Consider the following 144,179-nt stretch of genomic DNA (forward strand, 5'->3'; position numbering starts at 1 on the left):
ATGGGAACAAAAGAGATAATAGTGATGATGATTGTGTAGGGTAAATCAGTGATTTAGAAAGGAAGAAAGGGGAAGAAAATGGTTGGCCTTAAAGAAAAAAGGGGATCAATAGATAAGAAGGGAGGAGCTAGCCGGCAGCTAGAAATTGAGGGAGGAGGGGAAAAAATGGTCGGCCCTATTGGAGTAGGGGGGATCGGCAGTCGAGAAGGAAGAAAATGGTGTCAGCTTGACGCCAATAGCCTTGGATCGAAGGAAAAGGTTAAGAGAGATGAGATAAGAGAATATAGAAATGTCAATTTTTCATAATATTAAAACTATTGTCTTCCACATATTTAGAGGCTAACCAAAATTTTTAAATTAACTCTAACACAACGAACTCGGCATCGAGCTGGATGGACTGCACTCTCATGTTCGGGCTTTTAAACAACAAGTGGCAGTCGTTTAAACCCCAAAACTCAATAGCAATCAGCATGTTTTGGTGTTCGAATGGTGGGCTATCATCGTTTGAATGCCAAACTCGAGAGCACTTATTCTTCAATGGGGTTTGTGGCATTTGAGCGCCGAGCAGTAGTCGTTCGAATGCCAAAACCCTAGAGCACTTATTCTTCGATAGGCTTGTGGCGTTTGAATGTCAAGTTGCGATCGTTCGAATGCCATAGCCTAAAACTACTACTATTAAAAAAAAAATCCGAAGATAATCTGGTTCGACCCAACGAATCCAATATCCCCTGTGAGGTGATCCGATCAGGCCCATATCATATCAGTGCTAAGTTGATAAATATTGTAGTACTTTAGGTAATAATTTAAATAGTATTGTACTTTGAGATATATATTTTCCACGAGTAGTATTTTGGTAAAAACTCTTGTAACACTCCTGCTCGGCACGAGCACGTGCATGCCCACGCGAGCAATGGCACGCGCAATGCACGCGACAGGTCGGACTGGGCTCGTCACACACAGATACACATATACTCAACATAATCCATCACAAAAATCAATCATAATATCAACCAAATAAATATATTAACATATAAATATCCAAATCCACAACAATCATATTAGACAACTATATAACCTAGTAGGGCCCACACAGGCTACGACAAACCATCAAGATACAACTAAAATAACTAATACAAGAGAGTACACTATGATTCGACCTGTATTATATAAATCATCGTCTAACATAAATGAATACATATATCAAATAATTGTACAACTTAATTTTTATATAAATTATCATCTATATTGTCTCGCATCTATAGCTCACATCATCATCGCTCTAAAATATCTTCTCAAGATATCTCAAATCACTATCATGTAACACATATCTAAGGGGATTAGAAAAGAAATAAAGAAAGTCATGAGCAAAAGGCTCAATAAATAGACCTTACCCCGAATTAGTAATGCCAAACAGAGAGTAAATCATATACTGAATAATATGAATCACGTAGGAACATCATATCATGAATGACTATATGAATGTATCCTCAATAATATATAAATATATAGTAGATATCATGTCATAACTAATCAAAGTGTATAATTCTCGATAATATATAAATAAATCTTTATGTCATACTATCATCATAACTGTCTCTCAAATATGACACATGATACATGTCGATCATGACTATGCTATGATATCAAATGCAACCATATATAATGTATATTGATCACTTGATAATCAGGTAATCAGATGATAATGAAATCATATGCATTTCTCAACATCTCAGTCATCAATATCATCTCTGTATGTCATTATCATACTAGACCACTATGCATAGTTTATACCTGGTACTCGATCTCAACATCATGCTCAAAGGCTCAAACCATGCTCTACCACCCATAAGGAGTATCTCAAATATAATCATACCCTGCCACCTGCTAGGGTATCTTAAATATAACCATACCCTGCCACCCGCTAGGGTATGTCAAATATAACCATACACTGTCACCCGCTAGGGTATCTCAAATATAATCATACACTACCTCCTAACTACTAGAAACCTCGTGAGGATAACTCGCCACATATGCATTGGCGAATGGCATATGTCCGAATTTTTGCTGCGCACATAGACTAATGACCTCGGACGTAAGGCCAACAAGATCGCGACTATATCAAGTAATCAATCATCAACAGGCATGTCCTAACCCTCGCGCCCACTCGGGTATCCTCACGCTTTCTATCAACTATCCTATTAATCGCATTTCATGTTTTTCTTCTAAATGACAAATCATATGCATATATCTAGTACGATAACAAATCAATGCATAATAGGAATTTAAGTGGAACAGGAATCAAGAGAAAAATAATACAATGTAGCCTTTAACCATGTAGTTAACACATGTATACCTATGCTAATCTACCATATACATACTCATGCTGCAAATCAACAGGACATAAAATTATAACAGTATAGTCATCTCTAATCATCTCTATTTATCATCATCATACTCATATCAGCCTAATTACATATATGATAAAAATATGCTCAACTGTAATTATCTCTAAATAAAGTCAATAATCATGCTGGAAACCAAAACATGCATGTATATAATATATAATATAACATAATTTAAGAAAGTGTTTAGAGGATAAGATTACTCACATTTGATTAGAAGACACATCTCACGTATCCCTCACATCCGGCAATCGAAGGATAACTCGTCCTAACAGGGTCCATGGGGCCTCACATAAGGGGTTTAGGATTTAAAAATATTTAAGTAACATAAAGTTAGCGATTCATCTAATTAAAATCCGTTCATGTAAAATATGATAATTTATTAGGTTTTAGAATTTTTACTTATCTTTATAACTAGGTAGATTTTTAATTATAAATAAAAATATAAATATAGATAAAAACCTAATTATAATTAAATTGTGGTTCTTACTCTATCTTGATTAATTAGGGACTATGCAGCCATTACTTTATAAAATAATAAATAAATAAATAAGCCTAGTATTTTATTTGCTACAAAATAATAATATATAATAAATAATTAGGATTACTTAAAATGTATCTCATAAGAATATTAGTATATAAATCTGATAATTATAATTTACAAATCTTTCTATTAAGCTAATAAAGATATAAATAAATTAATATAAGTATTACCTATATTTAGACCTAATTAATTATTAATTATACAAATTATAACTAATAATAATCATATTGAAGAATATATATTATTATTAAAATAATTAATGTCTAGATACTCTATTTACATTAATTAAAAAGGAAATACCTAAATAAATAACATAAATAAAATAAAACAGAATAAATAAAATAAATAAATAAAACACTACCACCAATGCTAGGCCAAGCCTAGCACTGTGCAGAAAGAGAAGGAGAAGAAGCTGAGGAAGAAGAAAAAGAAAGAAAGAAGAAAGAAGAAGACGAAAAAGGAGAAGAAGAGGAGAAATATAGGAGGGGACTGGGCTAGCGGGCTCGGCTGTTACTAGCCAGCCAGCGACCAGCCTCTCATCGGCGGCTCGGTTCCGGTGAACCCAAGTGTGAGAGAGAGAGAAAGAAAGAAAGAAAGAAAGAGAAGGGAGGAGAGGAGAGAGGAAAAGAAGCTCACCTTGGCTATCGTGGCGACGGCGATAGTGACGATAATAGTGAGGGAGAGAGAGAGAGAGAGGAGTGAGAGAGAGGCCGTAAGAGAGAGAGGGGAGAGAAATAAAAGATAGAGAGAGGCGATTGGGGGTTAGCGACGGTTGCACCAGCGCTGGGGCTTGCCGCGGCCAGCTGGCGGCAACCAAGCAGCGGCGTTAGGGGTCGTGGCACCCCCATGCCGCACCCATTTGCATGGGCACGAAGCCGACCACACTATGGCCGGCCACGTCATGCCCATAACAGATTTTTTTTTTCTTTTTTTATTTAATAGGTTGTTACAACTCTAAGAGTATTTCTTGCCATGGTTTCTTAGCTTGGATGGTTGATTCTTTGGATTTGTATAAGGGAATCTTCTGCTCCCATGGGATACCTGACTGTCTATGTATGATTATTGGTCGTCAATCTCGTTATCTTTTGTCAATTTAGACAAACCAAGTTGTATGTTCAGGTCTGCAGACCGTCCGAACCTAGGTGATGTGCTTCATGTCCCATGCCTAGTGTGTCAATCAATCCGACCTTTAGGTTCGCAATTTGGATCGAGCCTGAGCTCAAACTTTTGGTTTGCCCAAGAATTAGCTCGATGAATTTTTAGAATTTAAGTTTATATATAAAAGTAGTTCAAGGTTTGAGCTCTTAATTGCAGTTTTACAGACGGTTAAACCTCCTCATTCTTCATTAAGTCTGTATCTTTGATCTGTTGGTTTCATGTAAAGTAGAACATTTTTGTTGCACATCTAAAGATTGATGGCTTGAGAGGCTTGGGAGGCAATTCATCTCCTCATTACCAGAATTATATACTATATACACATTAGGCAATTGCTACTAAATATGGTACAAATGCTATTGTAGATTTATACCGGCAAAAAGGCAGGCCACCATATGAATCCTTGTCAGGTAGGTAAACGTTAGTGCTTGCGTAATATTATGCGACATTTTTCGTCATCTGATTAATTAGAGACGATTAGCTAAATGTCAACATCTATAAGATCTGGTTTGATTTAAGATTAAACTCTGAACTTAATTAGTTAGTTTTATTTATAAATTTTAATTTTTTAAATAATAAATTAATTAAATATGAGAAAGATAAAAAGATGCCAATAAGCTAATGGTGGCATTTTCTTAAATATTGTTATTGTCTTTAGTGGCATTCATAAAAGCATCACTAAAAATACATTGTTTAGGTCAAGTTTAGGTTTCATATAAATGCCGCCGTGAGCTTCTACTGTTTTTGTGCGTTTGCATATTAGGCCTTTAATTTAATTTATTTTTTATTTTTATTTTTTTCTTGGCACTATATTTGTGTTGATTTAAAATTTTTGTTATATACCACAAGCAAACAAAATACTCTTTCTTCTTATTAACAAAATTTTACACATAAGTTTTATATCTATATAATAAAGATAACAAATACAAAAAAAAGTCCTATTTTGCAAATGCAGTATCTTTTACAGACTTTCGAAAAAAGATATAAGTATCTACTTTGTAGATTATCCTAATACGAACCAGGTTAGATCAGATCACATCAAGGGAAGATTGGGCTCAATGGATTGAGTCTAATTATCTTATTTAGTTATTTGGTTTAGTTAGAGTCTTAGTAAGTTAGGATTTTATTTAATTAGCTAAATTCAATTCTGCGCAATTTTGGAGAAAATATTTGCAGAATATTCTACTGATATTCGAATAATATCAAACTAGTTGGATAAGGTCACCAACCTCCAGATCTACAACTTTGATATTCAGAATCTATCTATAAATAAACGAAAGTTTAATCCGAGAAGATAAAAAAGAGTGGATTAGTTGATTTGTTAGGGATTGTTAGGGTTGTTTGGAGTGTTTTTATATTAATTAAGAATTTCTTAAGGTGAGCCTCTATATATATATGTGGAAGAAACCTACCATCTTATTATTGGAATTGGTTTTAGTCTTATCTCCTTCTCTTTTATCTCTAGCCATTAGCGCTTTCTTCCACCCCCAAGTCTTTGGTCGGTTTCTTCTAGCCTCTAACCTCTCTCTTTTACAACAAACTAATCCTAGCATCCATATAGTAATTGAAGGGCTATCAAACTAGGATCTAAGTTTCAGAACCGTTGCGGATCGAATTATGCCATTTCGTAATATATCCATACATCTATGTTTCATAATCATGCACTTGCATATGAGAGAATTTATATAATCATACAAAAGTGATAATCTACTAAAATAAAGATGAAATTCCTAAACACATCCAAAAAAAAAAGTAAGGTATTTGCTACTTTCCTGATTTGACACGTAGAAGGAGAATTAAATTAATAGATTAAATATTGGAAATTGTTCTATAAAGCTACTCGCAGTGAAAGTAGGTCACGATTAAGAAGGCAAGCTATTGCAACGACCACTCCACTAACCTTAAATTGCTATAAGAAGTTCGGGGACAATATAGAAACCTTGATCCTAGTGTAATTAGGTTTTAAAAAAATGAACAAGATTCAAACTTTAAAAATCAAAGCCAAGTAAAATATGGAAGTCCAAATACTTATTCTAACTCTTGAAAACAAAAATCAAGCAGAAACATGAAAACCAAGTAAGAGTAGAAAAAACCTCACTTGCATTCAAAGAAAAAAATCATGAAAGATCTAATCAACCTCTCAAATCAACCTATTTTACATTTAAAATGTAGATACAACATTCACAAACAATCACTCTCATCATGCTTAAGATAATCTTATGAATTGAAGTCATTCTTTATTTGAATTTACACATTGATGAATTATTTGGTGAAATAGATTGCTCCTCGATTATTGTACTAAGGCATGGATCAATTCTATAGTCAAATTCCAAGTGCCAGACATACGAAAATTCTCCTTTAACTTAGGTAGAAAGTAAGCTCCTTGAAGAAAGTAGAACTTTAAATCACTTAAATTTTAATCTCATGTGAATTCTCTCTATCTTAATCTAGCCTTTGACCTCCTTGTATAATTGTATTATAATATATTTTGTACTTTTGATTTACTAGTAGAGATGTGCACCCATCTTACTGGATGTGAAACTAGCTCCGAATTACATGGGAATTACTATGTTAATATTGTGCCACATTACACATTGCACTGTTTGCTTATGGTTGTCAAAATAAATAACCGACTTGAGTTCAGTTCAGCTAAAACTCGAGTTCAGCTTGATTTGATTAGAGATGAGCCAAACCCGAACTACTAAAATTGACTCAAAATTAATACTAAACTGAGCTGGAGTTAGAGTCAACTCGCTCATACTTGACTCGATAGGCACAATAGGTTTTACTTTTCGGCTGCGAGTCCTAAGTCCATAAGGAGATTGGAGGGCGAGCAAGGATGACAACGTAGTTTCCACAATGACGGGGGCCTTGGTGTAAAGCGTCGGGGGAAGGAGAGGGCGGGCAGTGGGTCGTGCAATTCCCCATTGGGGCGGGTGCCAGGACGATGTGGGGCCCAAAATTTGCCAGCTGGTACTTTGCTGGTACTACTTTGCCCGTCCAATATCTAGTTCTCTACTGTTCTTCTAAGGGTAAACTAGTAAAAACACGTGGCAGATAGTAAGGTCTGTGATCCAAATAAACGTAACACATCACCATCACAGAATCGCACTCGATTAGGCCTCGAGTTGCGGGTCGCACTAGTTGTCGAGGAACTGAAACCCAAATTCTACTAAGGAAGTTGGAACGAGGTGAAGGAGAAGTGCTGTATTAATCCAGATATAATAATAATAATAATAATAATAATAATAATAATAAATAATTTAATTAAAAAAACAAGATAAAAAGAAAGAAAAATAAACCATATTGGTTGCATGGCATGAGCATGCCATGCAAACAAGGCTGGCGTTGTCCGCCGCCGCACCCCTCACCGTCTCTCTCTTCTCTCTAACTCTCTCTCTCTCACTCTCTTTCCTATCCTCCTCCCTCTCTCAATCACCTCTCTCTCTCTCTCTCTCTCTCTCTCTCTCTCTCTCTCTCTCTCTCTCTCTCTCTCTCTCTCTCTCTCCTTCTCTTACCGACGCCGGCCTGCCGGCGTCGTCGTCAGTGCCGCCGCCGCCGCACCCCCTCACCGCCTCTCTCTCTCTCTAACTCTCGAGCTCTCGAGCTCTCTTTCTCCCCTTCTCTTACCGACGTCGGCCTGCCACCGTCGCCGTTGCTGCCGCATCTACCGCCGCCACCGCCGCCGCCGAGGTGAGCCTCCCTCCCTTCCCTTCTCTTCATCTTCTTCTTCTTCTTCTTTTCCTCTACTTCTTCCTCTCATCGTTCTAACTTCTTCTCTCACAATAAGACACCTATCTAAATCACTTATTTTATTTAGATATTTATGTATATATTTAGTAACATTGTTATTAGATAAGTATAATTAGTGTAATTTTAGTTAATTATAATTATAAATATCTGTACATAAATATACTTGTAACTTCTTATATTTTTATTAAATTAATACATGTCTTTATAATTAGGTATATATATATATATATATATGTACAACTTATTATACATTATTAAGCATGTAATAAAATGGTAGGCTTACTTAATGTTTATATTACATGATTAAATAAAAATTATTGTATATGCTAACTCTTAGTTGGTTTAGTAAGAATAGTAGTCACAAAATAATTAAAGTATAATCATATAATATATGTATTTGTATTTTAAATTATATCATTGTACATGTAGCTCTTTTATATTTTTTATCAAAAGGATTGACTATTATATACTTAATATATAATTAGCAAACTATGGTTTTATAAATAAATCTACAATTAGAATAATAACACGTAATTTTATTATAATTAACTATATAATATAAATCAAATTATGTAATAAAAATAAAAGAAGAAATCCTAAACCTAATAAATCATCATAAGTTACACAAATGGATTCTATGGATAAATAACTAATTTTATATTACTTAAATTTTTTCTGATCCTAGCCCCCTTACTAGTGATGCGTAACGGTTGATCAATGGACGTGAGGGATACGCGTATTGGGTCTTCCGATCAGAGGGTGATTAGTCTTATTACCTAAACGCCTTTCTCAAATTAGGATATATTATATAATTATGTATTTGTATATTTTGGCCTCCAGCATAATTATATGACTTTATCTTGAGATGATTCCAATCTAGCATATTTTATCATGCATTTAGTTAGGTTGATTTAAGATATCAGTACATTGATGATATATAGAGATGATTGAAGATGACTATATTGTTATAATTTTATGTCGATATGATCTCTAGCATGAATATACATGTGATAGACTAGCAGGAGTATGCATGTATTAAATATATGGTTGGAGTCTGTATTATATTATCTTTCTCTTAGTTTCTTTACCATCTAAATTCCTGAGTTGTATAGTTTGTTGTATTACTGAATATATGCATATGATCTATCATATATAGAAAATCATGAAATACATGTGTATGTGATGTGATGACTGGAATGGTATTTAGTTCGGACTGGTACTGGACATACTCATAGCGTATGATAGAATATGGTGATAACTGATGGTTGTACTCTTAGCGTATGAGAGGGTACAACTATCATTAATATACCCTTAGCGTATGGTAGGGTATGATTATTTACTGACATACCCTTAGCGTATGATAGGGTATGATTATCTTTTAAGATACCCTTAGCGTTTGGCAAGGTATGATTATCTCTAGAGATATTCTTAGGGTATGACAAGGTATATCCTTAGAGTATGCTCTGAGCTCGAGTTTGGGGTTGAGTATCATAATTCGACATAGTGGTTGATATTCAGAGTTGAGACGAATGACTATAATAATGAGAAATATGTGGATTATATTTAACTCTGACATGTGTGATTAAGTGGTTGGCATACATCATGCATCATCATTGATGTGGCTAAATATCATTGGATTATGATTGTTATATATCATATATTGATATATTCGGTAATGTTATATTATAACTTCATCATGAGATATATTTTTGGTTGAGAACATAATAAACCCATTCATGAGATAATATTGATTCTATATATATATATATATATTATCGAGAATAATTTTATACATGCTCATACATGACATCATGCTTCTTTCTGATTCATATTATCTAGTACATGATTTACTCTCTATTTGGTATCACTGATTTCGGATAAAATCTATTCATTGAGCCTTTATCTCATGACTCTCTTTATTTTTTTTTAACCCCCTAAATATGTGATACGCGGTAGCGACTTGAGATATCCTAAGGAGATATTTTAGAGTAAAGATGAGATGAGTTATAGATGCGAGATGGTATATAAGATAATTTATATAGATATTGAGTTGTACCATTATTGGATATTTATTTTCTATCGTATTAGATGATAATTTTGTATAATACATGTCAGATTATATTATATTCGTGTATTAGTAGTTTTAGTTATATTTTGATAGTTTGTCGTGTTCTATGTAGGTCCTGCCAGATTATATAGTAGTCTAGTGTATATTATTATAGACTTGAATATTTATATGTTAGTAAGTTTATTTGATTGATAGTATAATTTATCTCTAAGATGGATTATGTTGAGTATAGGTGTATTTGTGCGTGATGGGCTCCACCCGTCCTATCACATGCACCACGCGTGCCATGTAGGCGTATGGGTGTGCACGTGCTTGGGCCCAGCGGGGGTGTTATAGGCACTTTTTCTATGGAACATACTGTTGCCTTGCGAATGGAATAGCTTTAGCCTGGAAGCTAGGAGTGGCACTTCTACTATGGAACGAGGTGAAGGAGAGGTGTGAGGCGACGCCGCTGCTGAAGCTGGATGATCTTTGGATCCGTGGATGGAGGCACGAGATTCTTGGTAATGGTGGAGGGTGGTGGACCGACGATAATGGGATGGCACCGATGAGTACGTGGAGGTGGAAGGGTTATGGGTAATGGTAGGGTTAGGGCAAAGTGATAGATAGATTGGAAGAAATGGGAGGAGTGGACCGCTCCTAAGGGACTAGGGTGAGTGGCTGGTTGAAAGGAGTTAGAAGCAACGTCGTCGGGGAACAAGAGAACGAGAGAGAAGAATACGAAGGAGACAAGGGCAAAACTCAATTCATTCAATAATAATTCTATGGTTGCCATCTACACTTTTAGAGGCTAACCAAACAATTCAAAAATGACAATTATTAACCCTACCCTAAAATAGTAGATTTTCGTCGATCGCGTTCGAACGCTCCCGATTGCATTTGAACCCATATTTTGCGTTCTCTATATTTGCGAACCTGATATAGGCGTTCACAAGCACGTTCGAACGCACTCCATCCATGTTTGAATGCCACCGATCATGTTCGAATGCATATTTTGCATTATTTATTTTAGCGAACTTTATGCAGGCATGTGTTGGGCACGTGCATGATCTTTTTTTTTTTTGTTTTTTGGTTGTGGATGTTACAAAATGAGTCTTCTTTTCAAATCAAAATGAATTACATTAATATCATATAATAATTAAAAATTATACCCGAAATACTAACACACGATCAGAATTAATTCAGCTTTTACATTAAAGAGAAAAAGTTTTTCAAAAGATAATTACTATTTTAACTTATTTGGTATCATTAAAATGATGTAGCTAATCTATTTATTTGTTAACATCAAAATCAAATAGTGTACCATTAAAACCATAAGGCTAATAATCTCCCCTTTTTTTATGATGACAAACAATACACGTAAATATATATATATATATATATTTAAATATCATCCTTTTGCATGAATCCTAATATATTTCTCTCCTTTTTGGAATCAACAAAAAAGAAAAAAAAAACAAGTTAAAAAAAAATTGATATAATACCAAAAAAAAAAAAAAATTCAAATGATTGGCATATAGATATGTGACAACATTTAAGCACAAGAAAAACATGAATCTAATTCATCAGGATATATTAAGATATTCATAAGAATTAAATTTAAACAAAATATCTCCTCCTATATATGTGCAAAAAATTAAAAGATAACATATATTCATAAGTAACACATTTTGAAAATTATTTTTCAAGAGGATTAACATATGAATTCCTCTTTTAATATAGAAAAATTTAATCCTCATTAAGAGTTTTGTAAAAAATATACTAATTGATAATCAGTGCTAAAACATTCAAGTTCAATATCACTTTTTTTGAACATAATCTCTTATAAAATAATGTTTAATTTTAATATGTTTAGTTCTAAAATATTGAATGGGATTTTTATTCAAATTGATTGTATTTGTATTATTACACTTAATAAGAATATTAAAAAATAAGATCTAAAATATTATAATTGTTGGTTCGGCCATAGACAAAGCTACCAAATTTTAATTTTTTTTCTAAACCAAGATACAAGAGAATGCCCAATAAATTCATAAGAGCTACTAGTACTTCTTCAATTAATTTGACAATTGGCAAAATCTGCATCAGAAAAACCAATAAGATCAAAAAAAATATTCTTAGGATACCATAATCCTAAGCTTTGAGTGCCCAATATTATTGAAAAATACATTTAACGACTACTAAATATAATATCCCACCTCTCCTCCGTATAACACATTTTTGTTTGCCTAAATTTGTTCGAACAAAGGAGATAACTTCATGCATCGGTTTGCTTGCCACTTTTAGTACTTACTATCTATCTCCTTACTCCGTAGAGACAAAGCACTCTATTGTTGCCAGAGGATATCATTTGTCTCTCCTCAGAAATAAAGCGAGTTACTGTGCCTAGATGATATTATTCTTTAGCTATGGTGGAATAGGAGAATAAGACTAGAACATTTAATGGGTACCAGAAATTTACTACAATCTTTGGCGTCAAGAGTAGATCTTTCGCTCTCGGTGGTCGGAAAGGATGAAGACAACTAAATTGTCCTGAAATTGAAAGGAGGTAGCTTAGACGACATATGTTCTTGATTTAACCATTCCCTAATTTTCTTAAATCGACAAGGGGAGGAATCCCAAACAAAGCAAAGAAATTTAAAAAAAAAATTCTTTCTTGCTTTATCAGTGCCGCCTTTGATGAATGTGTCCCCCGTGTGCTTGAATAAGATTGTTTTAGGATTCTATTTAGTAATTGGGAGCTTTTCTATTTTGGTTGCCGAATTGTGAGGCCCTTTTGTTGATGACCAACTATTTGAATGTTATTGGGGTGAAGAAAGGTTGGAGGTAGTGTTGGGTGGAGGCTACAACCGGCGAGTGAAGAGGGAGAATTGTCGGAGCGAGACGGAGGCGTCGTTCGGCAAAGACGACAACCGATGGGTGAAGGCTGAAGAGGTCGAAGAGAGTGAGGGAGAGAGATGATAGGGCTGAGGGAATGAAGGTTATATCTTAATGGATCAGGTAGGGTAGGGATTTTACTAAATTATATATATGATACCGGTAAATAGATATCTGATATTCATATCCGAATTTAAATAAAAAGACTATAATTGTATCCGGATCCATATCTAGATTTTTCTAAAATTGTGACCCATATTTGTATCTGTATCCGTATCCATACTTAGATTGGGTAGCTTATTTTGACCCGTATCCAGTTTGATGTGAGTTAGGTAGTGGTCAGATCAAATTAAACACTGATCCATTTTCGCCCCTACCTATAGCTATGGCAATGGCCCTAGTAGGGTTCATACGATAAGAAAAAATATCATCGTGGTGAAAGGGAACAACTAGGAGGAGAGGGCGGCAAGAGAGAAGACTTACTTAGATAATAGGAACACTAGGGAGAGAGACAAAGAGATTGAGGAGATAAACTGAATTAATAAGCATTCATAAGTTTTGTTTACTGTTTCCTCATATTTTTTGTTTTGTTTTAGGTTTAATATGGTTGCCTTTAATTTTTCTTTGCTAAAGATTATTTTGGTTTTACGGCAGATTCATATGCTGCGAGTATCTTCAATTTCTTGAAGTTTGTTTACAATGGTTTACAAGTTTATTTATAGGACTCTCGCTATATAGTTTTGAGAGGTTTTGAGAGCTCTTGTATAATATAGTGTCTCATCTCTTATATTATTTTTCGGTGCAAAATAATATACTACATTTAGAAACTATATTTGAATCTTTAAAATAATTCTCAGATTCACAGTAATTTCAGATCTGAGTCCTTTTTTGATCCATTGATGTATCTACTATTTAAATCTTATCTTCTTCGGTGTCAATATGCATACATTTTCTATTGACTGAGATGTCATGTTTTTCTACATATCCTACTTCTTTTGGATATTGTTTGCTCTCTGGATATTTTAATGAACTTTGTCGATGGATATTGTTCGCTCTCCCACATTTGCTCATGTTGTCTCATCAATATATTTTCTCTCCTTTTAGTGCCAGCCATATTGTCTCAATATATTTTCTTTCCTTCTCAGTGTCAGCCTTCGTTTACCTGTGATGCAATAATATCGACGAGTTGCACGGATTTGTCTTCTTAATTACTTACTATTGAAAATATATCTTTTCTTTATATTTGAACTCGCACAAATTTCTCATATAAAAGTAAAATACTAATAAAATAATTATTTTTAAAAGTAAAATAGTAATCTTATTAGTATTTTTATTGAATTGCTTTAGATAATGCATCGTGAAGTCTTTGGTTAGAGAAATATTTAACAGTTAAGCATTTTAGTTAGGATAGTAATAAAATAGACTCATTTTAGTATTTAAGTTTTGCTATCTATTTTGATAAATACATTTTAACATAAAGTTAGTTTGGTCAAAAACTCCTCACTTTTCCTTTGTTTATTTTCTTAGTAAGAAAGTTACACTTTTCATATACCTTGTTCAATATCTTTCTGATATTATTTTTTGATCCATTAATGAATGTATTATTGGTAATATTTTCTTCATTGTTTAGACTCGTGTTTCAGAGATTTTGAAACTGATATATATTATTTGTTTAGACTCACCTTGTTTGAATCTAGAAATTTTGGCGCATAATTTAGAATCTGATGCATAAGTATCACTTCAAGAGATAGATTTCAATCGAAAAACATTTTATGTAGAAACTGGCTGAATGCCATATTTTTATGAATCACTTTGATTTATATATCGTCTAAATTGATTTCCTTGATATTTTTGTAGGATAATGGTGCAGCGATTAATGAAGTAAAAAATTGTTGTCCGAGGTAATAATTTGTTGAGCCGGCAAAAATTTGTAGTAGATTGAAAAATAGTTTGAATAGTGTGAATTAATTTTTCACGTAGCTTGGAAGAAAAACTCAATTTTCTTCCCCGTAGCAGAATTTTTTCCCGTTTTAACCGTTATCACAAGATGAGATGCAACGCGAACACCTCTCCTCGTTAATGGGAAGGAATACAGTTGGATAGGATAAATCACGGCTTATACCTTCTCTCTCCACACATCCATAAGGCGCAAGTCCGCGTCTAACTGCTTCCATTCTATTCGATTCCCACTGCGCTGCTTTTTTTCGTCCAGTGTTTTAATCCAATCCAATCCAGGACTAAGCTCTATTATTCAACAATGCCTTCCCCCGTCCTAATTATAACTTCTAGCATCATCCCCTTCTCCTCCATTTCTTACCCAATCTATCTTCCTCTTCTCACGACAACCACCACCAAGAAACTCCTCCAATCCCCTCCCCGTCTCCTTCTTCCTTCCGGTCGCCGCCTCCGCCGCCTCGGTCCTCTCCGATCGTCTTCCTCTTCCTTTTCTCTTTCCCTCGATGGCTTCGGTTTCCGACGAGATCTTGGTGGAGAATCGGGAGGTGGAAGAAACAGAGAAAGCAATGCGGGATTTTTGGAGAGGTTGCGGTCCGTCTTGCCCGGCGGGAGCTGGTGGAGGTTGGAAGACGAGGAGGAGCAGAGCGACGATGGGAGGAAGAGAAGCATATCCGTGGTGGCCGCGCTCCACCGGATGTGGGTGTTGGTGGCTAAGGACCGATGGGTCATCTTTGTGGCCTTCGCTTCTCTTGCTTGCGCTGCGGTACGTAATTTCTTCAAATTTAAATTGAAGCTGAATTGGTATCAGGTTCATTTTTGTATTGATGGGCGAATAGATTGAGGCTGTCTAATGTATAAAATTCATGGTAAACTTAGCATAGCTAAAATTACATTATCTAGATGAAAGGCTTTTGGTGCATTCAATTGGTTAGCATGCCCTTCCTCTATATTATGATTCAGACTATGTTGGTGAAGAATATATACGAATATATGTGTGCACGAACAATGGCACTGGTATAAACAGCCGCCCAGTCTGTCCCACATAGATACTGAGACTAGGCAGAAGAAGTTACATGAGATTCTACTTATGATGTTTCAGACCTTCTTAATGCTTCAATTTATATTCTCGTTGAATAGTTGTGTCTCTTGAATACTGAGCACAATGACAACAGAAATATGACGCTTCATATATCATAATATGGTCTGCCCTGTTTAACTGTCATTGATTTAGGACAGTGTGGATGTGATACCGAACTGATTTACGTTATTTAGCTTTAATACTAATTCAATGTTGGATACATAAAGGAAAAATATTGCAGAATATAAGGACTAACAATAGAAAATACTTTTCAAGTATATAGCCTACAGAAAAATTAGGTACTGATTTATGCAAAGTGCAGCTGGAGGTGACTGTTTTGATGTTAGAATTAACTTCTAAACTTGGACAAAAATGTCAAAAATATTGCAGAACTAGTTAATTTTGGATTGATGTGCCATCCAACACTGTGCAGGTCTACTACTCTTGCATGAATCATGATTTGAAGTTACTCTAAAAGCTCCTTTGACGAAAATCAAAATATTTTCATTTTAGTTGTGCAAATCGAAAAATATTATCTTTATTTCTTTGACAGACATCTTGGTATGTGCTATAACTAATAACTAGTCCAAGGGAAGTTTTTATTTAAGATCTTTTACAGTTTTACCAAATTACAGGGATGACCTACAAGTCTGAAGCTAGTGGGAGCTTCGTCTTATTTGACATTCAACAAGCTAAGGAACTTGGGACTTACCCTTCCATATGCCAAAGTATATCAGTAAAACCAATATGAGACAAATAACTAGGTATATTTTAGATTCATGCGTTGTCCCGCACTGTGCTTGTAGGTGATACATTCCTTGAAGGTTAATGATGACATGAAAAATACTATAATGCTATGGTGAGAGGGAGAGAGATTTGGATCTGACTAACACAAACCGGAGCCACAAACCCTATTAACTTAGTCAAATTGGGTTTCACATCAGGTTGATTTGTCATGGGCTTGATCCCGAACCTTGCCAGAATCCTACTAATTTAATTAATAAGGTTTCAGGTTGAGTTTAAGTAGGGACTGACCCAAATCCAGCTCAAAACAAAATCATTCCCCTTTCCTCCTTCATGTTGCCATTGCTAAGTTCTAGATTCCATATCACTTTCTTTCAATTTCTAATAATGACACTGTACATTTAGAATTTAAGAATGGAAATAAACATGCTTCTTTATTCCATTACTTATTTTTGTAATTTCTTGTTGAACATAAAGAACTAGTTTATGCTAATGCTTTATACCATGCACCTTTGTTCTAGGCTTTGAGGCATGAAAACATCTCGTACAATAGTGGGGGACAAATCTATGTAGATCTTTTCCTCATTAGACCCACATTGGCTAGAGCATTGTGCATTAGAATGCCCCTCTTATGTCTTAATGAGATGAACGTGAAATGAGCTATATTTCACTTAATGTGAAACTTATGTTTCCTATGTTGTTTATAGGTTTTTTTATCTTGGTAACAAATCTGACATTTGCTGAAAATTGTGAAACAACCAAAATTAGCTCCAAAAGACCAATAGAAACTGAAACCAAGGTCAAACTTATAACTTGCATTGCGTTTTGCTTTAGCGTTTCTTTTCTAATTGGAATTTAGTTCCATGTAGAGCTCAAATACTCAATATTTGTCTATGAAAATCTGCTACAGTACGTTGGTTAGCATATTATTTTAGAAATTTCAGTGTAATGCACTAGGTAAACAGTTGTCTGGTAATTGTAGCTCTCGGAGATATCAATACCACATTTCTTAGCGGCATCAATATTTTCTGCTGAAAGTGGTGGAAGGATGTTTTATGGCAATGCAAGGATTCTAGTTCTTTTGTGTTTGACATCCGGAATATGCAGGTTACGTCCTCGTGTCCTTTCCCTGTCAATTCCTAAAATGCAATATCTTAGCCCCATTTTGTGTCTATCCATTTGCAACATATTTCACTGAAGTGCATTCAGTCATTAGGCTTTAAAATTGCAAGACAAGATTCGAGAGTTTTTCATTATCTTGAATCCATTTTGTAGCATGACTTGTAGCATCTGTTGATCTTCTGTTTCTTTATCTACTCCATGATGTAACTCTATTTGCTGACCTGGTTATGATTAGAATGTGAAATATTTACCTTATTGGTTTTCTAACCTCTAAAGTAGTCACTGTTTTATAACTAGATTCAGACATGTGACTAGCATTCTTCTTGAAAAACTCCAAAGCAAAGAGCTTTACGCAATTATCCTGAACTGATTAACTCCGTCGTTATATAGCATTTTTTCTGAAGTATGTTCATGTGTAACAACATCTTTTAGTCTGGTTTTCTTTTGTAACTGAGTAACTAATAGATAGGTGGTACTAAGTAGAAACCCACTGGAAAAAATAATTAGTAAATTTTACTTAGGTCTTGAATATGGTTAATGTGGACCAGAATGTGAAAGGAGGCTTATCTAAGAGGAGGAATAAGATAAGAAATATAATACTTGTGTCATATTAGGGTGTATTTGGGTGATGAGAGGTGGAGGAAAAAAAGTTGTGGAATTTTTTAGTGAAGTCATTTCTAGTAACTTATTAATTTATGGTAAAAGTTAGAAATATTTAGTGAAAATGAGTAATTATTATAATAAATAACGGCGTGCAGTATATAAAAAGGTGAAAAGTACCACTCTAAATCAATGGTTGACCAACATCTTTGGAATCAAAGTAGGGCACTTGCTTAGATGGAGGAAATGAAATAGGAGTTTTCCGCGGATGATTACGGCCTCGAATGAGCTTTGCCTCTCTTTCTTTTGAAGAGAAAGTGACATGAGAGAAGTTGGGTAGTTTTAGAGAAGTCGAGGAACTTCTCACTCCAACTTTTTCATCCAAACACTATAAAATGGTAAATTTTTAGAAAGTTGTCACTTTCTCTTTTTGCTTCCAATTGTCTAAACACACCCTTAGAGAGTTCTAACATGGAATTGCAAGTGTATAGTAATTTTCACTTATTAATGTGATGCAAAACGTGGTGGAGAGAAGGAATGGAGGAGAAAATAAAGGGAGAAAAGGAATAGAGTTTCACCCCTCCACTCTTTAAATGGTTTCACACTAATTTTCTCAAAGAAGAGCAAAATCAAATAATCTTCATTAACCTTAAAAAGAAAAAAATACAATGGATCTATATGTAGACCTACAATGAAAATAAGTAAAATACACCCTAAATAGGAAATAAGCAAAAGACATTCTAAATAGATAAAAATACATTATCGATCATAACAAAATCTCCATATGGGAGATCATCAACTATTGGTACCTCATGTGCTGGTACGTATGCCATTGTGTCCTATCAGTGATGCCTGCATCATTCTCCCCGGGTGGGAGAGAACTTGACCATGTCGAATGTGTTGCTCTACTACTCTTATTATGCTATAAAATATTGAGGTGATGCCTCTTTAAATTATGAGATCAAGCCACATGTTATCAGAAGTAGGCCATCCTTTTTAATGTACTAGATACTATTGGGTTTCATCTTCTCTAGTTAAAATAATCTTATTGTCTAAAATTTAATCAATTCCGTTTGTTGTGTTAGGTGGAATATTGGGAAGTGACGATAAAGAGGGTCTCTCATAAATAGGCTCATTGGTAAGCTCACTAGTTAGTGAGTTATTTGGAGTAAAATTTGGACATTTATAAGCTACTAGATCCTTAATTTTAAAAGTAGAATTGATACTAAAATCATTTAGGTAGATTTAGAACATAAGTATTATCATTGATTTTCTTGAGAATTTTAAAAGTTTCGGCATTTTGTGCATGCAAATTTTTGACAGTTTTAGGAGGGAACTATTTCTGATGTATCCGAACCATCACATAGTCTCCAATATTAAATTCCTTGAATATCCTTTTTAGATCAGCTCAAATATTTTGAGCAATTCTGTTTCTGATTTCTTTATGTATGTCATGAATATTTGATGCGAATATAGATGCAAAGACAACCTATGGTATTGGGTCAGCTCCTTCTCTCGTCCATGGTACTGGCGCTCAATCATCTGCCACCAATGCTCCTTCTTTAGGTCAGCTCCTTCTCTCATCCAATGTACTGGCACTCAATCATCTGCCACCAATGCTCTGCCCGATCCTCAAACATATAGGTCGTCAAGGCAATCCTTTAATCCTCTGAACAATCCAATACTCGCAATATCTTCTCGATTCGCAGCAGCCATGCCTCTGCTTCAATCGGATCAATAGTGTTAGAAACAAAAAAAAAAAAAAATTTGAGTTGAGAGAGGAGGGTGCACGTGCAGCCCCTCCCCTCTCCCTCTCCCTCTCCCTCTCCCTCTCCCTCTCCGGTACGCAGTGAAGCGCGGAAAAGAAGGGATTTCATCTAATCCAAATCAGATTAGATTTAATCCTCTTCTAATCTATAAATTAACCCTAATCCTCTCTTTCCTCAACCCCCCAGCCCTCTTCTCTCTCTCTTTCCTCCCTTCTTTCGCTTCTTCCTCACCGTCGGAGTCGTCGCTGTGGGATCGGATCGTCGGAGCACCGCCGGAGGAAATTGGAACCACCACACTCCTCTCCGGTGAGCCCTCTCTCATCCCTCTAGTTTAATTTAAATTTAAATAGGTAAATCAGAAATACCTAATTCGCGGAATTCGGCCTCGTCGGCAAATCTGGCCGGTCGGCGGCTTCGAGTCGCAACCGCATCGTCACCGGAGGCTTCGTGCTCCAAGCCTGGTGTCGGAGATGTCTTCTACAGGGCCCTCGTGGCTCCGATCGGCATTGGCTTCCGCGTCGACTGTCGGTGATAAGTTCTCCTCCACCTCGTGAGGACGACAGAGAAAGAGTAAGAGAGAGAGAGGGAGAGGAGAGGTTGAAGGGTAGTCGTGATGGGGTCGCCGGCGGTCACCCTCTCCCTCAGTCACCTTCTCGCATCGGCCGCGAGAGGGAAGAAGGGGTTGGCTGGGCACGGGTGAAACCCGAGCCAACCCCTTTTTTCCTTTTAAGTCAAGTTCGGTTCGGGTTTGGATTCCGGATCCACAAACCCGAACCGAACCACTTAAGTTTGGTGGGCTAGGTTAGCCCGTAGCCCAGTCCACCTAGTTTTGGGTTGGGCCTCGGCCCAACCTGATTAATTTAAAATTTTTTTGGAATGGACTGGGCCAGCAGTAGCCTAGCCCAATCCAATGGGTAATTTTAAACCCATTTTAGTTCTTTTTGGTTTTTAAATTTTAAAAATATTGTTATTATTCAAATTAAAAATTTGAATATTATTTATTATTTAAGGTGGTGAATTCTAGTACGTGAGCTAGAAATTTGAGGTTTCGGTTGTCTTGCCTAGACTCAGGTGAGTGGGTTCACTCACATGTTTATTTTATTGTATTTCGTATTTTTTGTCAGAACATGTAAATTTTCTATGTGCAAATTATTTATTTCACCCTTATGTGTAAAAATTAAATTGTTGCAATTTCTGTGTGCAAGTCTATTTATTTCATCCGTACGTGCGAAAATTTAATTGTTTAATTTTCTGTGTGCATTTAATTATTATATTCAGTGCATCACCATACTTCGTACTAATATTGAAATTTGTGAAAAGAAAAATGAGACTAGTATTGATATGACTTAGAGAACAGTCTCGGTATAATTCGTTTGCGATATTCCGTGGTGACTCAAGTCTATCTGGAAATCCAGGGGAAAGTCCTAAATTAGATCACTGCGGTGACTTTCTTAGGTGACTTTGGCGGGGTTAGGGAACAGTCCTAGGAAGAATGAAAAAAATTCTTAGGTGATTTTAACTTCTCTCAACGGTTAGAGGAAAAGACAGATTGTGTTGATCACAGGGTGATACCCTCTGATGACCCTAACCGGATCAGCTATGAAGAAAAATCCCGAGCGTCATCTCGAGGTGACTTCTAGTTGATGTGGATCCACAGGATTTAGACCCATTGAGACATATGACAGTATAAATATCAAAAAGATGTTAATATGTTGAAAATGTGCAAGGTTACAAGTTGTGACATCTCTCTATTGTTATCATTGTTATTATTTAGAGAGCATGCCTATTGCATATTGTGATGGATATTGTTGCTTTTAGTTTAATTTATTCAGCATTAACATGATTTAAAATTTATTTGGTTTTCGAGAGGATTCCACTCACTGAGCTATAGTTGTTGGCTCATGGGTTCTATTGTTTTTTTTGTATTTGTTTATTTATTTCAGGTAATAGTCAGTGGGGCGACTGAGCGAGATGTAGCCGGATTCCACCTCCACTTAGGATTCACCTATTTACCTTTACGCTCTTTTAGATTTTGTGCTTTAGATTAGAAGTTTTTATTTTTATTTAGTTTAGAGACTCAAAAACATTAACATTGTTTTTATTTTGATTGCAATTAGTAATAAAATTTTAAATAAGCACATTCTCATTTTATTTATTTATTTTGTCATCGTATACGTAGAGAGTATTATTAAGGCTTCGTGCATCTCAAGCATATAGAGATGCATGGCCGGTCATGATTTCTATTTTGGGTCGTGACAATGTTGGTATCAGAGCCTAAATTTGTGTTATCCTAAATCACCCTTAGAGTTGTGTGGAGGTCCGGTTGCATCAGCTCAGGTTCGTCATGAAATTTTTGTTATATTCAGTAAAATTATTCTTATCTCATTATAAGTCTTGAAGGGACAATATGTATACGCGTCGTCGTCGTCAAGGAGCTACGGCCCAGAGTTTATCTCCTGACCGGGGTAGGGAGCAAGAGCCGGCTCCTGCTCAAGCGCCAGCTCTTGCACCTACTGCTATTCCTGGTTTGGGATCAGAAAATGCTCCTACACCTACCCAGATCCTCACTCCTGCCCCAGTTCCTGCTACTCATACCGTGGTATCAGTGCTACAGACCCTTCTTCAGGCCGTTGGAGGACAGTCATCGCCGACTCCGGCCCTATCAGAGTCAAGGCCCTTTAGTCTAGATAGGGGTACAGTGTTTGAAAATTTTTTAAAGGCATCTCCGCCTGCCTTTAGAGGGACCACTGATTCGATTGAAGCGGAGGCATGGCTGCTGCGAATCGAGAAGATATTGCGAGTATTGGATTGTTCAGAGGATCAAAAGGTTGCTTTGATGACCTATATGTTTGAGGATTGGGCAGAGCATTGGTGGCAGATGATTGAGTGCCAGTACATTGGACGAGAGGAGCTGACTTGGGGAAACTTTAAAAGGATTTTCTTTGAGAAATACTATCCTCGGGCATTAAAGAAGAAGAAGCATGATGAGTTCTTTGAGCTGAGACAGGGAGGCATGTCAGTGATGGATTTTGAGGCGAGGTTCACCGAGCTGTTGCGATTTGTTCCACATATAGCAGCGAGCGAGGAAGAGAAAGTTAGCTTCTTCGAGGGTAAGTTGCGGCCAGCCATCAGAGATAGGATATTACTATTCCAGTGTCAGACACTTCCAGAAATGGTGTCTAAGGCACTCCTCGCCGAAAGAAATATTGGGGAGCTTCGCTAAGAACGAGAACAGCAACATCCACAGAAGAAGTTGAGGAGGTACCAGGAGGAAAACAGAGGAGGTGGTCAGTCGTCTGGACAGCCCTTGAGGGTCGGGAGTGGACCAAACCCTTCTGGGAGAGGTCCCAAACAGAGTCAGCCTAAAAATTGTACGAGGTGTGGACGCTCACATTCGTCTAGTGTTGGGTGCAATGGAGCACCACGAAACTGCTACAATTGCAGAGCACCACGTGGGGGATGGCATCCGACTTCTCAGCAGGATCAACAGCATCAGCCGTCCCAGTCTGGCACAGCGAACAATAGGCCTCCAGCAAGTAGCGGAAACCCAGGAGCGAGGCCAGAGAATAAAGGAAGAATTTATACCTTGACCCAGGAAGAAGCTGAGCACTCACCATCCGTGGTGCAAGGTACATTATCTATTTCTTTCATACCAGCTAAAGTTCTTTTTGACTCTGGAGCCTCTCATTCTTTTGGTTCACCTGATTTTCTCTCCTTATTATCTATTGCACCTGAGATTATGGAATCATATCTAGCAGTGACTACACCCATAGGGAGGACCGTACTTTTAAATCTTATCTGCAGATCTTGTTTAGTAGAGATAGACAGTCAGAAACTTCCAGTAGATCTTATTTGTCTAGACATGCATGATTTTGATGTTATACTGGGTATGGATTGGTTATCTGCACATCATGTTATAGTGGATTGTAGAATGAAAAGGGTCACATTTTCTATCCCGGAGAAGCCAGAATTTTTCTTCCAGGGTGAGCGAAAGATTCCTACGACCAATATTATCTCAGCACTCCAAGCAAATCGATTAATGAAGAAAGGATGCCCGGGCTTTTTGGCATCGGTAGTGGGCGTGGAGTGTGCAGAGCAGGAGATTCATGAACTTCAAGTGGTAAATGAATTTCCAGATGTTTTTCTAGAAGATCTACCTGGTCTTCCACCCGATAGAGAGATAGACTTCACCATATATCTGCTCCCTGGCACTGAACCAATATCAAAGGCACCCTACAGGATGGCACTAGCAGAACTTAGAGAGTTGCAGACCCAACTTCAAGAGTTGCTGGATTTGGGTTTTATTCGTCCGAGTGTATCACCTTGGGGAGCACCAGTTTTATTTGTAAAGAAGAAAGATGGATCGATGCGTCTTTGCATTGATTATTGGGAGTTAAATAAAGTCACTGTGAAGAACAGGTATCCACTACCCCGGATTGATGATCTTTTTGATCAACTGCAAGGCTCTCAGGTCTTCTCAAAAATCGACTTGAGGTCTGGTTATCACCAAATGAAGATCAAGAATGAAGATATTGCAAAGACAGCATTTAGGACTCGCTATGGCCATTATGAGTTCTTAGTGATGCCTTTCGGTCTTACAAATGCACCTGCAGCTTTTATGGACATAATGAATCGGATCTTCAAAACCTTTTTGGACCAGTTTGTTGTGATATTCATTGATGATATATTGATCTATTCCAAGAGCAAAGAAAAACATGAGGAACATCTGAGGACGATACTTCAAATTCTTCGCAAGGAAAAGCTTTATGCCAAGTTTAAGAAGTGTGAGTTTTGGTTGGACGAGGTAGCGTTCTTAGGACATATAATCAGCAAGGATGGAATCAAGATGGATCAAAAGAAGATAGAGGCTGTTAGCAAATAGCCGAGGCCTACTTCAGTATCTGAAGTACACAGTTTTCTTGGATTGGCAGGCTACTATAGGAGGTTTGTGGAGGGATTTTCACGGATTGCCTTGCCACTTACTCACCTCACCAAAAAGGGGGTGAAATTTGAGTGGTCAGATGATTGTGAAAATAGCTTCCAAGTACTCAAGCAGAGATTGATTTCAGCTCCTATCCTTTCACTTCCGTCAGAGGGTGGCAATTTTGTGATTTACAGTGATGCATCCCGACAGGTCTCGGCTGTGTTTTGATGCAGCATAGAAAGGTGATAGCTTATGCATCTAGATAACTTAAGATTCATGAGATGAACTATCCTACTCATGATCTTAAGTTGGCTGCGGTGGTTTTTGCACTAAAGATTTGGCGTCACTATCTTTATGGAGAATCTTGTGAAATTTTCACTGATCACAAGAGCCTTAAGTATATTTTCACTCAGAAAGAACTTAATTTGAGGCAGCGCAGGTGGCTAGAATTAATCAAGGATTATGATATTAATATCAATTACCATCCTGGGAAGGCAAATGTGGTAGCCGATGCTTTGAGCAAGAAATCATCAGAGGGGCACTTATCAGCACTTATTTGTCAGCAGTGTATTATTGAAGAATTTAGACGCCTGAAGATTGAAGTAACATCAAATCCAGAGAGATTAGCTATTTGTAGCCGGCTAGTGGTCAAACCTACACTTTTAGATCGCATCCAGGCTGCTCAATTAGAGGATGCCAACCTCAAGAAGATCTTGGAAGGATTAGTTAAAGGAGAAGCTCCTGGTTATTCGAGATCAGATGAAGGACTAGTCAAGTATCAGAATCGAGTCTGCGTCCCAGCTAGTGAGGGGTTAAAGAATGAAATTATGTCAGAAGCTCACAGTTCAGGATTCAGTATCCACCCAGGCAGCACAAAAATGTATAGAGATTTGCGAGAAAACTTCTGGTGGAATGGCATGAAAAAGGACATAGCAAACTTTGTGGCCAGATGTCTCACTTGTTAGCAAGTCAAAGTTGAGCACCAAAAGCCTGCAGGGATGTTACAGCCTTTGCCTTTATCGGAGTGGAAGTGGGAGGATGTGACTATGGACTTTGTCTCGGGACTTCCCCGCACTAGATTAAATCATGATGCAATTTGGGTGATCGTGGACAGACTAACTAAGTCTGCTCACTTTTTGGCCATTCGTATGACTTATATTTTAGATCGCCTTGCACAGCTTTATATTAGAGAGATTATTCGACTCCATGGCGCACCTTTGTCTATCGTATCTGATCGAGATCCTCGTTTTGTTTCTAAATTTTGGCGGAGCCTTCATTCAGCTATGGGCACACGATTGAGATTCAGTTCAGTTTATCACCCGCAAACTGATGGACAATCCGAGAGGACTATTCAAACCCTTGAGGATATGTTGCGAGCATGTTCTTTGGAATGGAAAGGAAATTGGGATGATCATCTTCCACTCATGGAGTTCTCATATAATAATAGCTATCATTCGAGTTTGGGGTTAGCATCTTACGAGGCGTTGTATGGTAGGAAATGTAGATCTCTACTTTGTTGGTTCGAGGTTGGTGAAAGACAGTTATTGGGACCTGATATAGTACAAGATGCCACTCAGAAAATCGTCAAAATTAAAGAAAAGCTTCTTGCAGCTCAAAGCCGTCAAAAGAGCAATGCTGATAATCGGAGAAGAAATCTTGAGTTTCAAGTGGGTGACATGGTTTTCCTAAAGGTGTCACCTTGGAAAGGATTGATCAGGTTTGGTAAGAAAGGCAAGTTGAGTCCTCGCTTTATTGGATCTTTTGAGGTGTTAGAGCGCATTGGAGAGGTGGCCTATCAAATAGCTTTGCCACCTAGGTTATCTAAAGTGCATAATGTCTTTCATGTATCTATGTTGCGAAAGTATGTGCCTAGTGCAGACCATGTGATCGATTTCGAGCCTTTGGAAATCCGAGAAAACTTATCTTATGAAGAGCAACCTGTGGAAATTCTAGAGACTCAGCAAAAAACTCTTCGAAATAGGGTAATCTCCTTCGTGAAGATTTTATGGCAAAACCACAAACCAGAGGAAGCAACTTGGGAGCGTGAAGATTAAATGAGGGAAAAGCATCCAGAGCTATTTCCTCAATCTTCATTGCGTCTATTACGGTATTATTTTTATCTTTTCCTTACACTCATTTTAATTTCGAGGACGAAATTCCTTTTTGCTGGGAATAGTTGTTAGAACAAAAAAAAAAAAATTTGGGTTGAGAGAGGAGGGTGCACATGCAGCCCCTCCCCTCTCCCTCTCCGGTACGCAGCGAAGCGCAGAAAAGAAGGGATTTCATCTAATCCAAATCGGATTAGATTTAATCTTCTTCTAATTTATAAAATAACCCTAATCCTCTCTCTCCTCAACCCCCCAGCCCTCTTCTCTCTCTCCTTCCTCCCTTCTTTCGCTTCTTCCTCATTGTCGGAGTCGTCGCTGTGGGATCGGATCGTCGGAGCACCGCCGGAAGAAATTGGAACCACCACACTCCTCCCCGGTGAGCCCTCTCTCATCCCTCTAGTTTAATTTAAATTTAAATAGGTAAATCAGAACTACCTAATTCGCGGAATTCGGCCTCGTCGGCAAATCTGGCCGGCCGGTGGCTTCGAGTCGCAACCGCATTGTCACCGGAGGCTTCGTGCTCCAAGCCTGGTGTCAGAGATGTCTTCTACGGGGCCCTCGTGGCTCCGATCGGCGTTGGCTTCCGCGTTGACTGTCGGTGATAAGTTCTCCTCCACCTCGTGAGGACGATAGAGAAAGAGTAAGAGAGAGAGAGGGAGAGGAGAGGTTGAAGGGTGGTCGTGATGGGGTCGCTGGCGGTCACCCTCTCCCTCAGTCACCTTCTCGCATCGGCCGCGAGAGGGAAGGAGGGGTTGGCTGGGCTCGGGTGAAACCCGAGCCAACCCCCTTTTTCCTTTTAAGTTGGGTTCGGTTCGGGTTTGGATTTCGGATCCACAAATCCGAACCGAACCACTTAAGTTTGGTGGGCTAGGTTAGCCCGTAGGCCAGTCTGGCGGGGTCAGGGAACAGTCCTAGGAAGAATGAAAAAAATTCCTAGGTGACTCTAACTTCTCTCAACGGTTAGAGGAAAAGACAGAGTGTGTTGATCACATAGTGATACCCTCTGATGACCCTAACCGGATTAACTATGAAGAAAAGTCCCGAGCGTCATCTCGAGGTGACTTCTAGTTGATATGGATCCATAGGGTTTAGACCCATTGAGACATATGACAGTATAAATATCAAAAAGATATTAATATGTTAAAAATGTGCAAGGTTACAAGTTGTGACATCTCTCTATTGCTATCATTGTTATTATTTAGAGAGCATGCCTATTGCATATTGTGATGGATATTGTTGCTTTTAGTTTAATTTATTCAGCATTAACATGATTTAAAATTTATTTGGTTTTCGAGTGGATTCTACTCACTGAGCTATAGTTGGCTCATGGGTTCTATTATTTTTTTTGTATTTGTTTATTTATTTCAGGTAATAGTCAGCGGGGCGACTAAGCGAGATGTATCCGGATTTCACCTCCACTTAGAATTCACCTATTTACCTTTACGCTCTTTTAGATTTTGTGCTTTAGATTAGAAGTTTTTATTTTTATTTAGTTTAGAGACTCAAAAACATTAACATTGTTTTTATTTTGATTGCAATTAGTAATAAAATTTTAAATAAGCACATTCTCATTTTATTTATTTATTTTGTCATCGTATACGTAGAGAGTATTATTAAGGCTTCGTGCATCTCAAGCATATTGAGATGCATGGCCGGTCATGATTCCTATTTTGGGTCGTGACAAATAGTCCCTCTAAAGACAGGTGGAGATGCCTTCAAGAATTTTTCAAACACTGTACCCCTATCTAGACTAAGTGGCCTTGACTCTGATGTAGTCGGTGTCTGCGATGACTGTCCTCCAATGACCTGAAGAAGGGTCTGTAGCACTGATACCACTGTATGAGTAGCAGGAACTTGGGCAGGAGTGGGGATCTGGGCAGGGGTAGAAGTTTGGATAGGAGTAGGAGCTTGGGTAGAAGCAGTTTCCGATCCCGAACCAGGAATAGCAGTTGGTGCAAGAGCTGGTGCTTAAGTAGGAGCTGACTTTTGCTCCCTACTCCTGTCAGGAGATAAACTCTGGGCCGCAGCTCCTCGTCGACGACGATGCGTACACATATTGTCCCTTCAAAATTTATAAATAAGATAAGAATAATCTTACTGAATATAATAAAAATTTCATAACGAATCTGAGCTTATGCCACCGGATCTCCACACAACTCTAAAGGTGATTTAGGATGACAAAATTTTAGGCTTTGATACCAACATTGTCACGACCCGAAATAAGAATCATGACTGACCATGCATCTCAATATGCTTGAGATACACGAAGCCTTATTAATACTTTCTACGTGTACGATTTGGCAAAATAAATGAATAAAATAAAGATTTGCTTTATTAAATTTAAAACTAATTGCAATAAACATAAAACAATGTTATTGTTTTTGAGTCTTTAAACGAAATAAAATTCACATTTAATCTAAAGCATAAAATCTAAAAGAACGGAAAAGTAAATAGGTGGATCCTAAGTAGAGGTGGAGTCCGGGTACATCTTAGTCGTTTTGCTGACTATTATATGAGATAGATAAATAAATACAAAAAAAGAATCCATGAACCAACAACTATAGCTCAGTGAGTGGAATCTACTTGAAAACCAGATAATTTAAAAAAAAACTAAAATCAACAATGTAGATAACAATTTGCATTAGGCATGCTCTTTAAATAATGACAATGATAATAATAGAGTCACAACTTGTAACCTTGCACAGTTTTAAAATATTAACATCTTTCCAATATTTATACTGTCATATGTCTCAATGGGTCTAAACCCTGTGGATCCACATCAACTAGAAGTGATCTCGAGATGACGTTTTGGATTTTTCTTTATAGCTGATTCGGTTAGGGTCATCAGATGATATCACCATGTGATCAACATACTCTGTCTTTTCCTCTAATCGTTGAGAGAAGTTAGAGTCACCTTAGAAATTTTTCATTCATCCTAGGACTATTCCCTAATCCCGCCAGAGTCACCTAAGAAAGTCACCGCAGTGATCTGATTTAAGACTTTCCCTGGACTTCCAGATAGACTTGAGTCACCACGAAAAATCGCAAGCGATTTATACCAGGACTGTTCTCTAAGTCGTACCAATACTAGTCTCATTTTTCTTTTCACTAAATTTAATATTTGCACGAAGTATGGTGATGCATTGAGTATAATGATTAAATGCACACAGAAAATGTAACAATTAATTTTTTTGCACGTAAGGATGAAATAAATAAACTTGCACACAAAAAATTACATGGTCTGACAAAGGTATGAAATATAATAAAAATAAATATGTGAGTGAACTCACTCACCTGAGTTTAGGTAAGACAATCGAAATCTCAAATCTTTAGCTCACGTACTAAAAATCACCATCTTTAATAATAAATAATAATTAATAATAAATTTTTTAATTTGAATAATATCAATATTTCTAAAATTTAAAAAAAACTAAAAGAATTAAAATGGGTTAAATTACCCATTGGATTGGGCTGGGCTACTTCTGGCCCGGCCCAATCCAAAAGAATAGAACTAATCAGGCTGGGCCTTGGCCCAGCCGAGAAAATGGTGGGCTGCGGGCTAACCCGCAGCCCATCTAATTTAATTGGTTCGGGTCAGGTCTGTGAATCCAAAATCCAAACCCGAACCCGAACCCGAATTAAAAAAAAAAGGGGTTGGCTCGGGTTCTCTCCCACCCGAGGAGCAGAGCACTCACTATCAGGGTCAAGGTCTCTCCCACATGAGGAGAATGATGCGGACATCACTAATATAACTCAATGGTGTGTGTACTAGCGTATGAGGCGCCGACAGTTGATTATCCCCCTTTTTAGGGATTTGGTTATGATTTTTTATTTATTTGAGGTGCCTTTTATTTATTTACTATGTATGGTATCTTTTGCTTAATTCTATTGTAGATCTATATATAGACCTATTATATGTTCTTTTGAGGCTAATGAAAGATTATTTGATTTTGTTCTTTTGAGAACCTTGATGTGAAATCATTTTTAGGTGAATGTTTGAAATCCCATTCCTTTCTCCCTTAGTTTCCTCCCTTATCTCTCTCTCCACCATGTTTTGCATCAAAGACACTCATTTAGGTAATTATTCTTAACAATGTAACATAAAAAATCAATTAGCTCAGTAATCAAATCATTAGTGCTTATCTAGTCACTAATTCAAATATCTGGTTTTGCATAAAATGATCTCTTTGAGGAAATATAATCATCCCTTTAATTATTCTCATGCTTAACTTGTTCCTTTAGATCTAATAATGTGCTTTCAAACTTAAAAGAATTTACATTTTTCCTTAGTGAAAGAGTCAATACCAAGTGAATGAGTTGAAACTATTAGGAGCATTACGAGTTCCTTAGACTCTTTTCAAGTTTAGCTAGTTCCCTTAGAGCCTAATAATGAGATTAGAACAAGTAGAATTATACATTTTCTTCTTCAAAATCTAAATGAGATATAGATAGTGTATGTTAAGCTATGATTTATCAAAGAAAAATAGTCTCCACACTAGGCATGTGTAATTTTTTTTCTGGGTGTTACAAGATGTTGGGTTCTTGTACCAAAAGGTCGGCTATGGAACGATTCCTTCAAGATCTGGATTTATTACAGAAATCAGTCCGCGCAATTGTGGGAAAATATTCGTTAGATATTCTCCTGTAGTTAGAAAATTATGAAACCAAGTGGATTAGATTCATAACTCCCTGATCTGCAATTTTCGTATTTATGCCCTTCACAAATTCGAACTGCCACTAGGACGAAAACACGAAATAATGTGGGTGATGGTGGTGGTGATGGGTGGAGTGGATGTTAGCGTTATGGATGATTATGGAGATGAAGGTGGATGGTAGATGTGGTTAAGGGATATAGACGAAGGGAACGAAGTGGTCGATGGTGATAGGTGGAGTGGATGTTAGGGTTATGGATGATTATGGAGATGAAGGTGGATGGTGAATGTAGTTAAGGGATATAGACGAAGGGAACGAAGTGGTCGAGATCCCAAAGAAGAGGAGTGGCTTGACAGTCGAGGGAGATTAGAAGTTAGGAAAAACCTTGCCAAAGGTAGAGGTGGAAGGTTGGTGAAGAGGGATGAGGGAGATTAGAGTACATTAATGATAGAGAGGTAAGAAATCAATATTTTAATAGCATATTGAATTTGGCTGCCATCCACATATTTATAGAGGCTAGCTAACAAGTCCTAAAACAATAAGTAACTCTAATTTTAGAGGATTCCCGCCGATCGCGTTCGAACGCACAAAAAATGTTCTCTGTATGTGTGAACGCGATGCAGGCGTTCGAACTCGCCCGACCGCGTTCGAACGCATTTTTCACGTTCTCTGTATTTGCAAACCTGATGCAGGCGTTCGCAAGGGCGTTCAAATGCGATCCCTCCTACGTTCGAACGCGATTTACAGGAATTTTATTTTAATAAAAATAAATAACTAATGCAATAAGAAAAGATCCTAACTAAGTGTATCACAGGATCACTGTCTTGCTGCGAAGGAATCACGAATAAGTTTGAGCTTACTAGTGTACTCTGTGCATGCCCTATGCTAATTGTACTGCAGAAATAGAGGAGGAGAAAAAGATAAGTGAGAATAGAGAATGGGAGATTGGGAGAGAAGAAGGAAAGGGAGAGATGTAGAGGTTTTGTGACCGAGCCACTGCCATCGAACCACCAGCTCTGTTGCCATGTCATAGCCCATTCTTTAAACCCTCCCATCGCCCTAGCTGGAATTCTCTATTAGGAACCAAGCGGATAACTTGAGAGCAAGGTTTAAAAAATCGGTATCGGGATCGGGATCGACTTTCCGAAAAAACGATACATATCGGCCGGATTGGTCGTATTGGCAATATCGGTCGCTTGGATTGGATCGGATTTTTTAATTACATAAAATTCTAAATATTATTTAAAAATGCAGGAAAACTTCTAACAAATTTAGAAAAAAGTTTACCAAATATAAGAAAAGAAAAAAAGAAAAACTATGGTGCAATAAAAATTGAAAAGAAGAAGAGATTAGAAAGAGTGCGAGTGGAAGAAAAAAAAAAAATATGATGCAGTGAAGAAGAAGAAGAAAAAGAAAACAAAGAAGAAAAAGAAAAAGAAAAGAGCAGAAAATGGGAGAGAGTGGAAGAAATAAAAAACCGAGAGAAATAAAAAAAATTAATTAAAAAATGATATTCCGGAGTTTGTTGGAGTTCGCCGGAGTTCGTCGCAGTTCACCGAAGCTAGATCTCTCCGTAAGAGAAACAATGATTATATGTAAGGAGAAAAAAAGAAATAAAGAGTAAAAGAAAAAAGAAAAGTAAGAGATGCAGATTGTCTCCTTCCTCTACCCTAGCCATCTTACTACCATTACCACCTCCCATCAACATCTCCTTCGCCTATCCACAGCTAGAAGCAAGTTTTCAGGCCATCCATCGCCATTAATCACCTTAATAGGCCGTTCCACAACACCGCAGCGCTGCTAAGAATCACCTTGATGGGCCACTCCACAACACCATAGCGCTGCTAAGAGGTGTGAGGCGAGGGGTGCTGGCGGCACCCCTGTGCCACATACTGGTACTTCGGCAGCAGCGGGCATGCTGATTGACATGACAACCCGTGATTTTAACCTTTATGAATTGGTTGAAGCTCTTGTTGGAGGAATAACTCACAAATTTTAGATTGGTGAGCTTTAAGTTGATTTAGCACATCCCAAGCTTATTTGCTAGTTTCAACCACAATAATATGACTTGACGCTTTAGCTGAAAGTGTTTCATTGATCTGTTAAAGCATCAAGGCAAAAACTGGTTCTCCCTCTCCCATTTCACATAGTTGGGAATGATCTCAGTGGGCTTTCATGATTCTTTTGATTTGTTACGTTTCATGTTCTTTTGTTGTGCCTTTGTGTGCCCAAATAGGTCATTAGCTCTATACCATCTTAACTTGCTTATTACTCTAAAGCTTATGCTGATAGAGTGTTGTTTTATTTCTTCAAACTCTCACTTCCCTTCACGTCCAGAACTGAGAAATATTAATATGCCCAAGGGGTGCATTAATGGGTAAATGGTTACCATTTTAATTCCAAATAGACATGGTGGGATTCGAAGTTAGGATCTTCTACTTTGATATCGTATTAATGTTTTGATATTATCTTCTCTCTGTCTCACTGCAGCGCAGAGACATCTCTTTCATTTATAATGTGCGATATATTTACAACTGTTACAGAAATAAGGAAACACTATTGTAAGAGTTTACATGCCATTAAACTTTCCTTTTAGTCTACTATTGCTTCTGTGAGTCTTCTTGACAGATGAAGTGATTAACAGATGATTGATTCAAGTATATTGAGATGCCTTTCGTTAATACTGAATAGAACCAGCATAATTGTGTTTTCTCATCTGTTTGCTGCTGCCTTTTTTGAGTAGAGGCAGCATATTGATTTTACTCTTGTCTGCAGTAGCATACCCATTGTTGGCTTTCCTTTTCTGCCAGCAACACTGTTGCTACATCTAGTCCATTAATACTAGTAAGAACCAATACTTCTATTTCATTGGCAAATAGCCAAATACATCTAAAAGCTTTTGAAAGATATTAAGAGGTCCTCAAAAGCTTAAATTTTCCCTTTAAATAATATCCTAGTCAAACAAAATCATTTTCATTTCTTACAGTATTGGATTTAAAAGTTTGGCTTGTTTGCATCCACTTTGTAGTCGACTGCAACTCTGAGAATGAGAGGCCACAATAAGAATAAGAAAATATACAGTAAGACTGAAATTAGATAAATAAGGACAAAATTTCACTCTCAAGATTAGTAAATACTGAACCTTTGTTCTTTTTCTATGATGTAAATGTGTAACCCATTATTTGTTTGTGACACTTGAGATCATCCCATGCATCTTATTTTGTGGGCTGGAATCATCGAAATAACCTCTCAAGCAATGAGGGATAAGGGTGAGTAACCACAGGCATCTTTGCCTTGCTAGACTTTGTACTGGCAGGAGCCTCATTCAATGCACTTTTAATTGTTTGTTTCTGAAACTCTTTTCTTTTGTGAGTAGTGCTCGTGGAGTAATCATATTGTGAAGTATTATATTCTGGTGCAAAACTATTGCTATTCAGCATTCTTGCTTTCTTCACTATAAATGCTTATGTGGTAAGCCAACCCAAAATAATAGGAAATTAAAGGCTTGGTTCTTCTTGTTGTTTGTAAATTTATAATTGCTTATGTGGTAGATTAGATATTTAACCCAGGAATAAATAGGACTAAGACTTTTGCCAGTTTATCCTTCAGCAGGGGTTTTACCAAACTTAATCAATAAGCCTGCTAACAGCTAAGTATTTAATGGTATGAATAAATGCCTAGTCAGTGGCTGGGCAGCTGGTTAGGGACTTGCTGGCTGCATGTTCCTAAGAAACCTTTGTGGCCACCTTGATATTGTTTTCATATTTTCTATCTTGACTAATAATTGTTATAACAATTAATTCACCTAAGACTTGAATAGGCTGCATGGTTCAAGTAAACTAAATTCTCATTTCAAAATTCTGGAAATGATGAATTCTAGTTTGGTGGTTTGCATGCATGTAGTCACTTGTAGCATAAAGCTTAAGTAGTCTATTATCTGATTTATTATAGTTTGGAAATTCCACTTGAAGTACTTTTGTGGGGCACATCATTTGTGGCAATTTCTTATGTGTTTCTTTTGGTCTACACCTCACAGAAAACTGACAAGAGCTACATGAAGTATTCTGCAATCTACTGTTCTCTCACAGATCATTGATTAATGATGCTTTTCTGAATGGTGTAATTGTAATCTTTATAATGTTCATATTGATTGGATACTAATGCTAGTAGAAATGCCATCACATTATAGAAATTCTGTTTGCTATTGATAACTGATATAAAACAGCAGGTGTCCTTTATTCCCTCTTCTAAATCTAGAAGGTGGTATAATGTTTGATCGTCTTTAATTCTAAACTATCTTATTTGGATGCTAGTTCTTCAAGTTCTTGATTCTTAAGTATTTATAAAAGAACATTGCTTAATTGGCTGATGTATTGTCCAGTGGTCTGCGAGGGTGCTGTTTTGGTATTGCCAACATGATATTGGTAAACCTTTTTGGACTTTCTGATTTTCTTTTAAATCCTACTTTTCTTCATTTAAGTTGGTTTCTTGATGATGTGGTTTTGATAAAGTTGGAATTGGAAAAATTTTGCAGGTTAGGCGAATGAGAGAAATGCTCTTTGATGCTCTTCTTTTTCAGGTCAAATTACAAAAATTGCTTCCAGACAAGAGATAGTTAAACTTGTAATTTATTCCCCTTATATTTCATCCTTTTTTCCACAATTCTTAATTTACTGAGTCATATTGGTAGGATATATCCTTTTTTGATGAAGAAACAGTTGGTGATTTGACTAGTAGACTTGGGTCCGACTGTCAGCAAGTATCTCGGGTCATAGGCCATGATCTTAATACGATATCACGCAATATACTTCAGGTTATATAGATGATTTGCGCTCTTAATCTGGTTTCTTTATCTTTATGCTTATATACAACATTGATATGATAGTTGCTATTTCTTACATTATTCCAGGGGACAGGTGCATTAGTATATTTGCTAATCTTATCATGGCCTCTTGCTTTATCTACTGTGATGATCTGCTCTGCCTTGTCAATGATTATGCTCATCTATGGACAGTGAGATTTCTCTTCTATTTCTTAATTTCACATCCTTACTTTGATGTTCTCCTCTTTATTGCTTGAGTGAAAATGTATAGCTTTGGCATATTGAAGCCACAAACAATATTTCATCTCATTGAGTATTGTCGTCAACTCACCCATTTACTGTAAATATTGACTACAAAAGGACAACTTTGTCTTATAAATGTAGAGTAACTTAGCGGATTGATAGGGCTGATTGTTAACATGAACGTTAAGCCTAATGGTACTTTGTTGATTGATTACTCAAATAAGGAAGACCTACATTACTGAGGAACCCTCAAAATTCTTTAGTGTAAGATTGCATGCAGTGCTTGATAATGTTGTGATTGGGAGAGCTATCTTGAACTCAAAGGACAAACATGATACAACTTGGGTTTTGCGGTAAAAACAGGTAGTATCCTTGGAGTCTTTTTAATGTCTGATTTGATGTGATGGCTTAAGAAGTCTGATTGTGATTTAAGTAGAGGGAGAAAAAAAGAGATTAAGAGAGAAGAGAGAGACTAGAAGCAAGACCGTCTCGGCAAAAGAGGCAGCGGCAGTTAGTGAAGGAGAGAAAAGGGCCGATGGCCAAATTGAGAGGAAAGAGGGGTGTGGCTAGGGTTTGAGCAAAATAATCTTAGATTGCAAAATTTAGGGTTGCATTCTACATATATATAGAGGCTAATCCGAAATTGAATAATAAACAGACTAACAAACTTAGCTAAAGCAGTTTTCTTATCTTCCTTGGATTAGTTATTTGTTTCGTTGCAGATAGATTCAAATATGAAGAAATTTTAAATGTCAAAGTTTTAGATCATAATGTCATCAATTTTATCCAACTAGTTTAATATTATTAGGACATCAAACAATATCTTTAGAATATTTTTCTAAAACTACACAGAACTTAAGTTTACTGGACTTAGCCAATTAAATAAATTCTAGCTTACTGGGACTCTAACTAAATCATATAAGCATATAAGACAATAAGATAGATAGACTCAATCTATTGAGCCCAATATTTCAACTGATGCGATCAGACTTGACCAGTTCGCATTAATATACCATGTTTCCGTCCACTTTGTGCCTAAAGAGAAAACCATGAAAACGGTCTTTGAGTAGAGCTATCGATGGGGGTGGCATCTCCTGCAACTCCATCTTGGCCCTGGGTGGTTCGGCCTCTTCTGTTTCTTCATCTCTGTTTGCTTTTGCCATGAGCATCATCATTGCCACTAATCGGACACATTTGTGCCCCAGTGTATACATTTCATTATAATGGAAGCATAGCCCTTTAGCCCTTTGATCTTCCACTTGGGTTGGTGTCACGACCCAAAATTGGAATTATGACCGGCCATGCATCTCAATATGCTTGAAATGCACGAAGCCTTAATAATACTCTCTACGTATACGATGACAAGATAAATAAATAAAATGAGAATATGCTTTATTAAAATTTTATTACTAAATGCAATTAAAATAAAAACAATGTTAATGTTTTTGAGTCTCTAAACTAAAATAAAATAAAATAAAATCTTCTAATCTAAAGCACAAAATCTAAAGGAGCAGAAAGGTAAATAGGCAAATCCTAAGTGGAGGTGGAATCCGGGTACATCACGCTCAGTCGCCCCGCTGACTATTACTTGAAATAGATAAATATGAGCCAACAACTATAGCTCAGTGAGTGGAATCCACTCGGACCAAATAAATTTTAAAAGATATTAATGCTGAATAAATTAAACTAAAAGCAACAATATCCATCATAATATGCAATAGGCATGCTCTCTACATAATAACAATGATAACAATAGAGAAATGTCACAACTTGTAACCTTGCACGTTTTCAACGTATTAACATCTTTTTGATATTTATATTGTCATATGTCTCAATGGGTCTAAACCCTGTGGATCCACATCAACTAGAAGTCACCTCGAGATGACGTTCGGGACTTTTCTTCATAGCTGATCCGGTTAGGGTCATCAGAGGGTATCACCCTGTGATCAACACACTCTGTCTTTTCCTCTAACCGTTGAGAGAAGTTAGAGTCACCTAGAAAATTTTCTCATTTTTTTCCTAGGACTGTTCCCTAACCCCGCCAGAGTCATCTAAGAAAGTCACCGCAGTGATCTATTTTAGGACTTTCCCCTGGACTTCCAGATAGACTTGAGTCACCACGGAAAATCGCAGACGATTTATATCGGGACTGTTCTCTAAGTCATATCAATACTAGTCTCATTTTTTTTTTCAAAATTCTCAATATTAGCACGAAGTATGGTGATGCACTGAATATAATAATTAAATGCACACAGAAAATAAAACAATTAAATTTTCGCACGTACGGATGAAATAAATAGACTTGCACACAGAAATTGCAACAATTTAATTTTTACACATGAGGGTGAAATAAATAATTTGCACACAGAAAATTTTATATGGTCTGACAAAAATACGAAATACAATAAAATAAACACGTGAGTGAACCCACTCACCTGAGTCTAGGCAAGACAACCAAAATCTCAAATCTCTAGCCCACGTACTAAAAATCACCACGGGGGAGTCGCGTGGTGGTCTCCGCTGGCTCCGACGATGCTCCGGCAAGCCGATTTCACGGCGTGACTCCGTCGGTGAAGGAGGAAGAAAAGAGAGAGGAGAGGACTGAGATTATTAATCATTAAGCAGAGAGAGAGAGAGAGAGAGAGAGAGAGAGATTAGGGTTTTTAATTTATAGATTAGAAGAGGATTAAATCTAATCTGATTCGGATTAGATGAAATCCCTTCTTTTTCGCTGCGTACCGGAGAGGGAGAGGGGAGGGGCTGCACGTGCAGAGCACGTGCACCCTCCTCTCTCAACCTAATTTTCTTTTTTTTTTGGTCTTAACAGTTGGAGTCAGCCATTGTATAAGGGTCTTCGGAGGTCCTTTATCCTCTTGAAAAGGCCTCGGCATGAGGGAATCTCTGGCTAGCCGTTGCAGCCTAGTAGGCGCGACGGGAGTGGCTGTGGGTGGCTGGTGGGTGCTTCCACCTTCGGTTCTATCCAGGTGCTCCGCAATGTGTTCCAAAGCTCTTGTAGCTTCTCTTCTATTATCCAAGTAGTGGAGAAAGCCTCTAGCAAAGATCGTGGCCTTCACCTCAGCTTGAATGTCTAGTCGGAGGTCGGAGATGAAGATACTTTTGAGGGCCGAGTCCATCTATCTATGAACTCGATTATTAATTTTGTTGGACTCCTAATAGCTCTATCAGAGGTCTTTTGCATCTGCTCTTTTAATATAGCTAGAAAATCTTCTTAGTCAGATAGGCTGAAACACATGCATAACGCGTTTGCGAACTTGTCCCATGTCTTAAATGAATCCACCCTCCGAGCGGCTTGTAGTTGGCACCACTTTACTGCTACATCCTCAAGGTGGAAAGAGGCCAACAACATACCTTTTGGTAATCCAATATATCGTGATATGTGAAAAATTGCTTCGCCTGGTAGATCCAATTCAACATATCACTTCTGCAAAATCTTGGAACTCTACTCACATAGTTCTCAATTGGAGCATATGATCATGTCCTTCTGCGCATCCATGGTGCAGTGGCTCAATAGGGGTACTATCAACCAGTACAGCGGCTCAATAGGCAAGCAGTTATGAATTTTGGTGTGAATTAATAAGAAAGTAGTCAAATTTCTTTCACACTATGATGAAGATATAGTTTAACTTAAAATCTCTTTTACTATTGTTGCTAAATTTGGTCTCTCTTTATCTATAAATGAACCACCATTCAATTGGAGTATTATGATATATAGCTATAGCAACTTTAGAAGTACTGAATTGCCTAGCTTTCAATTTATATCTCTCTATTTGAAATATATTATTGCATACATTTTATAAGAACTTGATTATGTTGAAAGTTAAAACTTGAAATAAGGAATAATAAAATTTTTTAATTGAATCATACTCATTTTTTTATCGCAAAGAATTACCTTCCTAACCCCCAATAAGAATCTTGGAATAAAAAAATATCATGTAGAAATTTAAAATTTAAAATGTATAAGCATTCAAATTTCTAAATAATCATAAATAGAAGTAAATTAGTAAATTTAAAGAATGCGTACCTACAACGTGTATATCTCTATAGTTGTCTGTTTCATCTAGAATCAAATATTTTTCACTTTCTATAATTTTTGCCTATATTTTTTTGTTGATTCTTTTGCTATGTTGATAGTCTCATATAAGAAGCCCATCTCATACTGTCATCACTGTTTATAAGTCGTAATATTTTGACAATAAGTTCAAATATTGCTGTGGCAATTATAATACTATCTGAAAATATATTTTCGAGAGCTATTAATTTTCAAAGTTTCACCTAAAGTTTATCTTTAAGTTTCATATTCTTAATTTTTATAGATTACTCCTGTTGAAACACCCAAATCTCCAAATACATGTGTAAATCGCGTGGGTAAATCTCTCCACGCGGTGCATCACATGACCTGTCAGTAAAAGGATTTCACAAGGCACACAACAACATATATTCACAATAAATAACTCAACCATAAGATTCCGGATACAAGTTCCACAGGCCACAACAAGCCTTCTAAATACACATCCAAAATACAATGCTAAAGTCTAAAATACATCGCCAATCATAACGCTCTTACAGGGGCTTAATACAACTAATAGACATACTAAAATAGAAAGGCAGCTACTCCTCGCTACCCGCACTTGCGTCCCCTAGCTCTGAAATAATGCCACCAAGAGGTGGTGAGCTCATAGTCCAGCGAGTAGGATCCATACAATCTAAAATAATGAAATCACGTGTGCATATCCAATGTATACCTATATTTGCTAGCAATAACAATATGCTTGTTGAAATGACTTACCATGAGTTACTAAATCAATGTAATCGATAAAGATTACTAGTCACTAACCTGGAACATGCTAGTTCTTAAACGTATCAGGATAAGTCCACACAGATATAAAGTTTGATACAATCTCTTATTCATACAAATCTCAATCATAGTGTTTTCATGTTATGCATAGCAATAAAAGAGTAGTTTAGTCATTTCGTGCCTACCAAGGCATTAATCATGTTTATCATAGCTCACCGAGCTATTCACCACACAGGGTAAATATTCTCAAGAAACAATCATCCATCACATAACCATCCATCATCTTATACATCGAGAGAGGATATATACACATCTAGCGGTAATGCCACCTACATGTGTATGGCGACACTACATGTGATCGGTTGTCTGTGGCCATCAGACTAAGGACTCCGGTCGTAAGCTCATATCTCACTCTCTAAATCATCACCGCTCTTAGCAGGAGAATCGGGAGCCCTTGGCTAATCAACAGACGCCCTAACCTTGCATCGTCGGGTACTGCTAGAGATATATCCCTGCCTCATAATCATATTCTTCTATCATCATAATCTAGTCCTGACTATGCAGTATAACTACCTGAATGCCATACAGGCTCCCGACCTTAGGTGTAGACTGCTAATAGTATAGTCATATAAGATACACTCTACCCTTAACCCTGGGCTAAGTGAGTAAGGGCACTGCCTAGTCAGAATCCGACTACAAATGATAGGTGGAAGTGGTGCAGTGTCCATGAGTGTATAAAGCATGTCATAATCATCATGATTGTTACATTCTATATTCACAACAGATATATATGCAAGAGTATATCATACAGCATACATGTAGAGCATCATTACACTAATGCTTATGCTATATTAACATTCTCATAATATCATGATGAACAAATTATCAATAACTGTATATGTAAAGATATATCATGGTACACTAAATGCATGTATTAATACCGACATTTCCTACAATGTCATGATAGGTATAATGACTGTAACTACATTATTCTAGACTTGTATAAACTCTACTTGCCTGGGGGGTCTCCACAGTACACTAAATCTTCTCAGCTAGCCGGCTCTTCCGGAATCCCAAAATTCTCCTCATGCGGTGTCAATCCTATTAATTCACGCAAGTAAAGCCATACGTAAGATTAGTGAACTAATAGAATTAATTATCTTATTAGAGAATTTATGTTTAGGCATATACATGAGTAAGGGTCTCCTAGGATGAGTCCTATGTTATCCTAAAATTCACATGATAATAAATTGTCATTACGGGGGTTTAATCAAGTGGAATAGATAAACGGGGTTGAGTGGGCTGCAGGTCTGCAGCCCACTCAACCCAAGCCTAGTGGGTTGTGGTCTAAACCGCAGCCCACCCAGGGAGGGCCCGTGGGCTGCGGGCTAATCGCAGCCCACGAGGGCTCAGTGGGCTGCGGTCAGACCGCAGCCCACCAAGTGGGGTGTGGGGGTTTAACAGCCCCCACCCTCCTCCACCATCCCCTTCCGAGGGAGGAGATAGAGGGGGAAAGGGAAGAAGCCCACGAGGTTGTGGTGTCGGAGGCGCAGCCTCGAGGCCGGCGGCGCAGCACGAGGTCGACGGGTAAGTGAAAGGGAAGAAAAAGGAAAAGGGGAGGAGGGCTCGACAGTGGCGAGGGAGGGGGAAGTTAAATTACTGAAATTAATTGGGGGGGGGGGGGGGGGGGGGTTAGGAGGCTTACCGAAGGGGGGTTGGTCAGCAGGCTCGACAGCTCTCGGTCTGGGGCTTCGTCGGCTCCGGCGTCGACAACCCGAGAGAGAGAGGAAGGAGAGAGGTAGTGAGGTGGGGGAGAAGATGGGGGTTGGGATGGCTGCGGTGAGGGGAAGGAGATAATGGAGGTGGGGAAGGTGGCGTGCATGGCAAGGGAAAAGGAAGAAGAAGGAGAAGAGAGGATGGGGGGAAGGGTGGCAGGGTCTGACGCACGTGCTCGGCGCGTGCTTTAGTTAGAGATTTTTTTTATATATTAAATTGGGGTGTTACACCTGTAATATAAATATTCGCATAATATTATCTTTGTACCGCATGATGCTCTTCAATGCTAAAAGATGAGTGACAAGTGACGTCCGGTCTGATGATCTCTCTATCACTACTCATCTGCCTAAGTAAATTAAGAACTTGCCCGAGTGTGCTAAGAAATTAATTATATTTCTTATATTATATAGAATCCACTGATCACATATCAATGTACAATCAAATTCATTCTAATACCTTTTAAATGTCTCAATTTATATGTGAAGCTCATCTACCTCTGATTCAAGATATTTAAAAATAATATTATTTGAACTAGAAGGAATATTATATTCTATTGATTATATAGCATCCACTATAGTGATAATAAGGACTATCATCTATATTTGGAGTGACAAAATTTGACCCGATCCGATAACCTAACACGATAACTTGGCTCTTAATCGAGTTTAGGTCATAAACAGGTTAACTCGCCTAACCTGTTTAATAAATGAGTCGTGTTCAGGTTTACACAACTGACCCGTTTTGACCCATTTAAGTATATGTTTCGGGTTGGCTCGGGTCTAGCCAACCCGCCAACCTATTAATATATACATATATATATATATATTTATTTAAACCCTAATCTAACCCTCTCTCTCAAATCTCAATCTCTCCACTTCCTCTTCTCCAACCGCCTCAGCATTTTGAAAGAAAAAAAATCACCCTGTTTCTCTCTCTAGCAGCGACCGTCTACCGCCTCCCTTATCTCTGCTTGCCGCTGCGCCTACCGCCTCCCTCGTCTCCGCTTGTCGCTGCGCCTACCACCTCCCTCGTCTGCGCTTGCAGCTGCGCCTTCTTGATTTTCTTTTTCACCAGATAATCATTTCCTCGTGGCTTTATGTGGAACTTGATCTTTTTTTCTTCAACTCTGATGTTGATTTGTTAACTATATAGTTCTAAAGCTTGGTCACTTTCTTTGATTGCAACCATGATCGTGGGTTCCTACTTGCAGTTGAGCGAGAAATTGTCAATGCAGCTGAAAGGGCAAAAAGAAAGCTCCGGTTGAAAGATAAGGTAAGTCTTTGAACAATATTGAAGTATGAACAAGATAAGTAGGTTTTGATGTATGAACAAGATTGGAGAGAGCTTTTCCTTGCAAATATGGAGAGAAGAAATGGAGAGGCTTCAAAAAGAGAGGTAGACAGAGATTAGGAGCTACAAGGGTCCGATGGTCTCAGAGAAGATGACCTCCAACAAACAAATTGCATCTGTGAGTAAGTCCCTGCAAGAATTGGATAGGTGACTTCATGTTAAGCATATATATTACTCATGGATTCATGGTGGAAAGTTCAAAATTCAGAAGCTCCATTGGATCTGCAATAGAGGTGATACTTTGGTCCTAGGGTGATAGAGGAGCAACCATTTCCCTATATGAAATTTTTTTTGTTGTTGGATTCATCACTTCTCTGCCTGTCGCCTCCCGCGCCTACTACCTCCTGCGTCTCCGTCTCCGCTCCTCGTCTCCGCCTGCCGCGACCGTCTGCCACCTGCCACGATGCCTCTGTCCTTGTCTCCGCCTGCTATCGCCTCTCTGTCTCCGACTGCACCAATTGCTTCGGACCTCTCCCGCCTTGTCTTCCTCGGCAAATCCGGAGCTTATCGGTATGGGAGCCAACTCCTAGAGCCTTGCCTTCACCGCTGCAACTTCACCAACTTCGCCGATGCCTCCCCTGCTGGAAGCTATTGAGCCAATTTGAGTTTATTTTTACTAAATATTCTCGTAATATTGTAAATCTAATGGATTTGTGTAAATGTGATATTTTTTGTTAAATGGATGTAAACTAGTTAAACGGGTTGTATAGATAGGTTAAACGGGTTGAATAAAAATTATAACATGTTTATTAAACGGGTTAAATAGGTCAGCATGAGTTAAACAGGTTGTATAAAAAATATAATTTGTTTATTAAACGGGTTAATCGGGTTGTGTTGTATTACCCGTTTAATAAACGGGTCGTGGTTGTGTTCGTGTTAGCACTATTATGATTTAACCCGAACCCGACCCGACCCGAACTCGGCTAACCCGACCCGATTGCCACCTCTAATCTACATTAGAAAGAATATAGTTATGATAGAAAAATTTAGAGATGCCTTACCAATATGCTTTTTTGCATTTTTATTTCCTTTAAGCTGTCTTGATCATGGATGGTCGTACCACAGCCACGTGTCGTGTCGACCACCGACAAACATGGCACGGCACGGCACGGCATGTGCTAGCTGTGCCACAAGAGAGGGAGAGAAAAGGATGAGGGAGACTACTCACCACCCTTCGCCGCTCGCTATAGACTAGTTGTTGCCGCTCCTCGTCGACCTCTTGATAATGGTATGTGTTTTTAATCTATTTTTCTAAAGATATGTATCTATTGGTTAAATATTTTCAGACTCTGTTATAATACTAGGAATCCTAGGTGTAGAATTACTTACCCTATATTCTCTTTCTCCTTGTATATGAATTAATTTAGATCTTTAAAAACTATCGCCACTTCTTTTCTCTTCCTTTTCTCTGTGCATATTTATGCTCTTTTTATTATCCTCCTCGTCATCCTTCCTACTCTGCTCATTGCTATCATGATCAATGTAGGGAGGGAGCTCGCCGGAGGTCACCAAAAGAGAGAGAGAGAGAGAGAGAGTAGGGCACAGGGACATCATTATTGATGTCCTTGGGTCGGTTACGGGTCGAATCCGACTTGTATCTGACCAATCCCGACCCAATACGTATTGAGTATTGGCTGATCAAACTCGGAATTGGCCAAAACTAGCTTCCATGCTTTTTTTTTTCTTTCTTCCTTCTCTGTCAAATACTAGGCTGAAAATTCTTTGCCTTCTTACTCTCTTTGTAAGTAATGTAGCAATACCCGAACTTTTGAGAATGCAGATTTAATAATGTATTAGTTTTACATTTTTAGTATAGAATATCCAATAAAGGTCAAGTTCTTAGATAATGGAGCTATTGCTTGTTGGTCTTTATCCTTTTGTTGACAGCAAGACAATTTAAACATTGACCCTTTTTTAATTTATAGGTACCAAAAAAGAGCTGCCAAATTAACACAGGAGTTTATTGCAAGTGCCAATGAAGTAGGATCATTTAAAATTCTGTAAATTGGACTACGCATTCTCCTGATTTTGTTCTATATTTGACTTACATTTATCATTAAATTTACCAGACTGCACAAGAGACATTATCTTTGGTTAGAACAGTCCGAGTATATGGAACTGAGATGCAAGAGTTCGGAAGGTAAAAGTTTCTTCTTTCTTTCTCTGCCCCTCTCCATTCTCTCTGTGTTTCTTTTTATACATGCTTGCTTGATCTTGAATCTTGTAAAGTCATGCTTATATGCCTATTTATTTCACTTATCTCATATACAAAGGTCTTGCAGGACTTAGTACTTTCTCACAATTTTGATAGGTACCTGAAATGGCTGGAGAAGTTATATAAGTTGAGCTTTCGACAGAGCATGGCTTATGGATATTGGAGCTTAAGCTTTAACTTTCTCTACCATTCCACGCAGGTCTCTTTTTGTACTTGAATATTTGAAGCTTTTCTCTTTACCAAACATTTTTCTAGATACTTGATAAGTCATATTTCTATACGCCCCACTTATGTGAATGAATTTTAGTAGAGATATATTGTCCTTTTATTTCTTCTTCCAACATCGTAGATGTACTTCTGCATCAACTTTTCTGCTGTGAATCCATGATTATGATAGCAACACATCAGCTGGCCCACCCAAATGCCATGTGTGGAGAATACTCAAAAGTGAACTATTATGCATGGAAGGTCTTCTTTTTGGATAGAATGAAGTTGCGCAATGCATGTGGTTGTTTTCCAGTAAATCATCCATGAATAAAGCTTCCTTCAATTAGCATTAGTTTCCTTAATATCCAGATTTTCCTCCTCTCCTCAAGCATTTATGTAAGACTATTTGACATGGTTAAGTAGTGAAGAAATTAATCTATTCATGTTTTCCTCCTTATTGGTGCTCTTGGTCAAGATTGGTTATGCCGATAAAGGCACGACACTAGACACAGGCCACCGACCTCGTTGTCGCCTGTCGCTAATGAAGGTGCTGATTGCTCAGACTCGAATGCTCGAGACTCTAGCTCGAGGAGGAAGAAGACTCGAGTGGATCAGAAAAATTGGCGCCATCATCAACGACTTGCGGCACTTGAGAGATAGGCAACGACAAGGTCAGCGACGATGACGAGGTCAAAGAGTAAATATGAGTAGTCTCCTCTTTTTCTCTCCCTCTTTTGTGGCACATATTGTGCCATGCTTATGGCACGGCCATCCTTATCTTTTACTACCTTGATGGTAAACTTGAGTAACTTAAAACATTCGGGCATACAAATCTTAGTACAAGTAAACATATAATCAATCATAATCAAGGTTCCAGTTTTGGTTGTGTTGATTAATGTCGAGCAGTCTCAGACCTATTTTGGCTAGATTGGCTGAAGCCGCCCGATATCAGATATTGAAATGAGTTGTAATCAGCCACATATCTTCTTCATCCCAGCAAAGTGGACATAGACGTCTGGCGAATGCCTCCGTCAAATCCACCGACACATCTCTCTCTCAATCTCTCAACACCTTTCCCTCTCTTTTTCGCTCTCCTCATTTGCTACAATAACAAAGAGAAAGTGAAAGAGGAAAGGAGTGGGAAGAGTGAGAGAGAGAGAGGGAGGGAGTGGGAGAGTGTGAGGAGGGAGAAAGGGAGAGGCACCGTGAGAGAGGAGAGAGAGAGAGAATAAAATGATGTTTTTTTTAAGTGTGTGCGTGATACAGTGATATAAGGGGGTGGAAGGGAGAATGACTAGGAGGGAGTTAGTGGTGAGAGTGAGAGAGAGGGTGAGTGGGAGGAAAAACAAATGGGTCAGACAATGGGAGAGAATTAGTGGAGAGAGAAGGGAAAGTGATATTTTTTTATTTTTGTAAGAAAGAGGGAAAGAAAGAGATAGAGACTCAGAAAGTAGTAATAGATTTTTTAGTTATTTAAACTTCATATGTGCATTATTTATATTTTAATATCTTTTTGTTATTTTTTAAATTTTTTAATATTAATTAGAATTTTAAAATAATTTAAAATTTCATATAATTAGATGCTGCCGATATTGCCTAGCAATTTGATTACTTTCTTTGAGCATGCATGTTTTAAGGATTTAGTAAACATATGTGAGCGCATAAACATATGTGAGCAATGCGCTACTTTTACAAGAAGCTACATACAACATCATTTTTAATTAATTTTAAATACTTAAATTAGTTACTACCACATCATTTTGTATGATGTTAATGACATTTAATCGTCTTAATTAGAAACAAATATGTATATATACTTGTAAGATAAACAGTTATTATTACATCTAGGATTTCTAACCATAAAGTAATTTGTAATGTAACTTAGATTGTTATGTTAAGAATACATGAATTTCTGCATAGTTATATTGCTAATAGGGGTAATACTCTGTAAATATAACTCATGAACCAACATAATTATACTCATCTATCTAGATATTAAAGTACTCATATTATGCTTAAAGTGGACTTCTCACCTAGGTCAATAATTACATTATGCTGATGTAAAGTCTTAAGCATAGATAGCTTACCAGCACTATCTTGTTATTTGCATTTTGAGCGTATTTGCCATTGTTCTATCTCAGAAAAAAGTACAATGAGTTGACAACCTGTTATAGATATTTTAGAAATTAAACTGTAAGTTCTTCAAGTAGATGTTATCTTTCTAAATGAAGTTACTTTATTCTGCTTGGCAAATAAGTGTTTATAGGTTATTGCCGTGCTGATAGGAGGGATGTCAATAATGTCTGGTTGTATAACAGCAGAACAACTGACAAAGTTTATACTGTACTCCGAATGGCTGATTTATTCAACATGGTGGGTTGGAGACAACTGGTCCTCACTAATGCAGTCTATTGGAGCAAGCGAAAAAGTCTTTATGTTGATGGATCTCTTTCCCAGCAGGCAGTTTTTATCTGAAGGCAAGAACTTTAAATTCCTTTTGTGTTTGTTCCATACACAAATTGGGAATTTTACATTATAAAGAAATAGCTGGGAAACATTGGGAATTTTATTTCCTAAAATTCTATCTGTGTTTGTTCCATACATATTAGTGAGTCTTAGTAATTAGTTGACCTAAAAGTTAAAGTTGTTCGGTAATAAATCAACAATATATATCATACATTGAACGCCGCTCATGTGTGGACCCTATACACTAAACTTAGATAAATAAAAGATAATAGGATGTCCAGTCCTTATATAGTGCATGTAGATAGGTAAGAGATAATAGGATGTCCAGTCCTTATAAAGTTCATGTAGATTGGTAAAAAATCATAGGATGTGTGGGACACAGGATAACAAAAACTAGAGACAAAATGGGGTTTAACGATGTTTGAACTCAAAACCTCTAGAAAACCAAATTCTAATACCTTATTATATAACTAGTTGACCCAAAAGTTTATGTTATTAGATAATAGACCAACAATGTATTGCATATCTTTAAGAGCTTGATAATAAGGAACTAAAGGGAAGATCTTAGGTTTGGATTCCATAAATTTGTTATCTAGCATTTCCATACAAAAAGAGTCCAATTTGAATAACTTCAGCTCCTTTAGGATTTTTGTAGAGACTCCTAACATACTTCATGAACACTAAATGTTGTCAATGGACATTTCCCATGCTACATCTTGCTTATGAAATGCCATGGTATAATCTTGAACGGATTCTTCCTACTTTCATTGAAGATAACATTAACATATCCGTTGACATTCATCATAGCTGATGGGACAAAATTTCTTCTTTATTAGCATCTTGAACTACTTCCAACTTAGATAAGGGCATAGCAACATAGCTTCAATCGTAAAATGATCTTGCCTGGCAGACATGTGCTCGCCCATGCACTCACACTCAGTACGCACAGCGCATGTGATAGGACGGGTGGAGCTGTCATGCACAGATACACCTGTACTACATAATCCATCTTAAAATAATTCATATTATCATCCAAATAAATATATGAATATATCTATATCCAAATCTATAATAATTATACTAGACTACTATCTAATTTAGTAGGACCCACACAGACCACAACAAACTATTAAGATACAACTAATACAATTAATACATGAATAAAAATATAGTACTGGTAGTACTTCAGAAATTGTAGGTCCCTAATTTTTCTAACAAATTGTCTAACTTTTTCAGATCTACAAATTTGTCGTACGTGGGCAAATCTATTTGGTCCTTTACTTCAAAAAGATAAAGATTTAGATTACCCTTTGTTGAGTCTTTTTCGGCATGTATTTCTTCTTCTTCTTTCTATTGGTGGTCATCCTCATTGTCCTTCTCTATCTTCTTTGGTCGTCAAATTAGAAGCTACTGGCTTTCCCTTCAAGGTTGCAAAGGTTCATAATCTGTCATTCAGTTTGGAGAGTATTTTGTATATTGTCTTGTGCATCCAAATTGGACTTAGACTTGTTCTTGTATACTCAGTTAGTATGGACTGTGGAGAGTTCTTTGCCTGTTTGTTGATATTCCCTCTGGTTCTGCACTGTACACATGCTTGAAGAATCTTGTCCTTGATATCAACTTGATTTGAACAGAGATGAGGAAGATAATTCCTCCAAATTGGAACACTTGATTACACTACAGAATGATAAGAATAATGATAGAGCTATGTGGAAAATTATCATCCATGCTTTTTTCTTTACAGTAAATTTTCTCTCCCAAACTACATAAGACCTTATTTCTACTATTGAGAAGTCTTCAGATTGGAAAGAATACCTCCTAATTAAACTAGGAAAAATAATTACAAAGTAGGAAAATCCTCTTCTACATTAAATGATCAACTTTCACCCTTGTCTCTACATTGATTTCCCTCTGGATTGCGAGCTACATCCCAGCAAAACTTTCCATCAATGGCAAAAGCAAATGTAACTAGGCATTTTGGGGGCCTAAGTGACCTTTAAACAATCTTATTTTTGTTGGACATGGCCCTTTTGAGTACTCAGGATGTTGTAGATTTTTTCATGCTACCTCAAAACAACAGTTGAAATGCTGAAATCATTCACGGTATGTGAAAAGTTTTATAGACTTTAAGGTGGCATTTGGTTCAGGTCTAAGGATTTTTCTTGAACTTGGACAAGGAACACTAACCATATTTAATAATACCCTCAACTATAACATTGGGCATGTTGATTTGGTACTAATATTCTTAACTACAAAGGCAATTTTAGTTTACTTACATGATCTTCAATTTCCTAAAAAAGAAGTTATGGGAATTAGATTTCCATTTATCTTTTTTCTCGGAATTTCTATCACCTATGTATAGAGATGCAGAGATCTTATTTAGATCTTTCCTAATTTAATATATAATGACACTAGGAATCTTTTAACTTAAAAAACAATCAAAGCCTGACAAACCTACCTCAAAACAAACTAACAATCAAATTTCCGAGACTTTTAGGAGCATTAACCAAATTAGACACTCTAAAATCAAATCTAATTTTTTAAATAAAAAACACCCAAAATAAAAAATAAAAAATCAAATCCATCATTTGCTTTTGCTACGTAAAACTCATCTCTAGTCATCACAATCTGCATCTTTGGAACTCTTTCATAAGATAATTCGATCATTATCCACTTAGTCGTGATATTTGGAAACTAAATTTTCCTCATGATGAATCTGTTAGATCTGAGCTTACTCTGAACCAAATTGATATGGTTTAGGGATGAAAAAACATGTCGATACAGAAAAAGATAAGGAGGTACCTATATCCACTCCCAAAGAAAAACTATAGGGCCTCTGTGAATCATTTTATCTGCCTCCAAGTACTATTTTTGATTAGCATAACTAGATAGATAGAAAAGATAAAAGATAACCGACCAAACCATGGGGAAAAAAAATCAACCCACATAGATTGTGGGGGGCAAAGGAAGTATAAAATTCATAACGAAAGAGAGACGAAGGGAGAGAAGTTAGAGACGAAAGGGTTGCATATGGTGAGAAAGCAATAGATCTAGGTACCATCTTATCCTTTTCTATATTGACATACTTTCTTGTCCTTAGACCACATCAGTAAGACATTTTTCACTTTTTCATATCATACCAAATGCAAAATGACTTCTCTATTTTGAATCCTCCCTCACATATCCTCAGTTATCTTTCCAAAAAAGAAAAAGCTTAGTAAGTTGTTGTGGGCTTATAAGCTTGCAAACCACCTAATAAACTAATGCGGACATCATTCAAAAAAAAAAAAGAAACTTTGCTAGTGGTTATATTTAATAATTATATTCTGGTTCTAATATCCTATAAAGCTAAAGGGCATTTTTTGTCCTTTACATGTTATATCCTTAATTTACCGCCAAAACCAACACTTTTCACCTTTTCATATCACATCAAAGGCAATAATAACACTCCTATCCTAGTTTACAATTAAACACCCAATTTTTTTCTAACAAGTTTAAGCTTATCTAAAATGTGGCTAAAAATGAGTTTAGCTAGCAACATTCAAGTGTTATATCTATTCCATATGGAGCCTAGAAGTTTTGTGTGCAATTTGAACTTAGATGTGGCTGATCTTGCTCCTAAGCCTATAGAGTCCTTTCTGTACTTAGTAAGTCCCAATCAGTTTCATACCAACTGACCATTCTAGTCCAGTTGCCAGTTTCAGTAGTCATAATCATCTTGAATCACTAGCCGAGCATAGGACATTTGACTATGTACATTGGATGGGTGTGAATGCCAGTTGAATAGGTCATGTTAGATAGAACATGCAGTACCAACCAACGATGGCCGTGCCACAGGTACGGCGCGTGCTGACCGCTAGACGGCACGGCACGTGCCGCGGCACTTGTCGGCCGTGCAATAAGAAAAGGAGAGAAAAATGTACCACCTTGGCCATCGCCGTCGCCACTAGCCTTCGTCGTCGCTGCTCCCGGTCACCGTCACTGCTCCCGGTTGCCGTCGCCGCTCGCCAGAGCTCGCGTCGGGTGCCCTAGCCGAGGGAGGGAAAGAAAGAGATTGAGAGAGATCGAGAGAGAGAGAGAGAGAGAGAGACAGAGAGACAGAGAGAGAGGGTTTATCGGTTAAAACTTAAGTTGCGGATCCGGATCTCTCGATCTCTTTCTTCCCCTCCCTTGGCTAGGGCACCTGACGCGAGCTTTGGCGAGCAGTGAGCGGCAATGGCGACGGCGAAGGCCAGCGGCGATGACGACGGCGAGCTTGACGACGAGGTCATTGACGAAGCTATTAGGAGGGGTGCCGTGTAGCACCCCTCGTGCCACGTGCCAATACGCCGCCGGCACGGCAAGTGCCGACCGGCACGCCTCGTGCTAGTCGGCATGGCCATCCATGGTACCAACTTCCTCAAGTGCAGCTTAAATCCTCCATATTGCAATCATTACTCAGCTGCAAATAGACAAAAAACTAGGAGTTTGCTTATCCATATTTTATTGCAACTATAGGAAAGTAAGCCAATTCTTTGACATAAGTGGTGTAATAGCACCTGCCGATCACTACAACATGTACAAAAATTTTGGTTCTCTCTCCAGAAGTCATCCCTTGCTTCATCAAATGTAGAGTAAATCAATGTCTCTCTCTCCAACAAATAATTCTTGTTTCTAAATTGTAACTGTCATCGCTAACAGCAAGTCGGCAAGATCATAATGGTACTGCATACCAGGTTAAATAATAGCCTGTGAAAGGCTGCAAAGATAAAAAATAGTAGGTGTCACTGATAAAATTAAAAACTTTCTATCAAAACATAGGAAGATCAGAAAAGCCAGTGCTTCGGCCTTCTAGTATACCACCTATGTCTAGCTCTTGACCAATCTTAAAGTCCCACCATCAGTCAATAACTCTGAAATAGGCCTCACATGTTGCTTGCTCTTGGTGGCTCTTTATGACTACTTCCCTTGCCTGCATCATGAAGTGGTACACATATTCCATCTCAGGCTACTACTCCCCATCAACCTTCAATGAAATGGAAAACATTTTGATCATGCGAACAATATCTTGTACTGCATCCCAGAATTTTGTTGTTGAAATAAAGGTATCCATAAGCTTGCCCTCAGATGATTCTGCAAAAAGAGATTTTTGCTATTCCTCTGAGACAAGCATCGAATTAAGCCCTATCTTCCTGTGAAGCACAAAGTTTAGGACAACAAATCTAGAGGCAAACTTAACCTCTCTAGGCTGAATCTGCTCTCCATTGGTGAAATTTTACAAGAGAGCATGTACCGAGTGATTATTATATATGTATTTAGACAACATCTGAGCTTTCTCTATTGTTCGTGCACCTCGCACTGTTTACCAGTATCCATTTGAAGATCAGGTAGTAAGACCTCTTTTTCTCTGCACCTTACATGTCCTGCTACACCGAGCCATAATCAATGATACATCGCAAAACTTTGGCTGTGAATATTGAACTATTAAAGTGCACTCTTAGTCTTATTCCCCCTTTCAGATCCTTAGATATTACTTCAATGAAATTTGAGCTTTCTATCTTGTTTATTGAGTTCCTTAGATATAACTTCAATGAAATTTGAACTATAGGATTATAAAATTTTTCTTACTATTGGTTGCAAGAGACAAGGAGTATGGCCAAATATTTCTTTGGTTGCTTCAGCCTTATACTATGTAAGGATAACATAATTCTTATAGAAAAATATCTCTGGACGTTTGATTGTTTTGATTAGACCAAGTGCTTTTTGGTGTTAATCGTAAATGACAGTTGCCGGATGGTATTTCACATTTAACTATGTTTTTTCTAGTTAAAATTATTCTCGAGAGATGAAACATTGATTTGTTTATAGCTAAACCTGATGACAATTATGCTCTTTCTACTCTAAAGCTGTCGTGTTTATAATCTGCACCACAAGGTCTTAAAAGCTTCAAAGTCATATGGAAAATTAATTTCTACCAACAACTGTAATGATAATGAAATATTTCTCTTTATATGGAAGCCACCACTATGATATTCTTTTCATTCCTATTTTATCTATTAATTCATTTATAATGTTTTGGTCAATGAATCTAATGCTACTTTGTTTTGGCAGGGCTGAAACTAGAAAAGCTGGTCGGGCATATTGAATTTGTCAATGTATCATTTTCTTATCCTTCAAGGTCCATGGTATGCTTTGTTATTTGTTATGATTTTATTAATGGATATTCATTCAATTTATGCTTGTATTGCTGCATGAATGTGCATGTATACTTTGGGTGATAATGATTTTGCTAGAGAAGGTATCTAGATTTTGCTTTCTGAGAATGGCAAATTATCGTCGAAGTGCACAAGTATACAAGGAAGAACTTTACATTTGTAGCTGCAGAAAAGTCAAATCAACATTAGGCACAAATGTGTTTAGACTGGCCTAGGCTCTGACTGGTTTGGTTTAGAACTTAATTTAAAGATGCTTGAAACTGTCTCAATTTGAGCAATTTTCACGTCAAGCCATTCTCATACAAGCTTCGTTTATCTTTGGGAAATTGATAAAAAACGCTTGATGCTTTCTTGTTATTATCATTTACACCTTACCTTATTGATATTTATCATTTGACCCTCTGCATTTTGGGTTTAATCCTCAAAAACATCCTGAATTAAATTTAGCCGGGCAATAGATGATAGAATAGAGAATATTCTGTTAATATAAAAAATAAAATATTAAATACCTAAATAACATGACACAATTATCACAACATGAATAACATGATCCAAATAACATTGTAATATTCACCCTAAATAAAAATCAATATTTACTGATATACCCTATATAAATGGTCTCTTTTTATTAAGGTTTGAAAAATCGAGATCGAGATCGGCCTTCTAGAAAAACTATATGTATCAACCGGATCGGCAATATTGGTCGCTCGAATTGGATCAAATTTCTTTTAATTATAAAAAATTCTAAATATTATTTAAAAATGCAGGAAAATTTCAAAAACTTAGAAACATGACAAAAAAATAAGAAATAATATTTATTTACATATGAGCCCTAAAAATTAAACAAATGTACTTACTCAAAAGTCAAAACTTTGATGAATACTAAGTAGACTTTTTTAAATTCTTGTGGTTGTCTTCATTATAATCACCATAAGTTTGTAAGTAATGATGTCTAGGATCTAGTGCTCTAAACCATGATTGCGTCATCTCATTCATATCAAATGGATCTTGCTATCTCTAAGATAGATAATAATTAATATGTGGATCTTGTGTCTGAGGGTACTGAGGAGGATAATAATCAGTATATGGATCATGTAATAGTTCCGAACAATAAATACTTGATAAACCATAGTCATAGAAAGCAACATCCTAATAACAACATCGCTAATATGTATATACATCATCAGTTTCTCTGTCTTTAATCTCTATCCCTTCTTGACTTCCTCAACAAATGTGGAAAGGATGATCTTACCACCGGGTGTATCATCAGGATCATTAAGATTATCGCTGGCACTAGTAATTATACTATCTCTCGCTATTAAATGACTTGCATTAGTCTCTTCTCTAGTTATGGTCTCCTCCAATGCCTTATCTAACTATGGGTTATCTCATCTAATAATCTATTTTCCACTTCTTTGATCCATAGAGTCAGGGGAGTCTTTTTCATCAAAAATATGATTTAAATCAATCAATTGATAATTTTTTATCTTTTTTTTAATTTCTCTCTTTTAATCTCATATTATAATGGCAAAATACTAATTTCTCTAATCTCTCCATTGTCAATCGATTATGTCTTTTAGTGTGGATCAACGAAAAAGTAGTCAAATTTCTTTCACACTATGATGAAGATATAGTTTGACTTAAGATCTTCTTTATTATTGATGTCAAATTTGGTGCCTCCTTTTATCCATAAATAGACTACCATTCAGTTGGACTTAGCTGCAACAACTTTAGTACTACTAAATTGGCCAGCTCTCAATCTATATTTCTCTATTTGAAATATTTTATTGAATACATTTTATAAGAAATTGAATATATTAAAATTTGAAACAAATAATAATAAAATTATTCAATTGAATAATAACTCACTTCTCTATCGCAAAGGATTTGCTTATGAATATCAAACTCTAATCTACTGATTACTTTTCTAATTCTTAACAAGACTTCAGTATCATTATTGACATTTGTAGAGAATTAAAATCTGACATTCAGAAAATATCTTATCGAAATTTGTAATTTAAATTTTGTAAGAATTCAAATCGCAAAATATTTTAAAAAGATAAATTAATAAATTAATGATTACTAGCGGCGTGTATATCTTTATATAGTTTGTTCTATCTGGAGTTAATTAACTTCTACCACTTCCTATAAGTTTGCTCATATTTTATTTATTGACTTTTGATAAGTCTATAGTCTCATATAAGAAACCCATTACAGACTTGTCGTTATTGTCTACAAGTCAAAATATCTTCATAAGAGGCTCAAATATTACGATGACAATTATAATATTATGCCAAAATACATTTTTAAGAGCTATGTTCTTCAAAGCTTTATCTAAACTTTGATTTTTGGATTTTATATTCTTAATTTTTATAGGCCATTCTGCTGATATAAATACTCATATAATCTTAATTTAATATTACATTATGCTCTCTAATGCTAAAAACTGAATGGCAAATCTAGTGAGGTCGGGTTTGATAATCTCTCTACCACCAATTATTTACCTAAATAAATTAAGAACCCAATAATGATTATATATAAAGTTTGTCAACCTTTGACTTTTATGTATTACTATATTAATTTCAGGATCTTTGGCAGTATCTTCCAACATGAGATCAAGACAATGTGCATCACATGACGTCCAATATAAATATGATCTTTTTATCATAAATAATTATCCAGCAGTCTTATGATTTACCTCATTATCAGTAACTATTTGAACTACCCTTTTTTCACTAATTTCTTCTACTACCTAATCCATCAACTGAAAAATATAATTTGCACTTTTAAAGTTAGTAGTAACGTGCTTCAAAAATATTATTCTCATGCCTAAGTACACCAGGAAAATTATTATATTTCTTTTGTTTTGTGTAGTCCACCTATCACACAGTAATGTACAACTAAATTCATCCCAATATTTTTTGAAAGTCTCAATACAAATGTGAAGGTCATCTATTTCTAAGTCAAGATATTTCGTAGTAATATCTTTTGAACTAAGAGACGGAACACCAAACCTTACTGATTTTATAGCATCCACCATGGTGCGATAATAAGGGCTATTAGCTACATTAAAAGAAATATAATTATAGAAGAAAAATTTAGAGATAGCCCTACTAATATGTTTATTTATATTTTTTATCCCTTTTAGAGCTATCTTGATAGTAGTCTGTGTACGACCCATTTTTCTTTAAAGATATGTATCTATCGATCCAATTCTCTTAGACTCTGCTATAAAACTCGCAACACTAGGAGTCATAGAGCTATTTTCCCCATATTATTTTTTCTCTGCATATGAACTGATCTAGATATTTTAAAGGTACCACCAGGTTCACCATTGTTTCTTTTCATCTCCTCCTTTTTTTGTGTATTTCTTCTTTCTTTCATTGCCCTCTTCAATTTGTTTCTCATCATCTTCTTCATTCTGCTGACTACTATCATTATCAATATTTTCATGGTCATACATTAATTCTTGATAAATCATTGACTCTCTTTTTTGTGCAGTTTGTTTATCATTCTTTTTGTCTATTAGATGAGCTAACATTTCTCTTTTAACTTTCAAACTAATTTGAGTGCAAGCTGCTACATTTTTTTGTCTTCCAACTAAATATTTTTTAAGACGGTTGATACTACCACTCATTTTCTTTCTATACCAATTGTATTTGACACACTTTTTGTCTTGGCTAAGAGCAATGCAATGTTGCCAAGCAATGTCTGTATCTTGTGACTTTTCTTTTGGAGCTATTTTAATTTTAATGTAAATATTTAAAGAGCGATCAAATTAAAAATATAAATTATAATTTAAAAAATTAAAAATACAATTTCAACAAATTAAATAATTTAGACAAAAATTAAAATACAATTTTAGCAAATATTTAATCTCAATTTCAGCAAATTAAATAATTCAGCAAATATTTAATCACAATTTCAGCAAATTAAATAATTAGCAGATATTTAATCACAATTTCAGTAAATATTTAATCTCAATTTTAGAAAATCAAATAATTCAGTAAATATTTAGTTACAATTTTAGCAAATTCAGCAAAGAACAATTTGGAATTTAGAGAGTTATTATGTGGAAAGCAATTTAGTAAAGAGAAGAAAAAGAAAAATAGAGATGAACATCAAAAGAAAAAAGATTTCTTCTTGACTTTCACCAAAAAGAAGAGATCAGAGAGAGAGAAAACTAAAAAAAAGTGAAAATTATAGGGCAGTGAAGGAGAAGAAGAAGAACGATAGAAAAAAAAAGAGAGAGTAAAAGAAATTTAAAAACTAAGAGAAAAAAATTTAATAAAATTAAGAAATTATATACCGAAGTTCATCGAAGCCGGAGCTAGATCTGCGTTGCCTAAGTTCGTTGAAGCTAGATCTCTCCATTAAAAAGAGTGAAAGTGTGAAGAAAAGGAGAAAGGAGTGAACAAGAGAGAGAGAAAGAGAGTGAGAAGAAAAGAGTAAAGAGAGAAAAAAAATCAAAAAAGTGGTATGGCTTGGGGACATCAATAATTGATGTTGCTAGGTTGGATCCCGATTTGGATCGGCCTATTCAACGAATCTTGCTTTTTACAACTCAAAACTTTTACAACACAAAGTAATAGTTCTAAGCATTCAACTATATCAATTCAACACAAATCCATACCCAATTCAACCACCAACAATCAACATTAAGTAAATAAATTTAAGTACTATTTTAGTTCTAAGTTTCAACTTTCAAATCTAAAAATTCAATGACAATTATAACATAGTTCAAGTTCACAATTCAACCACCAACATCCATCATCCAACATTAAGATCATAATCCATTACAAACTACAGATAGTTTGAACTAAACAAACAATAACATTGAGCGCTCTATTTTATTGTCAAAAAGTCACGACCCTACCAAAAAGAACAAAGAGAATGTAAATAACTAAGACAGAAAAGATAGAGAGACAAAGCTGGGGTTTTCATGCCAAACATCAACTCAATGAGCCTATAAATCTATCTCTATGAAGAACAAATGGAAATGCATTGCATGTTTAAACCTCAAAACTGCCATAACTGATATAGACCAAATTTTTATTGATATTTACTAACTTTTGATATATAAACATCAAGCATATTAGGATATCATTATCTTGAAATTCAAAATACAAGCAAATTAGATGATTTAAAATTCATAGAAATAGTAAGAAACATAATAGAAAAATCTTGGGAAAATTGATAAAGTACGTAGATTGTCTAAAATCTAAAAATTTGGGAACCTATGATATTTCCCAAAGAACCACTAATCTCCCTAGATATTAAAATCTATACAAGTTGGCCGAGCTTCGCATGCTTTCCAATGTATTTAATTGTATCATAACTATCTTAGGAAAGTACAAATTTGTTGTAGGATATATAAATCTAGAAAAAAAAAGAGGTAACATTATAAAACAACTTCAAAAACTTGTAAATCTTTTAGCTTTACTCCATTATTTATGTATGGACAATATTTGTAATTTGAATCACTCAACTATAAATGAAGAAATGCACGACGATTTTCAATAGCATTTTTAAGCATTAGGTTAGTTAAATTCCATTTTGTAGACACATCTTATCTTAATCTTTTACTATTATTTAAAGAAACTTGTTTAACACACTCAGCAGGATTTTGAATACAAAATTATCTATTTCTTCAGACTTTCTTAAAATGCCAAGTTAAGAATATGAGCACAATAATAAACATGAAAGGAATCACTATCATATAATAAAGCAAATTTTCAATGTAAGTTGGCTCCTCAACAACTCAATGAACAAATCATTTGTAGAGGCATTGTCATATGTTATCCAAAACAACTTTCTCTTGCTACCCCATTCAATTAACAATATATAAATTTTATTAGATAGAGCTATTCTAGTATATGGGGTTGGCATAATATGTTCTGATTGCAGAATTTGACCTGACATGAATTTGACCTGAATCATGATATCTATTTTGAAAATATACAAAAAGGAGACAAATATCATGACATTCATGCTATTGATATGTTTCAACTATCAAATGAATGAATTAAAGCTTTGATAATTAAGTAGAGACAAATATCATATGACATTAATACATTAACACCCACAATTTTATGAGATGATAAATGCATATGAGTTATGATGGTTCAATCAAGACACTAGAATCAAATAATAGTTCAATAGGTATAGTGCTTACAAGCTAATCCAATTATGAAAAAAAAGTTACACCTCATCAACTAAAGGCAACTAACTAAGAAGCAGAAGCTAGCAGGTGAAACAAATGATAGTAAGAGGCTATATTATCACTTTTATAAGAATTGGTTAGTTGAAGAAGAAGGAAAAAAATCAACTAATACGGTCAATGCAAGGCATTGAACACCTAGAATTAGCCTGATCTAATGCAGGAGACAAATAATAACAAGAATGAAGAGTTTTGTTATGTTAATCCATGCAAGTGAGTACATATCCAACTATAGCGCACTTTCAAATTGATAGCATATTGTAAGTTGATAACAAATAGTTAACTCTCCTAATGTCTGCACCTCATACAATTAAAGAATCTTTACAAAATAAGAGTCAAATAACATTGTCAACCATAAATGACTCCTTTCTATTATTAGCACTAGGTCAGATGGCAAATCTAGGGTCATCGAGGTGTCCAACTACCAATCCAATAATTGGATCATAGAAAAACAAGTCAACCTGACAACGGTTGAGAGCATACCATCATCTAAATGATTTTTTTTTCTTTTTCTTCAACTGATTGATTCTTGTAGAAGATATCAAGACCAAAACCAGCCTAACCTATGAGGGTGGCAGGCATGAGGAGATCCTGCCTCATGCTTTCGATGAGGGTGGCAGGCGGCAAGCGTGAGATTGAACTAGCGTTTCAGCAAGCGCCAGGCAGCAAGCAACAGATGGGGACAGCAGGTTCCATTTTCACTTTTGGAGGCAGCTAGAGATGAGGGTTTCCATTTTTGCAATTTTGGGCTTTCGTAGGAGGCAGGAGATTCAAAGAGTGAGTGACTTAGGGTAGGTAAGGTTTAAAGTTAGTTACATATCCGGTTGGCGGTTGACTCGACCTGAGCCAACCCATATACTTAAACGGATCAATAAAATAAACTCAAAAACGATTATTAAATGGGTTAGACAGGTTGACCTGTTTACAACTCGAACCAATTAGACTAAACCTAAACCCAATTATGAGTTGAGTTATCTTATCGGATTATCGAGTTGAGTCAATTTTTGCCACTCATAATTGCAACAGCATCTTATTCTCCTACAACCTCTAGTTTTTCACCATCGGTGTACATGCATTCAATATTTCTTGCTATTATTATGCAGATTTGCAATTGGTCTGATTATGCTATTCAGAGGAGTGAATGCGAACAATCAGTGCTGCTAGTGTCACTATTTGAACTGTTTAAATTAATTATGATCGACACTTCCACCCTCAGTGTGGAGGAAAATATTTAAGGTGCCGCCCAAGGGCATCAGAATGTCATTACAATCCAAGAGTTTGACATTGTATGTTATTCTTACTGTCCATTACTTCAACAAGCTGATTTCTATGTCGGTTTTAGGTTGTTCTATTACTTATAATTTTTATCAGACAAATTCAAGTATCATGCCATTTATTGACTTCATTCTTCATGCTTGAATTTCTTTAAGATCTAAATTTTGACAAAGATCTTCATTCTTATGTTCTCCTTAAAGCTTTATCGGACCTTTTTCCAAAGACTTAAAAGCCCAGCCCTACGCCTTCAAATCCACTGCCACCATCCCTAACTCCTGTGTCAACACCCTCATGTCCAAGGCCCTTGTCATCTCCTTCACCTATATCTAATGTCATCCTCACCGATGGATCCGATCTCCCCTACAACACCACCATCAACTCCACCTCTTTCTTTGGACACCACTGATCTCCTTACCCCTATCGCTAGCGCCAGTGACCTCACCTGCATATAAGTCGAGATCCTCATCATTTGAACCCTCTTTGGCACCACCAACACCTCCATGCTCTTACCCACCGACCTCTCCCTCACGTTTTCGGTTGTTGATGGTGGAGCTCAAGGACAACTTAGAGAGAGAGAATGAGAGAGGAAGAAGAGATAGTGAGGACACTTAGATCATTTTACACCTCAGGTTAAGTTAACTGATGTATATGGTTGCCTATGGGTAAAAAAATTAATGTTAGGGTGTTTTTGAGAGTTTAACCCAAAATGTAGGAGTCGAATGGTAAGTACCTATAAGGTATGTGTAAACAATAATAAAAGCAAAATATAGGGTGATTTTAATCAATTTCCCCTTTTCTTTTTACTAGCATTAAGGGTGGGCAAGACTTAAACCTTTGTGCTTCTTGGCTTGCTAAAGTGTTATCATGATTTCAAGTTTGGTGGGAAAATCTGTTCAGGCCAATCAATGTGATAGACAATCAATAATCAAACCTAGATTGGCATAACCAGAAAGGAAGCAAATTTGGTAGCTTCTTAAGATGATATGGTTATTTCAAATAGCAACTTCTTCACTTATTCAGACATATGGAATTCCAAGAACTTTCATGCAAGGATTGACTTAGTGGCATAAGCCAGCATAACTAGGCAAATTCCACACCAGATAGACCCACACTTGCCAATAAATTGTATGAAATAATGAAACAACTTGGTTAGGTTGGTACCACTGGATACCATCGGTACAGGGTATCAGTGTTGTAATTTCCTTTTTTATTTCCCAGCAGCTTAGTGGCATTGCTTACTGTTCTCAACGTACACTGGAGTGACTGGGAAATCACCCTGTCACTTTATACTGTCCTGCAAGTTCAGTTTGCTAGGAAGTCACTAATTATGAAATGAAAGTCATATAGCTGAACCTCACTTATGGTTCTATCTAGAGTCACATTAGTTTAGAAAAGAGCTTGTAACTTGCATGCATCTTCAAGTGGCTATCCCATTTTATTCATGTTTTTTTCCAAAACAGGATGCTGAAAATCAACTATCAATCATGAATCTGTGGGAAGTTGGGGTTCCTTGGAATATGGAATAAGAACAACTGACATTTAAAGGGAAATAAGAACTTGAGAACAGGAGGAAAATTATCTAGATTATGACATGCTTACCAGCCCAGGGTTACCAAACAAATGTGCTGCTCGTGAGCAGTTTTACGTTTCAATCAAAATTTTCAGCATGGCCACCCTTGATAGGTTGGTCAAGGAAACATCTTTGGCTTGATTAACATCAAAGATTAAGTATAATTGTATAATAATGTACCCTTTGTTGAGTTACTTCTAAATAATAATATTTATGTGAGGGTGTAACATAGGAAGCTAACTTGAGATTTAGCAATTGATTGAAGTTAGGTACTACGACAAGAACCTATGGTATCTCTCTTATTGTTACCAATGTAAAGGAATATCTTGATAGTTAATATACTCCATGTTGGTATGATGACCCGGTGCCAAACTGGCACAGATTATTCTACACGAGGTTGTCTCGCTCCACCTACTATTCCTATGCAAATTTTGTCACGACTCAAAATTGGAATCATGATCGGTCATGTACCTCAATGCATTTGAGATGCACGAAGCCTTAACTAATATTTTTCTAAGTCCCAAAATAATAAAAATTTAAATTATGAACAACTAATTCCAATAATTATAATCCAATAATAAAGAAACGTCAATGTCATCGATAATGTGTTATCGATCAAACAAAATAACATATGGTTTAGAATAAAATGTCTAAGACAGCCAATGGACAAAATAGTAAAATCTTAAGTAGAGGTGAGGTCCCAGTGCATCTCCCTTAGTCACCACGTGAATCAGCACTTGAAATATTAGAAGAGGGAACCCGTGAGCCAACAAATATAGCTTAGTGAGTGAAATCCACTAAAAAACCAAATAAATCTGAATCCATAATATAACTTTAAAAAATAAAATACAAGTCTAATAATATAAAATGAGAATCTTACTAAGCTTGCTTATGATAACAATAGTAACAACAGTACAAGTAATGACAGAACAAATCATATCTCATAACATGGTTTGTGTCATGGATGGCTATGCCGACCGGCACGGGGCGTGCCGGTAGGCACTTGTCGTGCCGATGGCATACCGGCACATGGCACCCCTCCTAATAGTTCCGCCGCTCACCGTTGACCTCGTTGTCGAGCTACCCATTGCCGATCGCCATCACCGTCGGGTGTCTTAGCCCGAGGGAGAAGGAGAGACCGAGAGAGTGAGAGAGAAATTGAGAGAGAGATCGAGATAGAGAGATAGAGAGATCGGTTAAAACTTAAATTTCTCTCACTCTCTCTCGGTCTCTCCTTCTCCCTCGGGCTAGGGCACCCGACGGCGATAGCGACGGCGGCGGCTATGGCGACAGCAACGGTGATCGACGAGCGGCAACAGCAAAGGTATCTCTTTTTTTTCTCTCTTACGGCACGGCCGGCAAATGCTGCGGCACATGCCGTGCCGTGCCGACCGGTGGTCGGCACGACCATCGTTGGTTCGTGTCCATATGCTGAATTTCTTTCAATATTAATAATAAAATCATATGTCTCAACATTGGACTATTCTTGAAGATCCATATCAATTATAAGTCACCTTGATATGCATTCGAGTCTTTTCCTTATAGTTAATCTACTTAGGGTCACCAAGGTATCAATATATAATAAACTCACGCCATCTTTTCTACTAACCATAGAGAAAGAATAGTCACCTCAGGGAGATTTCTAATCTAGTCTAGAAATGTTCTCTAAATAAGAGTTACCTAAACAGATCATATGCTGATCAGGTATAGGATTGTCTCCTGGACTTCAAGATAGTCTTGAGTTACCACAGGGAGATGCACGAAAAATATCTAGCCTATATCTGTTCTCAAAGTCCTGCCACTTATCAATTATGTTCTTCCACTAATATTATCGATCATATAAATAACTATATGTACTAAGTATAGCAACGCAGTGGGTCTTATATTTTACACACAGAACATAATAATGCGTAAAAATATAATAATATATTTGCACACTGAATTATATGTAATCTGATAAAAAGCACAAAATATAAGACGAATAAATACGTAAGTGAACCCACCCACTTGTGTCTAGTTGAAACGACTAAAATCTCTAATCCATAGATTAAGAAAAGTTACCATATTTAATAATAAATAAATAACATATTTTAATTTAACTAATATCATGATTTCTAAAATCTAAAGCTAATTAAATAGATAAAATGGGTTGGTTTAAGCCTATTGGATTAGCTAGCTGGCTCGTAGCCCATTAAATTTCGATTAAATGGGCTGGGCAAAGCCCAAAAAAACAAAATTTAGCAATGAATTGGGTTGTGGCTAATAAGGTATGGGTCGGGTCTTGGATCCGAAATCCAACCCAACCCTGCAACTGAAAAAACGAAGGGAAGGGGTTTGGCTCGATCTAACCCGAGCCCCACCCTCCACTCTTCTTCCTCGAGAAGATCAATACGAGGAAGAGAGAGAGATGAGGGGAGAGAGTCGACTGGCGACCGCCCCCGTCAGTGGTTACTAGCCACAACCTATGCTCCCTACCACGATTGTGACCACGACAACCACACAAGGTGGAGGAGAAGCTGTCAATGACAACCAACGCTCCTAACTCAAGGTCGGCGGCGATCTGAGCTATGAGGGCTCTAATGAAGCATGCCTACAACACGAGGCTAACAATACGACACTTTAGCAAACAAGCAGTAGCGACTCGAAGCCGCCAATCGACTCGATTCATCGACGATGCCACTTCGCCCCGAAAGTAGGTATTTTAATTCTAACTTATTAAACTTAAATTAATTATGAGGGACTGGATAGGGACTACCTGCGAGTCGTTGAGTGGTCTCCACTTGCTCTGACAGTGCTTCGGCGATTTGATTTGACAGTGGGTGCTTCGACGGGAAGAAAAGAGAGAGAGAACCCCCTATACTAGGGTTAGAGCTTTAATTTATAGGATATATTTTTTAAATCAAAATCTGAGATCAGATTTGGATTTGGAGTGGCCGAAATCTCTCGGCCACTCCTCCGTCATGTAACTGCGAAGGAGAAGTGAAGGGGCGTGCACATGCATTGTACGTGCGACCCCCCTTTTTTTTTTCTGGTTCTCACAACTTGGCATAATTGTGTCTATGGGTAAGAGACACTCCTTGTGCCACTGACTTGCTATGTCTGTTTACATTAAAAGGTCACATGCAAACTGATTTAAAGATAACTAAGATTCCAACATTGTCAAACAAGATTTGATAATACCTGATCTTTCAGTTGTTGAGCATGTGCCAGAAGTAAAATTAGATATACTTAAACTTGTTTAACCTTACATAATTTTACATATATGTGCCAACAATAATCCGGTCAAATTATGAAGTTGGCACCTTTGCTATAAATTTCATTATCAATAATTGGATATAGCAGAGAATAAATGAAATTAATCGACCATGGTTGACATTAGATCAGAAAATGCATAGTTATCATTTCTTCTATTTGAAAGTAAATAGCATCTTAGTTTGGATGTTCAGTAGAATTATTTATTCCAATACAGCGGAATTACTTTCGTATATTAATTTTGTGTTTATTTTTTCTATTAGGTTGCAGTTTTGCAACAAATCTCACTGTCGGTACATCCAAATGAAGTAGTCGCAATTGTAAGAAAGCTAAATTTCACTATCATTTCTATTATGTAAAAAATCACATAACAGAAGTAGATCTTTTTCATTGTATATTAGGTTGGCCTTAGTGGAAGTGGGAAAAGCACACTTGTCAATCTAATACTACGTTTATATGAACCAACAAATGGTCAGGTAACTTTCTGGTTGGTACCCTGAATATCAATTTGAAAATATTCATAGTAAATGGTCATAATTTGCAAAATGGTTTGATCTGTACCCTCTATATTCCTTATTGCAGATATTAGTTGATGGTATCCCACTTAGAGAATTGGACATCAAATGGCTCAGGGAAAGAATTGGCTTTGTAGGACAGGTTATAAATTAACTCAAAAAAATGAAATTTACTAATTTGTTTGTGAATATTGTTTTTCTTTCAGATCACTAACCTTAACTTCACCTGATATTTGCAGGAACCACGCCTTTTTCGGATGGATGTTAGTTCAAATATAAAGTATGGTTGCCCGAGGGAAGTCAGTCATGAAGAAGTGGAATGGGCTGCAAAGCAGGCTTTTGCACATGAATTCATATTATCTTTGCCCAATGGTTATGATACTCTTGTTGATAATACTCTTCTTAGTGGAGGTCAAAAGCAACGGATTGCTATTGCCAGGGCTATTCTTAGAAACCCTACTATCTTGATTCTTGATGAAGCTACAAGTGCACTGGATGCAGAGAGTGAACATTATGTGAAGGTAAACTCTTTGGAGACTATTCAATTATACCAAGAGTTGGTTAATCCAAAATGATTTTGTACTATTGGCTTGATTCAGGGTGTCATTCGATCAGTCCAAGATGGATTCAGGACAAGGAGAACCGTGGTTGTCATTGCACACAGGTACTTTCCAGTGCCATTGACCCTATCTTCGTAGAGCCTTAGTGTCAGCTAATAGAAATTGAATTTGACAGACTATCTACAATTCAAGCTGCTGATAGGATTATTGTAATGGATAGTGGAAGAATTGCTGAGGTATGTGTATCTAATTCAATATCTGTACTTTAGTAATCTGTTGCAGAAAGTAGATGAGCATGAATTCACTGCTATAACAAAACAACAAACAACCCTATAGTCCCCACCCTATGGGGTATGTGGATCCCTTTCTACCTTTCATCTCTATTTTGTGCAAGGAACACAAGTATAAAACATGTTCTCTTTGATGCTAAAAATTTATTTATGAACTATCCAATTTCAACAATAATTCATTTTTTAATTTTTATGCTTCTGAACATACTAGGTAAGCGGCACTCTGACAAGATTTAGATATTTGCACAAAGCTAGTCAGGATCTTTGTTATTTTAGTGTTGCACTGATATAGAACTATCAATGATGAACTGATGATTGTATTAATGTTCCTAAAGCACAAGAGGGAACGAGGGAGTGATGAAGATGGATTAGTAATCTCATGTTGGCCTACTTTTGAAAAATTTATAGATAGGATCCTAGAATTTCACAAATCCAGATCTTAAATTTCTGGTTTGCATTAACAATGAAATCATGTCTTGGGCGTTCCCTCTCCTTTCCTCTTTACTTTTCTTTTGTTACTGAGGACTTGATCAAATCTATATCCTTCCACATTGCTTATAGCCTTATACTGAAGATTTTCTATTTCAGGCATGACTCACATGATGAACAAAAATGTCTCTGTAAAGTTTGTCACTTATAACTAGAAAATATTTTGTGTCTATTCAGGTGGGCAACCATAGGGAGCTCATGCAAAAGGATGGATTATATGCAAGGCTAGTGAAACGACAGGCTGATGCATTCGCTTAGCCGCTGCATTACTGAGTTCATTTGTTCCATCGAATTTTTATGATGGACTAGGTGAACACTTGGAGGCATAGGACCTGTGCAAGTGTACTGACAGTATCTATTTCTTTTAAATATCATTGAGGTCCATTTTTAAGAAAGTGAGCTGAATCATAGTTATATTTCATTATAGCCATGAAACTACAAAGAGGAAAATGTGAGGAGTGAATTATAGAGGCCAGAAATTTCAGATGGAGTGAGAGCAAGATTAGTTAGTCTTGACCCACATTACTGCTCTTGTCTAACTCCAATATGAAGTCTGAATGACGTATTCTCTATCTATCTTTGAACCCCCAAAGTTTGGAAGAAGTGAAGAATTATACTGCAAAACTAGGAGCAATGCAGGAATAGATATTTGGTTTTGACATTCAATTCATCATAAGGACACTTCGTCTGATTGCAAAACACCATGAATGAGGTATCTAGAGCTTCCCAGAGGAGGAACTTATATACCTGCTAAGCTTGAAGGTGATTAGTGCCCACTTCCACCATTGTGGTGCAATGCTAGAGATGTAGCAACTTATGACTGGAGGTCAATGATTTGAGTACTTGTGAGCGTGAATTTCTATTTTAAAAAATTAAAATGATTTACGCATTTATGTGCTCCGTTTCCTATTGTGGATCATTGTTTACTCCGTCTGTGCTCTATTTTCTGAGAGGGTCAATCTATATATTCAACTTATGTTTCAGGGAAGTCTAACATGTCTAATATATGATTTGCCTACATGCTCGTGATTAATTAAAAAGAAACAACAAATAGAAAAATTGAGAGATTAGCGCCGCAATTTCAGGGGAGATAGGAATCCTTGTTTGATAGTTTTACAGATATAGAAAGTCTTAAGTCTATGTCAAAAAATAAATTTGATTTGGTTTAGGAAAACCTATACGAATCATATTTAGGAAACCACAATCAAGTATGAATTGGAGATCTAAATACTACTTTAATTATAAAAATTGAACTCAAGTAGGTGACTGAAAATTCAAATAATAGTAGGCTACGAAAATATGAGTAAAAATAGAAAAAGTAAAACACAACAAACACAATGATATTATTTTTTAACATAGAAAATGACAAACATATTTTTTGCGGGAGAGGTAAGATCGTAGATCGACTTGGTTTAGAAATGTGAAAAGCTAAATCAATGTGAAAAAGTCAAAGTGCAAGTCAAGATCAAAAATCAAATGTCAAAAATCAATCCTGTTATTGTTTAAAAACCAAATAAGAATTGAAGTAAAGAAGCGAAACTAATTAGAAGTCTGAATCCTACACTAACAATGAAAAGCAAACTCAAGTTAGAAATAAAAATGTGGAATACAAATAACAAAAGTAAATATAGCTAACACAAGATAACATATTTTTTTTAACGTGGAAAACCTCACAATATGTTGAGAGGAAAAAAACCACATATTTGCCCAAGTTGGATCAATCTATCAATCTATATCATATCATTTATAGAAACAAGAAGTAATTGCAACTCCTAGATAATCTATCATTTAAGCGTTTAAGTTCTCATCTCTTGCTCAAAGTCTTTCTTGATTAAATATTCCATGAATATATTGCCTCTGTGTCTAGTTTATAGTAGACGATAAGGATTGGCTACTTTGATTTTTTTAATTATCTTCTATTAAAGCACAAGCACTCGGAGTTGAGACTAGAAATTCTTAGAGTTCTTAATTAGATGGATGGATCAATCTCTGGCTCTTAGTTCCTTAAAATAGAGCTAAGAAATATCTAAAATTTGTGCTATGACAAGCCACTAAAAGAATCTGCAAAACTATTTCTAAATTAGGACTTTTCTTTGCTATTCAGTGCATACCTTTCGGACACCCCTTAAGTTTCATTAAGTGAATTGTTTCGACTGTTCGAATGCCTTTGACCTAGATGCACTTATAAAATCAGAAGCTTTAATCATTTTTCTTCATAGTCTAACTTGATTTATCCACACTAATCTTCTATAAGATATGTGACTTGAGCATACATAGCTCCAGCTCGTCCACTCGTGGCTAGGGCTAGTCTAGAGATTTATAGAGATCCCCTACCTCTGACATGATGCTTCAATGCAAGCCAAGTAGAGCTATGAAGAGCCAAGGCTTGTCCTTCTATTGCAATGAGAAATTCACATGTGTGCACAAATGCGTGAGACTTGCAACTGCAATGTTAACATAGGAGTCGATTGGCGCTAAAATTGGAATTTAGGCATTTGGAGGAGATAGATTGGAGGTCATTGAGAAGATTGGGGATAAAGAGAAGGATGTAATGCCCCTGCTCTACAGGCACGTGCGCACCCACACACCCACACGGCATGCGTGACTGTGGCACACATGATTGGACGAACGTAGCTACCATATAGAGATACACATATACTCAAAATAATTTATTCCAGTTTTGCTATCATTTAAATAAATATGTTAGTATATAAATATCCAAATCTATAATAATTATACTAGATCATTACATAATCTGGCAGGATCTAACACAAGCTACAATAAACTATTAAGATACAAATAATACATGAATAAAATATAATTCAATATGTATTATACAAATCCCTACTTAATAAATAGTGGAATATAAATATGTACAACATCATTACAACTCAATTTTTGCATAAGCTATCTTCTACGCTATCTCAGATCTAGTTCACCTCATGTTAGCTATACACGTCTCTTCACAATATCTCAAATCACTATTATGTACCATATATTTAAGGGTTAGAAAATGAAAGAAAGAGAGTCATGAGCTAAAGGTTTAATGAATAGACCTTACTTCGAATTAATAATATTAAACAAAAAGTAAATTATGTGCTAGATAACATGAATTAAAAAAAACATCATGTTATGAATAAGTATATAAATGTATTTTCAATAATATATAAATACATAATAAGTTATGTCATAAATAAGCATGTAAACATATCCTCAACAATATATATATAGTGATACAATCATACTATTACATCCTCAAATATATCAATTTATTATACATATCGACCATGACCATGCTATGACAATTTCAAATACAATAATAGATGATACATAACAACCACTCAATAATCATGTATGTTAACATATAAAAAAATCAATGCATTTCTTAATATCTCAATCATCAACACACAAATTGCATTCTCTGTCAATGTGAACACTTGCAAGTGTTCGCAAGGGGCATTCGAATGCATCCCCTCCGACGTTCGAACACGACATACAGAATCTTTATTTTTTCTAAATTAAACAAATAAACACAATAAGAGAGACTCTCATATGGTGTATCCATTCTCAAGACGACTTGGTGAGGTCTAAATCACATCACATATGATTCAAAATATTAACACCAAGTTTTAATACAATTACATAGTGCCTGAACTAAATAGTAACTCTAAGTTCAAATTATAAAAATGATTGAATAGTAACTCCAAGTTCAACTTACAAAATGACTAAATAGTAACTTCAAAAACCCAACAGCTGAAGACCACAACAATACTAAATATAGTAATATTGTATATGACCCAATAATGACCTGCATAAAAAAAAGACAACATAAGTATAGTTCTTACTTTGTGAGACATGAGTAATCATTGAGGCATGTACCTTCTAAAATAAGCAATATTTAATAGTATCTATTGGATGCTACGTGCAAAATCATGCATGGCTCTAGTGACTGAATTACTCCTTATTCTCATAGTTATGGATGACTCCTACTTAGTTGCTGAAGTTCCCCTTGTACCTCTCCCTCTACTCTGTCTAATATTAATATTTCTAGAATTTTCAGCTACTTACCTTTGCTCTTGCCTTTGCCCTTGCCCTTGTCCTATTGGCTCCTTACAACTTTTGCTTGTTGTGGTCTTTCCCACCACAATATCCACAACTTTTGACTAGCTTCATCACCTCGTTTGGCATCTGCTCCTCATTAATATCTCTTATCCTCTTTTTTTTTTAGTCTATCCCTAGGTCAACCTCTCTAAGGAGCATCGACAATTAAATCGTCTGTGGGTCTTTTTTAATACTTTTTATTTAGCAATGCTGCTATTTTTTCTACATAAGTTAGCCTATATCTTTTAACAGTGAAATAGTCATTAACATAGTTAGCCACTCTTAGATGAAAAGATAGAATGATTACAACATGAACATAAGAAAATCCACATAATTGCCACCTCTACAAGAGCATATTTGTTCATCTAGTTTAATAGTGCATCTCTCATTTGCCTCTTGTACTTCTGTTTCCTCATTTCCAGATCAAAAGATGCTACAAACACCACCGACCTCTTTACTCACCCATTGGACATATTTAGCTAATACCAGTGTTAGTTTGCCCTGCCATATCTCAACATGCCTTCTGTTGTGGTCTATCTTAACCATTATTTTTTATCTGATATTATTTATAAGATCAATATGGCTTCGCTTGCTCCTCTAAAATAAACTTATTGAATGACTCTGCATCATAGTTAGTATATTAGTGGACTTTGGCACCGTCCTGATACTCGCTCCTTGTCCAAGTCTATAATAAAATAAAGAAGTTAGATACATTATAATAGTGACTGAACTAAACTTCTAAAAAGGTTAATACATTCTAATAGTAATAAAACAATGTCAATACATCATTATACTTTGGCTTCACATGTAACATACCTTCTCATTTTGAGCTTTGACCCAATCTCTAGCTGATTGGGATAAATCTTCTAGTGATTTTATGCAATCCTTCCAAACTGGAGAGATATAGACCTTAGCAGCTTCACACATAGGCTTCTTGTATACCTTACTAGCGAACTTTCACCTAAAGTTCTCATAAAAATCTTTAAAACACACTCTATGCTCCACCCTTGAAAACACCTCACTAACAGCAGCATCTAATCATTTTTGACGATTCGACATGAATATGAGATTTTCTATATTTCCAATACCCTCCTTCAAGCATTCCAAAAACCACCTCCAATTGAAAATGGTGTTTGATTGCATAGTCTCTAAGGGCATATCCCTAAATAGGTAAACATCATCAAACATGCTTCTTACTGCAAGTGATAAATCCTTCGCCTCTTGCTCATATGTATGGAGTCTAAACTGTTCAACATCATCCTCAGAAAATAAAATATTCTTAATTTCTTTCTCATTTATAGCAGCATCTTCATCACTATCACTATTAGTAGAGCATTCTAAAGCACTTTTAAGAAATTGAACATCATCTCCCAAAATATTTACAATATCTATTTCTCCAACATTATCTCTAACATCATCTCCAACATCATTTAGAGATATATTTAGATTGTCTATCACTAACTTTGAAGGTCTTTCTCTTAAGGCTTTTAATAAATTTATGTTATGGATCTCAGTACCAACTACAAACATATCAATATGATCTTCAAATTTACATACATCAATCATTCTAAGAACATCATGATCTGAAAATACCCTTGGACCCGATCTCCTATAACATATATGTAAGGCAACTTGCCTATCCATCTTCGTTTGATCAAAAATGTAATTCAACAGATCTTTGAAATTTATGTAGTCTCATTCCATAGTAAATGTCATTTGTCTCATATTAACATATTTGGATTGTAAAATACTTCGATTTGGCTTTCATAATCCACCATAGTGGAGCCGTGTTGAAACATCATCTTTCATCTAAAATGAAACTTATGACCAAAAATAAATAAACTATTTAATAGTAATAGAATAATTTATTGTGTTGGGACTACACATGAAATACAATTAACAAACTACTTTACTGTATATGAACCATAGAGAAATATTTAACAGAAATAAATATTTAATTGATCTATAGGGATCATAAAAGAAATACAATTAACAAACTTTTGTAGAGGCACATATGAAATACAATTAATAAACTATTTTACTATATAAGGACTAAAGATAACATAAATAGATATTTAATTGCTTTATAGGGATCATACAAAAAATACAATTAACAAAAGGACCATATAAGACTAATGCTCTACAACATAATAACAGAAAACATGTCATCCTTAAATGTAGTATATAGGGACCATATAAGAAACATAATAGCAGAAAAGATGCTTGAACATTACTTTTCTCTATCTGCGTAGTATGAGACCAAATGCTCTATAACATTACTTCTCCCAAATCTAATTGAAGATCTAACAAGGAAGACAATAAACCCTCTCATTACTAACCTTCACCTCTGTGAAAAATGCGACTAGCCGAAGACCTAGTGAGGAGAGAGAGCATCACCAAGTTCAATGGAGAGTGGCCAACTAGACAATTGATAAGAAAAGAGCGCAACTTACTTTGATTGAGAAGAGTAGTCGGAGATCCACCATCAACAATGATCGCATCAAGGGGTTTCTAGAATCTGAGATAGATTTGGGTATTCATAGGGTTGAGTTTGGTTAGGTTAAGTCAGGTTAGGTTAGGTTAGGTTAGGCTAGGCTAGGTTAGGTTAGGATGGGTTAGGTTGGGTTGGGTTTAGGATAAGTTGTGTATATATTGGGTAACTTAGATTAGAGTATTTTGGTAATCATATTAGTGTAGTTAACTTAACCATATGATTTGGTTAAGTTAAGCTAATAAAACTAACAGTATGGTGTTTTTTGCAAATATTAGTTGAATCATAAGACTTAATTTGTAAATAGTGAAAATGTAAAGTGTAAATACAAATTTAGCTAAAAGGCAGGGTGTTATATGCAAATTTTCCTTAATTTTACTAGTTTATTTAATTAAGAATAATCATGTTAATGAATATATGTATATATTAGTTAAGATAATTAATGTCTAAATAATCTAGTTGTATTAACTAAAAATAAATACATAGATTAAAAGAAAATAAATAAATAAAATAAAAATCTCCACTGCCATAGTGCTGGCCTGAGCCTAGCACTATTGCAACAAGGAGAGAGAGAAAAAAAATAGAGAATGAAGAAGAGAAGAAGAAGAGGAAAGAGAAGAAAAGGAGAAGAGAAGAGGAAAGAAGTGAAGGGAGGAGTCGGGTCAGCAAGGAGGGGCTTGGTCGCTGTTGGCCAACCAACGGCCGACCTCTCATCGGCAGCTCAATTGTGGCAAACCCGAGAGAGAGAGATAGAGAGAGAGAGAGAGAAAGAGAGAGAGAGAGAGAAAGGAGGGAGGAGGCTCACCAGCGTCGGTATGTGGAAGCAATGATGACGATCTAAAGTGGTCAGCATTGGCAATGGAGAGAGAAAGAGAGAGAGAGAGAGAAAGGAGGGAGGAGGCTCACCAGCGTCGGTATGTGGAAGCAATGATGACGATCTAAAGTGGTCAGCGTTGGCAATGGAGAGAGAAAGAGAGTTTGAGAGAGAGGAGACTGCGAGAGAGAGATAGACCAAAAGAGGGGTGGTGGGTAGGGGTGAAAACGGGTCGGATTAACTTCGACCCAACCCGCTATCCGACCCGACTCGGATCGAATTCGGATAAAAAATTTCTATCCGATTCGGATACGGATAGAATTTTTGAAAAAAATTCAGATACGGATTCGGATACGGGTCGGATATATTTTTCGGATTCGAATACGGATATCGGATATCTGTTTATCCACATATTTTTTTAAATGATTTACAGTTTTTAGTTTTCTTATTTAAATAGTAAATATTAATATTGTTACTAATAATACTTTATATATTATTTATGGAGATTAATTTCTCTAATTTTATATATTTGACATACAAAAAAAATTATTTGTTGTAAAACTCTTAATAATTTTGTGTTAATTATATTTAAATAAATTATTATAATTATTTTAAATTCAATCAATATCTGTTTAAGATCCGATCTTTTATCCGAAAATTATCCGTATCTGTTTAGTTAGGATATGGTTTTAAATTTTACTATCTGTTAAATATCCGTATCTGAATCTGTATCCGGACTAAAAATATGGATCCGGATATGGGTTGAGCACTATCCGATCTGTATCAGATCCGTTTTCACCCCTAGTGATGGGGCATGCGGGCCCATATTGTGGCCAATCACATTGTGCTATGCAAATTTTTTTATTTTTTTATTTTAAGGCTATGTTATTATATTTTCTTTCACATCTGTAGATGGTCGAAGATGATCCCTCTGGCATAGAGAAGTCCCCTCTATCCTCTGTCCTACAACTGGTTCACCAAATATCGCCGTCGATCGAGCTAGGTAGCGGCTGACTTATTCAGCCACATAAGTGCGGCTTTGGTTCTTCATTTCTTGATGCTTTCTCTCCATCAGGATGGCGTACTAGAAGGCGTCCTCTAATGTAGCAAGTTGAAGAGCCTTCATGTCTACTTTGATCTCTCCACGCAACCTCGACACAAAATAACTCTGTAGTAGCGCATCCTGTAATATCAGGTTGCATCTACTACTAATATTCTCGAACTCCTCATTGTAAGCACTAGCAATAGTTCACTGCACAAACTTGGTGTCGAGGGCATCAAAATAATTATATCCTTCGGTGTTGAAACCCCGATAAATTCTAGCATTAAACTCCTTCCAACACTATAACCTGCCGTTAGTAGAAGTTGACTTGTACCAATGAAAGGTAGGCTCTTCTAAATGAAAACTTAGTAGCAATACTTTGGCATCTTCCTCAGTTCATTAGAAGATAAAAAATTGCTCAGCATGATATAACCACTCAATAGGGTCTCCACCTTTAAATATGGGAAAATTGATCCTCATCTTTGATCTTTTGCTTTGGGGGAGATCATTCTTAGTCAATTCTATGGTAGCCCCTCACATACTCCACATCATCACATTGAGGATCATATTCAGGTGTTTGCCACCCTTCATGGTTGACATATGCCACCGAATTATCATGGTAGATCGCTAAACTGTGGATCACGTAGATCCTCTTCTTGCATTCTTGGAATTGGTGAGTAGGCAACAAGGGCTTAGTCTATGGGGGTGGTGTCTCCACCATTGGAAGAACGAGAAGAGGGCTAGAAGTAGTTATCTTCGCTACTAAGGCATCAACAAGTAGTGTCATCATCCTCTCTTGTGATGCTCTGGCGACCTCCAGATTCGCGTACATCTTCTCTAGCATGCATAAGAGTAGCAAGTTTGTGGGACCTACATTGTAGGGGACTGATCCATCCACATCATGGGCTGCTTTGGTCTCCTAAGGCTGCTCATGGAGGTCTCTGATCGGTCTCCACCATGGTTTGGACTTCTGACAACTAGATTTGGATCAATAAGGGCAGAACCATCAACTAGCCTTTTTGACCTTGTGTTCACCATTTATGGTGATCTGAGGTGGTCCAAGGTCTAGCTACGCTGATACCACTTTAAGAACACCTTAACTTTGGAATCTGAATGGGGATTTGAACTCGCAAAAATAAAGAGAGTCCAAATCTTGAATTGTTTTGATACGTAATTTGTTTTGGACGGAGATTAGGTTCAAATTTTCGAGAGAGTTTCTAGAAGATCTACACATTGAAACCTCATGAAATTTGAATATGTTATAGCTCTTAAAGAGATATTTCAAATGAATCTAATATCTTAAGATTTGGATGATTAGAACCGGAGATATCATCATATCAGTGGTTGGAGGTCGGGATGGAGAGAACTGCGGGATTAGTTTTAGAACTAATTTTGAAGATTTGATAGAGGCACGGACTCCTAGGCATAGGATGGAGACGAGAGGTTGGCAGTTATGTGGTGATGTTGAAAATAATAATGGTAGTGAAAGGTTAGTGTTGGCGATGTTGAAGGTGGGTGGTTGTAGTTTGTAGAGAGGGTGATAGGTTAGGAAGGTGGGTCGCTTCTCGGAGTGAGGGGTGCACAACCAGACAAAGCAGAAGGCAGCGATGACAACTCTAAGGTGGTGCTAGGGCTGCCACGACCAGGGCTAGTTGAACAAGGATGACAGAGGAAGATGATCTAAGAGATTTGATTAATTCTAAGATAGTTTGACTTAAGTGCACACCACAATATATATAGTGGCTACCTAGTCAATTCATGTCAGTCTTACTTGACTGAGTTAGAGTTCGATTAACCCAAAACAAAGAGCAATGGGCAATTAACTAGACAACAAGGTCTAAAATGAAATACAACTCAGTAAGCAAATAATAATACTAAAAATAAATAAAAAATAACTCGCCGACTAAAATGCGAAGGCACTAATCCCCACATGACTCAGTCTGGTCTAACCGTCACATATATCTTTCCTTCTTGAGCAAAACTCTAAAGACCCTTAGTTTTGTGATGCATAGAGCTTAGATAGTTGATAGATCGGATTGTAGTGATTAATATAAAGATGCTAAAAGTTTTAGTGTTTTTAAAAAACTAAGGACTGTTGTGTCTAGCTATCAACACACTTTTGCCCCGGCATGCCAACTCTCATATGTTGAGAAAGAAATCTAAATAGGTAACTAGTTTGAACCGCTATAAAATAGTAAATTTTTATTAAAATAATATTAAATTAAAAATGTATGAGAATCATTCAATGAGTCCTTGGCATCTCTACGGGTCTGACGAAGAACATCCAACACCCGTGTGTCCGTCATACCACCTCTTGTACATGCCTCCTCTAATTTGCCTTCCATGGCGCTCCTCTTTGGACGTCTCGCAACAGTCAGGACCCTTCATCCTCTTGTCTCCATCTCCATCACCACCCACCCGTTACAGTCCCCACCATCTTATCCTTCCATCTCTACGTCTCCATCATCCGACGGCGTGGACGAGGCTTTCGTTTCTATTGCAGTCTCCATCCTAACCCAAAACCGCTCCAAGAGCCGGTGGAGACACCTGCAACTTACGTGCCCCGCTGTTGGCTTATCCGCCGCCACCGCCTCCGCAATTCTCCTCCGCCTCCGCCGCCGTCCACACCTCGCCCTCCGGTTCTTCCTCTGGACCCGCCACCGCCCCCTCCTCTGCCGTCACGACCTCTCCTGCTTTGCCGCTGCCGCGCACGTCGCGGCCCGCAACCGTTTTCGAGCCGCGGCCCTCTCCCTCCTCCGTGACGCCGTCCTCCTCCACGATCCCGTCGGCGACGGAGCCGACGGGGCACCCGAACGCTCACCAGAGCTCCTCGTAGCCCTAGCGACTTCCTTCCGAGCCTTCGACTCAGCCCCTTTCGTCTTCGACCTCCTGATCAAGGCTTACCTCGACTCCAAGCGCATCGATCGTGCGGTCCAGATCGTCCGGATCCTCGTATCCCGAGGCATACGGCCGTTGGTCTCCACATCCAACACGCTGATCCGATCCATCTCCCATGAGAGGGGCTCGGAAGCCTGCCTTGAGATCTATCGAGAAATCTTTAAACCCGAAGGCCTGCACTTTAAGGTTAGGGTTTCTCCTAACATTCGGACCTTCAATGCCCTCCTCCTCGCTCTATACCGAGAAGAGAGATTGGAGAGATCAGAGGAGGTTCTTAAGGACATGGAGAGCTTTAACTGCACGCCTAACGTTTACACGTACAGCATTCTAATGGCTGGACTTTGCGATGATGGAAGGGTAGAGAAAGCACGAGAATTGTGGGATGATATGGTTGAGAAAGGAATCAAAGGTGATGTCATGGCATTTAACACTCTAATTAGTGGTTATTGCAACGTGGGAGAGAGAGAGAGAGCAGAGGAGCTTTTTAGAGAAATGGAATTGGGTGGAATTGAACCAAGTGGAACCACATTTGAGCACTTGATCAAGAGCCACTGTCAGGTTGGAGACATTGATTCAGCTTTACTTCTTCATGGAGATATGAAAAGGAGGGGCTTTGAGATGAAGGTAAAGAGTGCAGATGAGTTGCTTGTGGAAATGTGCGAGAAAGGGAAGGTTCGAGATGGGTTGAAGCTTTTGAGGGAGGAGTTGAAGAGGGATGGATTTGCTCCAAGCCGAAAGACTTATGAGGTGTTGATAGCGGGGTTGTGTGAGGAAGGGACGTTGGGGGAAGCAATGAAGCTTCAGAGTGAGATGGCTGGGAAGGGGTTCGATGCCAGTGAGAAGGTATACAGTGCTTTTATTCGTGCATATGGGAGGCTCGGGAATACCAAGATGGTTGAAAGGTTGGAGGAGGAAATGCTCAATATGGGTTGAAATCTGGAAGAAGTTTAGGTGTAGTTATCATTTATTTTTCCAACATTTCTTGCTTGCTGCTGTTCTATGCAAATATCAGAAGTTCCAAATTGTTCCATTTCTTTGTTAGCTTTTATTCTTTTTCAATGCCTTTATCTCTACAGAAGGCATCTCTCTGTCTATCACTTGTATTGAACAATTGCATCTAATTTGGAGTTTTTGACTAAAATAGCACTGTTTAAAATTTAATTTACCATAAGATTACCATCCAAACCTATTACCAAAAGGGATCAGATTAACTGTAAGCATACTTAAAACACTAAAATATTTGGCGTTTAACCTTTTAAAATGAAATGTTGATGAGATAAGCATTTTTCCTGAAAAGTGAAACGCTATATATGTGAATGTTTCTTTTTAGCCACTTTAGTTAATGATGTTTTTAGTGTTTGTAGTTAGCTATTTAAAATACTAAACAGTAAAACTATAAAATGTTGAACTTCTCAGCGTTTTACAATTTTAGCGTTTTATCCCAATCTTTCATAGGTGGGCATTGCAGCATAGGCTAACCGGTGGATGCCTATGGTCTATTCGGTGATGGCCCCTCATGTCCTCCTATTGTGGTTTATCATCTTCAAAGTTATGCCACCCATTGTCTTCTTCAAAAGCCATTGGGTTCACTAGATAAACTGGTATGCCTTTGTGGTATGGGCAGCAATGGTTTGTACCTTGGTTGTGGGCATTCTTGAGGTTGTTTCGTGGGAGTTGTTCTGTGGAGATTTCGAGACGATCATCTTAACCGGAAGTTCATCGGCTAAAAGTGCAAACATCCTCTCTTGTGATACTCTTTCTGCATCCTATTCCGTCCTCATCTCTTCCAACATATGAATGAGCAGCATATCTGTGGAGACATGCCTACCTTCCGACCTAACATGACTAACCATGGGTTCCGATTGACTAGGGTCGATGGGAGTATCCCTTAATCTCTATTCCTAGTTGAAGGCAATCTGATAATCCTCCGTATTCACCGTTTCTTCATAATTTCTTTGGGACCTTGTGTTCACAATTAATGGAGCTTCAAAGTAGTCCAAGGTTTAACCTGCTCTACTATCACTATAACAATCACCTTTCTAACCCCAGGATCACTAAAGTCCAAATCTAAAGACAAAATTAAATTCCAACTGGAGCAAAAAGTTAGGATTACCGTTGATCTCCAAAGTTAAGAAGTAACTCAAGATCAAATGGTTAGATGATAGAATACTTTTAGAGTTGAGATAGATTCAGGATGGAGAATGAATCCATCGAGATGGATTGTGGAAAGGAGAGGTTAAAAAGGCGTGGTGGTGAACAGCCTAGGGTTATGGCAAGGTAGCATGCCCTACATGTTGTTACAGCAGTGGGGGTGCCACACACCTCCACCGAGCCACGCTTCTACATGCCACAGCGACGCGTGGAGGTGGGACCCAGCCCACTGGCCACTCCGCCGCCGCCGCGTGACCAGCTATCTCTCACTCTCTCTCTAATATTCTTTTTCTCTCTCTCTCTTCCCCGCATTCTCTTGACCTCTTTCTTTCTCTAGCTCTCTCTCTCTCTCCCTCTAGTACACCAGCAGTCACGGACCGCCGAGAAAAGCTGTCGTTAGCCCTTCTATCCGCCAGTGAGCCTCTCTCTCCTTCTCTCTATCTCTCTCTCCCTCTCTCTTTCTCTCTCTCTTTCTCTCTTACTCTTTCTCTTTGTCAGTTTCCTCTCGGGACACCGGAGGTTTGAGTCGCCGGTGAGAGGCCAGCTACTGAGTGCTCACTAGCGGCCGTACCCCTCCCCTGCGGCCCAACCCTCTTTCCCTTTTTCTCCTTCCTTTTATTCTTCTTCTTCTTCTTCTTCTTCACTTCTTTCCTTCTCTCAGGTAGCACTATTGCGAGGTGTTAGGCTCGGCCCAGCACCTGCTAGGTTAAGGTGCTGGGCTAAGCCCAGCACTATTTATAGTTATATATATATATATATATTATTGATACTATTCAAATCATATTTGATTATATTATTAATTATTTAATTAGTTTAATTAATCTAATGTATGTAATTTATATGAATTAAATCTAATTATATCATGTTTAGCAAAATACCTGCAACATAAATTACTATTTTAATCCTATGTAGGTAATAGTAATTATTAGAGTTATGTATGTATATTATTACGTAATTATTTGCAGTAACTTAATTCTTATTTTCTTAATTATTAAAGAGAATAATAGGTAGATAGTTATGTTTTAAATACACTATTAAATAATATAATTATGGTTAATAAATAACAAAACAAATATAGAAATGAAGAGTACATAATTACAACAAGAAATTATCTTTTAGCGAGATTAATTTTAATTAATAGAAAGACTAACATTATTTGTTATTAATAATTTCATATCCCGACCCCCTTGTTCAAGACCCCGTGAACTTATCTATCGAGGCTTAATCGTTGTCGTAGCAGTGTGAACGAGTAGTTGTTTGGTAATTGTAGTGGTGTGAGTAGTCTTATCCCTTAGACGCTTTTCTCAAATTAGGTTATATTATATAATTATCTATATGCATGTTTTAGCCTTCAGTATAATTATATGACCTTATCTAGAGATGATTTTAGTTGAGCATTATTTATCATGCATTTGATTAGGTTGATCTAAGATATGAATATGCTTATGATATATAGAGATGATTGAAAATGATTATACTGTTATGACTTTGTGTCGGGTAATCTCTAGCATGAGTATGCATGTGATACACCAGTAGTAATATACATGTGTTAGATATATGATTGGAGACTGCATTGCATTATTTTCCTCTTGACTTCCTTACCACCTAAATTCTTGATATGCATGACTTGTTATAGTATTGAATATATACACCTGATCTATCATATAGAAAGAAATGCATAAATCTCATTGATAGAAAAGTTGATAGCAAAAGCATGAGGGTATTCAAGTAGGCGTCAGGGTTAGGGGTGCCTAGAGTGATGATTATGGACGCTAATATGCGATATCTCGTGGCCTATGTCCAAGGTCAGTTGAGTTTATGCGCACAGATAATCGGACACCTGTCGTTCGCTAGGGCATCCGTGTGGCGAGTTACCTTTATGTGATTTCTATTAACTAGTGGGGTACCCGATCTAGATGGATTTTGATATATCCTTAGCGTATGGTAGGGTATGCTTTGAGCCTACGGGTAGGATGTTGAGATCGGGTACCGAGTGTTGACTCTACACAGTGGTCTAATATGATGATATTATACCAAGATACCGATGATGATCGTGATGTTGAGAAATGCATATGATTTTATTATCATCTATTATACCTAATTATCGAATGGTCAATATGCATCATAAGTGGTTGCATTTGATATCATGATCATGATCGGCATGCAATATTTGTGAGAGAGTTATCATGATGGTATGACATGGAGATTTATTTATATATTATCGAGGATTATATATTTTATCAGTTATGACATGACATATTATCTATTTTTTATATATGTATTATCGCGGAACACTCATATACTCATTCATGACATAATGCTCTTTCTTATTCATATCATCCAATACATGATTTACTCTTTGTTTGGCTTCACTTATTCGGAGTAAGGTTTATTCAGTGAGCATTTAGCTCATAACTTTCTTTGTTTTCTCCTTTCCAAAACCTCAAGTGAACGAGTAGAGAAAGATACTCCCTTAGAGGTCTTGCCAGTGGGTGAAGAGTAGAGTGTGATTAGTGTTATACACTAGATGAGTTATCTTATCTAATGTATTAGTGGACATCCTCCAAAGTGTATCTTTATCCTTGTCTTATATTCTAGTAGGTGACTTTGTACTTATATAATTATGTATATACCACCGTTTCATATATGTAGTTGTGAAAAGCTCTTGATGATATGTTGTGGCCTATATGAGGCCCAAGTAGGATTATGTGAATGTTGTTGACAGTTAGCCTTGAGTTATTCTTAGTTTAGATGTTGTGGATAAAATTATGATGTTGATATATATTTATTTAATTGTCAAGAACCAACCAAATGGTCAAGTGCCACACACGTGCCGTGTGGGCTCGTGTCATGCACGTATTTAGGGTTTGGGTGTTACATTGTAGGACTTTAAAGACATCTTTGAGGAGCTATAGAAAAAAAAAACAATTAAAGGATAGAAGTAGAAAAAGATTCTCTTACTTTATTATAATTATTTCCCCACTATCTTCGATTAATTTTTTACTTTATTATTTAAAGAGTGATTAGATAGATTTGTATAGAAAAACAAAACAATTAAGCGATAGAAATAGAAAAAGAAGAAGATTAAGAAGAAGAAAGAGGCAACAATAGAAGAAACAAAAGAAGAAGAAGAAAACATATTAACAATTTTTATAAATATAATAATAACTTTTGTTATTTTTTACTAATAAAATTAAATATAATAATAACTTTTATTGTTTTTTAATCATTTTTATTATTTTTTCTATACAGTATCTATATTGAATATAAGGAATAACAGCAGCAAAAGAAGAAAAGTAAGAAAAAGTAAAAGATGAAGAATAATAATAATAAATGGCAGCAGCGTATGAAGTAAAAAATGAAGATGATGAAGAAAAAAAGTATAGATCCATTTCTGTCTTATAGTGTCCTGTCAACATTCAATAAGATACTAAATAATAGAAAGACAAAGTTAAATAAATAAATAAAAAAAACCTCAAGTGCAAAAAAAATCAAAAACAATAATCGGAAAATAAAAAAACCTAGTGGATTTTTAGTACAACTGACCCAACTGTTTAAAATAAATACCGTAATTATTTGCAACATAGATTACATTATTTTTTTTAAATTAGTTATTTAAACTATTTCTAATTATTTTTTTTACTCTATTAATTAAATAGCGATTAAAAAGACACATAAAAAAAATAAAGAGAAAATTAAGAGATAAAAGAACCTGTAGCAGCAGATAAAACAACAACAAAAAAGAAAAGAAGGATAAAACAAAGAAAACGGTAAGGGTCATTCTCTTTATTCATACATTATCCTATCAGCATATAGAAAGGGAAAATATCTTATCTGCAAAAAAAAACTGAAAAATAGGACTAAGTGACAATCAAAACCCAACTGGTTTTTGGTACAAATTGCCCCATCTTATTAGTATGATATTTTAGTAATAAAGGTCACCTTATCAGATCTTAATAGGTATAATATCACGGAGGACAACTAGGTGGGAATTAAGAGTGCAAACTAATGGGAAACGTAGGCTGCTTTATGGAAGTAAACATAGTTAGATTACTAAAAACCTAAACAACATCACCAGACGAAGAAATATAATTGCGAATCTCAAGATACTGTACAGGCTCAGAAGAACAAATATAATTGCTCCGCTAAAACAAAACGCTAGGTGACAAACACAATATGTACATTCTCACAAAATCTCAAAGGCTCTCTTCGTCGTCCCTATGTGTCCAAGACTAACTCCAGTTGTTGTCGATTTATGTGTGCGCCATGAGTAAAGTCTCTTTATGAACGAAAGAAACTTCACAGGCAGCTTCATCCAGCTTTGGACTCTTAAAATAGGTCATCTCAAATACATGAAGCGGCAATCCAAGAATAATAGCAATCTCCTCCGACTTGAACTTCAATTTACACCAATCAAAAATACAAATGGATCTACTCTTCCTCCCAATTATTACCTCCCGGAACGAGGCTCATTTCAATTGCAAAATAGGCAACAGAACTTCCTCTAAAAAGATGCATACAAGAAAAAACAACTTTGTCTTGCAATAAAATAGCACATTATTTTGCACGAATAAAATATCATTGAAACACCTTAAATATTCAGTTAATCTTTGTTCAACTTTTTGCGACAACATTAGAACTTCACGGATCATCATAATAAGCATGTGATATGCAACAGTTTATCCGGAAGAGTAAAGCAAACTTTAGATTGTGAATCCATACTAGTATTGGATAGTCATTGACAATATATTGATCAGTACCCTACTTAAAACTGCAATTGCACATCAAAGCATTGAACACTACCAAAATAAGAAGTTAACTGGAAATTGCAGCTAGGTGCTTCAATCTTCAATGGCCTCCTGAATAAGCTTCTCTGTAAGAGCTTTTGGAAGTCCCATCACGCTATCAATTGTCCCCACCTAAAAAGAAGCATGAGAAGTGAGAAGAAAAGGATAAAAGGAAAGGGGGAATATCAGTTGGGAATTTTCCCGCAGAAAAAGAAAACACTGCTAAAGGAAAATATTAGGATAATTTACCAGTGCTTCTATTAATGGTGAAGTTAGCGGATGTTCTACCAACAGGCCCCCAGCAACATATAGAACATCCCCTTCATTAATCTAAAACAATACCAAAAATTTTATGTACTTGACAATATAGAGAAAAAATAGCATGAAAGATAACTTAAATGATATGACAACCAAGGACATATTTAAACAGCTGGAGAATGGAATATGGAAAAGGTGGAAGTACCAGATTCTCAATGACCTCATCTGGTATTTTTTGAAAATACACCTGCGTATTGAGAAAGCAATAACAAATGGCTAAGTCATGATGCCAAAATGAAGACGAGATCTCTAGGTTTATTCATACAAAATTCAGGTCATACTGGTGAACTTTATAGAAACATTCTCAAAAGATAGCACATTAAATTTATGGGAAGAAAAGCAATTTTTATGATCAGTATATACAAGATACATTCTAAAAAACTTTCCTTTTTGAGAACTGATAACATTTTGGATGCTCATAATTATTTAAAAGGTCCCTCTTTGCTACTGCTGTAATAATGCTGAGATGCTATAAGTGGAAAAAGAAGACAATACTTCAGCTTTATCCACTCCTCTCTTTCTAGTCCCAGTCTTTAAATTTGTGACAAGCACAGATCCCACTGTTGATGCATGGCCTCCAGAATAGCCTAGTAAAAATTTATTGAAATATAAATGAACTGTGGAACTATTCAAACCAGATAGAGAAATGCATACCTTGGATAAATTCCCGTGCTTCTTCTGCACTGCCTGGCTTTTCTCTAATCATCCCTCCATGGACCACAACCTCCAAAAAGTCAGAAGACAGCATGCATCATGATTAATTGCTTCTAACAAAATCAGTACATTAACTTACAAGTAAATAAATAAAGGAATACAATCTATACCACCATAATGCCAAAATTCATGGTATCTCCCTAAACTTTCATTTGCGTCACTTAAACATACTTATAGTTATAAACTTTTAACTTATATGCAATTGCTTGATAGACATTAAATTTAACATAAGACCAAATGCTAGTTTCATTTTACAATAACCAATTAGAAAATAAAACTGTGAAAATCCTTTAGTCATATGCTTCTTTCATCTCAAACTTTCTCACTTCTATACTTTGGAGTACATTACAAATCTTCAAAATAAGATAATATAGAGGGCAGAATAGTTAGAACTTTGATAGTTTTACTGAAAAAAATATCTTCCCATTTAGTTTTGTATAGAAAACTAACAGTTGTACATAGATAAGTAAAAGGGGGTTAAGTGACACAAATGATAGTTTACTAAGGCAAATTGGATTTTGACCAAGCCACAATAGGGTAAAATGTATTTTTCCATCAAAGAAAATTTTCATGCAATGTACCACAGAAATCCTATTTATGTTTGTTACGAACAAAATCACTCTCCTTAATATGAAGAGAATTTGTGAGTTATCAATATATCAAACATCTAAAGATTGTGATGAACAGTGGTTGTGTAAGAGATACTTTTGAAAACAAAGCAACAAAGCACTAAGAATGTAGAGAGAGCCTGAAATGAGTTTGAAATATGAATTTAAGCATGAATCTAAAAATAAGAAAGAATCATTAATCACTTCTCCCATTACTAGGAAGTTAACCAATTTCTAGCACTAACTAAAAAAGAGAAAGAAACTACTCAACAACAATCTAAATAAGTTATTCAAATTAAGAAATAATAAAAATTATGCAAATTTGGCATAGAATTTGGACATACTTGATCAGCAGTAATCAAGAGCGTCAGTTCAGAATCCACTTCCTTAAAACCATTGCTCTGAAGCATTGCTATTATTGCATCTGCCTGCACATTAAAGACCAAACTCCAATCCAAGAACTTAATACTATCCAGTTATAATTTCATGCCATTAAGAGCATATTAGAAGAAATTAACAGAAAAGGAAAAAAAAAACAAAATAAATGGAGCTCTAAAAAGAGTAGATCTCGACCTTAGCTTCAGCTAAAACCATTACCAATTCCTCAGGATTCTCCCTTCGAATATCCTTCTCATCAATGTCAGCACTCTAAAAATCAACTACTAAGTCAAATAAGATCACTTATGAAAGAAAAATTACACAAAGATCTAAAAGTTTGAAGAGAGAAATACGCACCATGATTGAGAACTCGTAACCCATCTCCGACAGAATTTGTCTGCGGGATGCTGATGATGAGCCCAAAATTATCTACAATCATTTATTAAAATATTAACTACTAAAAGGAATTTAAAATACTACTAGCACAAAAGAGAAAAGGAAGAGAGAGACCTTGAAAGGACAAGACGCGGAATTGGAAGTCATCTTTCTCCGACGTTGTTGGAGTTGTGCGTCCACTCTAAACGCCAAACCCTTGCTTATGAAGCTCAGGTCCAGTTCCGCCACCCCGCCAGGGAGCTAGAAATCCAAATGTTCACTTAAAAAACCTAAGCTATTATAGGAATTCTACATATTTACAGATAAAGCTCTGTGTTTCAGCTTCTTAAGAATGGAAAAGAAAATGGAGAAAGAGATGTTTACCTGTGGAATTGACGGGAAAAGGGAAATCGAGAATAAAGGCAGTAGTGGTGGCGACGAAAGGGAGGAGAGCGGAGGAAGGAGGAACCGGAGAAGCGGAAAGAGAGGTTTTCTATACCTTAATGGGCAGAAAGCCCCCATTTTGGTGAAAATATTTGTTTTGTAGCCTATTTTTAAAAGGCCGGCTACGGTAGAGCGATCTGCACCAAAAATCATTTCAATTTTTTAATTAGCAGAAATAGGTTTTCCTATTTTCGAATTATATTTTTCTACTTTCTTTACTGATTTAGTCTAATTTTACCTTTTCTCTAATTCAACCCAACTGTTTAATCTAATTGGTACTTCCAAACCCGACAATTATTGGAAGTCCAAATCCAAAGGCGGAATCAGATTTCGAGTTACGAACGAAAAGTTACGGTTATCGTGGATCGTTAAGGTTAAGAGGTAACTTGAGATTTGACGGTTAGATGGATGCTCGGTTTTGGGGTTGTGATAGACTTGTGATGAATGACAAATCTATCAAAATAGATCTTGGAAAGGGATGGTCGAAATCGGCATAGTAGTGTTCAGCTTAAAGGGTAGTAGGATAGTGGTGATGGTACAATTTCCATTGTGTCAATCTATTTTATGATTTGATTATTATTTGGGCTTTCATATTTTCTTCGAGTTTTATCCTAGAGATTATATTATGTTTCCAAATCGGGGCGTGACACAAGCCATCGGATGAAGCTACATGAGAGCTTAAGTCAAATGGGCATCTATCTAAGCGTGGTGTATTGATATAGTTCGACCCAAATTGAGCCATACTAGGGATAGGAGAGACTTTGAGTTTGATGCCTAAAGACCTTGCATTGATTTATATTTTGAACCCTATGTTCTATTTAATTAATTTTCGCTTTATTAAGAGTAGTTTGGCCTTCCTCGTACAGGAGACCAAGCTCTACTCATGCAAATGGCACTTGCTGAACTAGAACATCAACCACCCATTGGAGTTCCCGCTAATGTGAATGAGTTGCTACAGGAATTTAGCGACCAATTCGAGGAGCCACGAGGACTACTTGCCAACTCGCCACCATGATCATCAAATTGAGATCATTACGGAGGCTAAACTAGCAAATGTTCGATCATATCAGTACCCATATGTCTGGAAGGAGGAGATTAACAAGTTGGTAGTCGAGATGCTCGAGCAAGGTATCATCCAACCAAGTAGGAGCGCTTACTTATCGCCGGTGATGTTAGTTTGAAAGAAAGACGAGAGTTGATGGTTTTGCGTCAATTACCGAGCCTTGAATGTGATCACCGTCAAAGACCGGTACCCAATACCAGTGATCGAGGAGCTGATGAACGAACTCACGAGGTTAGCTTACTTCAGCAAGCTTCACTTAAAGGCAATCAAATCCGTGTTGACAATGGATGTACATAAGACGGCGTTCCAAACTCACAGCAGCTATTATGAGTTTCGAGTCATATCAGTTCACTAACACACCAACGACATCTTAGTGTATAGCAAAAATTGGACCAAGCACTTGCGGCATGTGCTAGAGGTGTCGAGCATCTTGAGGTGAAACAATTTGAAAGTCAAGATGAGCAAGTGCTTTGGGGTGTGCCACGAGTGGAGTATTTTGGGAAATCATCTCAACAAAAGGAGTGAAGATCAACCCGAGCAAGATCAAACACATGGTGTGTTGGCCGATTTCTACTAACATGTGAGAATTGAGATAATTCCTTGGGTTGACGGGTATTACTAATGATTCATCACAAATTATGACAAAATCGTTGCCCCGCTGACCTCCCTATTAAAAAAAAGAGGAATTTAATAGACAAACAAGGTGACAGAGGCTTTCAAAGCATTAAAGGCAGCAACGTCTACAGTGTCGGTTTTGGCCTTATTAGATTTTAGTAAACCTTTTGTGGTGGAGTGCGACACCCTAGGTGTAGGTATTGGAACTATCTTGATGTAAAAGGGAAGGCCCCTAGCATACATGAGCAAGGCCTTGTTGGACCAGTCACAACAATTATCCACTTATGAGCATGATATGCTTACAATTCTGCACACCGTTACCAAATGGCGCCCCTACTTGATCAATCGATGGTTTATTATCCACATGAATCAGCGAAGCTTACTTTTCTCCATGGAGCAACGTATCCACACCCCAGCACATCAACAGTGGGTCACGAAGCTCCTTGGGTATGACTATGAGCTGGTCTATAATAAAAAGGGATTAAGAACCGAGCCATCAATGCCCTTTTGCGCCAACCGGATGCAAACAAACTCGCTTTCTTTTCAGCCCCGACATTCCCTTTCTTTCCAAATATGAGGAGAGCTAGTGCAGAGGATCTTAATTTGGTCTAGCTCATGAAGGAGCTGAGGGAGGAGCCTTCAAGCCACCTTGTGCATGAGGTGCGCAAAAGGTTGGTGTTTGAACACAAGTAGATCAAAGCACCTGTGAATAAGGGGCTGCAGCATCTATTGGTGGCACACTTCCATGACACTCTCACAGCAGGCCATGAAGGAGTCTTACGCACTTATAAACAGCTAGCCCAAAACTGCATATGGATAGTGATGAAGTCAAATGTGAAGAAATATGTGTGTAAATGTCAAATTTGCCAACGGGTTAAGTTAGAGACACTCAAACCAAGCGGGCTATTACAATAATTGCATATATTGAAGCAGATTTGGGAGGACATCTCCATGGACTTAATCAAGGGGCTGCCAAAGGCCTGAGGCCGATCGGTGGTGTTTGTGGCGGTAGATAGGGCTGAGCAAATACGCTTAATTTATAGCCTTGGTAGCTGCATTTTTAGCAAAGAAGGTTGCTGAAATTTTTGTTCAAAAAGTGGCGTGCTTAAATGGGATGCCTAGTACGATCGTGTCGAACTAGGATCGCATCTTTATCAGTAAGTTTTGGTTCGAGTTTTTCATATCGCAAGTCAATCTTAGTTCAGTCTATCACCCCAAAATTGATGGCCAAACTGAGGTGGTAAATCGCAGGCTTGTGCACTATATGTGTTTCTTTGTGGCAGATCGACCGAGGGATTGGATCAAATTCCTTCCATAGGCTAAGTAGTCTTATAATACTGCTCATCACTCCAGCACCGACATAACCCCATTTGAGATGATTTATGGGTGCACTCTACCTGTCTTGCGCACCTATGATCGACTCAACTCATGGCGTCGGACCTAACCGAGCTTAAAATCGCATGAAGACTCAAAAGTCAAGACTCATAGTAGCCCAAAACTATATGAAGCAGACTCATGACAAGAGCCAACATGAGCACAAGTTTAAGGTTGGTCAATGGGTGTTTGTTCGAGCCTAACCGTATCTACAATCCACATTGAGGCCAATTTTGAACCAAAAGCTAGGTCATAAGTACTACGGGCCGTATTGAGTAAAATAAGTGTTACTTATAGTCAAAAAAAAGGAGGAATAAGAGAGATAGTACCATATTCAAACATTTAAAAACTTATTTCATCCTCACTAACAGCTAGTGTGAGTTTACTTCCAACAATGCTTAAATATTTGCCTAAATAGTAGGGATGAGATTGGTAAATAAATATAGAGATAAGTAAATGGTTCTAAAAACTTGACAACTAATTCATATTTTCTCAGGTTTGATGATCCAAAGAAGGTTCTTTGTAGTGCTACGGATACCATATTCTGCACAGGAGACATGAAGTACTTATGCAGTAACACTCTTAATGGTGCTACAATCTGGCTATTTGTATTGTTTGAAATGCTTAACTTTCCCAAGTGTAATCTGGACGTATTTTTAATTGAACCATCCAACATCACGGCATATCCAAAAACCATCTTCTCCTTACTTCACTGCACTCTCTTCATCATCTTTAGGGGGTGCCATCTTTGAGGCCTTTGTATTTTTCGGGCTTGACAGCTAGAAAGTTGAAAAGAAGATGAGAAGAGTGAAATATAGAAGTAGAAGAAGAGTATCATAATATTTCTTTCCATCTCATAAGCATTTAACAAGAAGACTCAAGTGGTAGAAGGACAAACTTAAAAAGAAAAAAAAAACTACTTGCAAGGGAAAACTAAAACAAACCTAGGTGATAAAATTGGAAACCAATTATATTTTTTGTGCAAATCACCCAACCTCTTTAGATATATTTCCAAATCACCACCACCTCTTATTAGCTGATAAGGATGATCCTACAATTCTTTCACAAAATAAACTTATTTCCTATTACCACCTTCTAGATAAACCTCCTGAAGGGTGAAGGGTGGTATGTTTTTTAGAATAAAATAGAATATTCTAACTATCGAATACTTTAGCAGATGAACCAACAAAATACTTTAGCAGACGAACCAACAAAAGGAGTCAATTGCCTGCCTATCTAGGAGGGAGGAGAGTTTGCAATAAATCCAAAATATAGGTGGTTATTTGCGAAAAAGAAATCATTAAATTTTACAAGAACAGAAATAAACCTGCCGTTTAGGGCGTATAAAAAACTTCACGACCTGACTATAACAGGGAAATTTTTTTCTCCCAACTGCACTTCTGCAAGGCTCTGAAACACGTAAAACCAATAGGAATATCTGAAGACTCAGTGCCAAGTTAGACCAGAATAACCTAATTGCGTTTAAATGTATTATGAATCACATAAACACCAGTAACCAATGAAAAGATGTTCTCATTACCGTATACACAAAGCAACAAATTATGCAATGGACACCACAAATAGATCAACTTAAAAGATAAGAAAATGAAATATCTAGACCTAGTGCTAGTCATGCAGACGGCAAACAGATACACCGTTGCCATCAGTGAAGAGGGTTATATGTACAAAAAGGTACAATGCATTGCACATGATTACACTTATCATAATCCCCAACCATTCTTCCAACCGCAGGCTAGTGAAATACAGCGGTATTACTGGTCTTAAGTCTTCTTTGTGAGAAGAATAGGAAAAAGATAGTCACACTGTCGATGGGGTCAGTATAGCTTTATTCTTGTCTGAATTTGACTACGACAGATCGGGCATGACTGAAGGCTTGGCCCACAGTCACAGCAAGTCTGCAAGGGGAAATTTAATCCAATGAGACACTAGAACAAATTTGGGAAGCAGAAAGGTGATACTGTGTATTTTGGAACCAGATAAAAACTTCAAACTTTGAACTTCACAAAAAAGATATTATGTTTTCTCAGATTACTAAAGATGCTTCTAAATATGAAAAGAATCTGATAGGAGACCAATAAAAAAAAAATCAAAAAGCTTCACCTGGTGTCCACAACCAAAAGCCATGTCTTTCGGGTTCACAAGGCAAATTGGGCAAACCTGACAAAGATGATGAGAGATTTTACACCACTAATTGTTGTCACATTTTATGTACACAATAGATTATCTAAAACCAATAAAAAACATAAGAGACAAAAAGATTATATGCCCTAGTGATAATATACCTGATTATCCCATGAAGCACTAGGTGCAGAAGGAGCTGTACTTGGTGTAGTATCATATCCATCGTAATGTGATGTACTCTGCTCGAAACTGCTTGACTTAGAGCTTTTGGAATCAAAGGAATAAGCGTCACTATTTCCACTAGGTGGCGGGAGAGGTACCCTATCTGGAGACTTTGCAGAATAACGACTGCTCAACAAACAAAAGGGAGATATCAAAATAGAGGCTAGAATAAGCAAGAGGAGAGGATAGGACTTTCTGACAATAAGAATAGAGATGTCAATTGAAGGGGCTTCCTTGCATACCCTAAGATTCCCAATTCAAGTGTTGCTTTATACTGTGCAGGTATTTCCATTAAAGCTGCAAGAGCAAATGCAGCCTCTTTTCTTGATTGTGACATGTTCTTAGACATTATATCTGTAAAATTCACAAACTGGAAAAAGAAGGTGCAATTTTTTTTTTAAGAAAAAAAAAAGTAGGTTTTAGAATTGATATCTAGCATCATTTGTTACCTGGAAATTATCAAAAGATCGGGCAGGAATGTTATCATCAAATTCCTTCATTGTGTCCCAAGGGCCATCCCCGACGCCAACCAAGACAATGGACAAAGGAAGTTCACTGCAACATAAAAGGCATGTCAGAATCAACTTGTGCATTCTCATCACCGCAATTGTCCAAAAGCGTTTCCCAAGATATGGACTGAAGAAGAATGACTCCAACAAATGATCTAATTATAAGATCCACTGTCAGCCTGACATCAGCCCTCAAAATCTTGATATAAGCTGACTGGCCAGCACAGAAACAGACAATAGAGGGATTTCTCATAAGGTTAAATTAGGACAGTTCGCTGGAGGCGGAGGCAAAATGTCTTATAAAATAGGATCACCATACATGCAGGGACTATTCCACCAAACATGTGTACATGTAATGCATTGAAACTTTTGGAAGTCAAAGATCCATAATTACTCAAATCAACATACCAACTTCATGCGACTTTTCATACAAGAATGAATAGTTTTATAGGTGACAAACAATTCGAGTAAATTACCTGGCTTTCACAATAGCATCAACAGTCCTCTGTTCCTGTGAGCTTAATTGTCCAAATTCAGTATCTACACTCCTAGTGACCTATATCACACACCATTTAATGAGGAAAAGTCAAACATATATCTTGAAAAGAATGTAAAAAGCTCCAAAAGATAGGAGGAAGTCGAGTCTTAGAAGAGATATTAGAAGGAACAAGTACAAGAATTGAATAATTATAGGAACAACAGAATGGCTATTATTCTTCTCATACAGACATACACAATGATAGCTTAGGAAATATCCATATGTATACACAGTAGTTGCACCCAAAAATCCTTTCTGTTTCCATATTAAAAATATACAAGACTTGCTACAAAACCAAATGCCATATTTGGAAAGTGTGCATAAGTCAACTTGGTTAAACAGAACCAGATCACGTTTTCACTTGTCTAAATATTTCTCAGAATTACAGAATAGTAGAATTTACTAAAAGAAGAAAGACACAAGATGCTATCATATGTCAACATAAAAGGAGAGACAAGGGAGTAGAATAAGTTGCATTCATGCCCTTCTCCTTCTGTCCCAAACAGTGGATACAATGCCTTAATTTACTAGTAGGAGATCCCCAAAATCAGAGCAATCATATCCATTAAACAAAATAAAATAATTTGTAGGATATGAAAGAACTAAGACTCCTTAGGGATAATCTAAACCAACTATGTCGTTGATGGCATCACCCTAGGACTTAGTCTGATCTCACATCTGGGGCATAGAGAGGTGAAAAAAGAGGGCCATGCAATGACGATGAGGAGCATCAACAACGATAGGGGCTCCGCAAGACGGGTAAGTAGTCAAACTTACTTGCATATCATCTTCATCGTTTTGACTCGGTCCTTCCACCGGATGCCCTACAACACCCCTTGTGCTTGTGTCTGTCTCCATCGGCACCAACAAGTGCCAATCAGCAAGGCAATGCTTGCTCTCATCTTACTGGATAAAAGTTGTCTTTGCAATATAGAATTTAATAGAGCCATCTCTCCTATCGATGTTGAAAGACAAGGTATAAATTAACATAGGCTTCAAGCTCTTCTTGGAACTATTTGTGGTTAAGTACATATTAACTAGAGCTTAGGCTCATTTACAGTGCCTTAGACAAACTCAAACTGTCTCAATTACAAAAAAAAGAGTATATATACATATAATTATACAAAAAAGTATATATACATACATTGTACATACATATAATTTATAATGTCTCAATCACATCTCTACTAATTAAAATTAGTAGAGATTACATTTAGGGGAAATTTATTTAAAACACAATATGTTTTGTCATCATTATCATAACACCCTTCTGGGTGGGTATCTTTTATTCGACTCCTATGTTTTGGTTTTAATGTCTCGAAGTACCCTGAGTTATATCTACCATGGCAACAGCTGACAGAATAGAGAATACCCTAACCCAAAGTACTATTTTGATCTTAAAGTGTAATTCCCTTTCTACTTTTCTTAGCCTTACAACACTTACTCCAGGGCACTGGGCATCAATTTATTTTGCATCTATGATTAATTTAACTCATCTATATAGTAAATGTTAGTTAAGAAAACTAATATTAGGATATTTTGGAGACGTTAAAACTTAAAAGCAAATTGCATGGGTCAAATGATATATACATATATGTAGGGTGCTAATGATAATAAAGGCAAACATATGGTATTTTTATTTTTTTATAATTTTTCTACATTTAAATTAAGCGTTAAATATATTGTCTTAAAGTGTCATACTAATATAGAGTATATTTCATTATATATCTGATATTACAAAGGTTTAAGCATCGAACAAAGCTTACAAAGTACCATATTCTGTGTATATGTTAAGATCTGTTCCAGGTATCTTATAAGAAGGCTCATATGGCTATATATTATGATACTAGGTGCAAAAATTCACATAAAGCCTCCTTTTGAAATTGCCATACCGAAGTCACCAGATTATCAACTTATTAGGCATCTCTATATATGCTTATGCATTGATGATATCATATATGTTACTGAACTGACTTTAATAATATGTGGATCTCATCAACCTGCTGGACCTCCATCTCACTCTGCCCCATCGGAACCCTCCACCTCACTCTGCCTGTCAGAACCCTCCATCTCAGCAGAAACTCTCACTAACTAGTAAGATGTTTAGTTAGACAAATCTATGTATGTTTTCTTTTGGAATGTTCCAAGTCACTGTTTAGAGTGTTTCAGTTCCTATTTTTTTTGCAGTAATGTGTACAGATTTGATTAATCTAGCTATTTTGCAACTGTCTATGCAAAACATAAATTTAGCTCATTGTGTGAGTTGGATTTGAAATTCTGCACAATTTTATTGTATAGTTTGTGTGGTATCTTATGACCCCCTATTTCATTTTTTATCAGTGCAATTTTCCATCATGCTCTATGACTGAAGCATTGGTCAAGCTCTATGCTTAGGATTTACTCGGCCAATGATTATCTGGCCCAGCTATTCTGTTCTATGACTGAAGCATTGGTCACCTGTTAGGTTCTGCTTCTTAGCAAGGATTCCAATTTCGGCCGATCTCGAGTGGGATCGGCTGAAACGGTATAGCCGATCCCGATCCAAACCGGCTTGTACAAGCAGCCACCTGCAGCAGCAGCAGAGAGAGAGAGGGAGAGAGAGAAAGAAAGAGGAAGAGAGAGTGAGGGAGAGAAAGGGAGAGAGAGAGGGAAAAAGGAAGAGAGAGTGAGGGAGAGAAAGGGAGAGAGAGAGGGGGAAAAAGGAAGAGAGAGTGAGGGAGAGGGAAAGATAAAAAAAAGAGGGTATGAGAGAGAGAGAGAGGGAAAAAGGAAGAGAGAGTGAGGGAGAAGGAAAGATAAAAAAAAAGAGGGTGAGAAAGAGAGAGAAAGATAGAAAAAAAAGGTGTGGGAGAGAATAGATATTTTAGACTAACAGTTAAAGGGATAAGAAAGAAGAGAGGAAGAAAAGAGATTTTTACTTTTTAAGCTTTATATGTGAGTAATTATTATTTCTTATTTTCTTATAATTTTTTTCTAAATTTTTTAAAAATTTCTCAACATTTTTAATAATATTTAGAATTTTATTTAATTAAAATAGTCCGATCTGATACAGGCGGCCGATATGGCTGATATGGCCGGTACGTATCATTTTTCCGGACAGCCAATCCCGATCCCGATGCCGATTTTTAAAACCTTGCTTCTTAGTTAGTTGTCTTTAGTTAATGAGGTGTAATAATTTTTATAAGGTGTAATAATTATTATAATTTGATTTAGTTTGTATGAACTATATCTATTTAACACTAGAGCAGGCCATGCGAGCCTAGATGGATATCCACACTGCTTTTGGTTGTAAGAGCACTGTTGGCTTTTCTTCTAAGTAATTAATAATTTGATTATTTATGTAATGCTAGTGTCCAATTGCATGCCAACAAAATGCCCAAAAGATTAAAATTAAATGAGATGGGGTAAGTTGCCTTGCCAATTACAGCACCCTTGTAATCTTCCCCTAAAGGTACAAAAGAAGTCTAGATCATGAGATTCTCAAGTTATGAAATTGACACCAGTGTCTAGAATATATAACTTTTGGATCACTAAGTTGACTTGTGAGGCCCACCTTTAACTTGAGCTACCACCTTAAGGTGGAGGTTTTAAGAGATGACATCTCTGCTTACATCTCTGATTACATCTGTTTTCATAATTTATAACAAAGAGATGTTTATAAAAGTTAGCCCATCTCTATTCTCTAGTCACTAGATATGAGCTTCAACCTGTAGCATTCAAATGTAATCTAATAAGAATTCCATATGTTAATTTCTTGTACGAAAACTTTTATATATGTCCTTCACTGGAACTTGATATTTATCCAAAATAAGTAGAGCAGTTAAACATTTTAGAGTTCACCAACTCATTGTAGATCATGTTCACCAATTCTTGGCAGGGTCTGGACAATAAAACAAAGAGCTCAATATTCTTATTTGCTTATTTTAAACTATTTGTAGTTTGTAATAGATTGTGAACTTAATGTTGGATGTTGGATTTTGGTGATTGAATTGTGAATTTGAAACTATATTGTAATTGTCATGAGATTGTTAGATATTTAAGTTGGAACTTAGAACTAAAATTAGTAGTTAAATTTATTTACTTAATGTTGATTGTTGGTGGTTGAATTGGTATATGAATGTGTTGAATTGAATTTATGGTTGAATGCTTAGAATTGTTATTTTTGTGCAGTATAAGTTTTGAGTTGAAAATAGGTCATTTTATTTGTATAATAGACCATTTATATAGGGTAAATGTTGATTTTTTATAGGATACAAATTATTGTGTTATTCATGTCGTGTTAAACAGTTTACCGTATTGTGTAAGTGCCTTGTGTTAATACGACTTAGTTATTAAACGGAATAAACGGGTCGTATCATGCTACCCATTTATTAAACGGGTTGCATTTGTGTCTACCAAATGCAACCCAATTAATAATCAGGTCGTGTTCGCGTTAGAATAAAATTGACCTAACTCAAACCCACTTAACACAACCCGATTGCCACCCCTTCACATTCGTACTCAAGACAACATAATACACGTGTATTCATTTACATTGACCCACACATGCCGGTCCACACCATGGTCTGAAGTTTTGCCAAAACTTTTTGCATTTCGGTCCTATCCGATCCAAAACTACCCACACTAATAATTTTTTAAGAGTATGTTTTAGAATCTAAGCTGTATTTTACTTGAATCCAACTTGTATCTAAACTAATATCAATCTCATTGCTTACATGCCACTAGATCTTGTGTAATACGTTGAGAAATAAGGTACCATTAGAAGACTATTCATCCCAAGAAGTCCAAAACTGACAGTGAAACTAGAAACAAAACCAACAGAAATGTTTTTCTTTTTAATGGCGCCAAAACCAAAATTAAAACTGGAACTTCAAACCATGGTTGATACCATGCATGCAGCGACACAACATAGAAGAATCATCAAATGCCTTAGGGTATCAAATTGCACATACCTGACCATCAGCAATTATCAATAAAACGTGGTACTGTCCACCACTCTGCGCCACAATTGTCATAGCCATTTCAATAATGGGAGCAAATGAAGTTGGTCCTGGGGGAAAAGAGTTTTATTTTCCAGTCAAATATCAATTTGTGGAAGCCTAAGAAAGAAATATCCACTAGCAGTAAAAGTACCTGCCAATCGCAAATGTGGAACAAGTTCTCTATATCGTGCCAGAGCCTGTGCAAACCCATTGCAGGGTCTCTCATCTGGATAGAAACTAAAGATGTCCTGATCATGTGTTGATGCTATAAAATCACAGGAGATTTTATCATTTGAACAAACCACAATATTCAAACATCATCTTCAAAATTTATGCACAACACATAATAATTACCATCTCCAAATCCAAAGCATGGAATCAAGTTATCCTCATCAAACTTTGATAATGTTCGTCCAATAATTGAGATTGCTTGTTCATAGGGATTTGGTGTATCGCCAATGTAATGTAAGCTGCGTCCGCTAAATGAATGTTTACCTGATTATGAAAGAAAATTAGACATCAACTAACAGAAGTGAGCAAAATGGCATTAATATCAACCTGTCCATTCGTTGCTTTTCGTGAAATCAATGCCAACAATAAGATTTGAAGATTCCAAGCCAGCATGTGCAAGGGCCTCAGTAACCTGCCAATAGAAGTACCAAATCTCCATAAATTATAAAATGAGAATGAGTTCATAATCAACAAATCCTGACTGCATGGACTGCATAGATCATGAAAAGTTTAATGTGATTTAATCTGCAGCCTGATGAACCATAAAACATTTATGGAGAATAAGATACTGAACAATTTCAATTTAACACATTATGTGATACTTTTCTTATGTTCCTCTTAGTCTGTCATCATTGAGGCCATCTGTGAGAGGGATTGGTGGGGAGAGCCACATCTATTGAGTGATACTGTTATTGAAATACAGCTCAGACCACACTAAGGTGAATCCCATCAAATTTTAACAGCATTATACTTCATCAAATTTAAGTACCAAAAGTTCTATATTGGACAGAGTAATTGCTTAGATATTAAAGTGGAGAAACTGGAACATACTATCTTAATATCTTTAAGAAGCAAAGAAAAGAAAGAACAAATACCAAGATGCAGATGATGAGCAGCCAATAATATGGGTGATTCTCACACATGATAACTCAACATCCCATCTTCCGTTCTACCAAGTTATCAACACCTACCCAATCTGCCATAGTTTACCACGTAACATTTATCCAGGGTTACCATCTGTTAAACTACAACCTTTGTCCAAATCACCACCACCAGCACGTTCCTCTTATTCTTCTCATCGATTTAGCTTATTCACACGCCTAATTCTATCATCGAAACCATATTCTACGCCTTGCCCTAGACCAACTACACATAATTGAAGTCTAAATCAATTGAACCCCAATACATTCTTAACTGGAACATACCATACCTTAAATAGGAAAAAGTTGGTAACTCGAGTTAGGAAAAATACTCGGTCCCTAGCATAGTCGTCACAAACCCTCCACTGATCTTTAGAAGAAGACCTACTTATATAGCTGAGTTGTGCCATCAATAGGCCAATGTCTTGCGGTTCTCGAGTCATCACTACCCGTTGGTCTTCCGACTCTACCGCTGCCCATTGCGTTTCTCCACCCATCACGCCTCAGTTTGGCCGTGCCCATGTCGAACCCAAGTCAGTCCTCTAGCTTCTCCGTCTTGATTCTGCTTAACCTTCTCACTTCTGAGTTCAGCTCGAGTCCACCCAACATCATCTTAGCTTTAGATTCTGCAACATTAGATCGATGCAGTGTGTTTGGCCTAATCTTGATCAGATCTTGGGTGGTTGGGCTGAACCACCTCCGCCTATCTTATAAGGTCCGAGCTCTCTTCCTCGAACTAGAGCTCAATCACCTCTAGCCCTTCTGGGTGGGCTCTCCTTAATTTTGAAAAAAAAAAGGATACAAATAATAGATTTAGTCAGCCAAGTTAGCTTGGTGTAAGTCTGACTCATGTCGCCACATGATTGTGCCCAAGTTGATTTTTTGGTGGAACCTCTAATGCCCCAAGCTCCTTCATCATCTCATCCTCAGCCATTAGCGGCCAAGACAACCTCACCATTGAATGCAAGGTTGGGTTTGGCTTCGTCTTCATACCCTCAAGTCAAACTACTTTGTCGTTTTGCTGAAATGTCATCCACATGTTGCTGAAGTTAAATGTCATTGATCCTAAGCTCTATAGCCACTATGGTCGTGTCCTTGCACGCGAATTCCAACCAAGCAACACAAGTTGTCCGCCTGCAGCTTCATGTCGTCGCCAATTACTACATCAAATCTAAAGTCAACTTCGCCTCTAATGCCAACCTTTGACGAGATGCTCATCCAAGAAGCTATGCATACTCCCAGTGTCAATAAGGATGTGTACACATTAATTATTGACAAGCCTGTCCACCCGTAGAGTCTTTGGGGTGCTCATGCCTGAATAAGCATATAAGGAGATCTCGACTAGTATCTCCTCATTCGTGGTCTCCTTGATGTCCTCCACAATCATACCATCATTAGCAAATGTCATCTCCTCATCCGTGGCTAGGAGTGAACCGCTCATCGCATCAAAAGCATAGTCCCTAGGCCTACTATACTCCACCTATGCCAATGTGATAGTGCAAACCAAAGGTCATGCTTCTCTTCCAACCCCTGTTGCTGGTCTCAGTGTAGTCCTCTACTCGTAGGGCATCAATACGCCTTTCAGGGTTGAGACAGGGCCACCAGCCGCACCAAGTATCCACTAGCTGTCTCGACTGATCGAGGTGGTCCTCATGGCACTCCTCAAGGTTGCATACTTCTAATCCATCCTCATTGCATCCTTAAAGGTCTCACTCAGAAAGGATATCGGCCTTGACTTCTTCGCCCAATTTGGATATGAAAGTGCTGACCAGTAATTGCTGCAACTAAGGTGGTTGACACCGACTGCTAACACCCTCAAACTCCTTGGTACACGACCACGATTGTTCACTGCATCAATTTGGAGAGTGTGGCATTGTAGTCTTCAAACTCGGCAATCCCAAATCACAAAGACATGGCATCAATGTATGGAGCGCCGCTCCTTCCAAGTGAAAGCTCGTTAGCAACACTTTGGCATCCTTCATTATACCTTGTAATAGAAAGACTATTCAGCTCTAAAAATCCAATCAAGTGGTTACCTCATTGGAACTTTGGAAACTCGAGCCTTGTCGTCTGCCCCTAAATGTCATTATAGCGGTTGGGAACATCAACAAACTCAGGACTGATCATAGGTGGATAGAGTAGCTGCACCTCATGGTCATGTTGTCTACGATCTTCTCTATCTGGACGCAACCCGAAGTCCTCGAGTTCGGCCAAGCCACTGCGGCCTCGACGTGTCCTGCAGCCTCAGCTTGTCCAAGGTTCAGATCAGGCCATAGGCCTAGTTCTTCTCAGTTCGGTCCATAGGGGACATCATAGTAAGGTGCCCTAGGACCAAAAAAAGGAGGCAAGATAGGTTTGGTCTAGGTAGCGGCAGTCTTGGTCGTGGGATGGTGTAGCAGCAGTGCACGATTCCTGCACGCATCCACTGAGCACGAGGATCTGAGGACCGTAGACTTCTCATCTCCTCTTGCGACCTTGCCTGCAACTCCAGCAAGCATTGGAGGATGAGATTGGTGGTACAGTTGGCCATGCTGACCCCTCCGTCCGAGGCCACCTTGATTTCTACTGAGGTTACTGCAACGGCGGATAGCTCTCCTTCGACGTTCACCTTGCAGCAATCCTCCAATTTACCACTGAACGAGTGATGGTCATGGTCCCAATCTGATTAGGGGTTATGGATGAGAGTTTGGTCTAGATGATGGTGATGGTAGATCGGTTAGGGCGATGGCAATGGTGATGCGTAGTTAGTGTAATGGTGGAGGGTGGTTTTGGTACAAGCAGGGAGAGAGTGGTACATTCCTTAAGGACAAAGGGGGTCAAATGAACGGAAGGGAAGGGTAGTCTCAATTTGGTGGCCAATGGCTTGGGTGAGAGAAAAGGGTGGTTAAGAGAGGGAGAGAGAGAGATAGAGAGGAAAGATCAAATGTCCAATAATGTAAAATAAGGGTGCGCACCAAACTATTTGTTGGCTACCCAATTCGACTAGATCGGCCTAGCATAATGAACTCGGGTCCGACTGGCCTAATAAGCAAATGACAGAAAAGCGAAATGACATAAACTAATAAGCAAGTACAATGATAAAAACAAATAGATAAATAGGGGTTGGATGTAAAAGCCCCTGACCACTCTCGTCGCCGCAGCCCAATGTGATTGGGCTCGTCCTCTGGGTCAGTTCGTAACAATTCACCACAAAATCACTCGACTAATCTTATTCATCAAACTTGCACCTTTCTCCTAAACCACAAGTCCATGACCACTACTCTAAGTGTAAACGAACCTACATTGCCAAATCCATCTCTCTAAACCCAACATTGATCATAACACCAACAAAACAGAGCCATCTTTGGCCACACCACGTCGCTTTAAAGAATAGTCCAAAATTGTTTTTACAAACAAGCATGGGTACTATGTGAGTTAGTTTAATTTATCTATTAATGTTCTGTGACATATGCGCCAGAAGTTGGCATAACTTCTCGTGGGGCCCATACAAGTATATCAGACTATTTTTTTCTTTTTTTAATTTTCAGCTTTAAATTCAATTAAAAAGAATTGAAATAATTGAGGTGACAAGAAAGTCTTCCCTTTATTGAGATATTCAATAGAGGTAGCAAAAACCATTAAGGTACTTAAATAGTATATTTAAAAATAATAAAGCTTTATTTCTAATTAGTAATAAGTGAAGTGCCAAGAAATTTTGCAGAATAGTGGTAACTTAACAGTCTCTTTGTTAAGCCAATGCCACTAAGATTCAAACCAAGGTACACTCATACACCATGAGCCCCTTCAATGATCTGAGCATTATCCCATTAGTTTCATTATGTTGGTTTAATGTCTAGCTACTAATAGAATGCATATCTCAAAATATTTCCTATAGAAATCTCATCGAGTTTCAGATTAAGAATATTTTACTATCATCCAAATATTCAATATGAAATTAGAAGAAACAAACCTGTCAGTCATAATTTTCATCAGGAAGAAAAAACCTTAGACAATATATTTTAAATATAGTTAATATTATTTTATTGTTGTAAGTGACTTGATAATTTTGCCACCTAAAAAAATCTGGCTCTACCACTACATTTCACTTTAGTATTTCCTCTCAATCTAGGATTATTGTCACAAATCATAACTGAACATAGCCCAATAAAGATAGCAAATTATTTGATCCGTCGAGCAATAATCTTAATCTACTCAGAAGAGATGCAATCAGAAATGCCCAAAGTGCCAAAAGTACTATTAGATTTCTTATCATAATATTGATATCCAAAAAGGTAATATTCTAGATTTCATGATCATTTCCAGGAAACTCTCTACTTCTATATGTCATGATCATCTTCTAGGAATTCTCTACTTCCGACAACCTCCGCAACGTTGACTTTTCCTATTTTTGACCTTGCTCCACTATTTTTGCTATAACTTTTCATCCAAATCTTTGATTGATTTCATTCCAAAGCCATTAGATCCGAGACTTCCGAGATTACTACCTATCAAAATCTCAGGATTATCCTGCGAACTGATCATCCCAGATCTAATTCGTAATATTGGTATCAGAGCCAACATTCCTCGGACGATAGTGAATAAATGATCCAAAGCTAACCCGAGGGAGTAACCATGGAAGACTAAGAACTCTTCTCCATACTGACTGGGGCTATCCGATGTCACCGCCACAACATCGGATATCTACCGTTTGGCCTCATTTTGATCTTACTCCATTCTTTTATTTATATCTTTTTATTCTGACCTCCGATTTAGGTGAAGCTAAAGCCACGAGGCTACCACCACTGATAGATTTAGGGATAATAAGAGAACAATCTAAAGATCAGCCCAAATTCTCCTTAAGGAGGAAATTTCGAAAAAATCTGCGAGAGATCTAACTATCTGATAGATATATAACTTGGATATATTGTTACTCTTGAAGTAAGGATTCCAACGCAACCGAGATCACGTCGACCGGTTGTAAACCAAAAGTTATGGGGAAAATACTGACCGTGGGTCAAATGGTGGCACGAGTAACGTGAGTAATGGAATAGGAAATAATGATTAGGTTTGGTGGAAATAGCTATAGTGGTGGGGTAGAGCATAAAACTAGACGAAGGGGGAGAGAGTGGACCGATCCTTGAGAGGCAAGGGGGCACGGTCAGATGGAGGAAGGAAGAAGACGACGTCCAAAATTGGATGTCGTTAGAGGAAAGAGAGAGTTAGGAAGAAAAACTTCAATATTTCATCAATAATCCTTAATTAAGTTGCCTTCCACATATTTAGAGGCTAACCTATCAACAAAATAATTAAAAGATAACCCTAAGATAATTAAAAGATAACCCTAAGATAATGCAATTTGCCTATTGTATTTGAACGCAGCCGAACGCGTTCGAACGCAGATTTTGCGTTCTCTGTCGTTGTGAACGTATACAGGCGTTCGAACGGCGCGTTCGAACACAGTCGAACGCATTCGAATGCACTAAACACATTCTCTGTTTTTGCAAACGTATGCAAGCGTTCAATAGTCGCGTTCAAACGCAAGAAGTTGCGTTCGATTGTGACTGCCATAAATCCTCTAGAAATCCTATTCTTCCCAAAACAAAAAACTAAACAAAAGTCATAACTAGCTGAATTGTAACAGCCCACCACGCTTCCTCTACCTTGCCCTCAAAGTGTGAAGTCAAAAAATCAATCGACGATCTCAGACTCAAGCTCCCATGACGCCTCAACAAATGGTTTGCCCAACCATTCAACCAAGATCTCCATCTCTAGCCTCGAACTATGTCACCTCCGTCGTCATGCTAGTACACCCGTATCAGCTCCACTTGTTGCAAATCCTCCTCGAGTTCAGGTAGAACCGACCCTGTAACTTGATCTGGCCCAATCCTTGCTTTCAACAATGAAACATGGAACACTAGGTGTACTCTAGACTCCTTTGGTAACTCAAGTTTATAAGTGACTGGTCTAATATGCTCACAAACTCAAAATGGACCAAAAAATTTGAATGCCAATTTCTAGTTCTGGATTGGACGCAAGGTGATTTGACGATAGGGCTGAGCTCGTACAAACACCATGTCGCCCACATTAAACTCCTCCCGATGATGCTGATCATACATTTGTTTCATCTGATTCTGGGCTGCTCTCATATGCATTTGCAACCTCCTAAGGGTAGCATAACGATCCATCAATGCCATATCAACCTCAGTCTGTTCTGATGAAGCGCCAAATCAAACCGCCGTAACACAGGTACCGCCCGTCCATATACTACCTCGAATGGGGTCATACCGATGCTGCTGTGATGAGAAGTGTTATATGACCACTCAGCCTATGGAAGATACTCCAACCAACGCTTAGGACGATCACCGATGAAACACCGAAGATATTGCTCAATTCCCCGATTAACCACCTCTGTTTGCCCATCAGTTTGCTGGTGGTATGTCGAACTCAAGTTCAGTTTTATGCCCTACAACTTAAAGTATTCAATCCAAAACTCGCTGATGAATATACAATCACGATCCGTAATAATTAAGCGAAACACCCCATGAAGTTTGGCGACATTTTGGATGAAACATTCGGCTACCGATTTAGCGAAAAAAGGGTGCACCATACTCAACCTGTCCACCACAAAGATAACTAAATACCCACTTACCAATGGCAACCCCTCTATGAAATCCATAGGGATATCCTTCCAAACACGATCCAGTATCGGCAAGGGTTGTAGAAGTCCAATGGACTTCAAGGTCTCCGTCTTTGCTCTTTGACATGTCTCGTATGCCCTCATGTATGCCTTGACGTCATTTTTCTTTCCGGCCTAGGTACAGATATAAGATAGCCTCTTGTAAGTCCTTAGAGTTCATGACCTGCTTCAGGGGTGTCGTGGAAGTGTTCCACCAGTTTAGACCGCAACAATGGATCCGCAGGCACTCAGATACACCCATGGTCAAGCAAAAAACCATCTCTGTCCTCCATCTCGAGATGATGCTCCGGATCGACTCGAATCTCCTCGAGGAAGGGCAATGACGACATGGAAAAAGTCGCCAATTCAACTCCAACCGGCTGGCGTGAAAGAGCATCCGCCGCTCGATTCTCTGTTCCCTTTTTGTATTGTATCTTATAGTCATACCCCAAAAGATTTGTCACCCACTCCTGCTGTGCCAGTATGTATATCCGCTGACTCATAAAGTATGGCAAACTTCTCTGGTCAGTGCAGATGATGAAGTGACGTCCCATTAAATACAACCTCTACTTTGACACGGCTTGAATAATCACCAACATCTCTTTCTCATAAGTTGAGAGTTATTGTGATCTACCGGATAAAGCTTTACTCAAGAATGTTATAGGTCTGCCCCTTTGCATTAGGACAGCGCCTATTCCCACTCCGGATGCATCACATTCAACAAGTTCTCTTTGGAAATCTGGCAACGCCCAAACAAAGGCCGTTGTCGCTTTGTCGCTCCACACAAAGGAATCCTTCCTCAAAAGGGCGATGAGTGGTGCTGCAATTTTACCATACCCAGCAACAAATCTATGGTAGTAACCTGTTAACCCAAGGAACCCATACAACTCGTGGACATTCCTCGGAATCGGCCAATCGGTCATACTCTTCACCTTACTTGGATCAGCTGCCACACCTTCTACTAAAATGATATGCTCCAAATATTCCACTTTTCTCTCACACCACAAACATTTAAACATTGACTTTCAAAAATTTTCTTCAAGTAACTTTAGCACTTCATGTAAATGTTTTGAATGATCTTCAAAACTTTTACTAAAATATCATCAAAGAACACCAACACATACCGACACAAGAGTGGCCTAAATATGTCATTCATTAAGTTTAAAATGTTGCCGGGGCATTGGTCAATCCGAAGAGCATGACTCGAAACTCATAATGACAGTCATGAGTTTGAAAAGTTGTTTTGTGCATGTCTTTGGAATGAACTCGGATTTGGTGATATTCAGCTCTAAGGTTCAATTTGTTGAAATAAGAAGCCCCTATCAATTCATCCAATAACTCTTCTATCACCGGTATTAGGTACCGATCCTTGACGGTCATGGCGTTGAGTGCTCAGTAGTCAATACAAAAACACCACGAACCATCCTTCTTACGCACAAGTAAAATCGATGAGGAATAAACACTATTGCTGGGTTGAATAATTCCTTATTCAAGCATCTCAGCAACCAGCTTTATTATCTCTTCTTTTTGTATATGAGGATACTGATATGGTCGTACATTAGCCGACTCAGCTCCTAATATAGTGGCTATCTTGTGGTCTGATTTCTATACGGCGGCAATCCTTGTGGCTCTTCAAACAATATAGAGAATTCAGATAACAATTGTAACAATTCTTGGGGTTTACCCGAGTTTAATGGAGACTCCGTATCTGATGGAGACATCTAAAAGAGATAGGCCAACTCCCTTGGTCATGGTAGCCCCGCCATAGGTTGCAATGTGGGGTTAGATTGTGTTTTCACCCCAATTAGCTGCACCACCTTACCATTTCTCCTTAATGTCATCCACATATAGAACTTTCGAGGAAATCTGCGAGAGATCTAACTGTCCGATAGATTTGTAACTTGGATATATTATTCCTCTTGAAGTAAGAATTCCAACGCAACCGAGATCACGTCGATTGGGCTTGTAGATCAAAAGTTATGAGAAAAATACTGACCGTGGGTCAAATGGTGGCGTGGGTAACGTGAGTAATGGAATAGGGAAGAATGGTTAGGTTTTGCGGAGGTTGGTGGCTATGGTGGTGGGGTAGAGCATAAAGCTAGACGAAGGGGAAGAGAGTGGACCGATCCTTGAGAGGCAAGGAGGTACAGTCAGATAAAAGAAAGAAGACGACATCCAAAATTGGATGTCGTTAGAGGAAAGAGAGAGAGTTGGGAAGGAAAACTTTAATATTTCATCAATAATCCTCAATTAAGTTGCTTTCCACATATTTAGAAGCTAACCTATCAACAAAATAATTAAAAGATAACCCTAAGATACAGTTCGCCGATTGCGTTCGAACGCAGATTTTACATTCTCTGTCGTTGAGAACGTATGCAGGCGTTCGAACGGCGCGTTTGAATACACTAAACATGTTCTCTATTTTTGCAAACATATGCAGACGTACAATAGTCACATTCGAACGCAACTGCCAGAAATCCTATTTTTCCCAAAACAAAAGCTATTCCTAAAACAAAAAAACTAAACAAAAGTCATAACTAGTTGAATCGTAACAACCACCTAAATTTCATAATTTTCTTACGTCGGAATTGGTACAAATTTGGTTTGTAATATTGGTATCAGAGTTAGATTCCTCAGACAATGATGAACACATGATCCAAAGCTAACCCAGGAGAGATCATGGTGGACCAAAAACTCATCTTCATCCCAATAAAGGTTTCCCCGCCACCACCAGCAACCACCGATGACGAACCATCCGCCTGGGTGAAGGCATTAATAGTCATTGAAGGAGAGCTCTACGAGGATCGAACTCTCCAAGCTTTGACGGCACCTATCTTGGCTCAACACCGCCAGCGCCATCGGCCACAACGGAACCAACCTCCCTACGACATGAAAGTTCAAACCGTGAGGGAGGCAAAATGCCAGCCCAAATTACAACCAAAGCACCACCTCCGGCCATGGTGGAGATCCTGCCATCTCTGCAAACTGTTTACCAGAAGAGGTATGCATAAAAGTATTTGCTCCAAGGGATAATCTTAGAATCCCGTCTGTTTTCTGGATTTGGAGAAGTGCTGATTTTTAAGAACGTGAATCTTATGATATGTTGGGAATCTCTTCTGACCAGTGCGACGTCGGAGCAACCCCTAGTGGCGACCCCATAGTCATCTTCCCTAGCCGTGGTGGAAAATAAAGGTCAAAACCCTAGTTTTCCACCAACAACGATTCAGACACTTTTGGTCCCAGCCACCACCGCCGGTACCTTCCTTGGACCACCCACACCCGAGCCATAGGGCATGCACTAAGACCCTAGCTCGAACCACTAGTGGCTAGGATTTGGCCCAAGTCACCTGTGACTAGGGTAGACTATGGCTCAAATAAGTGAACGCAAAAGCAAAATCCACCATGGGGCCCCCCAAGTGAAAAATAAATATCGAAACACTAGTTTTCCACCAACACTGATCTAGACACTTTTGGTCCAAGCCACCACCGCCAGCACCTTCCTTAGACCAACAGAACCTGAGCCATAGGGCATGCACTAAGACTCTGGCTCAAACCACTGGTAGTTAAGACTTGGCCTGAGTCACCCGTGGCTAGGGTAGACTATGATTCGAATAAGTGGGCGCTAGAGCAAAACCCACCGTGAGGCCTTCCATGTGACAGACAAGACTCACACGAAGATTAAGGAGATGTAGTTCAAGAACGACGAAAGGTATGAAAACCACCATGGACACCTTGAAGACAAGGTGGTCGGAAGAGTTGTGGATTAATGCAAACCGAGTCAGATTGGATGGTATCATAAGAACATTCGACTCGATAGATCGAGTCTATTTATTTTTTTAATTGATTCATGATTATCTCTTATGTAAGCCCTTATGTCATGTAAACTCTTAAGGCAAGTTTAGTTAAATCATATAAGCCACTAAGGCAAGTTCAATTAAGTCATATAAGCCTCTAAAGTAAATCCTACTTCGAGTCGTATAAGCCTTTAGGGCTAAGTCCGAATAGGACTCATTGTACTCGACCTCTATATGTAGAGAGGTTGGGCTTCTTTGTTTAATCAACCAAGTATCTAATAAAGAATTAGAACTATGTTTTAGCCTTAGACTATCTTAGGAGTAAAAATAAGAGAATTTAGGAGTAGAAGTAAATTAATCATAGTCTTTTATTTTCCTAAGAGTAGATCTAAATTAGAAACTCTATCTCCACCTTCAAACCCTAGCCACAATCTGCCTCCACGAGCCACCCATTCATACGGCCAACCACCACCATCCCACAGTCGTCCGCCATCCTTCGACAACCTCTGCAATGTCGATTTTTCCTATTTCTATCCCGTTCTAACCTTGCATCACTATTTTAGCTATAACTTTCCATTCAGATCTCCGATTGACTTCATTCCGAAGCCATTAGATGAGATTTCCAAAGATTACTACCCAACAAAATCTCTGGTTCGTAACATTGGTATCAGATCCGACATTCCTTAAACGATGATGATGGTGAACACGTGATCCAAAGCTAACCTGAGGGAGCAACTATGTAGAAGTAAGAACTTATCTCTATACTGACTGAATTTTATTTGGTGCAACCGCCACAACGTCGGATATTTACTATTCTACCCCTTTCCAACCTTGCTCCACTCTTTTAGTTATATGTTTTCATCTTGACCTTCAATTGAGATGAAATCAGAGTCAATAAAACCCTAACTCACGAAGCTACTATCACCTAAATTTTCATAATTTTCCGAATCAGTTCAAATATGGTTTGTAAAATTGGTTCCTAACAGTGTTGAGATATATTCCAAAAGCATTGAAATATATATATTATATATATGAGCAAGTTCTTTGGATCCTCTCAATGATGCTAACTTCATTTCCTCTCCTTTTTCTCCTTTCTGAGTCTTATCATGGCATTGTGTGTAATCCAGATGGGCATCAAAGGTCATTCTCATTTTTCCACACTTCTTGTCCATGGCTACTTTCCCTTCATGACCAACTTTCACATCTAGTTGTGGTGGTGTGTGTGGGCGAGAAGCCAACTTGGTGACTTCTGGGTTCCATCTTTGACTACTAAAAGTAGCAAAGAGAGGGGTCTTTTCTTCATCTCTCCAACTGTGGCACTACTATTACTCGTTTCTTCTTAAGAAAAGAGAGAGGAGAGAGATATGGAGAGGAAGAGTGGAGTTTGAAGCAGATCGAGAGCAAGATAAATTAATGGTGACGTTCACAAAGCGGAGGAATGGGTTGCTAACTGAGGTGTATGCGGAGGTGGCGCTCATCATCTTCTCCAACCATGGGAAGCTTTATTCAGCAGCTTTCACTGATAATTTACAACTCGAGCTCGTCTTGGATGTAATTGAGCAAAGCCTAAACAAATTTCAAGCCGAGCTTGAGCAGCAGTTGGCTTGTTTAAACCCCTACTTCTCACCCAGATCACTTGCCATATCTGACACTATTGTACTTCTCCTAATACTTAGGTCTTAGACTTTGGTAGCACTACCACATGATATTTGACCATCACTGAATGGGCAGACTATTCATACTCTATAAGGATGATATGATTTTTGCTAGTAATGATTTGACTATTATCAAGTTTTTAAAGAAATATTTTTCTCAAAACTATTAAATAATAGATTTAGGTCTTCTGTATTATTATCTAGGTTTTGAGATTTCTCACATGATGCAAATCTAGTATGAATGCAATGTTTTGAAGAACAATCAACTCAAACAAGTAACTATTTTACTTACTGATAAGAAGTTAATTGATTAAAAGAATTACTACTAGATGGAAGGAGAGAAAATCACTCAGATAAGGCAATAGCTTCCTCAACTCTCAAATAGGTATGTTGATAGTAGAAAGGCCTAAAATATGATATAAGAAAAGACTTTAGAGTTTAGGTTTACCAATAAATGGAATAATAGTGCTTTTACTTTGAAACCAAGTCCTCTTCTCCAGTCTAGGCACCCAAAAATTCTCTTTTACTACTGGAATCTTCTGGACAGCAGTAGTAACCAACGAAAAAATAGAAATTGAAGGAGAGAGGTTTAGAGAGGAAGTAGAAGATATTAGAGAAGAATCTTACGGAGTAAGAGAAAAGGAGAGCAAGGAAGAAAGAAGAAAAAAACCAACCACGGGAGAAAGTGAGAGATCTCAAATAAATATTGTTCCAAATCGTCCATTGTTTCTCATGCAATAACCCTTAAATAGGTTAACAACTTTAATTCTAGCTAATTCTAATAGAAACTTATTTCCAAATAGGTTTCTAATTGATCATCTTACCTAAATTGACTAACCCAATTTAGGTAATAAATCAATGTGGACATTCCCCACATATAAGCTTATCAATTGAGATTCTAATAGGAATTCATTTCCTAATAGGATCCTAATTGATTAGGTCTTACCTAAATTTACTAACCCAATTTAAATAATAATTCAATACGGACATCCCCTGCATATAGACTTACCATATCTATCAATTGACTAATTCAATTGATCATTTGAATTAAAAATCAACTCAACAAATTAAATGTGAAGATAAGTTGACTCTAATTAGACCAATTAGACCAAAATTGGACTCAACCAACTTTATTTTGGTCAAATTGAAGATGATGCCCACATCAATTCCCTATGGGTGGGAAAAATCTCGACTTCGACGAGATAGCCTCCATATACTTCTGGTGTAGATCTTTTTGTAGTCTCCTTAATTCATCTTCCGCAATCCAGCTAGTGTCAAAAATATAGCGATCTTTCTATCGAACCAAACATTATCAATGTGTACCCGGTCGTGTTTTGGTCTCACGCACATCTAATATATCATCAATCTAGTCATAGATGTCGACTACTCAAAATAGTGAGCTAACATCTGTTGGTTGCATTGGGCCTTCATGATATGTGAACAAATCAGCAACACTGAAAATCAGTGAAGTAGACATCTCAGGTGGAAGTTCTAACAAATAAGCATTATTTCCCAACTTAGTAAAATCTTTCTCCCTGCGGTGTTGGTTTGCTGCTTTCTTATATTTATTTGTAGATACCTGCAGCTTTTCAAGAATCTCTTGGTGCACTTGGTGAATTATTTGAACAAAGGTTTCAACATCAGCACTATTTCTTCCATTGTATGGTATAGGGGTTCTACCAAGATACTGGGAAATAGGATAGGCATATATACTCTCAAAGGATAACTTTCCAGTGGATCTATTAATGAAACTATTGTAAGCAAATTCAACTTGAGAAAGAATTAGATTCTACTGAGAGGGCTTCTCTCCAGCTAAACACCTCAATAGATTACCCAATGATCGATTAACTACTTTAGTTTGACCATTTGTTTGAGAATGATATGCACTATTATATTGTAATTTAGTGCCGAATTTAAACCACAAAGTTCTCCAAAAATGACTTCAAATTTTTGTATCCCTATTTGAAGTAAAAGATTTTGAAAAACCATGTAGACGAACTACTTCTTTGAAAAACAAATTTGCTATATGAGATGCATCATATAATTTTTGACATGCAATGAAATATGCCATTTTAGTGAATCTATCAACAACTACAAGAATTGAATCAATTTTACTCATTAAAGCATATACTACGGGTGATTTAGTCATATCATGCTGGAGTTTATTCTTATCAAGAATCATCATGGTTTTATTGTCAAGGCTTACATGGTTTTTTGTCTCTTGTTTTCTAGGATATGGTGCATTCCTTTGTGGATGTAAAGTTACTTGTACATTGTCTTTAATAGAAGTGTATGTACTTTTCTCCCCATTATACATAATCTTTCTATCATATTGCCAAGGTCGACCTAACAAGACATGACATACATCCATAGGTACTACGTCACACCAAACTTCATCCTTATATTATATACCAATTGAAATTTTAATAAGGCATCTAATTGTAACAGGAACTTCACCCCCACCTTTAAACCAAGTAATTTTATAAGGTTTATGCAACTTATCAATTTTCATATTAAGCTTATCAATCATTTCCTAAGCAACAAAATTTTCTATGCTTCCATTGTCTATGAAGATTGAACATAATTTTTCATTTGATGTGCAAGTAGTGCAAAAGAGACTTCGCCTGAGCCACATATCCTCATGTGGAGCTCTTAGCGTCAGCATTACACGATGCATGACAAGTAATTGGCCCTCAATATCACCAATTGCTTCATCTTTAGAGATGTCATCTTCTAATTCATTCTCATGTTCATTCTAACCTTCATCATCAGTTAACTCATCTTCTTCTTGCTCAATCAAATTAGATTGGTGTGTGAACTTTCTTAGAGGACAATCAGAAGAACGATAACCAGGTTGCCTACATTTGAAACAAATTAAGGGTGTAGGTTTAAATATACCTTTATTCTTAGCAAGTACATCAGAATTAGACTGAGGAAAGACTGTGTTGATTTTGGTGGTTCCTTCTCGACAACTTGCATCCTAGTGGTGCCTTTATCTGAATCAATTCTACGAAACACTTGTCTTCTAAGTTTAGCTTCAACCTTTGTGGCTTTGCTATAGGCTATGTCAAGGCGCAAGGCATCACACATGGTTAACTCATCTTGGATTTGAGGTTGCAACCCATTAGTGTAACGGGCAACCTTTTGCTCTTTACTTTCTTGTAGTTCATTTCGTGCAAGTAAAGAATAAAATTCTTCAGTGTATTCTTGTACAGTTTTGGATCCTTGTCACAAATTTTAAAATTTTTGGAAAAGTGTTTGTGTATAATCAATAGGTAAGAACTTCCCCTTAACCTTTTCTTTTATACGGGTCCAGGAATTGATTTTATCTTTTCCTTTTCTAATTCGATCATTTTGAATTTGTTTCCACTAAATTAACACATGACCTTTCAATTTAAGGCTAACAAATTTTACTTTTTTGTCTTCTGGGATTTCTTTCCATTCAAAAAATTGGTCTATATGGTCAATCCAATCCAAAAATTCTTCAGGTAATAATCGCCCTTCAAATTCGCTAACATCAATCTTAGTTCCCTGATCCCACCTATCAACATACCTATGTCTCATGTGATGTGCTTAATAATTCATTTCATCATCACTCTCTATATCTTGGACAGAAGTGTTGCCTTGTCTAGATGCTCTAGGAATATTCTCTGGTTGTGGATTGACTTGGATGTTACCTAAGTATTATAAAATTTGATCCATTCCTTGTTATAGTTGTAGAATTTGATGTTGTAGTTGTGTGACATCTTTTCTAATATCCGTTGTGTTAAAATTTGCATTTGACATGATTTTAAAATAAGCTAGATAGATAAAGAACCTCTTTTTTTTATAGAAAAGATGCTGAACTATATCTATATGCAAGCAAACCCAAGAAAAAGAAAACTTGCTCTGACACCAATTAATGCAAATCTAGTATAAATGCAATATTTTGGAGAACAATTGACACAAATAAGTAACTAAAGTAAAATATAGTAAGCAATAACTGATAAGAAGTTAATTGATTAAAAGAATCACTACTAGATGGAAGAAGAGAAAACCACTCAGATAAAGCAGTAACTTTCTCAACTCTTAAATAGGTACGTTGAAAGGCCTAAAATATGGTGTAAGGAAAGACTTTAGAGTTTAAGTTTATCAATAAATGGAATAGTAATGCTTTTACTTTGAAACCCAGTCCTCCTCTTCACGTCCGGGCACCCAAAAATTCTCTTTCACTACTAGAATCTTCTAGACAACAGCTGTAACCAACAAAAAAGTAGAGATTGAAGAAGGAAAGAGATAGGTTTAGAGAGAAAGTAAAAGATATTAGAGAAGAATCTTACGATGGAGTAGGAGAAAAGGAGAGCAAGGGAGAGAGAAGAAAAAGACCACAGGGTAAAAAGTAAGAGATCTCAAATAAACTTTGTTCCAAATCGTCCATTTTTTCTCATGCAATAACCTTTAAATAGGTTAACAACTTTGATTCTAGCTAATTCTAATAGAAACTTATTTCCTAATAGGACTCTAATCGATCATCTTACCTAAATTGATTATCCCAATTTAGGTAATAAATCAATGTGGACATTCCTCACATATAAGCTTACCATAACTATTAATTGAGATTTTAATAGGAATTCATTTCCTAATAGGATCCTAATTGATTAGGTCTTACCTTAATTGACCAACATAATTTACGCAATAATTCAATGCGGACATCCCCGCATATAGGCTTACTATATCTATCAATTGACTAATTCAATTGATCATTTGAATTAAAAATCAACTCAACAAATTAAATGTGAAGATAAGTTGAGTCTAATTAGACCAATTAGACCAAAATTAGACTCAACCAACTTTATTTTGGTCCAATTGAAAATGATGTCCACATCATCACAACAAGAGAGGTATATATATCTCACAGCAAAAGCGAATCATATACTAAAGATAGAACTCTTGCACATATGAACAAATTGTGCCACAAAATTACTTAACCTCATTCAACAAGAAGAAAAAATTTCTCAATGCATTATCTACGTGAGAGGTTAGATTCGTCATCTTAGAGTATCTAGATTACTAATAAGGCATGGAATGTTGAAAACTGCCATAACAAGGTGCCCGAATATAATTTAATCCATTGCTCTTTTCTTAGTTCCACTAATTTATTTTAATTTAGACTTATGACCATAAGTAAATCTCTTATATCATCATATGCTATTTTATTAATGATCATAAATCTCTTACATCATCATATGCTACTTTACTAATGATTAAGATAATGTTGCATATATGTATACAACCAACCACTCTTTAGCGTACGTAGGACCAAGTAGAGAAAAGGAACAAAAGCAGAGAGAACCGAAAGATTCTGAAACTCCACCAAACTTTAAGACCTTTTATCTAAATTATGCGTCAATAAAAAAAGTTGAATATTGATGGGTACTTTTTCTCTCTTTTCTTCTCAAACCCTTATTCTTCTCTAATTCTCATCTTCTTTAACTTCTATCCTAGCATTAAAATTGCTTGTAGCCCTAACATCAGCGACATTATGAACAACAGGTTGCAATTATCCAGTGCATGAATAAACTAGTTTATTACCTGTTCCACGGAACTGTACTGGTCGCTTATCCTCGAATACCACCGATCCAATCTAGGCCGTGAATCAGCACTATTCTGTGGCTGAGCAGGCGGCGGGGGATAAGCTGGATAAGGCGTAGAAAATCCCTCGGGGGGCGGCGGCGGCGGGGCATAATTCTGATACCCTGGCGTCTCGTACGAATAAGTCCGACCCCAGGATTGCTCCGCTGGATAACTCCGCTCCTGGAATGACCTATTCCGGCCGCTAGCTTCTCTAGAACTACGCCCTCCCATCAACAACCTCACAAAGCAAACAACGGGAGATGGGAAACCAGTTTCCGTATGAACGGCGACTGATTCAAGGGCCTTTCAAGAAATTTCGGAAAAATAATTCGCAACCAGATCCTTTTCCCTTAAATCTCCAGAGATCTCGATCTCCCACCGCTGTAACCTCTTCTATTATTCTGATGGTTATCCTCTTTCGGATACCTATGAGATAGCAAATTAGTCAGCTAAAACGACCAGAATAAGCGATTCGTCTTTTTCTAATCATTTACGCTTTCCTTTCCCTTTCTAAAGGGAACAAAAGAATCAGATTTAGGGATTTGCACCTGAAAGTTTTATCGCTTTATTTAACTCAAGCGTATCGGTGGAGTATAAGGAAGACTCCGAAGCGAAAGGTAAGTGCTATTGACTTAACAGGTTGACACTGTTGAGTGCAGAGCAAAGAGGGCGCTTCCGAGACGTTTCTCTTAGCAACATGTGATGTACGGGTGATCAAATTTAATTGAAATTGTTTTTTAGATAATTTTGATGATTTTTTTTACCGATATACTGTCATTGATAAAAATAATATATATTCATTTACTATAGTTTTCAAATTATTCACCAGAGTACTGTATACTATAATTATTATCAGATAAGCATCATATAGGTTTCTCAGAAAATTATTTGACAACTTGCTTTAGAAAGATTTATATAGTAAGTAGTTATTTTAAATTAATAAAAGTCGTTGATTGAGAGAGCATTTTTTTTATAAATTGCTTTATGTGAAAGTAATTTACTTAATAGAAATTTACGTGCGGTCAAGTTATGATTAAGTTTATTTAATAAAAATTATAATAGTTTAGTAAATAGTTTTAAAAATTATTGTGGGACTAAGAAATTTGGAGAAGAATGATAAATTAGCCAAAAACTGGAATTTTGACTCGTAATGCGGTCAAGCCATAATCAAGTTCATCTTTATTGAACAGGCCTCTGAAGTCAAAGAGAATGACTAGTCTCCAAGTAGGATTAGGAGCGCGAATGTGACTAGCCAACCTGGTCAGCTAGGATTCTTTAGAGCATATAAAGGTTAATGCCTTTTAGGGCCTATTTAATTGCAAAATAAGGAAAAATTGGATTAGAATAAAATGAGAACTTAAACATAAATAGATATTGTAATTTTATTTTACAGCAATTATATTATCACATCATGATAATTTTTTAAATTTCTGGCTAACACATAATTTAAATTTAATTTATCATAATTTACACAATATAAATATTATTACAAATAGCATCCTAAAATGAACATCCGTTATCAAAATATTTTCATTACAAACATATTCTAATATATTATATTATCAATTATAATTCAGTAATATTTATTTTAATATATTATAGTCATTATCAATGTATATTGTAGTCATATTATAATTTTGCAATTGAGCATTTTTAGGAGGGTATTAGTAATTTAAAAAGATATTTTTACAATGCATGATCCTTAGTGTTATTGTGGTTTTATTCATCTATATGATCCTTTTTGATTGGATATATGAGGAGATTTTAAAGCTATATTTAGATGACTTTTTTGCTGTACTAGGTCAATGTTAATGTTAGACAGCAGCTCCATCATTGTAGGATACTGTAACGCCTAGGGGTGAAAACGGATCGGATAGTGCTCAACTCATATCCGGATCCATATTTTTAGTTCGGATACGTGAGCGGATAACAAAATTTAAAACCATATCCTAACTAAACGGATAAGGATAATTTTCGGATAAAAGATCGGATCTTAAACAGATATTGATTAAATTTAAAATAATTATAATATTTTATTTAAATATAATTAACACAAAATTATTAAGAGTTTTACAATAAATAATTTTTTTGTATATCAAATATATAAAATTAGAGAAATTAATCTCTATAAATAATATATAATGTATTATTAGTAATAATATTAATACTTACTATTTAAATAAGCAAACTAAAAACTGTAAATCATTTAAAAAAATATGCGGGTAAACGGATATCCGATATCCGTATCCGAATCTGAAAAATTTATCCGACCCGTATCCGAATCCGTATCCGAATTTTTTTCAAAAATTCTATCCGTATCCGAATCCGAATCCGAGTCGGATAGAAATTTTTTATCCGAATCCAATCCGAGTCAGGTCGGATAGCGGGTCGGGTCGGATTTAATTCGACCCGTTTTCACCCTAGTAACGCCCCACAAAGAGAGATGATTTTGTATAGCCCAACAATGTATCATAGGAGGCATGTGTTGCAGCCATTTAGTTTTTCATATCTAGAGATACATGTGTATTAAGAAATACATCCATAATTTTCTAGATGTTATATCTTGATAAATAAATAATAAATTATTTAGTTGGTTGTATTTTATAATACTGTAGTTGTTAAACACAAATTTTATTAATGTTATTTTATAATAATATATTGATAAACAAGTGTTTGGTTAACTGTATTTCATAATATTATATTATGATGAGTACCATGGATAAGAAATATTAATAAAATAATTTTTGGAAAATGTATAGTTAATAGAAATGAAGTGTAGATTATCAATTATTTGAAATATAAAATTTTACAAATCACACCCTACATTTTACCTATTTTGTGATTCACACCCTATCTTTAAGAATTTTATAACCTAATCTTTTATTTTTCTATATAATTTTCATTTAACAATCTAATGTTATTTTAACTAACTGATATTAACTAAGTTATATAGTTTATGTAACTTTACTTATCAAATTACTATCCTTAAATTCCATTATAATCCCAATCTCCATTATATTTCCTCCACATTTGCTCTTCACTATTTATAAACCACAATGTCACCACTAGGGCCATCAAGCTCGGCGAGTGGCTCGGGCTTGGCTCAAGCTCGGCTCGAGTGAAGCTCGAGTCCGACTCGGCTCGGTCAGAGTTGAGTCGAGCTCGAGCTGCTAAAACTAGATCGAAATTAATATTGAGCCGAGCTTAAGCTGGAATCAGTTCACTCAGGCTCGACTTGATAGGCTCGGTATAAATCCCCGCCTCATCCTCCACCATGATGCATTGGTGCCGTATCGTCCTCCATCGCGATGCGCCTCCTCCTCCTCCCCCTTCTTCTTCTTTGATAGCAATAAGTCACTACAATGCTACCTTCTCCTTTTTCAGCCATGCGTGCCCACAACCACCAGCTGGACCAACTGAGTTGGTCCAGCTGGCTACGGTGGGCCCAGCATCGCCGCAACCGTCGCCTTTTTCCCTCATCCACCACCATCGTCGCTATCGTTGTCGTTGCCACCAAGGTAAGCTCTTCTCCTTACTTCTATTCATCTCTTTCTCCTCTCTCACTCTCCCTTTCTCTTTCTTGCCTGTGGGCTTAGGCCTGCCAAAGCCAAGCCACCAACAAGAGGCCAGCCAACAATCGGTGCCCTCCCCGCCAACCTAGGTCCGCACCCCCTCCTTTCCCTTCCATTCTCCTTCTTCTCTTCTTCTTCTTCTTCTTCTTCTTCTCCTCTTCCTCCTCCTCCTCCTCCCTCCTTTGTTGCTATCTCCTGGCTGCAACAGTGTAACGCCCCCCCCGTCCAGCACGGCATGTGCACGCCCACGCGCCCACATGGCACGCGCGGCGCACGCGACAGGTCGGGCAGGGCCCGTCATACACAAATACTCTCCTGTGTACATATAATCATGACATCATCAAATAAACCTGTTAACCTATTTATGATCACATAATCCATCACCAAATACATCATATTATCAACCAAATAAACTTTGTAACATATGAATATCCAAGTCCATAATAATATACACTAGACCACTACATAATCTGGCAAGACCCACACAGGCCACAACAAACCATCAAGATACAATTAAACAATTGTTACACGAGTACATTATGATTCGACCTGTATTATACAAATCATCGTCTAATACAAAAGAGTATAAATATCAAATACTGGTACAACTCAATTTCTATATAAACTATCATCTGTACCGTCTCATATCTATAGCTCACCTCATCATCACTCTAAAATATCTTCTCAAGATATCATAAGTCGCTATCACCGTACCACATATCTGAGGGGTTTGAAAAGAAATAAAGAGAGTCATGAGCTAAAGGCTTAGTGAATAGACCTTACCCAGAATCAGTGATGCCAAATAGAGAATAAATCAAGTACTGGATAATATGAATCAGAAAGAGTATCATGTCATGAATGAGTAAATGAATGTGTCCTCAATAATACATAAATGAAATATAGATAACATGTCATAACTAATAAGAATACATAATCCTCGACAATGAATAAACAGGTCACCACGTCATATGATCATTATAACTCTCTATCAAATATGATATATGATGCATGCTGACCATGACAATGCTATGATATCAAATGCAATCATATGTGATGTATATACTGACCACTCAATAATCAGGTATGTTAGATAATAATGAAATCATATGCGTTTCTCAACATCACGATCATCACCGACATCTCGGTATAATATCATCATACTAGACCACTGTGCACAGTCAATACCCGATACCCGGTCTCAACATCATGTCCAAAGGCTCAGAGCATACTCCGCCACCCGCAAGAGTATCTCTAATATAATCATACCCCGCCACCCGCTAGGGTATCAACATCCATCCAGACCGGACACCCACATAGTTGATAGAAACCTCGTGAGGATAACTCGCCACATATACCTTGGCGAACGGCATGTGTCCGAATGTCTGCTGCGCACACAGACTAACAACCTCAGACGTAAGGCCAACAGGATCGCAACTATGTCGAGCGATCAATCATCTCCAAGCACGCCCTAACCGTTGCGCCCACTCGAGTATCCTCACGCTTTCTATCAACTATCCTATCAATCACATTTCATACTTTCCGTCTAAACAGATCATATGCATACATCTAGTACGATAACAAGTCAATGCATAACAGGAATTTAGGTGGAATAGGAATCAAGAGAAAAATGATGAAATATAGTCCCCAACTATATAGTCAACACATGCATACTCATGCTTATCTATTATATGCATACCCATGCTACAAATCAATTGGACATAACTTCACCACAGTATAATCATATCTCATCATCTCTATTTATCATCATCATACTCATATTCAAGATCAACCTAATTATATGCATGATAAAAATATGCTCGACTGTAATCATCTCTAGATAAAGTCATATAATCATGCTAGAGGCCAAAACATGCATGTACATAATATATAATATAACCTAATTTGAGAAAGGGATCTAGGGGATAAGACTACTCACCCTGATCAGAAGATACAAACCATGTATCCCTTATGCTCATCAACCGTGTGAAACTTCTCGCTAGCAAGGTCCACGGGGTCTCAAATAAGGGGTTCGGGATCTGAAAATGTTTAAGTAACATAAAGTTAGTTGTTTATCCCATTATAATCCGTTCGAGTAAAATATGATGATTTATTAGATTTTAGAATTTCTACTTAATTTTATAATTGGCTAGATTTTTATTATAAATAAAATATAAATATAGATAAAAAAACCTAATTATAATTAAATTATATCTTGATTAATTAGGGACTATGTAGTCATTATCTTATTTGTTACAAAATAATAATGTATAATAAATTAACAGAATTACTTAAAATGTATATCATAAGAATATTAGAATATAAATCTAATAATTATAATTTACAAATTTATCTATTAATCTAATATACATATAAGTAAATAAATAAATAAATAAATATAAGTATTACCTATATTTATGTGTAATAGTTTACCACTTAATTAATCATCAATAAACTTTAATTAATAATAATCATAATGATGATTATGTATTATTATTAAAATAAATAATGTCTAAATCTATTTGTATTAATTAAGACAGAAATACCTAAATAAATAAATAATAAAATTAAAAGGATAAAGGATCTCTGCTATAGTGCTGGGCTCGAGCCCAGCACTAGCCTACTACAATGCTGGGCCGAGCCCAGCACTGTTGCAGAAAATAAGAAGAGGAGAAGCAGCTGAGGAAGAAGAAGAAGAAAGGAAGAAGAAAGAAGGAAGAAGAAGAAGAAAAGAGAAGAGAAGAAGAGAAGAAAGAGAGGAGGGGAGGGAACTGCGGAACCGAGTCGGCGGGGAGGGCACCGGCCGCTGCTGGCCAGCCAGCGGCCGGCCTCTCGCCGACGGCTCGGTTCCGACGTGCCCGAGCTCGGGTGTGAGCGAGAGAGAGAGAGAGAGAGAGGGGGAGAGAAAGGAGCTCACCGGAGCTCGCGGAGGTGGCGACGGCGACGGCCCAGCATCGTGTTAGGGGGGTTTTATTTTATTTTAGTTTCTTTCCTTTTCCTTTTAACTAAGTATTTTAAGTTAGTTAATACAATTAGTTAAATAGAAAATTAATTATATTGATATATATATATATATATATATATTTGGTTATATAATTATTAGCTAATTATAATTAGTAGAATTAATAGTTTATTATATTATAGACACCTAAATATACATATTATTTACATATAATATTACTTGCATATAATAGATTAATACTTAGCTTCATTAATTATAGTCATGAGATTTATAAATATACCCTTCATTATATATATATATATATAATGTATTTCTACCACGTTATTGTTATATACTATTTTGTATAAAAATAAATTACCGGATAATGATTAGTTTATGTGTCATTAGCGAGTATTAAAGTAAAGAATAAGAATCTAAAAAATTAACTATAATTAGGTTTTATCTATACTTATATTTATAATTATATATAAGCCTCTTACTACTATAATACATTTAGTTAGGATTTTTTTTTATTGCATTAGTTCTTTATTTTCATTAAAATAAATTTTCTGTAAGTCGCGTTCGAACGCGGTTGGGGTGCGCGTTTGAACGCAGTTGGGGGTGCGTTCGAATGCATTTACGAATGCCTATATCAGGTTTGTAAATATAGAGAACATGAAATGCGTGTTCGAACGTGGTCGGGCGCATTCGAACGCCTGCATCAGATTCACATCGATAGAGAACGTCTTTTGTGCGTTCGAACGCAATCGGTGGGAATCTTATAGAATTAGGGTTAATAATTATTATTTTGTCTTTTTGGCTAGCCTCTATAAATGTGTGGATGGCAGCCAAAATCATTATGCTATTGGATTATTAGTTTTTTACCTCTTATCTTCTCTCTATCTTCTCTACCCTAATTTCCCTTCTCCCTCTTCACCAACCTACCACCTCTACTGTTGGTAAGGTTTCTCTTAATTTTTAATCTCCCTCATCTGTCGATTCCTCCCTCTTCTTTGGGATCTCGATCACTTTTTCTCCTTCGTCTTCATCACTTAACTAACATCTACTATTCACCCTCATTTCTGTTACCATCCATAACCCTAATATCCACTCTACGCTCACCACCACCATCTTCCGTACTAAATCATAATTTTGTCCTAGTTGCAGTTCGAATCTACGAAGGGCATAAATACGAAAAACGTAGATTATGGAGTTATGGATCGATTTCACTTGGTTTTGTAATTTTATGACTACGGAAGAATATTTGGTGAATATTTTTTCTCGGTTGCGTGGATTGCTTCCTATAATAAATCCAGATCTTGAAGGAATTGTTCCATAGCCTATCATTGGTATCGGAGCCTATCTTTTGGGTATCGTGTAGCCTATCATATTATTTTTATAATTATATACTTAAACTACTTTTATATAAAAAGAACAACCATTTTATTCTTAACTAGCATTTCATAATAATGATATATTTATATTACCAAAATTATATCTATAATTAAATCTTGATATTTAATAAAATATAAAAAGAGGAATTCTAAACCTAATAAATCATCATATTTTATATGAATTAATTCTAATTAGATAAATGACTAACTTTATGTTACTTAGATATTTTCAGATCCGAACCCCTTATGTGAGACCCCGTAAATCTGGTAAGCAATGAGTTGACCTTCGGTTGGCGGATGTAAAGGATATACGATTTGTGTCTTCCAAACCGACAGTGAGTAGTCTTATCCTCTAGACGCGTTTCTTAAATTAGGATATATTATAAATTATGTATATACATATTTTGGCCTCTAGTTAGAGATGATTTCAATCGAGCATATTTATCACGCATTTGATTAGACTAATGTGGGATATGAATATGTTGATGATATATAGATGATTGGAGATGATTATACTATTATCACTTTATGCCGAAATGATCTCTAGCATGAGTATGCATGTGATAGACTAGTAGGAATATGCATGTGTTAGATATATAATTAGAGACTGCATTGCATTATTTTTCTCTTGGCTTCTTTACCACCTAAATTCTTGAGTTGCATGATCTATTATAGTACTCGATATATGCGTATAATTTATTATGTATAAGAAATCATAAAAAATATTGTATATGTGATGTGATGTTTGGAATGGTATCTGGTCCGGATTGGTACTAGATATATCTTAGCGTATGATAGAGTATGGTGATGGCTGATAGTTGTACTCTTAATGTACGATATGGTACAACTATTATTGATATACCCTCAGCATATCACATGGTATGATTTACTTTCTATTTGGCATCACTGATTCGGGGTAAAGTCTATTCATTGAGCCTTTAACTCATGACTCTCTTTATTTCTTTTCTAACCCCTCAGATATGTGGTACATGGTAGTGACTTGAGATATCCTGATAAGATATTTTAGAGTAAAGATGATGTGAGCTATAAATGTGAAATTGTATAGAAAATAGTTTATCTAGATATTGAGTTGTATCATTATTTGATATTTGTATTCCATTGTATAGATAATAATTTGTATAATACAGGCCCCTATGCAGCGCCAAGCTACATGGGTATGAGACCGGCTACACTATGGTTGACCACGTCGTGCCTGAACAATTTTATTTCATTTTATTTTTTGTCTTTCTTTCTAGCTCTCATTCTTTTCTTTTTATTTTTATTTTAATTTTACTTATATATTATTATTGTTGTTATTATTAATTAATTAATTTTTAGATTTGGGTTATTACAACGCGCTTGGTGGATGATTGATTGGTTGACATAGTCGCGATCCTATGGCCTTACATCCAAGGTCGTCAGTTTGTGTGCGCAATTTATTAGGGCATATGTGGCGAGTTATCCTCACGTGATTTCTATTAGCTAGAAAGGTGCTCGATTTAGATAAATTTTGATACTTGTAGCGGATAGCAGGTTATGATTATGATTGAGATACCCTTTGCGGATGGCAGGATATGCTTTGAGCCTTCTTACATGATGATGAGACCGAGTACTGGGTGCGATGTGCCTCATGTTTGGAGCAAACCTAAATCTTTGCACTTCATCGGCAACAAGATGAGATGGTGGAGCAGATGAATTGTTTGGCATAAATGGTGGAGAGGCTGATGGTGCAACATCAAGCCTATCAAGTACCAAGGGTGGTTGAACAAGAAGAAGATGAGGAGCTTCTCGTGGGAAATGACACAATGGGGCAACCAAGACCACAAAGGCAGCCAAGGGATCCAAACAACATCAAGAGGAAGATTCCGACTCAAAGGCACTAGTTCCCCTGAAGAATATTTGGAGTGGGTGAAATGCATAGAAAAGGTGTTTGAATACCAAGAGATTCAGAGGTTCAAAAATGTCAACTTGCTGCCCTTGAGTTCACTGATTATGCTAATTCTAAATGGTCGGAAAGTCTAAAGGTACAACAATGAAGAGAGGGAGAAGAAGAGGTCAAAAGTTGGAGACTTATGAAAAGGTTAATGCAAAGGCATTTTGTACCAGAATATTATCGTCAAGACCTGTATATTCGTTTGGAGAGTCTTAGACAAGGTGGAATGTGTGTAGAATATGTTAAAGAGTTTGAAACTTTGATGATGAGGTGTCAAGTGCAAGAACCACAAAAGCAAACAATTATAGTAGTTATTTGCTTATTTGCTGAAAAACAAAGATTCCTGGCTGGTATGTTCGAATGCTAGGAAGGGCCATTCGAATGTGGCTTTTGAACGTTTGCATTGTGTTCTCACATAAAGGCAATGTTTGGCCGTTGGAATGGCTTTGCAAGCCCGTCTAAATGCTCGATGGACTTATTTCATAATAGAGTTTCATTATTATTTTTGAACGTTTGGCTAGCCTCCAAATATGTGGAATAGTAGTCACTTTGGGATTATTGAACATTTTGGAAATTAATTCACTTTGCTCTTTTGTCTTTTCTCCTTCTCCCCTAGTCTTCCCTCAAACCAGCCAATCACCATTGTTGGTCAAGCTCCTCACCTTTTTCTGTCTGGTCGACCCTCTCGACCCTGAGAAGAAACCCACTTCTCCCTTCTCTAGTCTGTCTTGCACAGCACCCCTACCTTCCATCTCTATTGATCCACCTTTACCAACCCTAGCGGTGTTTCACCACTACCACCATTTGGCCACCCCTTTCACCGATCTATTCCAATAGATTCAATCCTCTACCCTCTTAACCATAAAGGTTCACAATAGAACTAGCTTCCAAACTGGAGGTTGCATCGTGAATCAGAGATCATATTCAGACTCGCATTGCTTGAGGGAGTTGAAAGACACCTATGGATTGCTATTGGAAGGCAATACATATCAGATGAATTCAATCCCTTCATGCTTGGGTTAGGATTTGCTTTGGTCGAATGAAGTTTGGGCTCAACTTCTCCGTCTATGTCACAGACCAACTAGAGAAGATCCGTAACAAGGGAGTGTAGGCTTCGATTAAGGTGAATGATGGTAGATAGAGAGAGTGGAAAGAGGAAAGCAGTGGTGCTGGTGAGGAAGATGAAGGCAACAATGGCAATGGTGAAGGGAGATTACTTTATTTCTACTCCCAAGTTATCTTACTCTTGTAAGATAAACTCAAGGCTAGGATAATTTATCAATGCTTGGATGCTTACTAAGCGAGTCCAACTTTTCTATATATAGAAGTCGGATACAATGAGTCCCACTAGGACTAGCCCTAAAGGCTGACATGATTTGAATTAGGATTTGCTGGCTTACTGACTTAATTGGCTTACGTTCTTAATGCTTGGATGCTTAATAAGGAGCCTAAGCCCTCTATATATAGAGGTAGGTTACAACGAGTCCCACTAGGATTAGCCCTAAATGCTGACACGACTCAAATTAGGATATGCCTTAAAGGCCTACATGGCTTAATTTGACTTATCTTAAAAGCTTACTTGACTTAACTAGACTTGTCTTAAGGGCTGTCATGACTTATTTGGACTTGCCTTAATGGCTTATATAACTAAACTAGACTTGCCTAAAAGGCTCACATCATGATAATTAAAAAATAAATAGACTCGATCAATCGAGCCCAATGTCCCGTGAATTGATCCGCTCAGACTCGGAACACATCACTCCACCACACTTCCGACCACCTTGTCCTCAAGGTGAGAACACTGGGAAGCGTTGCATCAACTCGAACTTAGACTCTCAAGTCAGATCTCCTGTTGGTCCATTGGACCACTCCACTTGTACTTGCTTGATCAATCTTCCATCTACCATAATCCTTCTCTTGGCTATAACTCGAAATGGCATGGGCTTTTGGACATGTGTGGTTGGATCGAGTATGTTGGTTGCAATAACTGTCTCGGTTGCAACTTGGGCTTGCAAAGTTGAAATATGGAACACCGGGTGCACGAGCCATTTGGAAGATCAAGTCAGTAGGCTACCTCGCTTACCTGTTCAATCACTTGGTACGGCCCAAAGTACCTATGTGCCAGCTTTTGGTTCATGACGGGTTGAACTGAGGTCTATGTGCCAGCTTTTGGTTCATGACGGGTTGAACTGAGGTTTAGCAATAGGGCTAGAATTTGATGTAGACCCAATCTTCTACTGTGAACGTTCAATCATGGTGTCATCGATTATAGATCTATTTCATCAAGTTTTGTTCAACTGCCAAGTTGGCCTTCAACCATCGAATCTGAGCATCTTATCCATAAGGGTTTCCTCGAGGTCTATGCATTCTGTTCGTCAAGTCGGTGCATTGGAGACCAAGGTAGGAGGTGGCCTACCATAAACTGCCTCAAACGGCGTGATCTCTATGGCTGAGTGGTGGGCAGTGTTGTAGGCCCACTCTGCCCATGGTAAGAAGTGGAGCCACCGCCTTGGCTGCTCTCTAGCGTAGCACTATAGGTACTACTCTAAACACCTGTTCAAGACTTCTATCTACCCGTCCGTTTGTGGAAGGTATGCCGAGCTCATCCGAAACGTCGTGCCCTATAGAGGAAAGAATTCTTGCCAGAACTTACTAGTGAACACCGGATCTTGGTTGGACACAATAGATCGTGGTACCCCTTGAAGTTTAGCCACATCGTGAACGAAGACCTCCGCGACCTTCTGTGTGGTTTAGGGTGGGCAAGTGTTGAGAAGTACGCATACTTGGATAGGCGGTCAACCACCACCATGATAACTACTGATTGCCCTTGGACGGTCAGTAGGCCTTCAAGAAGTTCATTGAAATATCTTCCCAAATTTGCTCGGGCATAGGAAGGGGTTGGAGAAGGCTAGTTGAGTCGAATTTGCTTTGGCTCATTAGCAGACTTCACATGTGCAGATGTAGTTGCGGATGTCTTTCTTCATGCTGGTCCACCAGCAATTGAGGCATAGTCGCTTGTGGGTCCAAAAGATGCCCTTGTGGCTCGCGAGGGGTGAGTTGTGGAAGTTGCTAATCAAGGCGGTCCGCAAGTCTACATTAGTTGGGATTAGGATCAGGTCCCCCTTAAGCACTAGTCCATCTCTCGTGCTGTACTTGATCTAACTTGATGGGTCTTGAGTCACCTGAGCTGCAAGTTCCACAAGGCTTGGGTCCTTCAAGGTGGCACCCCTAATCTAGTCCAACAAGGAGAGGGTTGGAATTGATAGGGTGGCTAGCTCAGTAGGGTCAGATTAGCGCGAGAGTGCATCAGTTGCATCGTTCTCTGAACCCTTTTTGTAAACCAAATCATAGTCATACCTGAGCAACTTGGAGAGCCACCTTTGTTGTGCTGGAGTGTGGATCCTTTGCCCGAGTAAGTAGGGTAGACTTCTTTGATCGATGCGCACCATGAATTGCCTTCCGATCAGGTATGGGTGCCACTTGCTAACAGCGTGGATCATGACTAACATCTCTTGCTCGTACATAGACAATTGGGGCGATTATAGGCTACAGGTCGCCCTTCTTGCATCAAAATTGTGTCGATCCCTGACCTAGATGCGTCACACTCGACAACAAAGTTCTTGGTGAAATCTGGTAGGGCTAACATGGGGTCCTTGGTCATGGCTTGCTTGAGTTATTCAAATGCGCATTCCGCCTTGTCATCCCACTCGAACCCGCCTTTCCGGAGTAGGGTGGTCAGCAGGGCTGCAATCTTTCCGTAGCCCTGGATGAATCAACGGTAGTAGCCGGTGAGGCCAAGGAAGCCTTAGAGTTCCTTGGGCGTCTTCGATTGTGGCCAGCGCACCATGCTAGCCACCTTCGTGAGATTGGCCTCCACACTTGCAGAAGAGATGAAGTGCCCTAGGTACTCAACTCGTGGCTGCCCCCAAAGGCACTTGCTTTTCTTCACCTTCAGCTCGTGCGCCTGTAATATCTCCATGACTGTCCGTAGGTGGTGTAGGTGCTCTTGATTGACTATAAATAAGGATGTCATAAAAAACCACCAGAACATACCGTCGACGAAGTGGGCGAAATACATCTTTCATCAGCCCTTGAAAAGTTGCCAAGGCATTGGCGAGGCCAAAGGGCATTACAAGAAATTCGTAATGGCATGGGTTCGAGAGGTTGTCTTGTGAACATCTGTCGCCCGGACCTTGATCTAGTAATAGCCGGCCCACAAATATAGCTTGGTGAAGATGGTGGCACCTGCTAACTCGTCCAATAATTCCTCGATAACCGGTATCAGATAGTAGTCCTTGATGGTGATGGCATTTAGTGCTCGGTAATCCACGCAGAATCGCTAGGAGTTGTCCTTCTTCCGCACTATGAGCCTCGGCAAAGAGTAACTATGGCTTGGCTGGATGATATCTTGGTCCAACATCTCTCATACTAGCTGTGTGATCTCATCCTTTTTGGCATGTGGATACTGGTAAGGCTTCACGTTCGCTGGTCCGGCTCCTGGTGTGATCTCAATCCGATGATCGTGGTCCCGGATTGGCGGTAGTCCATGCGGCTCTTCGAAGACTCGAGAGAAGTGAGTGCAAATCACCGGCTATTGTGTTACTTGGGTTCAGTTCCTCCGTGGTTGCTACCAACTGCATCAACAAGTCATGGTAGTCGGCTTGCTGTAACCTGGTTAGGGCTTGAATGCTAGCCCTAGGGTTTGGCCGAAACCTTTCGAGTCGAATTGGTCTCCCCTCATACTCGGAAGTCCATCTGCATCATGCCAAAATCAACTAGGATTGGGCCTAAGTCCTAAAGCCATTGAACTCCTAGGACCACAAGTCAGGGCCCCCTTGAGCACCAAAGGGTGCAAGTTCAACCGAAACATCTCACCTTGGGTCTGCACCTCAACTCCATCGCATCAACTATTAGTCCGCGAGACTATGCCATCTCTAATGGCTACATGAATTCGATGGTTGTAGTCAACACCAACCCAATTTGTTGCACCAACTTCTCATCCATGAAATTATGTGTGCTGCCCGAGTCAATTAGTTTCTTGACTCAATACTTCTTGATCGAACCTTCTACCCATAGGGTTCGGGGTGCTTGCGAGCCCGAATAGGCATGTAATCTTAATTTGGCATGGACGTCATCCTTGTGGTCCGTGCAGCCTCCATATCCACTACCTCCTCTTAATTGCCCCACAGCTCCATTTCACCCTCCTCATCTCCTCCGAGGAACATGATCATTGAAGGTTATTTACCATAGTTGTGTCCCTGTGCAAACTTCTCATCATAGTAGAAGCACAAACCCGTGGCCCTCCTTGATTTGTGCCGGGGTAGTCTTCGGGAGAAGCTCTTTTTTGCCCTTTGAAGACTGTGAGAGGAGCACTAGGTGGTAGGGACTTCCCCCCTTGCGGTCGAGTGGGAGGACCAAATCTAGCATTGCTCGATGGAGTCAGTCGGGATCCTCTCTAGTCCATAGGGCTCCATGGCATCTTGGAGCTTCTTTGTAGCTCCTTGACCTTCTCCTCCATCATGGTCGCTGTAGAAAAGGCCTCCAACAATGTTCTCCTAGGCCTCATGGGCTTGACCTCCACTTGTATGTCAGACCTGAGTCCACTCATGAAGATGCTGCGAAGGGCTGAGTCTGACCAACCCGGTACACAGTTGCAAATTCTCTCAAACTCTTCTTGATAAACTCGGACCATGGTTTGTTGAGTTAGCTTAGTCAAGATTGCTCGGAAGTCTTCATACTTAGTCGGAGTGAACTAAGTACATAGGGAGCACGCAAACCAAGACGAAAATGGTTGAGTTTGTTGTGCTGCTTGGAATCATCTGATCGTGACATCCTCTAAGTGGAATGAGGCTATTAGGACCTTCTAGTGGTCTGGGCTCCCTTGGTAGGTGAAGAACTAATCCACTCAATGGAGCCAATCTAGTGGATCGCCTCCCGCGAACTTGGGGAAATTAAGTTGTTTGGTCTAAACTTGAGCCCTTAGAAATGACTCATTTTCATGGATGGCATGTCCTCGTTCCCTATGTGTCCCTTATGCAACGTGGAGGGGGCCCCCACTATGGTATCGGCTCCATGACCCATTGGTTTGGACCATTACTGCCCTAGTTGTAGGTGGCTTGGCCAACCTCTAGCTGTAGATCGCTCAATCCCTGGTGTGGTGCGGGCGGTTCATGTCATGGTCTACCCTGCTTCGTTCGGGCAAACCCTAGCTGCGAGTGGCTCGGTCCAAGCCCTAGGCGCAAGTGGTTCGGGCCAAGCCCTAGGCACCGTTGTGTCAGACCAAGCCCTAACCGTTGGATAGTGTGGAGTTTCTGTGCGCCAAACTCCATCTTGCGCGCCTAACCCTAGTGGTTTCATCCATTGGTGTGCACGCCCAAAGGATGGATCTGATATGATCTAGGTCTGATCAGATCAATTCATGAGGGACATTGGGCTTGATTAATCGAGTCTATTTATCTTTTAATTATTTGATGATACTTGTAAGCAAGTTTAGTTTAGTCATGCGCCATTAAAGCAAGTCCAAATCAGTCATGACATCTCTTAAGGCAAGTTTAGTTAATTCAAGTAAACCTTTAAGACAAGTCCAATTAAGTCATGTAAGCTTTTAAGGCAAACCTTAATTCGAGTTGTGTCAGCCTGTAGGGCTACTCCTAGTAGGACTCATTGTAACCGACTTCTAGATATAGAGGGATTGGGCTACTTTGTTAAGCATCCAATCATTGAGAAAGTACTCTAGCCTTGAGTTTATCTTAGGAGTAAGAGTAAGAGTAAGATAACCTACGAGTAGAAATAAATTAATCTCCATTCATCATCGCCATTGCTACCCATCATCTTCCTCACCATCACCACCACCGTAATCCCTCCTTCCACCCTCTCCATTGTAACAACCTGCCCTAAAAAAAATAAAAAATAAAAAATAAAATAAAATTAAAAATTTTTTTTGGGCACAATGTGGCCGGCCACATTGTGGCCGACCTTGTGCACATGCAAGCTGCATGAGCAGCTTGCGTGGAGGGTGCCATGCACCCCAGCTGCCGTTGCCACAGCCAACTGGTTGCGGCCATCTAGCCGAGGCGGGCCCCCCGGTCGTCGCTGCCTGTTTCCGCCACCGCCTCTCTTTCTCTCTCTCTCTCTCTCTCTCCCTCTTTTTCTCTCTCTCTCCCTCTTAGATGCTCTTCTCTCTCATTCTTCTCTCTTAAGCTTCCTTACTATGCCAACGCCGGCCACTAGACCGTCGCTGTCGCTTCCACCGTCATGCTACCAACGCCAGTGAGCCTCCTCCTCTTCCTTCTCTCTCTTTATGTCTCTATCCCTCTCTCTTTCTCTATTTCTCTCTATTTCTCCCTACTACCGCCGCCTTTGTCCACTCGACCCATCGCCGAGAAGCGACTGGTGCTCCCTCATCCTCCCTTCTCCTCTCTCTCTCTCTCTCTCTCTCTCTCTCACTTGGGCTCAGACTCGTTGGAGCCGAGCCGTTGGTGAGAGATTGGCCGCTGGCTGGCCAACAGCGGCCGGTACCCTCCCCGCTGTCCCGGATCCGCCTTCCTTCCTTCCCTTCTCTCTTCTCCCCTTTCTTTCTTCTTTTTTTTCTTCTTCTTCCTTTCCTTTCCACTCGTTTTCCTCTCTGTAGCTACAGTGCTGGCTCGCCCAGCACTGTAGCACTAGTAGTGCTGGACCCGGCCCAGCACTATAGTAGAGAGCTTTTTTCTCCTTAATGGTTTACTTTATTACTGTAAATTAGAGAAATTAGATAAGTAATTATTATTAAATGATATATATATAATAGTACGTGATAATGTCTTGAGATATCCTGAGGAGATATATTAGAGCAAAGATGAGGTAACCTATAGATGTGATATGGTGTAGAAGATAGTTTAACAAGATATTGAGTTGTATCATTATTTGATATTTGTACTTCATTTTATAGACGATGATTTGTATAATACAAGTCAGATTATAGTGTACTTATGTATTAATGATTCTAGTTGTATCTTGAGGGTTTGTCATGGCATGTGTGGGCCTTACCAAATTATGTAGCTATCTAATATGGTTGTTGTGGACTTGGATATTTATATGCTATCAAGTTTATTTGGTTAATTGTATGATTTTTTCGATGATGGATTATGTCAGCATGAATATGTTAGGAGGTTTTATTTGATGATATTATCATTATATCGGCACAAGAGTGTATTTGTGCGTGGTGAGCCCCACCCATCCTATTGTGTGTGCGGTGCGTGCCGTGTGGGTGTGTGGCCGTGCGCGTGCCCATGCCGGGCGGGGGCGTTACATCCATCTACCATCATTAACTCTAATGAAAGTCTACACTCCCTTGTCGCAGATCATCTCTAGTGGTCCGTAACAATTTGGTATCAGAGCCGTCATTATTCTTGGACCAGATGACATTCACACGGGGGATGGCAGCAAGAGTAACCGGTGAGACTTCTACGATCAGGGATCCACCACCGATGAAGACTACCCGACTACCCGAGAACACAAGTCCACCGCCAGAACCGCCAACTCGACCACTCTCGATAGCTCAGCCGAAGGCGCTTCAAACCTTGCAATCAATACAAGCATTCATGGCTGAGATGGTGTCCGCTATTCACAAACTCCATGATGAACAAACTCCATGAGCACAAATCGAGAGGTGTTGTGGCTCCCGAACCTATGCACGCTGAATCGGTTGAAGATGAGGATGTTGTAGGGTTTGCGGTGCACCCATCCCTTGGGCGTGCACACCAATGGACGAGCCCACCAGGTTTAGACGCACAAGATAGAGTTCGGTGCACTGAAACTCCACCTTAGGGCTTGGTCTGTCCCGACGGTGACTACGGCTTGGCCCAAACCACCTACAGTGCTGGGCCAAAGTGGGTGAGAGGAGCACTAGGTGGTAGGGACTTCCGCCCTTGAGGCCGAGTGGGAGAATCAAATCCAGCATTGCTTGATGGAGCCGACCGAGATCCTCTCTCATCTTTAGGGCTCCATGGCATCTTGGAGCTTCTTCGTAGCTCGTTGACCTTCTCCTCCATCATGGCCGCTGTAGAAAAGACCTCCAACAATGTCCTAGGCCTCATGGCTTTGACCTCCGCTTGTATGTTGAACCTGAGTCCACTGATAAAGGTGCTGCAGAGGGCTAAGTCTGACCAACCCGGTATGCGGTTGCAAATTATCTGAAAGTCTTCTTGATAAGCTTCGATTATGGTCCGTTGAGTTAGCTTAGTCAAGATTGTTTGGAAGTCTTCATACTTAGCCGGACTGAATCGAGTACATAGTGTGTACACAAACTCATCCCAAGACGGAAATGGTTGAGTTCGTTGTGCGGATGCAAACTATTTGATGGGGACATATTCAAACTGGAATGAGGCTATTAGGACCTTCTCTGGTGGTCTGGGGTCACTTTGGTAGGTGAAGAACTGATCCGCTTGATAGAGTTACTGTAGTGGATCGCCTCCCGTGAACTTGGGGAAATCGAGTCATATTGTCCGAACTTGAGCCCCTAGAAATGGCCCATCTTGATGGGTGGCATGTCCTCGTTCCCCGCATGGGTCCCTTTTGCCACGTGGAGGGGGGCCCGCTGTGGCATCGCTTGGGCTAATCTCTGGCCATGGGTCACTTAAGCCCTGATCTAGGTGTAGGCGATTCATGCAAGGGTCTACCCTGTTCTATTTTGGGCCAGACCCTAGCTGCGGGCTTGGTCCAAGCCCTAGGCTCAGGTGGTTTTGGCCAAGCCCTAGGCATCGTCGGGTCAGACCAAGCCCTAGTCGTTGGATGGGGTGGAGTTTCAATGCGCTGAACTCCATCTCGTGTGCCTAACCCTAGTGGGTTCATCCATTGGTGTGCACGCCCAAGGGATGGGTCCATCCCAAACCCTATGACATCCTCCTCTTCAATCAGTTCCGCGTTCATAGGTTCGGGAGCCGCAACAATCCTCTCTATTTAAGCTTGTGAAGTCCATTCATCACGGAGTTCGCGAAAAGCGGACACTATCTCAACTATGAATGCTTGTATTGACTACAAAGATTGAAGCAACTTCGGCTGAGATGTCGAGGGCGGTGGGGTCGGTGGTTCTGGTGGTGGATTTGTGCTCTCAGGTAGTCGTCGCTGGTGGTGGATCCTTAGCCATAGAAGTCTCACCGTTTACTCTTGCTGCCATCCCTCGTGTGATTGTCATCTGATTCAAGGATAACGACGGCTTTGATACGAAATTGTTATGAACCACTAGAGATGATCTGCAACAAGGGAGTGTAGGCTTTGATTAGGGTGAATGATGGTGGATGGAGAGGGTGGAAGGGGGGATGATGGAGATGATGATGGTGAGGAAGATGAAGGGCAGCGATGGCGGTGATGCTTAACAAAGGAGCCCAACCCCTCTATATATAGATGTCGGTTACAACAAGTCCCACTAGGACTAGCCCTAAAAGTTGAGACGACTCAAATAAGATTTTGCCTTAAAAGCTTACGTGACTTAATTGGACTTGCCTTAATGGCTGTCATGACTTATTTGACTTGCCTTAATGGCTCACACGACTAAATTAGACTTAGCTAAAAGGCTTACATCATGAAATAATTAAAAGATAGATAGACTCGATCATTCAAGCCCAATGTCCCCCTGAATTGATCCAATCAGACCCAGATCACGTTAGCAGCCTTGCTGACCGCCCTACTCCGTGAAGGTGGGTTTGAGTGGGGCGGAACGCGCATTTGAAGAACTCAAACAAGCCATGACCGAGGCGCCTGTATTAGCGCTACCAGATTTCACCAAGATCTATATTGTCGAGTATGACGCATCTAGGTCAGGGATCGGCGTAATTTTGATGCAAGAAGGGAAACCATAGGCCACATGAGCAAGGCCCTCTCGCAACGGTTGCACCAATTGTTGACGTACGAGCAAGAGATTTTAGCCATGGTCAACGCTGTTAGCTAGTGGCGTCCATACCTGATCGTAAGGAAGTTCATAGTGCGCTCTGATCAAAGAAACTTACTCGAGCAAAGGATCCACACTTTAGTGCAACAAAGGTGGTTGAAGCCGATGCACACTCGCTCCATACTGCCAAGCTAGCCATCCTATTGACTCCAACACTCCCCTTGTTGTTTCGTCTCAGTGACGCCACATTGAAGGACCCAAGCCTAGTGGAACTTGCTGTCAGGTTACTCAAGACCCATCAAGTTAGATTGAGTACAGCATGAGAGATGGACTAGTGCTTAATGGGGACCAGGTCCTAATCCCAACTAATGTAAACTTGCAAACTGCCTGGATTATCCACTTCCATGGCTCACTCCTCACAGGGCACGAGGGCATCTTTCGGACCGACAAGCGACTAAGCTCAACTGTAATCATCTCTAGATAAAGTTATATAATCATGCTGGAGGCCAAAACATGTATGTACATAACATATAATATAACTTAATTTGAGAAAGGTGTTCAGGGGATAAGACTACTCACATCTGATTAGAAGATACTACACACGTATCCATTACGTTCATCGATCAACCGCCACTCGTCTCTAGTAAGGTCTACGGGGTCTCAAATAAGGGGGTTCAAGATCTGAACATATTTAGGTAGTATGAAGTTACTTGTTTATCCCATTTAGAATTCTGATACAATTAGTTAGGATCTTTTCTTATTGCATTAGGTGCTTATTTTCATTAAAATAAAGTTGGGGTAACTAAGATGCGCGGTTTGCACCTAGAACGCTGGCTGGAAATTCTGCAGTTTCAAAAACAGCGGTTGCGACTACTAGACCACGATCACCTTTGAGACCTTCTTTCGACATTAGAGGAGGCACTAGACCTCCAGTTCAAACTCTCACACCTGCACAGGTGGAGGAGCGAAGAGCGAAGGGCGTTTGCTTTCGATGTAATGAGCGTTTCACCCCCGGCCATCGGTATTCTAAACCGATTGGGAGTGTGAAGCTTATCGATGGTCCTGAGGAGGATAATGAGATTGATGATGATGGAGAGTGTCCAGAGGAGACCCATGAGGAGGCCGTTGTGGAGGGCGTTGAGGAAGATATCTAAGCTGAAATATTGATGCATGCATATTTGGGTACTTCTCCGCTAAGGACGTTACGGGTAGACAGACTTGTTAGAAAGCATTGTGTGCACATCCTCATCGATTCAGGGAGTACACATAATTTTCTAGACGAGAGGCTAGTGAGGAGATTGGGTTTGGATGCCGAACCGACTACGGGATTTGATGTTGCTATTGGAGACGGCACGAAGCTTAGGGCGTAGAGCTTGTGTCGCCGAGTCGGTATACGGGTGCAAGGACACGACATCATTGTGGACTTGTATCTGTTGGCGCTGCGAGAAGCGGACATTGTCCTTGGTGCTTAGTGGTTACAAAGTTTGAGACCCATCACATTTGATTTCCGGAGCATGTGAATCTAATATAAACAAGGAAACAATGATGTGTGGCTTGATGGTGTACAGACTTCGCCGATTCCTGCCATGCAGCGTACGGTGAGGTTGCTTGGTGCGTATGATTTAGCCTATTTTCTTCAGTTAGGACCAGTAGGAGATGAGCCTCAAACGAGTTCAAGTACTACCATTGAATTGTTTAATTTATTAGATAACTTTTCTGGACTGTTTGAGGAGCCGCAAGAGTTGCTACCAAGGAAAATGGCGGACCATTGTATAGAGATTGTACCCAGGGCTGCACCGGCGAACGTGAGGCCATATCGATATACACATGTGCAGAAGGAAGTTATCTCAAAGATGGTAGCTGAGATGTTGGAGCAAGGCCTCATACAACCAAGTTATAGCTCATACTCATCCCCTGTGCTTTTGGTGCGAAAAAAGAACGGGACATGGCGTTTTTGTGTCGACTATCAAGCACTAAACGCTATTACCGTCAATGACCGGTATCCCATTCCGGTTATCGAGGAGTTGCTAG

General features: G+C 37.8%; 3 protein-coding genes across 4 annotated transcripts; 1 reads left to right on the plus strand and 2 right to left on the minus strand.

Moving 5' to 3' along the window:
- The first annotated feature begins 14,928 nt into the window (after positions 1 to 14,928).
- LOC140769374 (ABC transporter B family member 26, chloroplastic-like) lies at positions 14,929 to 70,920 on the plus strand. Its single transcript, XM_073110066.1, has 18 exons — positions 14,929 to 15,518; positions 17,560 to 17,684; positions 36,135 to 36,177; positions 36,288 to 36,332; positions 36,444 to 36,566; positions 36,663 to 36,766; positions 46,686 to 46,740; positions 46,830 to 46,900; positions 47,072 to 47,174; positions 49,449 to 49,659; positions 55,739 to 55,812; positions 68,423 to 68,479; positions 68,561 to 68,635; positions 68,742 to 68,816; positions 68,914 to 69,195; positions 69,274 to 69,338; positions 69,410 to 69,470; positions 70,191 to 70,920. The coding sequence occupies exons 1-18, from the start codon at positions 15,057 to 15,059 to the stop codon at positions 70,269 to 70,271; spliced, it is 2,112 nt and encodes a 703-aa protein (XP_072966167.1). The 5' UTR covers positions 14,929 to 15,056; the 3' UTR covers positions 70,272 to 70,920.
- A 17,147-nt stretch (positions 70,921 to 88,067) lies between these two features.
- Positions 88,068 to 91,222, minus strand: LOC140768475 (uncharacterized). 2 transcript variants are annotated; one of them, XM_073108757.1, is made up of 10 exons: positions 91,075 to 91,222; positions 90,826 to 90,951; positions 90,673 to 90,744; positions 90,511 to 90,585; positions 90,282 to 90,365; positions 89,270 to 89,339; positions 89,111 to 89,202; positions 88,761 to 88,802; positions 88,547 to 88,627; positions 88,068 to 88,429 (listed from the first exon to the last, which is right to left on the minus strand). In XM_073108757.1, the coding sequence occupies exons 1-10, from the start codon at positions 91,210 to 91,212 to the stop codon at positions 88,352 to 88,354; spliced, it is 858 nt and encodes a 285-aa protein (XP_072964858.1). In that variant the 5' UTR covers positions 91,213 to 91,222; the 3' UTR covers positions 88,068 to 88,351. The 2 variants fall into 2 exon arrangements, 1 of the variants encoding a protein (XP_072964858.1); XR_012105765.1 differs by lacking the exon at positions 89,111 to 89,202 and having other exon boundaries at positions 88,369 to 88,429.
- A 4,432-nt stretch (positions 91,223 to 95,654) lies between these two features.
- Positions 95,655 to 122,077, minus strand: LOC140769109 (E3 ubiquitin-protein ligase RGLG2-like). The gene is made up of 12 exons (XM_073109671.1): positions 121,996 to 122,077; positions 121,406 to 121,873; positions 103,138 to 103,222; positions 102,934 to 103,074; positions 102,731 to 102,844; positions 102,550 to 102,647; positions 97,536 to 97,615; positions 97,000 to 97,105; positions 96,793 to 96,920; positions 96,490 to 96,676; positions 96,308 to 96,364; positions 95,655 to 96,102 (listed from the first exon to the last, which is right to left on the minus strand). Exons 2-12 carry the CDS (start codon positions 121,676 to 121,678, stop codon positions 96,022 to 96,024), a joined length of 1,350 nt encoding a protein of 449 aa, XP_072965772.1. The 5' UTR covers positions 121,679 to 121,873; positions 121,996 to 122,077; the 3' UTR covers positions 95,655 to 96,021.
- Positions 122,078 to 144,179: the final 22,102 nt, after the last annotated feature.

Source organism: Typha angustifolia, chromosome 10, assembly GCF_048772165.1.
Source record: "Typha angustifolia cultivar Huaian chromosome 10, ASM4877216v1, whole genome shotgun sequence".
NCBI lineage: Eukaryota > Viridiplantae > Streptophyta > Magnoliopsida > Poales > Typhaceae > Typha > Typha angustifolia.

Bases quoted from the DNA above. Each gene is read 5' to 3' on its own strand.
- LOC140769374 (XM_073110066.1), top strand. From the start codon at position 15,057: ATGCCTTCCCCCGTCCTAATTATAACTTCTAGCATCATCCCCTTCTCC. The intron at 55,813-68,422 runs GTATGCTTTGTT...TTTTTCTATTAG, and splicing joins CTTATCCTTCAAGGTCCATG to GTTGCAGTTTTGCAACAAAT. The intron at 68,636-68,741 runs GTAACTTTCTGG...TCCTTATTGCAG, and splicing joins ATGAACCAACAAATGGTCAG to ATATTAGTTGATGGTATCCC.
- LOC140768475 (XM_073108757.1), bottom strand. From the start codon at position 91,212: ATGGGGGCTTTCTGCCCATTAAGGTATAGAAAACCTCTCTTTCCGCTT. The intron at 89,340-90,281 runs GTATGTCCAAAT...GACTTTTTGGAG, and splicing joins TCTTGATTACTGCTGATCAA to GTTGTGGTCCATGGAGGGAT. The intron at 89,203-89,269 runs GTATGCATTTCT...AATTTTTACTAG, and splicing joins AGCACGGGAATTTATCCAAG to GCTATTCTGGAGGCCATGCA.
- LOC140769109 (XM_073109671.1), bottom strand. From the start codon at position 121,678: ATGGGAGGGCGTAGTTCTAGAGAAGCTAGCGGCCGGAATAGGTCATTC. The intron at 103,075-103,137 runs GTTGATATTAAT...TTTCATAATCAG, and splicing joins GAAAAGCAACGAATGGACAG to GTAAACATTCATTTAGCGGA. The intron at 96,365-96,489 runs GTATATTATCAC...CATCTTTGTCAG, and splicing joins GTGCTTCATGGGATAATCAG to GTTTGCCCAATTTGCCTTGT.